The sequence below is a fragment of the Panthera pardus genome, unplaced genomic scaffold (genome assembly GCF_024362965.1).
Source record: "Panthera pardus isolate Hobbes unplaced genomic scaffold, ASM2436296v1 HiC_scaffold_20, whole genome shotgun sequence".
NCBI classification, from domain to species: Eukaryota; Metazoa; Chordata; class Mammalia; order Carnivora; family Felidae; genus Panthera; species Panthera pardus.
The window spans coordinates 22,601,928-22,746,106 of record NW_026526766.1 but is presented as its reverse complement, the minus strand read 5'-3'; the positions used below and the strand labels follow the sequence as shown (position 1 = coordinate 22,746,106).

Genomic DNA, 144,179 nt, shown 5'->3' with positions numbered 1-144,179 from the left:
GGCCAGGATAATCAGGGCCTTCCCTAAGATTATTCTCTCTGGAATTAAGAAACAAAGTCAGTCTTTGGTGTTTTAACCAAAATATGTAAAACTCAGTATCTATAATGAGAATGACCTGAACAACCAGGAAGAGCACAGATGAAGGCAGAAAGAATCCTGATAGCAGGCTGCCTCCTGGGTCCAGTTTTATTTTGCTTTGTGTTAAATTTCTGGCTATTTCCCTGTCTTTTCTATAGATTGATTTTAACCCCACCTTTGGTTACTTAAAATATCCTAATACCTTCCTAATAAATTCCTCCCTTTGTCCTAAATAAATGCAATTTGGATTTTGGTTGTCAGTACCCAAGGGGATCTCGAATAATAAAACAATGTATTATTGTCTTACTTTTCAAAGGATCAACATGAAAATGTACAACAGCTAAAGGACTAGCTGGTGATTCCCCGTTACAACTTTGTTTTAGCTAACCTTGATGGATGGCTTACCACAAGTTTAACCTCAAGGGCTAGGCAGATATCAAGGAGAAAAAGAAAATCTCCACATTGTCGGGCCAACACTAATGAAAAGGCAATCACTGTAGGAGACAGTAGGAAACAGTAAGGATTTTCAAAGAGGTCTTCTCCCTTTTGTTCTTTTTTTTATTATTATATTTGTAAAAGTCTTTTGCTCTGAGCCCTTTGCTCCACAGGCAGTGCAGCTGGGAAGCCATGGGTGGTCTACTCCTCACCCCACCAGGATGGCCCAAGATGACATGCCTCATCTGCCCCTAACTAAGCAGAGTCCAAGGCTGGGACAAATCAAAGGAGTGATTGTTTCAAAACAGGTTTACTTTGCTTGCTGTGCAGGGGCAGTCTAGGACCGTCTGGCTAGAAGCTGGGTTGTCTGAAACAACTGTAGCAGGAAGGCAACAGCATGGAAGATACCACTGCTTAGCTCCTTCCTACCTCCCATCACCAACCCACATTCAGATGAGAGCAGAGGCATCAGTGCCAGTCAGGTTCACAACAGTCTTTGATTCTCCGCTCAGGGATGGGTCTGGGAAGCAGAAAGTTTTTGTTTCTGGTTGGTTTGGGTTGGGGTTTTTGAAGGGAACCTTAAGACAATACAGCATCACCAACAACATCTCCTACCATGTCCACGATTGAGAGGTAAAAAGGACAGGGTACCACCTGAGGTGAGAAATGACAAATGAAGACTTGATCAGCCCAGCAACCTCTAGCTCAGGCTCCCAACCTGGCTCCTAAGGACAGAGACAATCCCACAGTGAATGGCTCCGTGGGACTAATCCTGCTGAGCAGAAAAGGCACTGCTCTACCACCTGCTGCTGCCCACATGGTAAACTATTAATTCAAAAAAGAAAATCTGGAGTGCCTGGGTGGCTCAGTAGGTTGAGTGTCTGACTCTTGATTTTGCTCAGATCATGATCCCAGGGTTGTGGGATCAAGCCCTGTGTCACCATGGAGCCTACTTAGGATTCTCTCTCTTTTACTCTGCCCCTCTCCCCCACTTGTGTTGTTTCTCTTAAAAAAAAAAAAGAAAGGGCGCTTGGGTGGCTCAGTCAGTTGGGCATCCGACTTCAGCTCAGATCATGATCTCACAGTTCGTGAGTTCGAGCCCCGCATCAGGCTCTGTGCTGACAGCTCGGAGCTTGGAGCCTGCTTTGGATTCTGTGTCTCCCCCTCTCTCTGCCCCTCCCCTGCTCATGTTCTGTCTCTCTCTGTCTCAAAAATAAATAAAAACACTAAAAAAAATTTAAAAAACAAGAAAGAAAATCTGAAATCTTTACCACCTTCCCAGAACAACTGCTAGCCCCTCCACCACAAATCTCCTACACCAGAGACCCTCCCTCACAGTCTCATGAGGAGGAAATGTAAAAGCATGGCAACTAAGTGACTGTCCCCCTCCCCTTCTTTCTGTTTTCACAAGGGCATTAGTGACCATCTGAAGACAGGCCTGCTGTTAGCCAAATGAAGTCTAGGTTGTGAGATTTCTAGCTAGTGTGTGTGTGTGTGTGTGTGTGTGCGTGAGTGTATGGTAACAAATACACATTAATCTGGAAAGAGGGATGCCTGGGTGGCTCAGTCCGTTAAGTATCTGACTCTTGATTTTGGCTCAGGTCATGATCTCATAGTTCATGAGTTTGAGGCCTGCGTCGGACTCTGTGCTGACAATGCAGAGCCTGCTTGGGATTCTCTCTCTCTCTCTCTCTCTCTCTCTCTCTCTCTGCTCCTCCTGTGCTCTCTCTCTCAAATAAATATACTTTTAAAAAAAAGAATTGTGGAAAGAAATGCACATAAATGAACCCCTTCACAAGCCGGCTTGCTCTTCTGTACCTTGGCAGAAAGGCCCATGCCCACAGACAGAATCTTGTCAGGGTCACACAAGCTAGGCTAGCTTTTCAATGTGTCATTGAGTTAGTAGAGGGGCGCCTGGCTGGCTCAGACAGTGGAGCATGCGACTCTTGATCTTGGGGTTATGGGCTCGAGCCCCACGTTGTATGTGGAGATGGCTTAAAGCTAAAACTTTTAAAAATACATACCTACATACATACTTTGTTGAGTGTGAAAATCAGTGAAGATGCTGTATTACCTGAGTTATATTCAGATCTACTGTTTATTACTTTTTACTGATTGAAACCCTGAATCAAAGATTTCACAGCATTTGGGCAGAATCTTATTGGTCGTTTTGCAAACGGGCTTCCATACATATTCACTTGACTTTTAAAATCCCAGATTTGTAGAGTCAGATGTATACTGTTTCTTCTAAAGCAGTCTCCTGAGGCGACAACAGTAACGCTGAAATTTTTTGAAGTATTTCTGGACACTCCCTAAGTTCTGCCTGAAGAAAGAGCACATGCTTTAGAGTGAACCAGATCTGGGTTTGAATTCACGCTTTACCACTCACTTGTCTTATCTGGTAATTAACTTCTTAGCCTGTGATTTCATCCGTAAAACAGGGTTACTAATTCCTACCTTTCAGGGTTGTTGAGAGATTTCAAGAAGGCAGTTGATGCAAAGCACTGGTATAACTTTGGAAACCTATAAAGGCTAAATGAATAGTTATTCTAAAGATGGATTCTAAATATCCTGAGTGGTTACAACCTAGGTTTTCTGCATTTTTGAAATGGCCTAAATCTATTCAAAGCACATCCTCATGGGAAAGGGGATCAAGCTGGGGCAAAACAGGTTTTGGTCAGACACAAAGCAGACCTCATATGTAATGAGGCTGCCTTGGTAGTATTACTTGAAAACTGGTGCTGAAGAAGTTGCCAAAGAGAATCTCCAAAAATGGTTGCATTGGGGCACCTGGGTGCTCAGTCAGTTGAGCATCCAGCTTCTGCCCGGATCATGATCTCACGGGTTGTGAATTTGAGCCCTACATTGGGCTTGCTGCTGTCAGGGCAGAGCCGGCTTCAGATCCTCTCTCCGCCCCTCCCCCCCCCCCAAAAATAAATCAACATTAAAAAAAAATGGTTGCATGGCTTTCCATGATGACTGTAATCTTCCACTTCAACTCTACACAATAGCATCTGCTAATGCCCCTCTATCCCACCCCAGACCCACAGTCAGTCCCCAGCCAGGCTGCTTGGCTCACCAGACATTGGGAGAATTAACTTTTAAGTCACCTTCTCAGACTTGGTTTCTGGAGTCACATTTCCAAGGTCTGGACTCCTGAATCAGCCCTGAATCACTCTGCTGACAACCAGATCCAGTGTCTGACAATGATCAGTACTACCTTCCAAAGAAGCTGCTCTTACCTTCAGCCTCCAACACTGCCCCCAGTTCATTCAACCAGACTTTCCCAACTCCCAGTCCCTACAGGTTACCTTACTGAACTCTCTCTACTGTCCCAGATCTCCCTTATGCATGCCAATTCTTTTGCTGTTTAAAATAGGTCCTGTTAGGGGCACCTGGGTGGCTGAGTCGGTTGGCTGTCCGACTTTGGCTCAGGTCATGATCTTGTGGTTCAGGAGTTCGACCCCCGTGTAGGGCTCTGTGCTGACAGCTCAGAGACTGGAGCCTGTTTTGGATTCTGTGTCTCCCGCTCTCTCTGTCCTCCTACACTCACACTCTGTCTTTCCCTCTCAAAAAGAAAGAAACATTAAAAAAATTTTAAAATAGGTCCTGTTACCCAGGGGGAGAATCCTTGCATGGAAATTTGGCTATTTTTCTGTAAGCAGTAGAATCCAACTCTGGTTGGTTTTAACAGAGAAGTAATTTATTAAAGAATATTGGGACTTGACATAGATCAGGGAAGGCTGGTCAACCAGGCTCAGTAAATGGGGAAAAGTAAGAGACACTAGACACTGGCCAGGGCCAAAGCCAAAATCATGTCTGAGTCCTTCTGCTAAGGACACTGCTACCACCATCATCAAATGCCAGACCACATGGCTTGAACTACCATCTCTTCACCGTACATCAGCCTGGCTCATGGCTGCTGCTACTACAAACACCCCCCAGATGGATTCTCCATTGCGACTGCTTCTTTGCATTAATAGTTCCAGCCTTAAAGTGTAGAGGGGGCCAATTTGATTGGTCTAACCCAGGTCACATGCCAATGCCCTTGCTTCGAGGGAGTCTAGCAAAGTATCTGGCACTGTCAGCTTCCATAATAGGTAGGCAAAACCCAACTATCCACTATAGGTATGTGGTAACTAATTATCTGCAAGACTTTCCATGCTGTGTCCCTCTGCAGTGGCCGTCCATTCCAATGCAATAAGCTTTGGCACAGTGGGATTTTTAAAAATTGAAACACTTTTCTGGAAAGCCTTAAAAGAGGTTACACCTTTAGACTCAGAAATTTCACTTCTTGGGGAACCTGGGTGGCTCAGTTGGTTAAACATCTGACTGGCTCAGGTCATGGTCTCGCAGTTCATGAGTTTGAGCCCTACATCAATCAGGCTCTCTGCTTTCAGCACAGAGCCTTCTTTGGATCCTCTGTCCTCCTCTCTCTCCCTGCTCCCCCCAACCCCCGCTCACACATGCTCTCTCTCAAAAATAAATAAACATTAAAAAATTTTTTTGAAGAAATTTTATTTCTCTATAATGAGAATATCAGCCTCTATAATGAGGATATCATGTAAAACAGACCAAAATTTCTTCAAAAATATGTTTATAGCATTATTATTAACTGTTACAAACAACTGGAAAAAACCAAAACATTCAACAGAAGACGACTATTTGCGAAATGACGGCACCTTCACTTAATAGTACATTATGTAGCCATTAAAAATTGTAACTGCATTAATGTTAAAGACTAAACAAGTACAAAGGGTGATATAAAATTGCCTATATTAAAGGATAAATTATATACAGAATGGTCTCAACCATATACAAAATATTGACAAATAGGTAGGCAGATAGAAATAGATAAATATTTCAGGAAGGTAGTAATGCTCACAATTGGTAGCAGATTTAAAGTACTTGTTATTTTCTTATTTCTACTTTTTTGCATGTCATATTATTGTAACAAACAAGATGTAGTGACTGTATTTCTTATATGTAGTTTAAGAGTGATTTTTAAAATACCTATTTCACATCATACCCTAGTCTAAACCTGCCAGAGATACCACTTGAATCCTATTGACTGTTGACAGTTTCCTTGAAATCCTTGTGTTTTTTTTCAACCTTCTTTAAAAATTAAAAAAACAATTGTTTTAATAATTTATTTTTGAGAGAGAGAGAGAGAGTAGGGGAGGAGCAGAGAGGGAGACACAGAATCAGAAGCAGGCTCCAGGCACTGAGCTATCAGCACAGAGCCCGACATGGGGCTCGAACCCATAAGCTATGAAATCATGACCTGAGCCAAAGTTGGATGCTTAACCGACTGAGCCACCCAGTTGCCCCTCAACCTTCTTAAGTATAATACACAATCAGAAAAGAAAAATAAATAAATAAAACACCTGTTTCATTTCCTTATGGTCACTCTTGATACAACAATGTGTCAATTAAGTTAGCTTATTCTCGATTTAAAAAAGACAAAGAGCAACACAGTCAAATGCAATGACCCATATAGTTGTAAAAATCACCTAACAGACATTTGGTGATATTTGAGTGTAGGCTGAGTATTAGATGATATTAGGGGATTATTTTGGGAAGGATGCATGCTAAATATTATTTTGAACAGTCACAATGCCTCTAGTTTAATTTTAGATGGTCAGCAAAAATATACAAGAGAAATATGGCAGAATATTAAAAAGAGACACATGTAAAATATTAAAAATGATTGAGAGTAACTGGATAGAAAAAGGAAAAGGATGATAAAGAGGATGCAAATATTAACCAGAAGAAAGATGGTACAGCTGTATTAATATAAAGTAGACTTCATGCTTTGTTTGAAAACACTACTAGAGATCGGTCGGAATGCTTCCTTATGAGAAAAAGGTTGCATTCACCAGAAAATCAATTCTAAATTTGTATTCACCTAATAACTTTGCCTCAAAATACATACAGCAAAAGCTGAATAAAGGAATCCATACATACTTTTAGTGAGAGATTTAAACACGCTTCTCTCAGTAAATAACAGAGTAAGCAGTCAAAATAAGTAAACTGGTAAAAATACAGTTTGGACAAGACTAACAAACTTGATGTAAGTAATGTACAAGGAACATTCTATTCCCACCAACAAGTACAGAAAACATTTCTTTCTTCAAGCATACCTGGAGAATTTATAAAAGTGATATAACCTGGACAGCAAAGCATGTCTCAGCAACTTTCCCATGAGCCAAATCACACAGAATCTGCTCCCTGGACATTGCAGAATTATGCTAAAACATCAGTGTTGGTAGAAACACAGATCCCATTACCAAAAAGATAACTAGAAAGGCACAAATATTTGAAAATTAAGAAATACAGTTCTAAGTATCTCATGGTAGAAAGAAATCAGAGAAGAAACTAAAAAAGATACTAAATGATAAAAAATAACCCATCACTTCTAAAATGTCTTATGCCACACTAGTGGTTTGCTTAACCAGAGATAATCTGTTTTTGTTTAAAATAGCAATACATTTCTTGTCCAAAAAAGAGCTAAACACGACCAGGCCAAAAACAAACAAAAAACAACCAACAATAACAACAAAAACAACCACCACCAACAAAAAACCCCCACAAAATCCAAAATTCAATGTCAACACTGAGAAATAGCAAAATCTAACTCCTTCGAAGAACAAGGACCAATCTTTGGGTGTCTTTTATCTGTCCAATGCTTATAATTTGAGCGAGGAAATCAGTCCAGCTAAGAGATTTGAATGCATTTTTAATATGCATGTGATGGTGTTACTTCAGGTTCATTAACCAGTACTTCTCTCTGTTAGAGCAGAGAGCAAGAAAGAACGGAAGCCTTCTGGCTGACTGACAACACACGACAGCACAGGAAATGTCACCCAACGCAGCTTGAGGAGCTGCAAGTCTGAAATAGACTCAAAGAGCTTTAACTAAGCATTTCAGTAACCTACACCATAAGGAAAGAGCCCCTTGGTCAGGAATTTAGAAAGGAGACATTTGGTGTCTGTGCCAAGCTGCACATTTTCAGCAAAAGAAGTCTGTTCTGCAATCAGAACTCCTAATTTGAGCTCCCCCACTGATTACTCTGTGTCCTTGGGCTAAGCATGAAACACATCTGATCTCTATGAAAGAGGGTGTGCATCAAACATGATAATGAATGAGGATGCGCTTTGTAAACTGTAAAGGGCTGCAAAAACGTTAATGATTATGGTGTCATAACACTGTCCCAGGTGAACGTTTACGGAGGTCACAGCATAAGCACAAAACACTCTTAGAAAGTTTTTTGAAGTGGCCATTTAGAAACTGAATATCCCTCTCTTCTTACTTCGGCCCTCTTTTCAAGTGCTCTCTCTCCCTCTCCTCCTCCCCCACCTCAGTTTTTGCAAGTACTGCAGCAATAAGAATAGTGGTGATGTATTGAGCATATAATAATGCAGCCAACTCTGCACTGTGTACTTTACATGTATTGTTATTAATCTCTAATTCTCACAACACCCCTCAAGGTAGAGATTTTTCAAATTTCTCGGATGAGGACACCTGACACAGAGAATTGGTGGCATTTAACCCTGGGTCAGGGTGAGAAGGGTGGCAAGGATGAGGGGTAGTCTAAAAGAGCCCTTCTTTTTAAAAAAAATGCTAAGGAATGGGGGCGCCTGGGTGGCTCAGTCGGTCAAGCATCATACTTCGGCTCAGATGGTCTCACACTTTGTGGGTCCCAGCTCCGCATCGGGCTCTGTGCTGACAGCTCAGGGCCTGGAGTCTGCTTCGGATTCTGTGTCTCCGTCTCTCTGCCCCTCCCCTGCTCATGCTCTCTCTCTCTCTCTCTGTCTCTGTCTCAAAAATAAACATTAAACAAAAATTTTAAAATAATAAATAAATGCTAAGGAGGGGAATGGAGGGACAAGCATGCACATTTCAAAAAAATTCCAGAGTGGGGCGTCTGGGTGGCTTAGTAGGTTGAGCGTCCAACTTCGGCTCAGGTCATGATCTCACGGTTTGTGAGTTCGAGCCCTGCGTCGGGCTCTGTGCTGACAGCTCGGAGTCTGGAGCCTGCTTCAGATTCTGTGTCTCCCCCTCTCTCTGCCCCTCCCCTGCTCATGCTCTGTCTCTATCTCTCAATAATGAATAAACGTTAAAAAAATTTTTTTTTTTAAATTCCAGAGTGGTTCTGTCTTCTCTGGCCTTTTGTAGAGAAGTAAACTACTAGGTTAGTTAATGTGGTCAAGCTGTTAAGAGAATATAGAACCTGCATTCAAATCCAGGCCTCCACTGGGAAAACTCACGCTTTCTCTACTTCATTTCAATGATATATCATGCAATATACATTTAAATTTATTTCTGTTTTTGAATCACAAGTAGTAAGTGATCTTTGTAGAGAATTTAAAATAGATAGCACACCTTCATCTATAAAATGTTTTTGCCAAGAACTTGTAACTGAAATGTAATTAAATCTCTAGATTCATTTCCAGATTACAGTAAATACATGGAACATAGAAACAACTAAATGACACCATAAAGAAACAGATAAATCCAGAGGTTTATATATTCTACAAGATAATTAGCCTGGACTCTTTCAAAAATCAGTATCATCAAAAAAGAAAAAAGATGGGAGAGTAGTTCTATACTAAAAGGCACTATATGGGGCACCTGGGTGGCTCAGTTGGTTAAGCATCTGAGCTCAGGTCTTGATCTTGGAGTTGTGAGATCAAGTCCCACGTTGGGCTCTATGCTACGCATGAAGCCTGCTTGAGATCTCTTTCTCTCTATGCCCCTCCCCCACTCATGCACACTCTGTCAAATAAATAAATATTTAAATTTTTAAAAAAGGGGGCGGGGACTCCAGAGGCTTAAAAACCAAAAGTAATGTGTGAAACTTGACTGCTGAACCAGGATTTGGGGGAAAGGCAATGAAAGGTATTCTTGGGGTAATTAAGGAAATCTGAATATGGAAATGGACATTTCCATAATACATTAGAATTCCATAATACAATTCTATGGGATTGATGATAACTTGGGGGGATTAGCATAATTAGGTGTGAAAATGGTATTGTGGTTATTTATGAGGGTATACTAATTCTTGGAGATATATGTGAAATAACTTAGGAGTGAAGCATGGTATCTGCAACTTGTAAATGATATATACACAGAGATGGGGGGGAACAAACAACGTTAGTGTGAATCTAGGGGACACAGGTGTTTGTGGTACTCTTCCTTCAGGTTATCTATATATTAGACATTTTTCAGGAAAGGGAAAAAATACATACACATACACAACACACACAGAGGGACAGGACGAGAGACAGACTATAAGCCCAACGAATGCAGGACTGAGATCTTGCTTACTCTTGTACCCCAGGGCCTAGGTATAGGGCCTGGCTCATGGAAAGAGCTATAAATAATTGCTGACAGAAGAAATGAGGCAGGGAAGGAAGAAAGGGGGAAGGATGCAGGGAGGGAAGAGAGGAAGGACGGAGGGAGGAAGATAAAAAGAAAGAGAGGAAGGCAGGAAGCAAAGAGGTCATCCTTTGAGCACTCAGGAACAACCAGCAGAACATGCAGTTATATATCCTGTGGGATTTTTTCCATCACATAGATAAATCCATTTTTAAAAGGGCTGCCTTAGTAGAACCATGAGGTTTTAGAACGAAAACACCAACCACACACCCTTATACAGCTGAAGAAACTGAAACCCAAAAGCAAGGTGACTAAGGTCACCTGGCAGGTTAGCGACCAAGTCCCAGCCTGTCCTGTGAACAAGGCTCCTCCCTTCACACTACACCCTCCTACTTCCACCTTTGGCAAAACTACTAATCTATCTATTGTAATTTAAATGTAAATCCTTAAAGAGCCATGCTTAGTTACTCCCAGGCTTTCATTTTACTGAAAGTAAAATTTTGCCCAGCACAGCAGTTTTGAAGACCTGTCAAGCTTGTCAAAGTAAGATCCCTGAAAGGACAGAAAAGTAAATACTGGATGTCACACATTGTGCTAAGAGCCCCCACAGCTATGATTTTATTTACTTCTCCCAATGGCCCTGTGAGGCAGGCATTATATTTTATAAAGTCTACTCCCTACATCCTGCCTCTTATGGTTAAAGGTAAAGACAGGAGCACCTGGGTGGCTCGGTCGGTTAAGTGTCCGACTTCAGCTCAGGTCATGCTCTCAGGTGAGTTAGAGCCCCACATCAGGATGTCTGCTGTCAGCACAGCACCTGCTTCAGATCCTGTTTCCCTCTCTCTCTGCCCCTCCCCCATTCGCTCACTTGCTCTCTCTCTCAAAAATAAATAAACATTAAGAAAAAAAAGTATCAGCTGCTGAACAAAATGGTGTCTGCCAGATGAGGTAAAGCTGATGCTAACAGAAATACTGATGACACCAGAACGTTGTATAGTATAGGTAATGACTACATTTATCATGGTGAGTCGAATAATATGCAGAATTGTTAAATCAATGTTGTGCACCTGAAACTAACAAAACGTTATAAACCATACTTCAGTTTTTCAAAGAAGTTTTTTAAAGGTGAAAGTTTTGTACTAAGGTTTCAGACCCAACTTTCCTTGACATGAAAGTGAATAACTATCCCTGAACCATCATATTGGAATGGGTAGGAACAAACCCAGCTGTGTTTCCTTTTGGCCTTCTAATTTAAAGTCAATATTTTAATAATCTCTTTGACTCTCCAGTCGGTTGCTCTCAGGCTGCAAATGGACCACCACCAATATGTAATTAAAGGAGAATAACAAATAGTTAGAATATAGATTACACAGGTGCTGACTTACAAATGCAAACGTTGTAGCAGAAGATTAAGCTCCCAGGAGAGGCTGGAGGTGTGTGTGTGTGTGTGTCTCTGCTTATTGCCATCATAATTCATTAATGGTCAAAGTAAAGCTGAGATCAATATTCTTGCAGTCACAGGAATGAGAAAAAATGATCAGCACCAAAATAAGATACAAAGACAGTCTCAAAATGTTTCTCCCTATGTAATTAAGAGACCAGTCATTGTCATGAATTTTAAAACTTAACAGATTTTCTTAGCTGTTCTATGTTCAAGAGGTGGCACAGCTTAAAAGATCTTGAAAAGAATTGTTATTCCACTAGATAAGACCGTATGTAAAAAGACAGAAGTCATCTTTTATCTTGGTGGTAAAGAAATAAAAAGGGAAAATGCTAGGATACGGTAAACACCACAGAAGGCAATATAGCATGTAATAGTCTCACAACAAGCTCAGTCCTGAAATAGAGTTAAAAAGGATGAACAAACAAATCTTTTTGTAAGATCTGTGCCTAAACTAATGAATGGCTCTAACGCTGATTTCTGGGCCCCAGCAAAGGGAATCTATGTTTGGAACCAGGGAATCTGCTTTTTAAAAAAAAAATTTTTTTTAATGTTTATTTATTCTTGAGAGAGAGAGAGAGAGAGAGAGGCAGAGTGTGAGTAGGGGAACATTTCTGCTTTGAGTTCTTCTGGCTGTAAACAACCCCATCCCATCCCCCAATTTTAAGAACTAAATACTGCTCTTTTACAGCATGGTTATATTTTAGATAAATAACAATAATGAATATTTGAAATAGTATAATTGGCCTATTGGGTAAGTACTCATTTTGTGCAAAATTTGAAATAGTTTAACTCCTGCCAAGAGTAATCAAAAATTGCATAATTTAAAGCTCGCAGGCAGTGTGTATGGCAAGTGTTTACCTGTGTGGCTATGTGGCATGCTACTGTAGCCAGTAATCAGAAGTATGGTGGAACTTATAATTACACACTCCTTGATAAAGGGAATTTGGATATGACAAGTTTGGTGATTGGTTCCTGTCCTCTTACAGCTGGGTCACCTTGCTCATTTCATTAACTTTGCACTAAGTTGACTCCACATGTTCAGTGATTGACTTTCTTGGATCTCGCTTAGGAAGTTACGGCAGAGTTTTACTTGCACCAGCCATCATTTAACAGTAACTTGTGAACCATGCTGTTATTTAAATGCACAGGAACGACCAGAAGGGATTCAAGTGACTTTTATGTTATTTTAATCTTTAGAGTTATAATTTTAAAATGGTTTTTATCCTATAACAAGGCCATCTAAGCTTTCATTCAGTGGGAGCAAAAACCCAATTCTGAGAATTTTCTTTTGTAACAGAAGTTAAATGAAATAAAACACTGTAAGGAGGCCAAATGGCCATGTATCACAGTATGAATTTTGGAGAGAGTACTCTTTGAAATATTAGAGATAATTCTGAGAAAATTTAAGAGTATTAAAGCAGACATAACTTGAAGTTTGCAAACATAATGTTATAATTGGGAATGGATAATGAAATGGGAAAAAATGTCATGGCTGTAAGATCATCAGCACCATAATGTGTTCTTAAGCTACAGAGATTGTTGATACCTGTGCTCTGAGATTGTGCCCCAGGATCTTACATGTATGCCTATGAAAAGCTTCACATGAATTATGCATTCTTTGAATATATGGGGTGTTTGGAAAATCATTCCTCTTTTCAATTTCTTGGTTGTAAATGGCCTCACTACGAAATAATAAGAATTTAGCTCGTTTATGTTATCTTCTTCCTCCCAACTCCTCTGAGTTTGGGGTACTGGTATCATTATTTTTAAGTTTTGTCTTGGTTACCCTTGTTAACTTTAAGTAGTAGGCTATGCCTCAATTTCTCATTCTAAAACCTGAGTCCCTATCTTGACTTCCCATTATAGAAGTTGTGGGTTATCAGTGGTACTATCCTTCTCCTATTTCCTTCACTTTCCACTTCCCACATTCTGTCAACTATATTTTTATACTATGAAGATAAAAATGTTTGCCTTTTTTTCCTGAAACATAACCAAGATCTTCCTCACTTTGTCCTTAGCGTCACTGTAAGACTTTAAAATCAATGAGAGTACTTTCATTAAGACTACATCAATATTGTGCACTGCCAAGCTAAGGAGCACGTTAGGACTGCTATTTCCTTTTCTATGAGGGCAATGTCATAACCTCTCATCTACTTCAAAGGAGAATGTTTTAGCATCATATACTAATCTTTCTTTTATACTACATAAAACATACTATAATTCTTCAAAACTGGATCATAAGAGGCTCAATTAGCCTTTTGGTTTTCGGATTTCTTAATTGCCTATCTTTTTTATTGACTAAATACATACTTTATCTTACATTCAAGGGTTTTTTGTTGGTTTGCTGGTTGATTTTCTTTCTTTCAATGACATTATGAACTACATGGACATCTCCTTTGCTCCAGAGTCCTTCCCTTTGGAGCTCTTCATTCTCTTCCTCCAAAATGGAAAATTTTATATCTTATTCTACTTCCTTTTCCGGTGTTAGGTCCCTTGATTTCTTCTTTCTTGGATAATCTCCTCATTCTGCTGGAATACATTTTCAAGTAACTTCTCAAGAAAGGGGTCCTGGGAAGTAAACGTTCCTAGTGCTGGCTTATGCAAAATGCCTATGTTCTAATCTCACAGTTGATTGATAGGTTGGCTGAATACGGAAATTAGTTTCAAATTCAATTTCCCTCAGAACTGAAAAGACTACTCTATTCTTTTCTAGCAGCCAGAGATGTTAATGAGAATTTGGTTGCTCAATTTTCATTCTTCTGTAGGTGGCCTAATATTTCCCTCTGGAAGCTTTTAGAAAGTTTTATTGATTCTTAAAATTCTAAAATTTACAAAGTTGCATCCAACTGGGTTATTTTTCCCATTTATTGTAGTTGGCCCTTAGGAGACTCTTTTAAGATAAAGATGTATGTTCTTTTCCAGGAAATTTTCTTATATAATTTCTCTTTTACCATTTTCTCTGTTCTCCCTTTCTGGATCTCATATTACTTAGCTGTTGGATTTCTGAGACAGGTTTTTATATCTCTTCTTTTCTCTCATATTTCCCATCAGTGGTGGAGCTATTTGGACCTCAACATTTTCAATTCACTACTGTCATCTTCTTTGTCCATATCAGTTGATAAAAATAATAATACTATTATTAACGGCTGTGTCAGTCTAGAACAGAGTCTTTGTTTCTACCACATCTGAGTGCCTGATCCAGAGTCATGCCCACCCAACTGCTAATAGGTAGCATCCTCTTGGAGAGTGAATGCTGAAACTGTCAGGGGATGAAATTTAAAAAGAAAAGAAAACAAAAAAACCTTACTGAAGTCCAGTTGTAGGTATTGCTTTCCCTTCTGCCAGGCTCATCACTCTCTCATAGATAAAATTAAATTGGTCTGGCATAATTTGTGCTTCGCAGAATCACGTTGATTACTACCCAGTACCTGTGCTCTTCTAGGTGGTCGCAAATTGATTGTTTGATGATTTGTTCTTGTATCTTCCCAGGTATCCAAGATAAGCTGAATAGTCTATAATTACTACCGTTGTGCTTTTCTTTCTGTGTGTGTGTGTGTGTGTGTGTGTGTGTGTGTGTGTGTGTGTGTGTTTTAAAACAGGTACTCCATCTGCTGATTCCACTTGTCAGGACCTTCTCCTGTCCAACCTTCCTTTTCTAAAATAAAGGCTGGTGGTCTTGCAATTACAATTGCCAATTCCTCAAGTACCCTGGGATGCGAGTAATCAGACCCTGCTGATTTGAATGTCCCAAGCTCTCTGAAGTGCTGCTCTTCAATCACTTCTTTCCCCTTGTTTGCCTTTGTACCTTCAATAAGATAGCACTTAATCTGGTTTAGTTTCCTTATCACTGATTAAAAAGAAAAAAAAACAAGTTAAAAGCACAGTGAAAACCTCTGCTATTACAGTTATTTGTTAATAGTTTTTGTTTAGCAGTACTTGTTAATAGTTTTGTTTTGTTGATAATTTTAATGATCGTATTTTGCAGCCTTCCTGTATTTTCCTGTATTTTCCTTCCTGTATTCTTACTTCTCTCCCTCCCTGCTTCCTACCTTCCTTTTTCCCTCCCCCCTCCACTCTTTCCTTTCTTAAATGTCTTATAGAGGGTAAGGGAAAGAGAGGAAAAACAAAAGAGGCAAAGGGACCCATATAAATTTATGGCAGAAATATTTATTAATCACCAAATATCCACATGCTCCATCAAATTTCCTGGCCTGCTTATAGCTGGCATCAGAGGTATGTGATGAGTTCTAGCCAACAGGTACTTGAAAGCCATGAGTTAGACCCTCCCTTGTCCTCTTTTGTCCTGTCCCACTAATCTGGAAGCTGCCTGTTCCAGATGGTGTACCAACAAAATGCAAGTGACCTGGACCACTGAATCACCACTGAAGGAAGGCAGCACTGGCCAGCCATCAGACCCCCAGAGGACCATGTGTTAAGCTGCTAAGGTTTTGAGGTCTGTTTTCACAGTACAGCCTCCCTTATCTTCACTAATACAGTACCAATTTCTGGATTAGTCAGATTATGCTAGGTTTTACTAGGGAACAAATTAACCCTGAAATCTAAGTGGCTTAACATAACAAAGGTTTATTTCTTACTTGTGGTATGTGGTAGCTATTCTCCAAAGAGGGCTCCCAATGACTCTTATCTCCTCGAGTGACCGCCTTGCATAGTCACCCCCTTCTCTGCTTCTGCATTGATCCCATGACTCACTTTAACCAAGAAAATGTAGCAACAGTGATACTGTGACAGCTCCGAGCCTCAGCCTTAGGAAATCCTGACAGCCTCTGCATTTGAAGTCATTCATGATAAAAAGTCTGTCTATCCTACTGCTAAGAGAGTCCACATGCAGATGCCGAGACAATGAGACTCCATGTGGAGAAGCACTGAAGTGCCAGACATGACCAAAGAAGCCATCTTCAGTTCAATTCCATTCAGGCCTTCCAAGGATTCCAGCCCCGGCCACCGTTTGACTACAATCACATGAAACCCTAAATGAGAAAAACAGAACTGTCCAGCAGCGACCAGCCAACTCACAGAATTGTGAGACATAACAATAAATTACTTTAAGCCATTCCGTATGGGATGGTTTGTTAGGCAGCAATTGCTAAAAGAAGCATGGCATGTATCCCAGTATTGGTGTATGGGGGCCGGGCTCCACACAGACATTCATGGAACCATGTTAATACAGGTTGTATCTCACATCATGTATCTGTACTGTTAAGAATGCGTGACTTCCTTTATTGTAGTATCAAGGCAAGAGAGAGCTGGGGTTACATATCAATTAAAATTTTTTTTTTAATTTTTTAATGTTTTTTATTTATTTTTGAGAGGCAGAGAGAGAGCACAAGCCAGAGAGAGAGAGGGAGACACAGAACCTGAAGCAGGCTCCAGGCTCTGAGCTGTCAGCACAGAGCCCAATGGGGGTCCTGAACTCACAAACTATGAGATCATGACCTGAGCTGAAGTCGCACGCTTAACTGACTGACTGAGCCACCCAGGTGCCCCTAAATATAAATTTGTAAATGCTTCCATCTCTGTTTCCAGTCCATCAGCCAATGAGAAATGTGAAGGAGTAAATGGAAATTCAGTGAGTGTTCAACGTCCCCGCCACAGAATGTGCCACCTAAAATGTGTCTTTTTCCTCCTGTATCATAACAAGGGTTATCCGGGGATCATCCGACTACCTTTCCAAAAACCGTAAACACTGGCATGCAGGACTGGCTCATATAGCTCACAAGAACCCACTGAGCATATCTCTCCTTAGTTCTGCATTCTGTGATGCCATATTGGTAGCATGAAATCAACCCTGGTGGAAACATTTACACCACAGAAATTGGCAAAATGCCGTTAAAGTCAGGGCTTCCCTGCCCAAGAGCTGTTCGTTAAATATTTATCAGACCACTAGCTGTACAAATCCAAAATACACCTTTTATTCAGCTGCCCCTATATTCAAGCAGATTCATTCATTATTATAAGTAGAATTTTACAAACTTGCCATCAATGGTTTTATCTTTGTATTCCATATTTCAAATAACAGCTGAACCTATGAATTGAAGATCTTTGCACAAACTTGAGTAACCTTTACTAATATTGAAAAAGATGACAACTTGAAGCTTTCTATATGTAATCAGAATGCACATGTTTTTATAGTTAACTTTACTTTAGTACAGTATGGGAAACATTGCTATACAGTAAGTATAAAAGAGACCTATTTTCAGCCAGCATAAACAAGGATTTAATCCTTCTAGTAATTATTACACCTAAGAACACTACCTTAGCTACTGATTTATTCTGGAAGCTTCAGTACCATTTATGCTTTAGAGTTTATAAGAACAGAATCATTTCTTTTAAGCCTTGTTGAAAGAGTTAATTCAGCTTCCTGCTCCAGTTCATCACCCCCTGCTCTCCTAGCCTTCACCCTCAATATACACACAATCAAGAGAAAGGCCATCAATAAGGTTCAAGCCTCTATTATGGGATATGAAGCAATAACATTTTAAATAGCACCTGGGAGGCCTGAAGGAGTTAATACATCTTTCACAGTGCCTACTTTACAGCTCTGGAGTATTCTGGATCCTGAAACCCTGGATCATTATTTATTGAAAACATGAGAAGAATCCAGTTGGAGGGAAAACCTCATTCACCAAGCAAGAAGATAGGATATGCTCATAAATGACATTTGAAAATAAGATGACCAGAAACCTTTTCCTATAAGTAACAAGGGATTTGAACCTGATCCATGCTTAATTATATGGTAAAATAAAATATAAGATGGTTCTGGAATCAAGGATAGAAGTCATCCACTGCTTCCTGGGTAAAACCTAGTGAGACCACCTATGGATAAATTTGATGTTCGTTAATTCAGAGCAGGAAGAAAAACAAAAAATTCTCACTGTACCCACCAACTGGTATATTTTCCATCACAAGCTGGATAATTATCTGGAAGCCCTAATTATCTGGAAGCCTCAAAAGTGTGAAACTTTTGAGTTTCAGTGATTTTTCCATGTATGAATCAAGATTCCATTATGTACACGTATGACTGATTCTATTTTCTAAAGATGTCCACGCTAATGTACATTCTGGGTACATGTTCTTCTCCAAACATGATACTGATATTCCTTCACTGAGAGACGGTGAAAAAAATAAAAGAAAGAAAAAAAGAAAAACACTGCTTTAGGGTTTTGATTTTATTTTTTTGCCTTCATTTTTGACAGTTGTTAACAGCATTAGGCTTGCCTAATTAGAAACAGTATTTTCCTGACGTTGTTCATCAGTCCATTTCAATGGGTTCTCAGCTCATCTGTTGCTACCATGTTCTGAAGTGAGTCACAGAACAGGGGGCTCCAGAGACACAGTAACCTCTGAAGGAGGTAATCATTTTGATCCTGTCCACTGCAGATCACCTTGGTTACAAATGACCTCCCCAAAACTGTTCAACTTGGATGGTTCTAAAGGCATCTGGTTGTGGGGAGTGCTGCTCAGGCCTGAAGTTCTGATTAATAGCCATTTTCTTTTGTCCCACCTCCTTAATTATATGGTAAAATAAAATATAAGATGGTTCTGGAATCAAGGATAGAAGTCACCCACTGTTTCCTGGATAAAACCCAGTGAGACCACCTATGGATACATTTGAACCTGTGGGGATCCAGTGTCTCCACACATAGGATGAGACAGAAATAACACTGCATAACTTCAAGACTAGGTCATAAAAGGCGAGACGGCTTCCCCTTGGCCCCTTCTCTTTGGGATCACTGCAGAGACCCCTTGGGTAGATTTCTATGGTGGCAGTATTCCCTGACAGGTTCTCTGGGTCATTCTTGGTTCACTGCTGCTGCTCCTCAAAGTTTTACCCATGTCAATCCTGAGCCAAGGTGAACAGAGGCTGGCTGGGTTTCCCTAGGAGGAGCCTGGCAAGATAGGAAGGTGAAGCAGGATGTAGTTGCCGCTGTGTTTGTTTTTTGCTGTGGTGGTTGTGTTGTGTTTTGTTTTACCACATCACCAGTCTTCACCTACCCAACCAGAAACACCCTGTGTAATCTCTGTCACACCAGTATTATTTTAAGTAAACCCAAGGAGGTGGGACAAAAGAAAATGGCTATTAATCAGAACTTCAGGCCTGAGCAGCACTCCCCACAACCAGATGCCTTTAGAACCATCCAAGTTGAACAGTTTTGGGGAGGTCATTTGTAACCAAGGTGATCTGCAGTGGACAGGATCAAAATGATTAGTTACCTCCTTCAGAATTCATGGTTACTGCTGTCTCTGGAGCCCCCTGTTCTGTGACTCACTTCAGAACATGGTAGCAACAGATGAGCTGAGAACCCATTGAAATGGACTGATGAACAACGTCAGGAAAATACTGTTTCTAGTTAGGTAAGCCTAATGCTCTTAACAATTGTCAAAAATGAAGGCAAAAAAAAAAAAAAATCAAAAATGAAGGCAAAAAAATCAAAATCAAAATCAAATCAATCAAAAAAAAAATCAAATCAAAAGCAGTGTTTTCCTTTCTTTCTTTCTTTCTTTCTTTCTTTCTTTCTTTCTTTCTTTCTTTCTTTCTTTCTTTCTTTCCTTTTTTTCTTTCCTGAATAATCAGCTTCCTGAGACTATGTGGATATATATTCCTCTTTCAAATACAGAATCATAAGGCGCCTGCGTGGCTCAGTCAGTTGAGCATCAGACTTCAGCTCAGGTCATGATCTCGCGGTTCATGAGTTTGAGCCCCACGTCGGGCTTCCTGCTGTCAGCACAGAGCTTGCTTCAGACCCTCTGTTCCCCCACCCATCTCAAAAATGAATAAACATTAAAAAAAACCCACAAATATAGAATCGAGTGCTTTGCAGCTTGATTTCTTTCCTGTCCTTGCCCAGGCCTGAGCACAGCTAGCAAAGGGAGAAGGAAGGAGGGCTGTAACTCAGCAGTGAGGAGTGAAGTCATGGTCCCCCTTCCAGCTTAGGCACCCCACCCACCCTACACTGCAGCCTCAACATGTGCGGCATCTCATACACTTGGTTATTCCCAGGCAGGGTCTCTCCTGGTTAAGGGCATGAGCGTGTTGCCAAAATGCTTGGGTTTGAACCCTGGCTCAGCCACTTACCCTGTGGTTTCACCCCCTTGTGTTTCAGCTTTCCTATCTGTAAAATGGGGATGATAATACTATCTACCCTTCAGCTGTGGGAATATTAAACATGTTAGTATCTATAAAACACTAAACCAGGGCCCCAAATGTATTAACCACCCAATAAATGTCAGCTATGATTAGTACCACCTAGGAATATAGCAAAATCATAATTACAATGCAACATTATATAGTATTGTCCCCTAGCTGCATACCATGAAACCACTGTATAGGCAAAAATTAGCCAGAACTTTTGCTACTGCAGTTCCTAAATGCTTTGTTATGAGATCCAACGGGCAACACCTCAGGCTGACTGAAGTCAGTGAAGACTAACGAGAGGCTCTGTTAGTCTTTTGTGCCAGTAATCCTACTTCTAGGAATGCTGTCTATGGGAATTTTCTTTCTTTTTTAATGTTTATTTATTTTGAGAAAGAGAGAGAGAGAGAGAGAGAGAGAGAGAGAGAGAGAGAGAATCCCAAGCAGCCTCCATGCTGTCAGCACAGAGCCCGACTTGGGGCTTGAACTCATGAGCTATGAGATCATGACCTGAGCTGAGATCCAGAGTCAGACGCTTAACTGACTGAGCCACCCAGACGCCCCAGGAATTTTCAAATATGCAAGCACAAGGTACAAAGAAGCTCACTGCAGCATTATTTATATAGTGACAAGCCAGACCCAGCCTACCTGTGGAGCAATCTAAGAATGATTAAATAATGTTATAAATATTATGCAGCCACTAAGAGGGGTGCTTCTGAAGAATTTTTAATGACTACTAAATGCTCATAGAAATAAAAGTGGAAAAGCCAGCCTCAAAAATACACGTAAAACAGTGTCACATTGGGTAACTGTGTATGCACATCTGCAGAGAAAACAAAACTCTAGGGAAATGTATCATGATGTTTACAGTGGGGTTTCTGAGGGTGGAAGGACTTTACGCCTGGTTTTTATTTCTTGATATTTTTTGGTGTCACATATTATTTTACATTTGAGGAAAACATTAGGTCATAAAGTCAAAACATTTTTTAATAAAGCATCTTTTAGGGGCAGCTGGGTGGCTCAGTCGGTTGAGCGTCCGACTTTGGCTCAGGTCATGATCTCGTGGTTTGTGAGTTTGAGCCCTACATCAGGCTTGCTGCTGTCAGCCTGTCAGTGCAGAGCCCACTTTGGATCCTCTGTCCCTCTTTCTCTGTTCCTTCCCTGCTTGTACTTCCCCAAAATAAATATTGAAAAAAAAAAACCAAAAAACCAAAACTTAGAGAATCTTTCAGAAGACACACAGTGGACTAACAGAAACTGAACCTTGTGCTTCCTAAATTCCTAGGTATTTTCTGTGGCTTATTTATTTATTTTTTAGCCCGAAACAATGCCAAATAGCAGAGACAGGTGTTGCTACTCTTCAACTTAGTTTGGAAAGAAAAACTGAGAAATTTCTTGGCTAAAACAAAACCAACCAACCAACCAAACCCAAAAACGAGAGACAGACAGAGAGACAGAGAGACAGGGAGGGAGAGAGAGACGGGCGAAGGTCATGGGGGAGGACAGCAAGGGTTTCCTAAGACACTAGGCCACAATTTGGCACTAACTAATCATAACCGTTGTTTTCACAACATCGGGTAGAAACATCCTTGGCCTATAGGAAAATGGAAAAGAGCCCTCTACCAGTTTTTTTTGGGAAGAAGTTTAAAAAAAAAAGAAATCTGTGGTGAAAGAAAGAAAGAAAGAGACAGAGAAAGGGAAATAAAGAAAGAGAAAGAGAGACAGAAAGAAAGAGAAAGAAAGAGAAAGGGAGAGAGAAGGAAAGGGATAGAGAGAAAGAAAGAGAGAGAGAAAGGGAGATAAAGGGAGATAAAAAGAGAAAGAGAAGAAAGAAAGAAAGAAAGAAAGAAAGAAAGAAAGAAAGAAAGAAAGAAAGAAAGAAAGAAAAACTACCAAAAACAGCACATGAGGCAGGTTCAAATGGACAAGTAACAGAATTCCATGAATTCCCATGCGTCTGCACACAGAACCTTGCTAACGCACCTCCTGTTTTGAGTCCTGCACCTAATGAAAGGTTACTAGGAAGAGCCACACTCTGAAAGGGCCCGGAAACCTCAGGGGCTGTCAGTTTCAACTGCAGGCCACCTAATGCCCTTCACCAGGGGCCCAGGTACTGCGCTCTGCCTGGGGGCCTTCCCCCAGCTGTGTGCTCCGGAGGCGAGGGGGAAGGCTTGTAGGAGCTGAGCTTCGGCCTGAGATGCAAGATTAATAAAATTAGGATTATTTATGATGCTGGAGTGATTTAATAATATTTTTCAAGAACCTGAAGGATTTATGTCGAGGTACTGCTGTTTTAGTAACTAAACCCTTTTGGATGGACTCCAAGATAAACTAGTCTTGTCTGGCTTCCGCCCCGAGCCCCTCCACCTTTTTCCAGTTTCTCTTGGCAAAGAATCTCTTCTAATTCACCGGAGGGTGATGGGCAAGGAGATGACCTTCCTGGCTGCTTTATCTGCCCTTGTCCCACCTCAAAATGCCTCTCAGCTTTTCTTTGTCCCTTCAAATCTCAAAGGAAGAATCAAGAGGGGAGGGAAGTAACATTTGCTGAAGGCCTACTACATGCCAGGAACTGGCAGATACATTACCTCATTCAATTCCCACAAACACCTTGTGAGGTAGGCATAATTATCCCTATTTTGCTTGTTAGGGGATAGAGGAAATTTATTCTTTTAGCAGCTGGTGGAAGAATTCCTCTTGGGGACAGAACCATCTTTGTGGGGAAATGCCTTAATCAGCCTCTTTGGGCTATAAAGCAGGGATATGGGGAAATGTGTGGAGAACTGGGGGCGGGGGGAGATCGGGTGGGGGCTCCTTATTCAGAAAGAAGAGACAGAAGCAAGAGGAGAGCAGGAGGAGGAGGGGAGGAGCACAATACACTCCACTCTCAAGAGTATTAGCTCTTTAAATCTCTAATAAATATGCTAACCTCAGGAAATGCTTGCCGAAAGAGAATTCTCTGAATGGGATTGTTGGCACTGGGTGAAACTGAAGCCCCGTGTGTGTGTGTCACCTGAATTGGGGAGAGGTGGTACCAGAAGGATTTGTTTCCTAAATCAAAGAGTAGGAAAGCCCCCACTTGTCATGTGAGCTCCATCAAGGGTTGGGGGACAGGGGCTGAGGCTCAGAGAAGTCTATCGAAGTTACTAAGGTCACACAGCAGCGATGAATACATGCATCACTTGCTGAGAAAGAAACGAATCCAGGTGTGTTTATTGTCAACCTCCTTTGTTTTTGCTCTATTCTACACGCAGCACTAAGACAGGTGACCCTCTCCTCTCCAAGGTCAACTGTTCCACTGCTGTACTCCATCCAGTCCTAGTCATAGCAGTGAGTGTTTATTGAGTGCCTACTATAAGCCAACCATTGTTGCATGCACTTGCTCCATTCAGTCCTCACAACATCACTCTACACTCTACATTCGAGTATAATTGTTCAGATTCCAGAATATGAGAATTTCTCCTTAGAGAAGGGAAGACACTGGCTCAAGGTCCCCCGGCTGTAGATGGTGAAACCAGACTGCTTGGTTATCTCATCTCATCCCTTCCCCACCTCCATCAGGTATGAGTCCTCTAATTAATCTATCAAATTAACTGATTCTTTCCCCACCACCCCCTGGGCTGCACCCGGTGGGGGGTGCACAGGTAGCACAACACTGAACACTGAAGTCACTCTGCTGAGCTCAGGTCAAAGTCATTCTCACAGCTCAGGCTAGTAGGGTTACTCAGGGCTTGGCAAACCTTTTCTCCACAGGGCCAGACAGTAAATGTTTTCGACTTCATGGGCCGAAAACGATCTCTGAAGGCAAACTACTCAGCTCTGCCTTTGTAACATGAAAGTGGCCATAGACATAAAGGAATGAGCATTGTTAGGTTCTAGTAAGACTTCATTTATGGACACTGAAATTTGAATTTCATGTAACTTTTACATGTCACAAAATATTCTTCTGATTTTCCCCTCCAACTATTTAATCAGGTACAAACCTGGGCACCTGGGTGGCTCGGTCAGCTAAACATCCAACCCCTGACCTTGGCTCAGGTCACAATCTTGCAATTCGTGAGTTCCAGCCCCGCATGGGGCTCTGCACTGACGGCGTGGAGCCTGCTTGGGATTCTCTCCTTCTCCCTCTCTGCTTCTCTCTCAAAGAAATAAAAAAATATATAGATTGTTCTTTAAAAAAAAAAGAACAACAACAACAACAACAACAACAAAAAGGTAAAAACCATTCTCAGTGTAAGAGGCACATAAAAACTGGAGGCAGCTGGATTTGGCTTATAGGTCACAGCTTGCTGACCTCTGGTTTTAGTAAATGCTCCCTCCTCTGGGGTTCTGCGTCCAGCTGGGCCTGCATCCAGGCCAAACAGCCTGTGGGCTGGGCTTTGATCCTTCTCTCCCCTCGCCTATAAAACCACACATGTTCAGTTCCTGAGCTTCCGCACATCACTCTCTCATTAGGAGCACTCCTCCACCTCTATAGTTTCTTCCACTGAATAAGAAGAAAGGTGGTCTGCTGTCCCTGAAGGAGGTGGCCATCAGATAAGACAGAACTGCCATTACTTACATGATCGGTGAAGCTAAGCCCCAGGGCAGGTGAAAGGAGTGTTACCCTAAGGCTGTGACAAGGCTTGGGAATAATATGCTTCAAACAGACGAATATCCTAGAAGGAAATCTCCAGGGAGGGTGGAGAAGATGTTGCCAAGAATGTGTCTCCAAGGAAGGAGTCTTGGAGCCCAAAATGGGAATCTCTTTCTCATCCAGAAGGCCACAAGACAAGAGAACAAGGGATGGAGGGCAGGTGAAGGACAGGAATGAAATTCAGTCCACTGCCAGGGGACAGCATAAGTCCAGAGCGGGGAAAAGTGACTAAGAAGCACTAAGGAACAACTGAGGATGATAACTGCTAACATTTATTAACCATCTGCTATGCTCCAGGCACTATATTGCTGGGTTCTTTACATATATTATCTCATTTAACCCTTTTAACACTCTGGTAAAATAGACACTTAAAAAAATTCTCCTTGCGGGGCACCTGGGTGGTTCAGTCCGTTAAGCATCCAACTCTTGATTGAGGCTCAGGCCATGATCTCACAGTTCATGGGTTCAAGCCCTGCATCAGGGTCCATGCTGACAGCGTGGAGCCTGTCAGGGATTCTCTCTCTCCTGTCTCTGCTCCTCCCCTGCTTGCACACATTCTCTCTCTCTCTTAAAAATAAATAAATAAACTTAAAAAAATAAAATAACTAAATAAAAATGCTTTAAAAATCTTCTTGCATTTATTTAAAAACACAAACAAAAACAAATATTTTTGTGCATCTTCTATGTAGCAGACACTGTGTAGATGCTGAAGACAGATGAATAAGCAAAAAAAGACCTTGTACCTGCTCTCACAAAGATTATAATGTAGTACAGAAGTTGGCAATTTTTTGCGATAAAGAAGACAATAAATATTTTAGGTTTTGCAAGTCATAAAGTCTCCACTACAACCACTCCACTCTGCCACTGTAGTACAAAAATGGCCACAGATAATATGTAAATAAGTGAGCTTGTTCCTGCTCCAATAAAACTTTATTTATCAAAACAAGGTGCAGGTTAAAGCTGGCTATAGTTTGCTGATCCCTGGTGCAGCAGTAGACCAACTTAAGCAAATAATTTCACAAATAATAACCATGAAGTGCTATCACATAAAAGTTCCTGATAATAGAAAAGCCTATAATAGGAAGGAGTTTACCTATTCAGGGAAATTAGAGATTTTCTAGAGGGAGTGGGTTTAGATCTAAATGTAGTGATTACTGAAGAGGACAGCAAGAACTATTCCAGAGGAATCAGTATGTGCAAAGGCCCTGTGGTAGAAGGGAGCATGATAAACACAAGCTTGAAATAGAAGGGTGATGTGGTTGGAGCAGAAAGAGTGGCTGACTATAAGATGAGGCTGAAAAAGGCACATAGGGGCCAGACTATGGAAAATCTTATGGATCTTACTAGGGAATTAAGTCTCTAAGTACAGAAACTATGGCATAAGAAGTTAAGTAACATGCTTAAGGCAGTATAGCTAGTAAACAATGAAGCTAGAAGCCTACTCTGTTTACCTCCAGACCCAACTTCTGTATTCTCTTTGCTTACTTTGGTTTTATGTTTGCCTGTGTTGTTACAAATTCCTTTTATGAAATTCCAAAATCTCTTGGCTAAATTAAAAGGAAATGGAATTTTGTCTACACCTAGGCTGGAAGGCTAGCAAAACCCAGACATCAGCTGAAAACCAAAGTAAACCTGGTAGAGGAGTCCTAGTTATAGAGAAGGAAGCACTGGGGATAGCTGTACTGTCTATTCTCTTTCATCTCTAATGTCCCCTTACAGGGAGCCTGATCAAATTGTTCTTAACACTTAACGTCAATTAGTAGTCTTCAGAATCTTGCCAAATTCCTTCAACCTGCTCTGATGTCCCTTCTTTTTTCCCTTTTTTTAAGATTTTATTTTTAAGTAATCCCTACACCCAACATGGGGCTTGAACTTAAAATCCTGAGAACAAGAGTCACACACTCTATACCAACTGAGCCAGTGACATGACCCTCTGATGTTCCTTCTTGGTCTAGCTCCTGCCTGCTCTGTCATCACCACTTTGTCACCCTTCCCTTTGGGAAAACTGCATGACTTGATGTTGCATGAAAACTCCCCACTCCCTCTTCAATTCCATACAGTTCCTTCTGCTGGAAGAGCCAGGCCACCCCTGTCCTTTTGTCAGGATACCTTCCCTTCTTCAGGACTTAATCCTCAGGCTTCCAGTTCTGCAGGAAGCCTTCCAGGCCTATTCTGCACCTAGCCTGAATGCTGTGTTCCTCCTCTGTTCTCACACAGTTTCTTGTGTTAATGGTTAACACATCCTAACCTACTGTTCATGGCCAGCCTCCCTCACTGGACCCTGAGTTTGTGAGCTCTGTGACAACAAAGAACTTCTCTGGTAGATATTTAGCATTTTCTATGTAGAGATTGATTTGTTTAACATCACTTTCTATATGGAAGTTAACTTGCTTAACTTGTTAATCTTCTTGCTTCTCTGCCTCCTAATTATTTTCATATTTCTTCTTTGGAAGTCCCAGAATCCCAGTTCTCGAGGTGAGGTCCCTGGTCCAATAGCATCAGCGTTACCTGGGAACATACTAGAAATGCAGATTCTCAAGCCTTCCTCCACCTCAGTAATCAGACACTCTGAGGGGTGGGGACCAGTATCTGTGTTTTTCATAAGGCTCCAGGTGATTCTGATGGTCTCTAAAGTTTGAGAACCACTGCCGTGTAGGAAGTTAGTGCTCATTTAAAGTTTCTTAAATAGTACCCAGAAGACAGTCCCTTCAGTACCCTGAAGCTAGTACCCAGTTATTTTCAATCTGGAAAAGAAAAAGTAATTGAGGAGATGACAATGGAAACTTTATTAGACTGGATTTTTAGAAAAGGAATTTTTCTGACATGATACTTCAAATACATAATTGGTTCAGAGAAGGCTTTCCTTCATATGCCTTAAAAATAAGACTCCTCCAGGGGTGTCTCAGTGGTTCAGTTGGTTAAGCGTCCGGCTTCTGCTCAGGTCATGATCTCGGATGTGAGTTCAAGCCCTGTGAGTTCAAGCCCCGCATCCAGCTCTGTGCTGATAGCTCAGAGCCTGGAGTCTGCTTCAGATTCTGTTTCTCTCTCTCTCTCTCTCTCTCTCTCTCTCTCTCTTTGGCCCTCCCTCGCTTGTGCTCTGTCTCTGTCTCTCAACAATAAATAAAATGTATTAAAAAATTAAAAAAAAAAAAAAAAAAAGACTCCTCTGTCTGGCTTGGGTGTGGTTTTGGCAGGGGTCTGAACAAGATAACCCTATTAGGTGCCTTCCAGGGCTCAGGTTCTCTGCTTCTAGGATTTTCTATACACTGTGAAAGAAATATAAGGTATGGGGCAGGGCATTATTAGTAGGGGATCTGGGGCTTTCAACACACAAGGAAGTATATGCTTTTTTTCCCCTTCCTAAGTTGAGTCTTTGCCAGTCTATACTCATAAAAAGAGATGACCAGGACCTTTCGAGAATGGTAATTGTTTGTTTTTAGGTCATAAAAATGAATCCTTGCTTTGTTTTCAAAGGAACACGCTCTTCATGCAATCTATACAAACTGAATGACAAGTAGGTGAGGCCCAAGATTGGGAAGATAAAACTTCATTTGTTGATTTTTGGCCGAGAGCTGAAACAATGGGACAAAGGAGTGGCTTGTTGGTAGAAGCTCTATAAAACACAATAATATTAGTCATGTAAACAGAAGAAAATAGGAGAGGCTTAATGAGATAAATTACACCAAGCCACCACATTAGGGATTAAAATATTCTGATAAAGCAAACACTAAAAGGACCAGAAGAAAGGATAAGGGGAAGAGTGATAACTTTAGATTTAGAAAACAATGGGTCCTTCTATCTAGGGAGCTGACAAGAGGAGTTTTCAGAGGCTGCCTGAGCTGACTGAGCGCCCATTAAGATCCTACTTTTCATCCAAAAAAAAAAAAACCTCTACTCAAACCACTGGCAGACAAAGCCAACACATTCTTTTCTTCTCCGCTTCCCTATTCTTTTTTTTTTTTTCCTTCACAATTGCAAAGCAATCCATTTTGCTATGTAAGTCTGTGAAGGGAATAAAAGCGCTCACAGGTTTCTCTCTATTTGCATTCGCTAGATTTGTTGGCCTGACTTCCAAAGTGTGAATCGGCCGTTGTTCTCAAGCTCAGAGGATAAGAGCCAACTTATCAATGTTTAAGATTGCCCATGTACCTGTGTGAACAGCAACTTTTTCATAACCGTTTTTATAAGGACATTTGAACAATTGAAGTGTAGTGCATGGATTTGTGCTATTTAAACTAATAGCGCTGCCAGGCCTTGAGTGGATATTACATATTTCTATAGCTGTCTTTATTAAGTGTATGTCAATAACTATGAAGTAGAACTTTTCCCAAAACTTGGAACAGGTAAATTCTCACTAGGTCACACTACCATAAACTTCTTGGCAATGGTGATGAACACAAGGGTGCCAAAAGCCAGTGAGTGTTTAAAAAAGAGTGAATAGTAGTAGCTGTAATAATATTAATATTAATAATAATAATAATAATAATAACCAGGCTACCAGATCTGCCTCCAGGCCAAGAGCTGACATTGCTACTGTTAGAGATAAGACTCCAACTGTGCTTTTCAGAAATATTCTTTTTGAGTGTCAAAACTTGAACCTATGGGGGAAAAAAAAACAAACCTGAGCCTATGGGGAAAAAACAAAACAAAACCACTTGGGCCTAGGTATTTTCACAATAAACTTCTGATGATTTGGTTGTTTTTATTTATTTTTATTTATTTATTTTTAAGTAGACTCCATGCAGAACGTGGGGGCTTGAACTCATGTCCCTGAGATCAAGCGTTTCATGGTTTACCGACTGAGCCAGCTAGGTGCCCCTATTTGGTTGCTATTAAAAGAAGTGTTATGTACTTTTGTATTGTTATTTTTTAGAGAAAAATAACACAAGGGAGGGAGAGGGTCAGGGAGAAAATCTTAAGCAGGCTCCAGGCTCAGTGCAGAGCCTGATGTGGGGCTTGATCCCATGACCCTGGGATCATGACCTGAGCCAAAATCAAGAGTTGAACACTCAACCGATTAATGCACCTATGTGCCCCAGTATATATGCATTTGTTGTGGAAAATATTAAAAATATTAAAAATGCAAAGAAAAATTAAAACAGCATTGATCATAAGACCTACATAAAACCATATTTTGGTTTATTTCCTTCCAGACTTTTTCTGTGCATATATTAAAACATGCATACACACACAAATACACAAAAGTATCATCCAATTCAATACCATACTATGATATACTACTGCATTATGTACTTTTTCACTTAAAAATTATACACATTTTCTTGTCAGTAAAAATCTTAAAGCACAGGTTGTAAACTGATAGCCAATGAAGAGGTCTGATTGGCTCACACAGTGGTCAACCAAGTGGAGCTGAGGAACAGCTAAGCCTGTGAGACAAGGCTGTGCTCTCTACTTTCCTGAAGTCCCCACTACTCTATTGTTCTCCATCTGAGACTGGTAACTGCGATTTCTAATTTCACTTGCACTCTTTATAAATAATAATAATAATGACAGTCTTAGAGGAACGTGAAATAATCCTTCTCTTCTCCATGTCTGCACTTTACATCCAGACTACTTCACTCACTTCTGTTACTGCTTAACCCCCAGGTGTGGGATCCTTTTACTAAAGCATGTTTTATAAAAGCTTTAGAAAATACAGCATTATGTGACTTCCATAATTTATTGAACCAAATCACTGCTGCTGGACATTCAAGTTGTTTCCAGTGTGTTGATATTACCATTAAAAGGGACATCCTTTTACATAAATGTAAAAAAGAAGTTCCTAGAAGCAGAATTGGTTCTGAAGGGCAGAAATACTTTCATTCATTTTTGATATATACTTCCAAATGCCTTTCACAAAAGTTGCACCAAATGTAACAGGGGGTGACTTTGCTTATTTCCTGTTCTCTGTGCCATAGCATTACTATACATTTTGGTAAAAGTAGTTGCCAATTTGGGGAGTTAAAAGTGGCATTTCAGGCATTACACTAAGTGAAATAAGTCAGAGAAAGACAAATACTGCCTGAGCTCACTTATACATGGAATTTTTAAAAATGGCATTTTAAAAAAATAATAAAAATAGGGGCACCTGCATAGCTCAGTCAGTTGAGCACTGGACTCTTGATTTCAGCTCAGGTCATGATCTCATGGTTTGTGAGATCGAGCATATTGGGATCTGTACTGACAGAGCAGAGCCTGCTTAGGATTCTCTCTCCCCTCCCCCTCACAATACATACATACATACATACAATATAATAAATATAATAAAAATGGCATTTTTAGGGGGTCCTGGTTGGCTCAGTCAGTAGACCATGTAACTCTTGATCTCGGGGTCATGGGTTCAAGCCCCATGTTGGGTGTAGAGTCTACTTTTAACAAATATTATTTAAAATTTTTTTCTATGTTTATTTATTTTGAGAGAGAGCGAGTGAGAGCATGTACGAGCAGGAGAGGGGCAGAGAGGGAGGGAGAGAATCCCAAGTACTGACATGGGGTTTGATCTCCCCATGAACTGTGAGATCATGACCTAAGCCGAAATCAAGAGTCAGACACTTAACTGACTGAGCCACCCAAGTGACCCCTGAAAAAGGCATTTTTAATATGTATTTCATACTCATTTTTTCATATATAGCCAATTATATTTTCTTTTGGAATTGCCTATTCATGGGTTTGCTCCTTTTCTACTAGGGTATTCATAATTTTCTTTTTTTTTTTTTTTAAGTTTATTTATTTATTTCTGAGAGAGAAGGGGCGGGAGAGAGAGAGGGGGAGAAAGAATCCCAAGGGGGCTCTGCAATGACACAGGGCTCAATCTCATGAACCGTGAGATCATGACCTGAGCCAAAATCAAGAGTGGGATGGTTAACTGACTGAGTCACCCAGGCTCCCAGGTATTCATAATTCTCTAAATGGATTATAAAAGTTTCGTAAGTTAATGATATTATTTTACTTGGTCATATATGCTACCGGGTTCCTCCAATGTTCATTTTAATGTTTTGTGTGTGTGATTTTCTTTCACATGCTGAAGTATTTAACATTCATGAAGTCGAACCTGGCAATACTGTGTTTCCTTCTTTTGCTTTTATGCTTACAAAGTTCTCTACCTTGTGCCTGGGTAAAATTTGACATATATTTTCTTCTGTTCTTTTACATTTATGCTTTCAGTACCCTCTTGCCCTCTCAGCAACACTGGCCAGGGCTCTGTAGTGAAACTCTGCTTCTTGGCTGTGTGGCACCCGTATCACCCAGAGTTACCTCTTACTTCTCATGCTTCTCTAATTCTTCCCAACTTCCCATAATAGCTCCTTGCATTTTCACAATCCTTTAAATATTTCTTAGACTGATATATGCTTCAGAAAACACTTAGGGGTGGGGGCCGCCTCGGTGGCTCAGTTGGTTGAGCTTCTGACTTTGGCTCAGGTCATGATCTCTGGTTTGTGAGTTCAAGCCCCATGTCAGGCTCACTGCTGTCAGTGCAGAGCCTGCTTCGGATCATCTGTCCCCCTCTCCCTGTGCCCCCACCTGTGTTCTCTCTCAAAAATAAATAAACAATTAAAAAAAAACTTGGGGAGTATCATAAAAATGCATTTGTTCTGCTCCCTGAGGTAGGACCCAGAAAAATACATTTTCATCAAGCATCTGAGAGAATTTTTCTGCAAAGTGATGAAGGAACTCTTGGGCCCTCCTACCAATCTGCACTCTGTCTATATCTGTTTCTCCATGTCTACACAGAGCTACATCCACATCCATATCTGTGTAGTACCCACTGAACATCTCCAGCTGTCTATCTCCCAGGTACATCAAACTCCATCCGAAGCACAATTCACTACCTCTCTGCTCAAAACTGCTCATCCACTAACAACAAGATGTTTCCCTGCTCCAGATCTGAATCAGCCATTTCTTCGAGGATATCTGATATCTTTTATTGGCTAATGGTATTTAGAAACTAAGATCCGGGCACTGTATACCTCCCATTATCTTGCGTTACTTTGAACTGTTCCCTCGGGACACAGTTCCAGCAGTGAGATTATTGGATTAAGGAAGATGAAATATTTTATGGCTCTTGATTCGATATTGACAAAGGTACAACCAGTCCATTCGTGGGCCCTGTTGGGACCATATATCTTTACCTCTCCACCCCCAGCTTGTGTCAGTTGCAAATATTAAAGCAGCAGCATTCCCTAACACTGTCTTCCTGATAGAAATTTGGGGAAGAGTTCTGACATACAGCTCCTATCTCTGTCTTCTCTAGTCTTCCAGGGATCTTTGCTGTTGGAGAGAACAGACACAACTCTGAACAAGAGCCAAATGGGGAAGAAAGAATTAGCGGGGCAAGTACCCTAACCAGCTCCCACTCAGCGCTCCTTCTCTAAGTCAGTGCGTATCTCATTCGTAGAGGAAGATGGGGCCAAGGCCAGGACCTGTAAGAAAGGCTTCCCACTTGCATTTACCTCCTTGGTCTAAGCATCTTCAAAATGTACTGGGAAGGCTAGCCTCAGGATGGCAGTGAAAAACAGAGATGAATAGTAATAACATCTACCAAAAATGTGTGGTGCAGATTAGCATAGTGGAGGGAACGGAGGATGGAAAGAAAGGCATTCAAGAAGAGGGTAGAAAGGGGGCAGAATGGTGACTTCTCCTAGACTCCCGTAGAGTTATCGTTTGTGACAAGGAGATGAGATTCCCTCTCCTAAAGTACTACCAGGCATGCCCTCCAACCACGTTTACTCTCCCTTCCCTGATGTAAAGTCCACATTTGCTCACCCAAACTAACTCCAAAAGACACTACGAAGCTCTTGGAAAGAACAAGACTTGCTATAAGCTATCTCAATATCCTTAAGGACTAGAAGTGAAGAAAGAAATGCCAGGAATACAACACTGTATATTAACTATCCTGGAATTAAAATACTGGTCAGGGTTCTCTACAGAAACAGCACCAATAGGCGATATATAGTGGGAGTGAGTGAGGGAGAGAGAATTAATATAGGAAATAGCTCATGTGATGATGGACGATGAGAAGTCTGCCTGCAAGCTGAAGAACCAGGAAAGTCAGTGTTGGAATTCATTCTGATTCTAAAGGCCCGAGAACCAAGGGAGCTGATGGTGTAACTCAGTTGGAGGCCAACGAGAGGACAAGGATTGAGATGGTAGGAGGGATAGTGGGAGTGGTGATGGTGTAAATCCCAATCTGAGTCTGAGGACCAGCAGTACTGTCAGAGGGTAGAAGATGGGTGTCTCAGCTCAAGCAAAGAGAGCAATTCACCCTTCTCCTACCTTTTTGTTCTATTCAAGCCCTGACCTGAGCTGACTGGATGATGCCCAATCACATTGGTGAGGGCAATCTTCTTTACTCAGGCTGATTCAAATGCTAATCCCTTCCTGAAATACTGCCACAGTTACACCCAGAAGTAATGTTTTACCAGCTTTCTGGGCATCCATCCCCCTTAGTCCAGTCAAGATGACCCATAAAATTAACCATCACAGGTGATAACAGTACTGACTTCAGAGTCATTGTGAAGAATAAATGGATTCCTACGTAAAGCATTTAGAACAGTGAACTCAGGAACAATAGTTAAAAGGTGACAATGATTTCAGCTCAGGTCATGATCTCCTGGTTCACAGGAACCCCAGTTTGGGCTCCGCTCTGATAGCACAAAGCCTGCCTGGGGTTTTCTCTCTCCCTCTCTCTGCCCCTCCCCTGTTCACCCATGCTCTCTCTCTCTCAAAATAAATAAACATTTAAAAAAAGAGAGAAGGTGATGATAATGGCAATGACAGTGGCCACTAGGAAGGTGCCAAAAGGCATCTTCCTTCAACCTTCCAGTACTAAAATTCCCTCTGACCACTGCTATAATTTGAAAGTGGTCCCAAGACCATGTTTCAGGAGCTGGACCATGGACCAAAGTAATGTACTGCTAAATCGAACAATGATAGCCTATCCTGCCCCTTTCTCCACCCAATGCAGATCAAATTAAGTTAACGGACAGAATTTTTAAACTTATATTCTCATCCTATTAGTTTTTACACCTTCAGTGCCTAGTGAGTGTTTGGAAGGAAACAATTATTATTGGAAATGCTCAGAAATGGACACCTAAGCCTAGCTCGATAGCCAGATTATTTTTCATGAAGATGTACTCACTGTTTGTGTTCTAGATTGCATAGGTTTAAGAGTTATTTTCTGCTAGTAAAATTAGTCTTAATTTGTATGAGAGAATGAAATAGGTCAGAATTTAGTTTTGCCCTGGCAAGAGGATAGTAGCATCAAGGTTCACTGCCAGCTCAGAGAATCTGGGTCCCTAAGGTGAGGTACTAAAGGCTTCCTGAGCCATCTCCAGGCACAGAGCTCCTCTACTGGGTACAGGGCTCACTGACTGTAACACTTATTTGAGTGTTAGCATGTACTGTCTTACAGGCTTTTAAATTTTTTTTAATTATTACTCATTATTTAAAGTAAAAGTTTTTATTTCCCAGTAGTACTTATGCTCTCTGAAAGAAGAACCAACTTTTATATAGTTCTTTGTGTCTTCAGTGTCTAGAAGGGAGGCATATTTTTTGTGTATATCCAAATAAACACATTGGTTAATAACCTTTTACCTAGAATGGATCATGCTTCGAAACATTTAACTTCCATTAATCACCCCCAAAGTGAGACGTGGGGTAGCTAAATCTTAACAGTTAAGGGAAAATGTCCACCTACTAAGGACCAACAGCCCATAGTATGAAGTCTGAAGCTGGAGCTTCATGAGTCAGGCATTAGCCCCTAAGAGCTGTTGTGGCTGGGGAAAAAAGGAAAAAAGAAAAACACACAAAAAAAACAACCCGCTCCCCCAAAGAAATGCCACTCACTTTAAAGGCTGGCTGGAGGCCATCACTACCAAACTGTAAAATGATTTGCACTTTTCTGTGTAATATTTGAAGAGGCTGTTTCTCTACTGATTCCCTTTACATATGGAAGAACTGTTTATTTTGCTTTCTATACAGACCACTTAGCTAAACTCAGTGAAACTAAATTCAGCTTGAGATTCTTATTGGGTATCTGTTGAGACTGCGGAATTATTCAGCATGCTATCAGAACATTTTTCAAGAAATGTGAATGATAGGGTTCACGGAAGGAACATTTTAGGCTCTTTTTGCACTAGAAATAAAGATTCTCACCATCAACCTCTTCCACTCACGATGAACACCCCCTCCCCACCCACACTTTTCCCCAACACCATCTTGGCTGCCATACTCAACCCAAAAGGATGATGGAAATGAGAATATTTCATGCCTAGAAAAGAATCTTCTAATTCTAGCCCAGTGCAATTATGGACCTTCCAGTCCATGCTTGTCCTAATGTCTGTGAATGTATTATTATGTGAACACATGTATTGAAAAACAGGGGTATATTCTGAAAGATCTGCTTGAAGATATTGGATAACACTTAAAGGACTGCAAATTCTTGATATGCCTCTCCATTTGACACTGAAGGAATTCCTATTGAGTGAAATGTAAGAAGAACTGAGTACCACCTTCTCCTTGTTCATTATTCCTTCTTCATCTCCCCTCCTCCAATCCTGGGAGCTCAGTACTGTTCACAGAATAAAGACAGGCTTTGTTCTATCTTCCCAAACAGAAGTTTTCCTGAAATGGCTGCCATGGGGGAGGGAAACAATAGCTATGTAAAAGCTGATAGAATTGGTGTACATACACAGCAATGCTAAGCATACTGTGTTTTATAAATCATAAGGCATAAGGTTCTTTTTTTTTTTTTTTTTAAGTCTAATTGGAGTAGCCAAGATTGTTTACTTGATGGTCTAATTTTTCCTTACTGGGAACAGCCAAACCTACAGAGAAAAATCCTTTTTTTTTTTTTTTTTGTCTCTCATTCTTCTTATAAACAAAGGTTTTATATTTCAATTTTTCCCATCTTTCTAAAGTAGGCAGGCCTGATTTCAAATGAAAGATTTCAAATGAAGAAAGACACATAGAAGAGGTCCTAAACAGTCTCTTGGTAGACAGAGAATTGTTGAATTTAAAGATAATTGAGTTTGACTTCTACCATATAACAGCAACCCATGGCCATTAGGATTCTTACTTAGACAGGGCTCATCAATTCTCACTAAACCTTATTCACAGATTTGAGAGACCTTGGCCACCGCTAATAAAATAGATGATGTGAAAGGGAAGTCTCTGGGAGGAAAGTGGAAGTTCCCAGTTCAAAAATAATCCTAGACCAGATCACACTCCTAAAAAGAGTCCCATTAATATCTAACTGACTTCCTAATTTCTGTATGTATTTCTCAAGGTCTTTCCAATGTACAACTTCATATTCATTGGGTGAGATGGCGGGACATTCAAGAAGAGCATACTTGAGACCTAACTCCATTAAGCTCTCACTGGTTAGCTACATTTTTTTTCCTTATTATATTATCTAAATTGGGCAATCCAAGGCATTTGGCCACCAAAAGTAACTGTTTTATGTTGTGATGAACTGTTGTTCATTATTTTTCATAGCCCTTCCGCCCCAAATTCCATTTTTATTTCCCAAAAGATATGTGTATTATTGTTATTTCTTCTTGGGTATGAAACAGCCTATGAATGTAGTGGGGGTGGGGGGGGCATTCAAGGTCAATGGCTCCTGCCTTTTCCTGAGATCCACTTACCCTGTCCCCAAGAAGCACATGATGACGTACTTCTTGAGCCCCAGAGGACTGGGCCATGACTGGACTAAAGTTCCACAGAAAACACCTTTGGAATCCATGCTGCACAGTAGCAAGCGTGGTACTTCCCGAGCTCTGCTCCGAGGGGGTAGGGCCTTCATCAAGCCCCAGGCAAAGAAGGGAAAGGGAAGAAGGCTGTCAGGGCCAGCCACGGTGTTAACTACTTTACTGCGTTATCTCAGGTCATCTCTTTCAGTCTAGCAACCACCAGGAGAAACCTGTGCTATCATCTGACTTAATAGGTGAGGAAACTGAGGCCCAGAGAGGGGAAGTGGTTTGTCCAAGGTCACACAGTAGGAAGCTGACTGGAATTCCATTTCAGGACCCCCTGTCTCTGAGCCTGGTACTCTGTTACACATTTGTTAAATTTTTGTTTTTGTTTCTAGGGTTGGGGGTATGTGTGAGCAGGGAGGTAGATGAGGGGTACCATGGATGTGGGGGATGGGATGGGGATGCAGAAAGGAAGAAAAGGGCCAGCGGAAAAGGGAATGACAAAAGAATATGCAGGAAATTCCCTGAAGAGCTTTGAATCCTACTGATTTGGAACTGTGACTAACTTTAAGGCAAGAATTATGATTTATCATTGTAAAAAGTGTAAAGGAAAGAACAATCTTGTCCGAATGTTACTGAGTATTGTTTGGGGTAATGACTTTCGATGAGCCTGAGGTGTTAATTGAATTAAAACATTCCATAGCTGTGATGGTTCATCTTAGGTCAATTTGGGCCAAGGGATGCTCAGATAGCTGGTAAAACATTACTTCTGGGTGTGTCTGTGGGTGTGTTTCTGGAGATTAGCATTTGATTCAGTAGAGAATAAAAAGGAGGAAGGGCAAACTCTCCTTTTTTCCTGAGCTGGGAGGTGAAGCTCCTGGTTCTCTGGCCTCTAGTTTCCAAAACTGATACCAGGAGCCCCTCTGTTCTCAGGCCTTTATACATGAATTGGATTATACCCCTGGCTGTCCTGTTCTCTAACCTGCAGATAGCAGACAGTGGGACTTTCTGGCCTCCATAAAGTGTATGTGCCAATTCCTAACATCGGTCCCCTATTGCTTCTTTTTCTCTAGACAACCTTCACTAACATGACTGTGTAATTTAAAGCAGTGTTGGTCAACCAGGTGTTATATGCTTGTGGCCTGTGTATGCATGTGTATGTGTGTGTGTGTGTGTGTGTGTGTGTGTGTGTGTGAAAGAGAGAACTAGACAGAGATTTAAAAAATGTATTTCTTACTATGGTTCATGGTCAAAGATACTTGAAAGCCATTGATTTTAAGAAGGCTTTGGAGGATAGAAATAAATCCATTTACATTTGATAGGCCAAATGTTTCCAGACGTGTTATCAAGGCCCCAACTGTATGTCTACTGTTACCAGCACATCTCAAATTACTATTAATCACAGAACTATCTTGGTCTCCCTAATTTTGTAATTTTATTTTTAAAAGTGTTACCATTTGTGAAATTGTATATAAGAACAAGTTGCTCTGCTGTTCTAATTGAATGAAGACTTACAGTCTCCCTCATTCCTCTGCTCAGTTGGCTACTGAGCCTGCCTTTATTTGCTGAACTGCAATTTGGGGTATGGATTGGGTGCTGCCAGAAAGCGCACAGCTGAAAGTGACTGCATTTCTCTGCTGGCGGGCACAATTCCAGAGCCCTGAGGCAGCTGTTAGCTCTGTTTGCAGGAATATAAATTCTTAAAGTATCAACCTTACCTCCAAAGTGCCAAGAGAAATCCTACCAAGCTTGTGGGCAAAAGACATATAAACCTTTTTCTATCAGTAGGTCAATGAGGGATGTAATCTAGTGAGAGGAGAGTGAGAAATGGCACTGTGAAAGGGTAACTAAGTACTCAGCTGTGGGTAGTGGCTCCTAGTGAGCTCTCCCGAGTGCCAGGGTTCAAAACCAGCCCTCCCAACTGTGACTCTGTACTCGGCTGTACTCGGCTTCAGGTTTCTTGTTCCATAAAACATGGATAATGATAGTACTTGCCTCATAAAAATGATGTGAGGATCAAATGAGGTAACACAAACAAGTAAAGCACTCAGAAGAATGTCTGACACATAGTAAGTGCTCAATAAACAATGGAATGTATACACAAATTTAGGAAATGAATAGGATGAGAATCCACTGTAAAACTAACTGGTGCACAACAGAACGGAATCCTATTGACTTAACAAAACTGGTAACATATACATAACATAAAATGTATCATCTTAACCATTTTTAAGCATAGTTTAGTGTCATTAAGTTCATTCTCACTGTTGTGGTGCCCTCCCCACCATACATCCGGCGGACTCTACAGCTTGCAAAATTGAGATGCCGAACCTATTAGGCAGTAATGCCCCATTCCTTCCTCTCCCCAGTCCCTGGCAACTTCAACTTGACTTTCTGTTCATGAATTTGGTTACTCCAGACATCTCATGTAAGTGGAATCATACAGTATTTGTCTTTGTGTCTGGCTTATTTCACTTAACATAATGTTCTGCAGGTTTGTCCATATTGTAGCATGTGTCAGAATTTCTTTCCTTCTTAAGGCCTGTTGACTTTTTAATCTATCAGTTGCTTCTTTTCAAGTTTTCTGAAAGTAAGATGTCAATATGACAACCCCCCCCCCCCAACAAAGACAAATAACTTCTTGAAACACTCCCCTGAGTTACCTGGAGATACCTGTCTCCATAGAAATGCTAATTGGAAAACCAGTTTTCTTAAGAAAGATATTATTCCTTGAGGCAGGCTGTTTACATTAATCAACATTCCTGTAATACTTGTCAGTGTTTTGTAACACTTTTTTCAAGTGCCAATGGTAGCTTGCCAGTTCTTCTGAAGTGTGGAGGCTGAGAATGGGGGAAACCAGAATGGTAACTCTGTCCCCTGGGGGCTTTTTCCATCAGAGTGAAGCAGTAATTTTTATCATATTCATTTTACAGTCATTACTTAGGTGGATGGTGGCTAGAAACACTGGATGGACTGATTTGTCCCTGTGTGAAAAGTCCCGGTGTCCCTGTATTTTCCTATTTTGCCTCCCTATAAGGTACTCAAGGTTTTCATTGAAAGTCATGGATTTCATCTGTTCACACACAAACCAGAATCTGCTTACCACTGTCACAGAAAGTTTTCCTTTCAATAAACATAATGGTGATAGGAAAAACAAAAACACGCTAAACAGCTACAATGAAAGAAAAAGAAAAGATAGAGGGGACATTCCAACTGCGGACTCAGATAATTCCTTGTCACTCTTCACGACTTTCTGGGAAACTCCTTTTAACGCATCATAAATATGTGCTTCTGTGGTTTTAGATAAGCATAACATCAGTGTCTGGGATTTAGTGCTATTCTCATTTCTTTCATGATTAATATTTAAAGGTTAGCATAGAACAATCATATGTTTCAGCATTAAATTTGAAAATATTAAGGAAATTTCAACATCAAACCAATAATTTATAAATTTCACTGTGAAGCTCAAGTGATGAAACAGACAGCAGAACAACTATTTATAATGGGAATTAAGAAATTAAAACAGGGATGCCTGGGTGGCTCAGTTGGTTAAGCATCTGACTTAGGCCCAGGCCATGGTTCTCATGGTTCTTGAGTTTGAGCTGATAGCTCAGAGCCTAGAGCCTGCTTCAGATTCTGTGTCTCCCTCTTTCTCTGTTCCTCCCCTGTTAGCACTCTCTCTCTCTCAAATATAAATAAAGATTAAAAAATAATACTTAAAATTTATTTGCTGCTACCTTATTTTTAATATATAAAGTTTTCTTTGTTTTATAGTAGATTTTCTGGTGATTCTGAGCTTGATGGCCCACAAAACGATGCATTTAAGGATTACTAATGTAATGCGCTAATTTATTTAAAGATTTCCATTTTATATTAATTGATTGCTAAGGTTCATTTGAGACTGTAGAGAAAACAAACAAAAATAAAGTAACATAAATAATAAAAGAACTAAAAGATCCAGAGCAGAGATAGTGGGTAATACTTCGGTTATCAGTATGGCAGCTTTTCCATGATCAGAAAGAAAAAAATACACACCATTTTTTCTCGTACTTTTTAAAACTGGAAACATCATGAATCAATCTTTTCGGAATCCCCTTTTTAACACATGAAGAAAAAGGTGTAACACTGATCTTGAAGTGGTTTTCCCATCTTTTATCATGAAAAATTTCAAACATACAGAAAAGTTGAAATGCTAAAAGGGGTAGCTACAGGTTCTATCCCTACATTCTGTGACTGCAGACCCTCATCAAATTTGCTTTTTCTTTCTGCACACACACTCGTTATTTGTGGTTGCAGACATCACTTGAAGTTACATGCCATGCATCTTCTCAGAACAACATCCTCCTATACAACCAGAATTTTCTCACATCAAGAAAATTAACCATAGTTCCGTATAACCTAATATCTAGTCCACATTCAAAGTGCCCAGGAAAGTCTTTCCTAGTTGCTGGTTTTCTTTTTTTTTTTTTTTTCTTTCTTTCTTTCTTTCTTTCTTTCTTTCTTTCTTTCTTTCTTTCTTTTTTGAACAAGGAGACAATAAAGATTAACATATTGCATTTCCATGATTATGTCTTTGTTTTTAGGGAATACTCTTCCCCATTCCCTTCCCCACACCCATAATATTGACTTTTAATTTTTATTTATTTATTTGTTCTAAAATAGGCTCCGCATCCAACTTGGGGCTTCAACCTAGTACCCTGAGGTGTTTTTTTTGTTTGTTTTTAAGTTTATTTATTTTGACAGAGAGAGAGAGAGAGAGAGCAAGCAGGAGAGGTGCAGAGAGAGAGGGGAGAGAGAATCTCAGGCAGGCTCAGCACTGTCGATGCAGAGCCAGATGTGGGGCTCAAACCCAAACCAACTTAACCAACTGAGCCACCCAGGAGCCTCCAGGCCAGTTATCTCATGAAATGTCCCAACATCCTGTACTTATGCCACATGATTTGTTCATCTAGGCATAGAATTTCCAATCTAGAGACCTTGAAGCCAACTGGAATATTGCCTAGGCTTCTAGCTCCTTATCTATTCCCAGAGCTCACCCGCCTTCCACCATGAGGAACACCAAGAGATCAGAGATTAGCTGAACTCCAGCTTCAACTCCTCAAAAACAATTGCTAGTGTCAGGAAGAAAAGTTATTTAAACGATACTGCCAAAGCAAAAGCTTTTAAGGTCAAGAGAGAGGTGTCCCGGTTTCATGTTGATTTCCTAGCAAGTCCAGGGCCTGCAGCAAGGTAGGTCATCACAGACAGCATTCAGGGGTCAAGGTTGGCTCTTGTGAGGTGAACATGTCAGAAGGACCAGCAAAGGTGCTTCCTTTAACTACTTTTTTCTTTTTTTCTTTTGACTCTTCAGCTTCTGTTGAGCTAAATGGTAAACTGAAATTAAACTTTTATCGGACATTGGAATGGGCTAAAAGAGGCAGGGGCTTGCTAACTTCACTGAGACACACTGGTATGTTATGGTCTGAGCTCCAGGAATTATCTGATCTTGCCTCAAAATACTGTCTTTGCTTTTCAAGGGCAGCTCCCCAAAGACTTGGAGCGCTCTGACGGAAAGGCCCTCTGCTTGAACTATTTCAAGGAAAACTAATCGTGAATCTATGAACACATAGGAGCGTGCCATCCATGGACATAAGATGGAAACAGGCCGAGGGGGCATGTGTATGTGGGAGAAAATGCTCTAGTGGGGTTTGTATCTGTGCTTCCATGACGGCTTATGGACACAGGCTATTTTGGACAGATACCTCTCTAGAAATACAGACTTAAATAAACAAAAGTTCAGCCTCCACGGAGGTGGTGTTCTTCTGCAGGCCAAGTGTTTTGAAAAACGTGACTGGCCAGCTAAGAAGTTTATCCGCCTGGTGCCTCAAATTCTCAAACAGTTTATTTGAATACCATGTGAATGGCTAATCTCCTACAAGTTTTGGGGCTTTAACAAGGTAAACAAATGAGTGGCTGTGAAAGTAAACACTGCATTTCCTCTCAGGCGCATCCTTGGCTCCAAAATTCTGTTCCCTCCAACCCTCCCACTAGCCCCAGCTTTCCCCTTCCCAAGCTTGGTCTCTTGTACCCTGTGCAAGTACTGAAATTGCAAAAGAGACATTTTTAATTATAAGTACTACAGTAATGAATTCAAGTACACTCGTTTATCATAAAGGGCTTTCCCATCTGTCTCTAAAGTATACTTAAAAAGGCTGTGTATTTGATAACATTAGCACCAAGCATCTTCCACATGTTAATGTTCAGCGTTTTAGATGTTCACTTTCCCCCACTCCCAAAGACAACATGGTGGTTCCAGAAAAGGCACATTGATCTCCGTGTTTGGGAGTGCCTGTGTGGTCTCTTCCTAATTTATTTGTACTCTAATCCTCAGGGATAGCATCCCAATCCCCATAGGCAAAGGGAGATTAGGGAATGGGGCTGTCTGCTACTCCCCACCCTACCAGAGAAGGAAAACAACTTCCTCAAGTCCCTCAAGTTCATCTGGCCACTGTACAAATTGTTCTTGAGCATGGAGGGTTTCCAAAAGCCCTAATTAGCAACTCACAGCAAACATTTCTTTGCATTAGCTAATGATCCGGCTACACTTGTAAGCAAACAGAACCAACATATCTAATCAATGCTGAAAAACCAACCAAATGCCTATTAAACATCTGGATGTAATTTTCTAGTTAGAACAAAATGAAAACATATGCAGGTTCCTTTGATCTGCATCTTAACAAAGAAATTGTTGATAAAAAAGCATACTGGTCAGTCAATGTGTCATTTTCATAAACTCTGCTCGTTTCTCTTCAAATGCTCCCAGTTTAATTTAGTTGGTTTCCTGCAATCTCTAATTTTACCATATTGTGTGAAACCGCAAGAGATTCTTTGGATGTGATTTTATTTGAGGTTTTACTGCTGCATGGATCTGCTACTGATTTTTTTTTTCTTTCTTTGCTTTCTCTCCTCCATGCCCCACGCCCGTACTGCCCTTTTCTTTGGTAAAGAGGTGGGGGAAAGGGTTATATAGCAATGCTGAGAAAATTTCTTTTGGACCCTACATTCTCAGGTTTAAGAAAACCCTCAGTTAAAAAAAAAAAGGCAGATGAAAAAACATATAAGAAATAATTCACAGCTATAAGAGAAAATAACAAGTGAACTTTAGATATTATTCATTTCAAATAAAAAAGTAATAGATTTAAAAGATGCATAATTTCTATGACCAGCATCCACAGTGTTTTCTATTTTGTCCAGAATCTATACTATATACAACATCTAGTTTTTGTAATGACTTGTGCCATTTCATGAGTTATGAAAATTTGATAGTCAGCAACAAATGAATGGAAATATACCCATATATACATCAACGATAAAATAAACAATCTGGCAATCTTTTTGTTTCTTTGCAGAGGATAAAAGGGGGATTGTTTTTTTCAGAGACAATTTTCTGTGGAAGCACAGTACTTAATATCATTTTATGTTAAAACATCACCAACATATGAATATGTTAAAGGTAAAAAAGACTATGGTTAGCAGACTTTAAATAGAAGACTAAAATTATAGATTTCATGAGTAGGATTATTTTCTTCTAAACAGGCTGTAGACAATCTGCACATATATCATTTAAAACATAAGATTAAAGCTACTTGATTGTTTAAACACCATCATTTGTAATGCAGTTTGATGAGAGTTTTGTAGTATAATTATTACAGCATGACAATCACAGAGGAAAATATGACCTTGAAAAGGGGCCCAGCCTTCTCCCTCTGTCAAGGAGGATGGGATACACTCGAAAACCAACCATCTTTATGCACACAATTAAAGGTCTTCCAATTTTAAAATCATTACTCTTTCTTTTTTCCAGATACTACATTATAAGGAATTCAGAAGGCTCCTGTCTCAAAATACACCGTTTTAATTTCTCTGTTTAAACCTAATTACCAGTGTGTGCCAGTAAATCAAAGTAAAGCTTGGGTAAGCCAGGGAGAAGTCTCAGTTGTTTCAGTTGGACGAGCAGGCACAGGCATATTTGTGGCATCCAAGTTCTTTTTACACAGTCCTGAGGCTGATTATGGGATGAACTGACCACAGACTGGCCCACTCAAGAGACCAAGTTTTCGAGGGAACGCAGGTTGCCAAAGTCAAAGCTTAGTTGCCCATGGATCATATTATTTCAAAAAGTCCTATATGTGGAGCAAGCCTGCTTTGAGTCATCAATCAATCTAACTCAGGAAAGTGGGGCAGTGCTTGCTTCCTTTTCATTCTCCAAGTTAGCAAAATGAATATAACCCCCTCCCCAAACCCACTTAATGAGAACACTGGAAAACCGCATGCCGAAACTTGTTTAAGAATTTACTATGGCCTTGTACAAGCTGGCTAAAATTGCTCCTTTAATTTTTCATTTATAATTGATATTTGGGATTGATGCAATTATAGACAAATCAATATCATACATATTTAAAATCAACTCCAACAGTGAAATGTATTATCTAAAATGATTCTTTTAATATTTCAAGAAAAAGGTCTCTGAGAAAGCAAACCTTCGAATAAAATGTATTTCTGTTTAAATAAATGCCTTTTCATAAGTCTCTTGAAAGTAAAATAATGAGGACACGGGGGCTATTAATACCAAAAACGTGTTAAGTATATTCCAACGTAGGATCAATGCTTGTCGATGTGTCTTTCTTATAGAAGAATTCACCACCATTTGGCTACAACACGTTGTTCATTCACCAATCGTGTGTGTGTGTGTCTGTGTGTGTGTGTGTCTGTGTGGCAACAGCTCAACCTAACTATTCTTTAAACAAAAATATAAATGCGGCAATACTGAAGGTTTTCTGCTGGGTGGTATATTTGGAGAAACAGACAAAAACCGGAGATTTACACAGTGTGCCCCGTTTATTTAAAATCTCAAAAAACCTTTTAGGTCAAATTCCACTCATAAGAATTTTAGCCATGTCATGCACCCAACGCTTCCCATTTAGCTCCTTACGCAGCTCAGCCCGGGGAAACCACCCGAAGCATGGGGCTAAGAGTGGGCAGGACAGGTTTCCAGGTCAAAGCTGGTTTATCCCATTGTCTCCCTTTGTTTCTAGTAATTGGAATCAGACTCGTGCTCAAGCTGCTGAGAGGCCCCTAAAACTCTCAGCAGTCCCCTACTCCAAGCCCGCGAAGTCCATACTTTGAAGACAAGGACCAGAGATTTCGAACCCGGGCAAAAGCCTCGATTTAAGACTGGGACGCGCGTGCCTTACCCCGGCAGTAACTTAGGTATCCTTCCCGCCAAACGAAAACAGGCCAACCTTTTTGCAAAGTCCTTTGAAAGGCGCCAATAAAAGCCAATCTCTACCACGTTGGGTGCAAAGAAGGGAGTGAGCACTAAAATTAAAAGCCTAGTCTTAGACGGCCGGTGTACGTACGCCAGCCAAGGCGCTGCCGCATTTTCCACCAAGTGCACAGTCCACGCCTTCTCACGAAAAGGCAGCTCAAGGAAAAACAATCCTCAGAGAAATTTTTGAATGTGACCTCACTTTCAAAAGAGGAGCATCAAACAAGAGGCGAACACTGAAAGACGCGTTTGGCTCGAGCTACCACCCCTCCCACCCCCAAATCCCGCACCCCACAAGAAACTACGCGGTTAGTTGAGTTACTTTCACTGATATTTTAGGATTTCCATTAAAGGGAAAAGTGAACAAGTGGCAAGATTTTTTTTTTTTTTTTTTTTGCAAACTCGAGCCCCCAGCTTCCGCGACTACACACTCTCTGGGCCCTCCCGCTCGCGCGCTCCCGCGCGCTCCCTCGCAGGCCCCACGTTACTTTGATTGACAGCCCAGCCCCGCCGCTCTCCTTCCCACCGACCTTCCCATCCACAGTGCCAATCTCCGCGTCTCGCCTCTTCTCATTGGTTGGTTTCGACGTCCCGCGGCTCCTCCAGGAACAGTTCCTCTCCGAGCCCGGGAGGACGCGGCTGGCGGAGGAGGGGTAGAGGGGTGGGAGGGGAGACCGAGGAGACGGCGGAGATGGAAGCAAACCGGGTAGGAGAGGAGGGGGAGGACGGTCCGTCCGGTGCTCTGCTGCCATAGGCTCCGGGGACGCGTCGCGTCAGCACCCCACGTTGGGCGCGACGCGCGCGATTGGCTGGCGACGCTTCCCTGCTTCCCCCCCCCCCAACTCCCCCCGTCACCGCCGGGCCCACGTCCCCGCCGGCTCTGCGCTCCCGCCCCCCGCCCGCGCGGGGCTGGGCGGGGCCGGCGCTGGTTAGCTCCGGAGTGTGAAACCGCGTGTTAATGTAACCGGCGCGAGAGGCGCGGGCGGCGGCGGCGGGAGCGGCGGCTGCAGAACAGCAGCAGCGGCGGGTACCCTGTGCCCCCCGTCCCTGAGGCGGCCGACTGCGCCACCCCCACTCTCTCACGGCCGGGCGGGACCCGCGCCACCATCCCGGACCTCCGCCGGCCGGTGGCGACCTAACCCCCGCCGCGACTACTCCCGACCCGCCCGCGGAGTTTGCCCGCCGGGTAGGGAGGCCGAGCTTCGGAGCGCACTCCTGCTTTTTTCCCCCATCATCTCGTGGATGTCGCCCCCCGGGTCGTGAGAGAACTTTGCAGCGGGCTGGAGCGCCCTTTGCGGAGCAGCAGACGAAGGGAAGGAAGGAAAGAGGGCCGAGGAAGGGGCTCGGAGGAAGAGTCCAGAGCGGCCGGGCCGGCCGTGCGGGGCGAGTGCGCGCGGGGCGCGGCGCCCTGATGCGCCCCGGGATCGAGGAGCAGCGGGCGGCTGCGGGACTACCCTCCGTGGAGTAGCCCCGCCGGGCCAGGAGGGTTTGTGCAACCGGGGAGAACACCGAGTGTTGGTCGCACGGGGCGTGCCGAGCCGCCTCCCGGCGCGCCCTCCGCACTTTCCCCGCCTCATCGTCATCCCGCGCTCCTCCGCCCGGGCTGAGGCTTCGGAGCGCCGGGCGCGGAGCCTCTGCCGCTCCCCGGAGCCCGCGAGCGCCCGGCTGAAGGCGCTGCCCGGACCCGCAGCGGTCGGTCCTTAACGTCGCCAGGTTTGTTTGTGTGGTGTTAGCCGGGGGCGCCGGGCCACCTGCACCTCACCCGCGGTCGGCGCCGCGGGGAAAACCCGGAGAGGAGGCGGACCGAGGGAAGAGCGAAGAAAAGCAGTCCGCTTGGATTTGTTTGCCCCGGAAGAGTGCCGCGCACGCGGATCGCCGAGAGGAGCGCGGCCAGAATCACCGCGCCCTCACCTCCCCGCCGGGGCGGCCGAGGCCCGCGGGTTGGATCGCAGCCCCCGCGCCCTTTTCTTGGGGGCCGGCGTCACCGCGCAGGTTCTTGGTGCAGCCGGGCCTGGGGCGCCCCGAAATGTGGCCCTGAGCGAGGGAACCCGCAGCGGCGGGAGCAGGAGCAGCCGGGCGCCAAGTGACCGGTGCGCCCCGCCGAGCGCGCCTGCGTGCGTGGCCAGCGCGCTCCCCGCGCTCCTCGTTTCTGCCTGGCTTCTCGGCTAAATTTTCCTCGGCAGGATTAAAGTTGGAAATTGAGCGGAGAATCGAGTTGTCCGGAAACAGAGCTGCGGCCGCCGCCAGAGCGATGTTCCCGCAGAGCCGGCACCCGGTGAGGCGCGGCAGGGTGCTGGTTGGAGGGTCTGGGCTGTGGGATAGGGGGTGGGGTAGGGATGGGCGCTTTTCCCGAGCTGGAGACGGGTCTCTGTTACATTTCTGGAGGACTCCCTAGCCTCTAGGGGTGCAAGGCTGATTAGGTCCCCTCTTGGGCTGGGGAATGAGCTGAAACTCTCAATTTCCCCCCTTTACTATGGACCCCCTCGAAGTTGATGTCTAGACAGGGCGGGTGGGGGCGCCCGGGGAGGCTGGGGTTTCTTTTTCGAAGCGACATCGCCCCCCCCCCCCCGCCTCCCTGTGGCGGGTAGGGCGCCCCCACCCCTTTGTTTCTCGTCTCGCCTATTTACATGTCAATGCAGCCCCCGTTCCGGCGCTCCTGGAGATGGCCCCGGCGATTCTGGGAACGGGGAGCGTTAGGGAGTTGTTTTTCTACTCTGATCCTTGGGGTCATTATTGCTCCCTTGGGGGAGGGGGCGGTGTCCTCGATGACAATCTGGCCGGGTGTTCCCCGGCCGCCCGGGAGCCTCTGTCGTTCCAGCCGGGCGACTTGGGCGCACGTAACCGCGACCCGCCCTGAAGCCTGGAAGAAGCTCTGAATCTCTTTGGAGGCTCGAGCACCGGCGAAGGACCACTTCCTGCCTCTGTAAAGTGCGGAGCAAACTCGAGTTCGGGGCTCCGTTTCTTGTCATTTCTAACTATTTTTTATGTCCCACCCACTTCTCCGTTCTCTGACTTACTGTTTTATCTATCTGCCCCCACCCCCGTCCCTCGGTTCCCCTCACTGGTGGCCCCCAGACGCCGCACCAGGCTGCAGGCCAGCCCTTCAAGTTCACTATCCCGGAGTCCCTGGACCGGATTAAAGAGGAATTCCAGTTTCTGCAGGCCCAGTATCACAGGTGCGTGTCCGGCCGCGCTGGGCGAGCAGTAGCCCGGGGGCAGCCCGGTGCCCCTCCTCGCCCTGCCTGGTGGCGGTGGCGGCTGTACTTAGTACTTGCGTCCAGGCGGTGGCGTGTGGAGTCGCAGTTAAGACCTGTCATTCAAGTTACCCCCTTTCCAGGTTCTTCCCGGGCCGCCTCTTCTCTAGTCTCCTCCTCCTACCATTGTTTCCCTTTTGCCCGTTTGCTGCTGTTCCAGGGAGTCTTTTCGAGTATTTAGGAGTTGCATGAGAACCGTCAATATTTGCACTTCGTTTATTTATTTTGCAACAAGCTGAGCTGAAACCTTGGTTCAATCGATGCCCCAGCCCTGGAGTGCAGGTTTAGGGAGGCAGAGCCAATGTTGAAATCGCTCTGCTATACTAAAGGATTGGTTTGTCTGAGGCAAAGTCCATCATGGAAGGCTAGATGCTGGTAGCTGTGCCCATCATTGGTGGTGAAGATGGGGGTGGATATGTGTAGGGTAAAGCTTCCCTGCTTTGGCGTCATTCTTCCTTGGTTTGGGTAGGACAAGGGATTCCAGTCTCATTTATATACATTTCAGGTTAGTCTCTTCACCTGATGAGACCTACTTCAAGAGGTTCATAATGAAAAATGATTTAAAACACCTGTCCATAGTGAATTTTCCAGAAATGTTATTTTCTTTCCTTGTTTCTATGAAGTCTTAGCTGATTAGCGCTAAGAGATAACTGTAATGACAGTTTTTATTTTTGTCCTGCTTGAGAAAAAGCACACAGACACTTGGGTGTGAATTTTCTTCTTTTGTCAGAAGCTTTCTGATTATTGACCTTTTGTCTGCTTCAAGATAATTATCTCTGGAACTTGAGGCATACCTGCCCACTAGTGTTTACCAAGCAAGGAGGACTTCAAAGCACTTTATTGCAGCAGCTACTTAACATATTTTGGCAGGGATTTAAAAACCAAAGGTTTTAAAACGGACCAACAATTGTAGAAGTAACTTTATAAGTACAGTTTTCAAACCTAGAGACTATTTGAGTTGGCAAAGGTAGTACAGTCTATGTCTGAGGCTGAGAATTGTGCAAAGGCCAGATTTTGGTGGAGTCCAAAGGAGCAAACTGGTGTGGGGAAGTAGGAGGGAACAGATGACCAGGAGGAGGAATTGGTCTTCTGGGAAGATCAGAGGTTTTTTTTTGACAGATTCTTCATTCTTGGCATCTGACCAGGTATACACTAAGAAGGAAAATAATAGCTGAATGGATACCCTATACTGTTCACCTTATCCCTTTTCCCTATTAAATGCAAGGACAAAGCTTTTGGATGTTTACCTAGATAGTTTATGGCTTTTCCACATTGGTCTGTGTTTTTACTTGAAGTGCAAATATGTGAGGCAGATGTTAAAACAAGTGACATAATGTTTACATTAAGTTGCATGTTTTGTTTTTGTAGCCTTAAATTGGAATGTGAGAAACTGGCAAGTGAAAAGACAGAAATGCAGAGGCACTATGTGATGGTAGGTATCAAAGATTGTCCTTTTTTCCTTTTTATGTAATATTAGCAAATATGTGTTCTTAACGTTATAAAACATGAGTTAACGAAATGCTTGATTTTTTTCTTTTTGCAGTATTATGAAATGTCTTATGGATTAAACATAGAAATGCATAAACAGGTAAGCTTTAGTTAAATCAAGTTGAAATGAGAAATTAGTGACGTTTCTATAAAACTGGCTTTATCCTCAATAGTGGGAGGATTTGTATGCTGGTTTTCTGCCTTGGTTTCCCTTCCTGTGAATTGGTGACAGTGTTTTGCAGCAAGGGTTGCTTCTTGACAATTACAGAATCTTTAAATGACTAGATGAGAGGTGCTTTGAAAATGTGAACCAACCTGTTTACAAACTGATAGAAATTGAGTCTTGAGTTGACTTTTCCACCTGGATAGATTTATTCTTCTCTGGAAAGATCTGGGTATCCTGTAGCATTCTGGAATTCAGAATAGCTAATGTTTTTTTGCTAGTTTGGAAAGCAGTGTGGTCTTTTGGGGGAAAGAAGGATATTTGGGAGTTCCCTAATCAGGTTAAAAAATGTATGACTAACTATGGGGTTCTCTTTTATGCTTTGGGGTTGCATAAAATGACACTCAAGGTTAGTGGCTTATTAGCAGACATCTTTTTGAAAAATTTCTCAATTGATGCGGATTTGGAGGTGAAAAAGCATTCTTTTATGGCCACAGCATATGTTGGGAGTTGCTTCAGTCCTAGTGGTTTTAAAAGCATGAAAAGATTAGTGACTGGAAAGCTCTAGCTATGACTATGAGTTTGCAAGTTCCCATAAAATTCACACTTATGGCTACTATAATGGTGTATAAAAAGAGTATTGAGCTGGAACAAGGCACTAAGGACCTCATAAGAGAAGAAAAGCTAAATGATTGCTCAGCCCAAAGGACCCTCGATTGAGTAGTCATTGTCTGCCAAAGAAAGCATTAATGGCAGGGTGTAAGTATTCTGGAGATATGCTGACATTCACTTTTTCATCAAGACGCTGGTACAATAAGTCTTTTAGAAATCGATTGCCTCTTAAAAAATTATCATCAGATGAAGTTGCACAGTTGGACACATTTCAAAGTGCAACAATACAATTCTTACTTGATGTATATGTGCTATTTCATCTCAAACCCTTGTTTCATTAAATTAAAGAGCATGGCTGACCGGCTGGGGCACAGTGGAGAAATTGATTAGTTCAGCCTTCAGATCTTCCTTATATTCAAAGACTTTCATTAAGCAAGTGTGTTTCAGAGTTGAATTCTGCTTTTGTAACTCCGCACTCTTTGATTTTTAATTCATCATAGATTTCATAATGTTAAGTTACCGTCTTGTACAGTAGATCTGTTCTCAGATATGTTTTTGGAAAGAGATAGTTAAGTTCAAGGCCTTTCATTAATAATATAATTGGGCCTTTAAAATGCTGATTTTATTCTGATTTGCAAAGTTGGTAGCCTAGATTATGTTGGGCTTGTGCCTTTGTTTTTTGTGTGTTTCAGTGGCTAGTGTCTGATTGAGGCAGTTGTAACTTGTTGATAGTAATTGGGCAAGAAGTTGTATGGTCATTTAAATGAATTATGCAAATAAACTGGGTGAAGAGTTGTAACCTGCCACTTTTTTTGTAAGTTACCCTAAAGGCACATATTTTGCTAACAAATATCGTAGAAGGGTAAGAGGAGACTGAGTTTTTTCTTAAACTCATGAACTCAAAGAATTTAATAACTTCACCAACTCCTTTACAAGGAAGCACCACCTCCGTATGATGTTGTATGCTGGTGCAGGATTTATTGGGGAGGTAAAGGAGGTGTATAATTCTTCTGGGTTCCTGTAGGTTACATGACCTCTTCGTTATCAAGTAGGAAAAAGGAAGAAGGGGTGAAGAGGGTCAGGAGCCCCATGGTGTGAAAATAGGTTTCTAATGAGTTTCTATACTCTATTGGGCATTTGTGGGTGTATATTGTCCATCCATGAGCCAGTATGCATTAATAATATGCTGTGTGTAATTGGCTCAGTAATTTGAAAAATGTGAAAAGCTGAGAGATGCCATGTTCTTCATGGTAGGGTATTAAGTCCCCTGAAATTTAGTTTATACTGTAAATGCTGACAGACCCTTAACTAGAGTGGTGTGCAAAGCAGTGCTATAATTCAGTTTAAAGTGGCCTTACATTTGAAAAACATCCTTCTGAATGTCACACATTAATAATAAGTTCTGAGGAGGCATTTGGTGCAGCTAGTAATCATAATTCTTATTAAAACTGGTGACGTCTGGCCCCCAGGGTGTAGCCAGGCTCAAATTGATGCTTTTTGCCGCCTGATCACCAGCATGGCCTAAGTGCTCATTATATTGTAGAGAGAGCCTTTGGAGCTCTCATTAGATTTGACAGGAATTCTCTCTGGGGGGAAACTGGGCATTAGCGAGACTCCTGACAGGCTGGAATTAGTCCTGCTTTATGGCTTATAACCAAATGCTAGCAAGGCATCATCAAGGGACACAAAAAATTGTCATTTCTGACAACATCTTTGTTACTGAAAAAAAAAAAAAAACACACAGCGATGGGGAAACTTTCCGTGGAGAGAGCTTTAATGTTGTTAAGATTTGTCTGCACTGTGACTGCCGCTCTCTCTCCCCACCTTTCAGCGGGTTTGTCGACAGAGTGAGTTGTAGAGATTTCAGTGTCAGATCTCACCACCGACTTTTCCGTCTGGAAGTTTTAAAGTGGAAGTGCGTCCAAATCGAGAATGGTATAATTGTGGTTTCCTTACTTGGTTTTGTGCCCACGGTCCATGTTTATGTTGTGTCAACACTTCCTGATAAGCCTTCCCCTTACTTTCTCTGTTCCCATTTGTGGCTGGTTACTGAAAAGTCAGCGGACTAGGGATGGTAATGGGTACTTAAATTTGTTATTGTAGCGCTAAGACAGTTTTTTTGTTTTTTTTTTTGTTTTGAGTCTTTTATAGATCTCTGCCTGTCCTTCCTTCTCTCTCCAGGTAGATCATAAATTTTAGGTATATCTCTACAGGAGAGGTGGAGACATCTCATGAAAAATTGAGGCAATTTGATACCACCGAAGTGTTAGGGTGCGTTAGAAAATAGCAGGTTAATGTGAATCTAGTTGTTTTGAGGGCTGTGGCTAGTGTGTTTGGCAGTGTGATCTTTAAAGTTTTGTTTTCTGTCATGTGGTGTGTGGTATTACCTCATTTGATAGTTTTGGAACAAGATTCACTGTAAATACATAAGCCTTATTTATTCTACTTGTGTATCTTTTCAGCGTGCTGATGAAGCCATGCCATAAGTTGTCTTTAGTGGTGTGAATTTATATAGCACTTAACAGTTTTGAAAAGTGATTAGCCCCATCCTGTGATGAGGTATTTTGGGTAGGTGTTTTGATCTGCCTGCAGCTCTGGGCCTGTGTTCAGAGTGTGGGATTTGTCAAGCCCAAGTTTCTGTTGAAGCTGGATTTGGGTCACCTCGTCCCTAGAATTTAGGGCTTCATTCCTTTACCCACCCCGCTGCCATTGGAGGATGAGGCTAGTGATGAAATCACCTTTAGGCCTGTGTGGTGGCCCAGTCTGCCTGGCTGCGTGTCTCTCCTGTTCTCTCGCTCTTTGTGCTGACAGCTTCATGATACACAATCACATCGGGCCTCGGTGCATGTTCTAGGAGTTCGTGAAAATCAGCAGTACTGACTGGTCTGTGGAGGTCACAGCCATGGGTCGGTAGAAAGTTGTAGCCAACCGAGCAATACTGTCTGCAGGTTAAAATATGTCTAAGAACAAAAGAAAATTTGAAACTGTTGTCGGGACTCCTGGTTGAGGCCGAGCTCACAGCCAGCGAGTGTGATCAGTCACTTTGTCTCTCTGTGCCTCTCTTCTTCTGAAGAGCGGGCAGAGTAGGCACTCGGGGCTCTCCAGGGCGGCCAAGAATTTAAAAATAAATGAAAGGACTCGCTCTGGAAGGAAAGAGGTATTCTGCAGTGCTGGTTGTGGGGTGGGGAAGGAGAGGAGAAAGAGAAAAAAACAGATGAGAGCCTAACCAAGCTCCATGTGATGTTGCAGCCAGCGTGGTGTCTCAGACCACGTAAATTTCGGAGTGACAGTGCTTCCACCGTTTTGATATGTGCTTTAAAGTTTCCCTTAAAAAATAAATTGTTCTCTGGTAGTGTTTTAAAAGTGCTTAGGTGGCCCTGTTAAGGGTTCACCTGTGGGTTAATCCCTTAGATGTGACTTACTATTTGTCTGCAAGTCTTACCTTTCTTCCTGCTTTTTAACCATGTGTGTTTTCTGTCTACTGTTCTCACTTTGAGATTTTTTTTTTCTAAGTCCACGTCTCAGAATGGGAAAAGACTAGCTGGAGTACTTGCACTCAGAGTTAAGCTCCACCAGGTGTTAGTAACCTTGTGATACAGCAGCTGTCATCAAGACTGAAGTGGTCCCCAACTTTACTTCAGTAGCCAGGCCTGCCCTTGATAAGCATCAGTTAAAACAGAGAAAGTTCCCTGTGTATTTAGAACCCACATTTTGAGGCACAAGGTTAGCCTTTGTTTTTTTTATTGGCAATCAGGGCGATTCCTCCCTACTTTCTGTCACCCTGCCCGACCCCTTCAACAATCAACTAGTTCACGGTTTCTCTCCAGAGCCTGGACTAGGGTGAGGTGAGGTATGCACTTGCCTTGGGCACAGAATTTAAGGGAGGGTTCACAAAACATAGTCCTTAAGATAAAAATATTTTTAAAATTCAAAATTAATGCCAAAAAACTATGAGGAACCAGGGGTGCCTGGGTGCTTCAATGGTTAAGTGTCTGACTCGATTTCAGTTCAGGTCATGATCTCACGGAACCCCGTGTCAGTCTCTGTGCTGGGCCTGTAGCCTGCTTGATTCTCCCTCTCTCTCCCTCGGCCCCTACCCCTGCAAAACAACAACCCAGAAACAAACTCTGTGAGGAACAAAATATGTGATCTTTATTTAGGATGGCCCTTGGTGTAAAATACAGTTCATTTAGGGGACTTTGATTAGTGACTGGGTGAGTCATTGACTAGTTGCCTGGGCCTCAGTTTCCCTTTCTGTAAATGAGGTTAGACTGGGCAGGTTCTCAAGTATGGCTTCTCTTAGGAGAGGAGAGTCATCCCTCCAGACCTCACCTCCAACCAGTGTTTGAAACCCAGTGCTTGGGTTGTGTATCCATTGAGAAGAGTCTTTGGCCAGAGGGCTTAAGACGTTCCTCTTCTGTGTTTATTAAGAAACACAGAAAGAATCTGTTCCTTTAGCAGATATTTAAGTAAATCATCTTATGTGGTAGTTAAACTAATGATATATTCAGTTTTGGGCTCATGGAACCATTTTAGTTTTCCATAGATTTTGAGTCTTTGCTCTTCTGTTATTAAATATTTGTGGTCTTCAGGAGTGGATTAAATTGGACGAAACTAAGAAACTGACTGGGCTTCTCATAGGCTTGGATTGGCTGGATTGTCCCTACCACCCCCATCCCTGTTGCTTACTGTTACTTCAGATTTTGAAAATTGAGATTTTTTTTAGAACTCTAGTACCTTTAATGCTGAATATTTGGTATAATGATTTTTAATTAAGTTTTAGGCAGTTGTTTCAGAGGGTGGCTAATAACTGACAAGAGTAGGCATTTATAGATAGAAAACAGTCCTCACCAATGGGATTGGTGAGTTTTGCAATATGAAACATGCCATAGTATTGTTCTATGACTGTAGTTGGGTGTTTTGAGTTAGAATGCATGTCCGAGTGTGTGTGTGTGTGTGTGTGTGTGTGTGTGTGTGTGTGTGTAGGTGTGGGCACTCATGTGGGAGAGCTTTTCTAATTTTTTTCTGAGACGTAGCTTGATCTGAAAAATGAAAAAAATTTACACTGAAATGTTTAACATAAATTAAGATATTCATTTGTTGTTATTCACTTGGCTTAACAAAAAAACAGTTTCTAAAATTGTTTGCAAAATGATGATGTTCACAGAATCGTTTAGTTTATAGACCACCCACTTGCCATGCGTTTTATGAAACCAAGAAATGTTGACACAGTGTTATCATACAACCTGTGAATTTGCACAAACCTGTATTTTCATCATTTCACATTTCAATTTTTTTAAGTTTATTTTGAGAGAGAGAGAGAGAGTGAGCATCAAGCGTGAGTAGGCGAGGGGCAGAGAGAGAGAGAGAGAGAGAGAGAGAGAGAGAATCCCAAGCAGGCTCTGTGCTGTGAGTGTGGAGCCCGACGCCGGGCTCCATGTCACAAACTGTGAGATCATGACCTGAGCCGAAATTAAGTGTTCAACGTTTAACCGACTAGGCCACCTAGTCGCCCCTCACGTTTCAGTTTTTAATCACTACTGAGTTTAATTCTGTTTGCCTGCTTTGAAGCAACATGAAAGCAACTCAGAGCACAATGTTTATAACCTTCCCCCACGCGTTCTCGCACAAGGTATAACAAACAAATCTTGGCTTTTCTGGAAGTGTTATTTGCTGCTTAGATGTTCTTTGACCACAAAACGTTAGCCAAGAAAGGGTAGGGTGAAGGTCATTTTGGATATAAGGAAAAGACTGGGAGGAAAAAACAAACGGAGACTTCCATCCATTGAATTTATTTTTTCATCTGCCAAATAGAGAAAACTGTGAAGTGTGGTGTGTGTATACCACCGTACATGTGGGAGAGGTAGAGTTGTGTGTACAGCTATTTCCTGTGTACTGGTAGATATTCATTAGATTTTCATTATTCACTTGATTAAGTGGAATCAGTTTTTGAGAATGTAAGTATGTTTGAGTTTTGCACGTTCAAATCATATGATTTGTATAGCTGCCGAAATACATGCAGTACTGTATTGGGTTTGGTATTAGTGCTGTTATTGGTCTAACTGGATTATTAGCCAGTGGTATTTTGTGCAACATGTCAGTAAAACGCTTGAAAATGTATCACCAGACTTATACTTACAGATTTATAAGTTATAAATATATTATGTACTAATATATTGTATACATTTGTAATAAGTGGAAATTTTAAGCCGAGGGGTTAAAATACAAGTTCTCATCACATCCTCCATGCCCCCTATTGGCATGTCCTGGGCGGCCTCTGGCATATGTGCACTCTACTTTAGAGACCACCAGCTTACATCCAGACGCTCATGACTCCAGCCCTGGTATTGGGGCATCTTTAACGTAGTGAAGGCAAAACCCCTTTAGGGTCTCTGGGTATGTTGTTATGTCTGTTCTTTCTGATTTTGACTTCTTACTCCAGTAATGGCCTCTTTGCCTGTCACTCACACAGCTTCGTGTGTCTGCCCTGATCACTGTCCTTGGTAGTCTTACCAGGTCAGCTTTGTCCTCCTCTTAACAAGTCCTTTATTCCAGCCAGTGGGTCTCCTCTTCGTGCCTGAAAAAGTGTTGTGTGTTGTTGTGTTTTCTTTATAAAAAGTCCAGGCCTTTTTGTGAAGCTTCACATGGCCTTTCTCAATATCCTTCAAGGTCCAGTTCAAATAACAACACTCATGTGTACTTCAAGGCCTTCCACGACAGCTCCAACAGTGGCCTGTCACACCACTGATTTTTGCTCCAAGTTCTGTAATCATGTTTTTTTCATGTGTGTCTTTTGTTACTCCCAAGGAGGCTGCGGATTGCTTGAAGCTTGCATTCAAGACTTCCCTCCGTGGGGCGCCTGGGTGGCGCAGTCGGTTAAGCGTCCGACTTCAGCCAGGTCATGATCTCACAGTCCGTGAGTTCGAGCCCCGCGTCGGGCTCTGGGCTGATGGCTCAGAGCCTGGAGCCTGTTTCCGATTCTGTGTCTCCCTCTCTCTCTGTCCCTCCCCCGTTCATGCTCTGTCTCTCTCTGTCCCACAAATAAAAAAATAAAAAATAAAAAAAAATAAAAAATAAAAAAAAAAAAAGACTTCCCTCCGTACCCTTGCCAGTGGGTTGGACTGAGGGGGCACTTGTTTTGTAGTGTTTAATGTGCTTCCTATGGAGGGTGCTACTTGTAAGCATTGCGGATCCTGAGCCTGTATGAAAATCAGGTAGAAGTTGCTTGGCAAAAAAATCCCACACATTTAAAAAAAATTTCTTTAATGTTTATTTATTTATTTATTTATTTATTTTTAATGTTTATTTACTTTTGAGGGAAAGACAGAGCATGAGCAGGGGAGAGGCAGAGAGAGAGGGAGACAATCTGAAACAGGCTGTAGGCTCTGAACTGTGAGCACAGAGCCTGACGCGGGGCTTGAACCCATGAACTATGAGTTCATGACCTGAGCCCAAGTCGGATGCTTAGCCAACTGAGCCACCCAGATGCCCCTAATGTTTATTTATTTTTCAGATTACACACACACACACACACACACACACACACACACACGAGCTGGGGAGGGGCAGAGAGGGAAACAGAATCTGAAATCCAAAGCAGGCTCCAGGCTCTGAGCTATCAGCACAGAGCCTGACACGGGGCTCTAACCCATGAGCCATGAGATCATGACCTGAGCCAAAGTCGGACACTCAATTGACTAAGCCACCCAGGCGCCCCCCCCAATTTTTAAAAAAATTTTTAAATGTTTATTTATTTTTGAGAGAGAGAGGAAAAAAAACATCCCACATGTTTTTATACACAACATAGCTTTTCCACAACAACTTTGGCCGTTTGTGGACATCTTACAATCCTTCAGTAAATCTGTGGAATCCAGATTGAAAACTTGAGCCAAGAGTACGAGTCTGGGTCCTAATGCTGAAATTCAGAATGAAATCTCTTTGAGGCACCTGGGTGGTTCAGTTGGTTAAGCATCCAACTTCGGCTCCGGTCCTGATCTCATAGTCTGTGGGTTTGAGCCCCACGTTGGGGTCTGTGCTGACAGCTCAGAGCCTAGAGTCTGCTTTGGATTCTGTGTCTTCCTCTCCCTGTCCCAGCTCTGCCTGCACTCTCTCTCTCATAAATAAACATAAAAAAAAAAAAAAAAATGAAGTCTGTTTGATATCACTAGATGTTTTACAGGACTTTAGTTCTCACATAACCACTTTTGCTCAGTTGTTTTTCTTTTGGAAAAGTGATTTATGGTCAGAATATCCAGAGGCTTTTAAAAAAAATTTTTTTAATGTTTATTTATTTTTGAGAGAGAGAGAGAGAGAGAGAGAGACAGAGCACAAGTGGGGGAGGGGCAGAGAGGGAGACACAGAATCTGAAGTAGCCTCCAGGCTCCAGGCTGAACTGTCAGCACAAAGCCCGATGCAGGGCTTGAACTCACAAACTGCATGATCATGACCTATTTGAAGTCAGACACTCAACCCACTGAGCTACTCAGGCGCACATCCAGAGGCTTTGTAGTGGGGAGTTTCATTATAGTGATATATTTGGGTTTGTACTGAAGAAAAGACCGCGAAAACAGAAGTAGTGTGTGGCCAAGGCCTGGGTTTCTGTGTGAACTGAGTGTGTGTGTGCATCTCTGTCCCTGAAGCCCCTGTGTGTCTCTTCAGGATGACCACAGCCCCTAAATAGAGTTGTGGATTAGTTGCTTGTAATGCATTAAGTATAAAGGCATTTAACTTGCCTTAGTTGCCAGATTTAATAATAATGATCATACCCCTTGATGATTTACTTTTGGCCGCTGCATGGTTCCTTCACCCCACCAAACATTTTATTGAGAATTTCCTTTTTTTTTTTTTTTCATGTTTATTTTTGAGAGAGAGAAAGCGAGTGTGCACACAAGTGGGGGAGGGGTAGAGACAGAGGGGTCATGATCCAAAGCGGGTTCTGCGCAGACAGCAGAGAGCCTGATGCAGGGCTCAAACTCATGAAGTTAGATGCTTAACTGAATGAATCATCCAGGTACCCCTGGAGAATTTCAAATATACAGAAAAGAAGAAGGAAATACAGAGTGAACACCCATGCTATCCCCACTTGTATGATGCCAGGAGTCTATAAATTAACATTTTGTGTTATTTGCCTGTTGCATACCTTACAAAGAGCTTTTGCTCCCCTCCCCCCAATAGATAAGCAAATAACTCTGGAAAACTTGGAAGGATTTGTTGGAGGGCCAGGCATTTCTTTAGCTACCTACCCTGTTTTAGACTGGTAGATGAAGAAGGGCTTTTCTCCAGGTACATTTTAAGATTTCCATCTCAACAGGTGTTTACAGCATTTTATAGTACTTTCTCCTGGACTCACCCTTTGTGTTTTGGCCTGGTTGTATTAGGGGGATCCACCATTATATGGTGTTAGGGTGCTTTCTTTTTCAGCTGTCACCTGGAAGCAGAGATTTGCACTTAACAGAAAAGCCAGACTCCCTTTCTCCCCAAGCCTTCCTACTTTTTAGTCTTTTGTAATGTACCTTTAAGGTGCCATCAGCATGTTTGCAGTGGGGAATAGTTTGAGCGTCCTTAGGTAGGAAACCAGGAAATAATTGTGCTAAAGGACTCTGATTTTGAACTTTGTATGACTGGAAACTGTCCCATTAGAGAGTTTAAGTTGGCCTCAGAGGCCATGGGTGGTGCAGGGATAAGAAGTGCCAAAAAACAAACCTCTTTGAGGACCCCAGCGTGAGGAGGAGGCTCTCCAAGGCTGGGCCCTCCAGGAGCACAGTCTTTGTCTCTCATAGGCACCTTCTTGATGCCTTGAGCAAACAGCCGGTCAGAGCCTCTTACAAGTAAGGTGACCAGCCAGTGTATTGACACGCACAGACACAATAGAAAACTGCATTAGGAGGCAAGCCGTTGGGATTTGCAGTAAATATATTACAGAACACAAGTGACTTGCCGATACTGCTTGTTTAGCAGTTTGCAAGGGCAATGGCAGTATGGATTTTTGAATTAGAAGGGAAGGGCTGTTCTTTCTCTGTGCGGGAACATCTAGTTGATGGCTGGGGAGAAAATTGATTTAGAGCACAAAATGCAGCCGCCTTTATTTGTGCCATTTGAAAGGCTTCTATGGATTAGTGAGTGAAAATAAAAAGGTTGAGTTCAGTTTAGGAAAGGAGGTCTTAACATTGATCTGCATCTTGGTCTGGAATGGAGAGAAGGAAGGTTGGGCCACCGGGATGGAGGAAGGGTATCCAGTGTCCAAGCAGCCTGCAGCTACAGGTGCCCACTCGGTTCCTAGTTGTCTTTTTCAGCGCTTTGGATTTCAAAAGTCAGCATCTCGGGCTGATTGTTGTAGAGTAAGCTGATTTGGGACATCAGAGTGAGCAGTCATGGCTCCCATCCATTGAGTGCCCATGTACCCTAGGAGCTGTGTATAAGTCCTCCCAGCCTCCTTTTGTGTGGTTATTATTCCTGCTTACAAAAGAGAAGGAAGGCTAGTGGGGTGGGGGATGGCAACAGTGCCTACTCCATGTAGGTTAGTTGTCGGGAGTGAGTTTCTCACATGGGAGCAATTACATTGGTGCCTGGCACTTGGACACTTTGAGGGAAGAACACCTGTTCTTGAAATTGATTATCTAAATATATTATTGGTCGCTTTGAAACTATACCCTGTTGTTGGAATTCTAGGCCATGCTCCCATCTTGTTTTTCCAAAGCCCAACAGCTTCCTTCCTCCCTACATCTGAATCATTCACTTCTCATTATTTCCCTCAATTACAAAGGTTTTTATTTGTTTCCTTCTAAGATCAGAAGAATTTATCTTTAGGCTCAAAAGGAAATGTTTTTGTTTTGTTTTGTTTTGTTTTAAGTCACCCATTGGTAACCTCTGTTGTCTAAGGAATCTAGAGGAATTAAAATGCCTTATTTAGGCTAAGCAGCAAAATGTCTCCTTGCAAGGCAACGGTCTTAAGTATTTAATACAGCTACCATTGAGAATAGAGTTATGTGGAGTTTTTTTCATTTAAGGGGATGGAGAAGAAACAGAGAGGATTTGGTTCATTTTGTGGAAGTGAGTTTTGGGGGAAAAAAAAGGATGAGAGCTTCATTTTTTAAAAATTTTTTTAATGTAGTGTGAAAGTTCATCTCTTAATTGGAAGAGAGATTTTGTCATCCTGAAAAAAAAAAGGGAGGTCAGGATTACCAGGTTCAGTTGTTGCTCGGTTTGAGAAGGAAAAAGTCACCAGCCTTGGTGAGGTATACATACAGACCAGTGTCCTTTCAGCTTGAGTAGACACTTGTCTTATTTTCTCCACGTACTCCTTGGGCTTGGGATTTTTGTGGACTGTCACCTTCATAGCTGCTGCTTATGTGCTGGTATTTGGGGAAGCAGGAAAAAAAAACACATGAGGCGAAATCAGGGCCATTGGGATTAGACACAGTGGAAGATTAGGCTGTTGGCTCTTACTGCCAGGCACGATGCAGTAGAAACTGGACGTCATCATAAGTGTCTGGGATAGAGGAGGGCCCTGCTCAAATTGTGTTCCAGTTGTGCCATTACCTGCTCTCACACTTAATTCAAGGCTCGGCCACCTGCTGACATCTGTGTCCTGAGAAGCCCCATGTTGCTATCTCTGTGTTGAGCTTGAGAGAAGCAGTCCTGAAGTCCTGAATATCTGCAGGGGAAGCACGAGGTTCTCCACAACCCATTCAGCCTGCCAGTTGGCCTGGGTTCTGGAGCCTTTTCCATTTGTGAGCCGCTGGCTCTTTTACAGTGCTCGGGCCACGAGCTCCTGCCTGCAGAGCCAGTCTCCTTGCACAGCTACCCAGAAGATTGGAATTGGACCGCTGAAATGTGTCCAGCTTCTGTAGTTTTTAGCTGACCAAAGGCCAGAAGCATACCACTAACTCAAGAGGGGAATTGTTGACTTTTGAATCTCCTAAGAAATCTGTATTCCATAATAGACTTACCCAAGATGCTGTAATATTTGTACATTAACTGAAATACAGAAAGGTGTCACTTTTGACTACATGTTTGGCTTTCTCTAAGGGTACAGAGATTTTTGAGCTAGTTGTTGAATTCTGTATTCATTCTTATTCTTGACTAATGCATCAAATATGGCTTACCCACCTAAAGAGCCCAGACAGATCAATGTCAGTGCACTGATAGAATCTTGCGTAGCTATTGTTTGGTTATTATTTTATCACAAGGTCAGATACCTCCAAAAAGCTGTGATTTTTATTTTTATTTTTTCTGATTAGCTTGTGGAATTACTCTTGTCAGTTTCCTTCCAAGTACTGAAATTGCTCAGGGTTTGTGTGGAATGAATCCCAATTGTTGCTTCTCAAATTAAAACAGTATAAAAGAGAAGGAGCTTTTGAGTAGACTTTGCACTGTGAGAATATTGGTATTGACACCATTTATAATTTGGAGTATAGTTTGAAGACCAGATTCTACTGTTTGTCGCATACTGGTTAATATGGCTGTAAAGAGGAGATGAATGTGGCTACTTTTCCAAGTCTATTACTCAGGAGGACTGTAAATTTGATTGGCTGTTACAATTCTAGCAGAATCATTCGATTTGAGAGCAATAGAAAGATAAGATATCCAATTACCCAAATGATTTGCAGGGTTAGCCAACGTTGTCATGGAGACACGAGTTGGAACAAATTAAATTTTAAGCAATAAAATAATCTTAAAGCCCGTCTGGGAACAAGAAAATTTGGCAGTGGCACTTACCTGAATTGAATCTTAGCTTGACACGATGTTGTTTGACATTGATATACTGTGGGGGCCTAAACTTATATATGGTGCAACATTACCTTAAAAAAGGAGCTCCGCCAAACCAGTGAAGCGGGGAGGGGGGTGGGAGGGGTGGGTATTAGTATAAAGTCAGGATATTAATGTTTATTCCATGGCCTAAATGATAATTAGGGTCTGCGTTCCCAGAAATATTTTGTATTTAAGGATTGAAATGCCTTAATAATGATTAAGCAGCATTAATTGGACACTTGGAAAAAGAAAGATTTATTTCATAGCAGCATGCAGTTTCTGGAACTACTGCTGTTCCCTCTTTGTGTGTGTGTGCTCGCAGATGTAATAGAAATCGTGTGGATGTCTTTTGGTGGGGGTGGAGGTGTAAGTATGCATATATTTGCATGTACAAACAAGGAGATTTTGGAACATGCCCCTGCACTGCAGAGGATTCTCCGTATTCGTTAAAATTTCTACTTTGCAGTGCCGCGTGCAGACTGGAAAATTGCGTTCCAAACTTTAGCCGATGGCCTAAAACCTGAGTAAGCGTTGGTCTGGGGCTTAGGAGGTTATTTCCCCTCATTAATGTATTGTTTAACTGGTTCCTGGCTTGTGCTGCGGATTTGGAAACAGCCGAGTGGCCCAGAAGGAGGGAGGGGGAGGGCCTTTTATCCACATGTCTATTAGACAGATGGAGATGAAAATTGGTCTGAGGTCAGGCCATTTGCAGTGTTCTCTCAGCCTTCGATTTTCCTCTCATCCTCACCACAGATCATCTCAAATGATTCAGTAATGACCAAAAGTGCAACATTGACCTTTATTCCCTGGTGGATTACTGTTTCACAGTCCAAATGGCAGGAAGTCTATTCTGTTCTTCCAGAAGGAGCTCAGCATTATTGAGGCAGCCCAGCCTGGTGGGAACCAGTGTAACAGAATACAGGGTTCAGTTTGGTTTCTGCTGCTCTGGGAAACAAGAATTGACATGTCCCAAACCCACATAATGAATGAAAGGGTATCTGGGATGCTTTCTAAAAACACACATAAGCATATAAATTGATTTGTCCATTTGTAAAAGAACTGGTGAGTTACAGGAGTAGTGACTTCTGGTGGCCTGTGGCTTATAACTTGTTTTCACATTCATGGCCCTGATTGTTCCCCCTTCTAGGTAATGCTTCCTCAGTATAGCTTAGACAACACAGTGACATCATAACGCTGGTTCATTTTCAAATTACAAGTTGGCGTGACAACTCAGTATAAGGGGACTCCGGGTTTTTCTTTGACATGCTTTTAATTATACATATTTTTGGTCAATCCATGTAACCCTGAATAAAATATCTCTCATGCAGCACCCCTACCCCCAAAGTGGCTTGATTGTTGTTTTGAAGAGTTGGTAATTTTTTTGTTGCTTAGATTTTTCCACAGATTGCATTGTGATGCTATGGTCAGGGTTGTTTTTTTGTTTTTTGGTTTTTTTTTTTAGTAATTTAATTTTATATTTAAAATGATATTCCTGTTTGCCTCCACTTGCATTGCTGAGTAAATACTCTGTGAATCTTTAATACACTAGTGAAGTCTGTCATCTAGAATCCTTGTACTTACCCTCTTCTAAATATTTAAAAACTTTTGCAAAAGGAGTATGCATTGAAAATTTTCACCAGCATCCCACATTTCATTTTAATCATGATCTAAGATGCTTTTCAAGAAAATAATTTGTTTCTTGACTGTTGATTTCACTGTGCACGGTTCTTTTTCTACCTCAGTGGCTCCCAGCCTGTGATGGCTCCCCCTGCCCCCCATACTTGCTGCATTCTGGAGCTTTGTGGGCTTCTTCGATTGTGGATTGGAAAGAGAATCCCAGGTTCCAACTGGGAAAGGCCAGGAACCTTGTCTTCCTTCCCAAAGGACCACCTTTCCAGTAGCTCAGCCTGTGAGGAATAAAGCCCAGGGGTGGGACTTCCCAGTTGAGACTGAATTTGGGGCTCTGAAGGCTTTGCCTGGGTGCTCACCATCACAAACCTGTATCTAACTTGTGGCCATTCTGCTGCCATGCCACATGGCACTGATGGGCTAGGCCTCCCGGTAGGGTAGCTGCTTTCTTTCCCTAAGAAGTTGCTTTGGAAGAAGAATAGCAGCCGTCATGCATGTGTGTGGGTCATTCATCTGCAGCATGCTTTTTAAAGTTTGGGAATCCCTGGCTCATGGTCACCTCGGGCTGGAATTTCCTTTCCCACTATCTGGATTGGCTAAAGATTCCAACCTGTTTAGGGAAATACTCAGTGCCCAACTATTTATTCAGTGATCTCCAAACAAGATGTGGGAAACGAGGCAATGGTTAATGGTAAAGCTAATAATGATGGCTAGGGCTTTATACAGTTAATGTGCACTGGTTGTTTGCTTTGTCGTGACGGAAGACGTGGAGATGGTGATTGTAGACGGTTGGAAGTCAGTACCAACCAAAGACAGGTTACACAGTTCTAAAAGGTAGGTGTTACTACATTCTTTTGGGAGGAAAATAATGTTAACAATTTTTGAAAAAGAACAGCCTCCTAAACCCCATTTTCAGAGGTAACTGGATTTTTGCATATTCCTGTGCAGTCTTTGTCTTTACATAGGCATGTTTTATTTTCGTAATTGTAATTTTAGCCTTCGTGCCAGGATGATGTAGTCTGCTTTTCCTCCCACTAACCCTGCTATTGTATGATATTATCTAATTTCTCATGAGTTCCCTAATGACTAAGACCCGTGAAGAGGGTGAAAGGTGTGGGCTTGCTCTGGGTGTGTTCCAGGAGAGGCTTGTTCTCTTTCCAGAGCGAGAACAATAGGTGGTGACTTCATGGTCGTGTTCTGTGATTCACCCCACGGAATGTATCTTGAAAACCTTCTGTGGCATAGCAGTGCATTTTCCTTTAAGGGCCACCAAAAGCTGTCTTTTTCCATCACGGGACAAGTCCGTACTATTTCATGTGAGCAGCACTTGCTGAACTCCGTAACAAGGGTTTCTGAATAATGGAAATGTGCTGTTTGAGCCCTGAAACAGCTGCGATGCTTTTGTCAAGGATGCATCTTTACCAAAATGACAAATTAAAGCCCAAATGCTCTGCTTGGCAACAGTTGGGTCAAAACATTTAAGTCATTAATTAGAAGGAACTGAAGGGGGAAAATTTTTACACAAATACACAGTGTTGCAGACTCAACTTCATCTTGGAAAATGCAACTGAATTCTTACAAAAAAAAAAAAAAAATGAGGGCAGCCCTCAAGTGGGGCCTGCCAGGCTTGTCATTTGCAAATAAATCAAAAGACCATCATTGCAGGACAGAGAACCAATGAATAGAGTTGCTTTGTCATTCTTTGATGGGCCCCACACTCAAGCCTGCTATTAAAAATGAATGCATTCAAGAGGCTCTGCATTAAGAACATAAACAATTAAGGGCACTTGAGTTGCTCTGCTGAGAGCTTTCTCCGGAGATGCAGGCCCCTACAATCTGCCTCACGAGGAGCCAGAGAATGGGAGCAATTAGTGTTGCTATCTCAGCCCCAGCAGCCTTCAGCAGGGGTTTTTTTCCCCCTCCCCTTCCTTTTAACCCCTCCTTGTTTTCAGAGGAGCCGGGAGTGTGAAAGATGGGGAGGGGGGAGGATGGAGTATGCGCCCAGTTGGAAAGGGCTCAGGTTTAGAACACGGTAGGAGCTGCCAAATGAGGGGGAGGTAGGACATAAAAGTTATTATCTGCCAGTAATTGGTGACTTCTGTTCTGATTAATTGAGCCACTAAAGGGTTTCTGTCATCTGGTACTCTTTGTTTTGTTTTAATCATAGGGTTTAAGCAGGGGCGAGACTACATTGCCAGGGATGGAATCATTTAAATGAATATTGTTTGAGGTTTCCCACAGTAGGCAAATGTGCTCCTACATCCCCCCCCCCCCCCCCGGTTGTGTTCCTGTCTTGCTCTAATTTGGTAAAATTGAGTGGAGAAGGGCTCCGTGGCTTGTGGCAAGGCCTTGGGGGAGAGATGGGCCTGACCTCCCTACCTGCTTGTTTCTGTGGCAAGGCCTTGGGGGAGATATGGGCCTGACCTCCCTACCTGCTTGTTTCTGACCCCAGACAGGTTTTGCTAACCTTTCAGCCCCTTCTCTCTGGGAACCTGTACAGATTGACAGGTGTGAGAGGGTCGGCCCTGTTTGTGCACTAAGCAGTTGTCGCTGCAGCCAGTGTCCTGGTGGACCATGTTTTCAGCGTGGGTTCCTGGTCCAATAGCTGCAGATCATCTGGGAACTTGTTAGGAATGCAGATGCTTGGGCTGCAGACCTCTGGACTCAGTCTGGGGGCGGGGGGGGGGGGGGGGGGGGGGGGAGGCGCCCAGTCATCTGTGTTTTAACAAGGCTTTCATGTGATCTCACTGCACCCTTAAGTTTGAAAACCACTGACAACCTCGTTAAACCATTAAAACCTCAAAGAGACACCAGACCCTTTCCATTTGGATTTCCCCAAAATGTGGTTAGTCATTTATCTACGTATTTATATTTTAAACAGAAAGCTACTCTGATTCATTAGAATATAAGATAAAATTATCTTTCCATTAGCATACCTGTGAAGCAAGGTGCCATCATGCTGGGATGGCATGTGGAGGTCTGCTAAATAGCCGACCTTCTGAAGAAGTTCTCCAGGCAAGGAGCCTTTCTCCTCCTGTAAAGGACAGGGCAGAGTATTGAAAGATTGTTTACAGTGTTTTGCATATATCATTTTAGGTACGCAGTTTTTATTCAAACATCTTGAATTTTTCTTAGGTATATCAGATGTCATCTTTAGGATTATAGAAATGTATTCGTGGATGTGTTTTTGTGGAGTTTGCTTTATGGTGGAGCTAGATTGTCTGATGTTAGGGCTGATGCACTGATTCTCTCTGCCTGTGAAGGGGAGGATGAAAATGCAGAGTGGGGCGGCTACTCTTTATTTGCAATTTATTAACGGAGGTCCCTTATGAAATTCCTGCTCTGCCTTGCAGAGCACTTCTGCCGTATCAGTGACAGACTGGGGCCACTTGTTGTGGTACCATTGTTGGCTGAGGAATAACACGCTCTTGGCTTTGAGCTGCTGTGGTCCTGTTTGGCTGTATTGCTTAGCAAACAAGGCTGAGTTCATCAGCTTTGTTTCCGGTTTTGAGTGTGTCCCTATTTCCCACTTCTACTTCTTAGAGAAAGGACTAGGCAGAGAAAGTGGTTTCTAATCTTGCTTTATGATCCTGGGCCAATCATTTCCTTTAGACATTGGTTTTTCCATGTGTGATAAGAGGGTTGTAAGAGGCTGGGCACACCCCAAGGGTTTCAGGGTTTAAGTCAGTGCCACTTGTCAGTCACAGGAGTAGTGAGTGGGTCTGACCGTTCTTTTCTCCCTTCCCCATGTAATCATACACTTAAACAGTAAATCAAGGGTGGTGTTCCCAAGGCCACTGGAGGGGGAAAAAAAGTTACAGATAACCCTGCCACCCCAGCATAATTACTGTTTTTATTTTGGGTATCAAATTACAGTGCTTGGCCACATGCGTATTTTTTTTTTTTTTTTTTTTTTTTTTTTGAATAGGCAGCCTAACACCACATCTTTGTTCTTCCCCTCTTGCTTCACCTAGTAAATGTGTTGGCCATTTAAGCATCATTATCCATAAAAATGACTTTAATGGTTGCTAGCCATGCCTTTGGGTTGATGTAGTATATTTAAACATTCTCCTAGTATTAGACAACTGATATATCAGGAGGGCAAATGTTAAGTTTTTCAAAAACTCTGCAGATGGTTGTGATGTGTTGAACTGCTCTTATATCTTTACCTGGCTTTTTCTCTTTTGCTTTGAAGCGAGTGCCGCAGTGAACAGCTTCATGCATGGAATGCTTTTCATCTGAACTATTTCCTTAGGATAAATTCTTAGCTGTGGGAAGCTTTACCAAAGGGTTTGAATAATTTCATGCTCTTGAAACACATTGCCGAGTTCTTTCCAAGACGACTATACCAATTTACTCTGTCATCAGTAATGTTTGATTGTTCTGGCTTCCCAGAGGACTCATCATTGTTGGGTTTTATTAATTCTTTTTTTTTTAATAAACTAACTTAACTGGTGCAGAATGACCCACCTTGGTTGTCAGTGAGATTGAACTGTTTTTTGTGGGTTTTTTTTTCTGTATTTCAGGTTGTCAATTCACAGACTCAGAAACTTCCAGTCATAAGGGATTTAGAGATTATTTCTTTTTTTGTATGCTTTGTTTTCATGTTCTTGCCCGTTTATCTGTTGCCAGACACTTCTTACCAACACTTTACTGTGTTTTTCTCTTGGCTTCCCGCTTGGTTCAAGGAAACCAAAAGATCAGTTTGCCAGCCCTCAGCACAAGCAGCATTTTTTATGATCCTTCAATTTGCAATTTAATGGTGGTGGAGTTTCCCCTCCCTAAGCAGACTTTGGGCAAGGTGCCATTCATTGGATTGCTTGGAGACCCATGGACAATTATTCTTAAGCAGTCTTCGCCCTGTTTTGTGCTTCAGACAACACTCATTCTGTATTACTCTGTGTAGTGGAGAAATGGGCAGACGTTGGAGAGTGGACTCTTCAGGCTAGTAAGTAGATGGAAGGTATAAGGAGTATGAAAAACTGGAGAGCCGAGCTCTTCGGAATCATAAGATCCTACAACTTTTAAGTTCAGATGCCCGGAAGAACATGTGTTCAGTTCAAAAGCCCTGCAAAGATACACCAGGGTTTGGTTCATAGCTGGCCTTGGAAGTATTTGACCATATTTAACTCAGTCAAAAAATACATGTACGTGGATCTTCTCCTTGCTTAGATATGATTTCTTCATGTGAACAAAGCCTTATTCAAACACTGTTCAGACACATCTTATCTGGTTGCATCTTGGTCATTGAGTTTAGGGTGTATGGAGATTCCATTTTAGTTTTAGTGAAACATTCCTTTCAAAGTGTGTTGAATGTATACCGTGTGGTCAGTGTTGGTGGGGCAGGTATGGTGAGGAGCTGTGTCCCTGTTCAGTGGATGTCTTGTTCTCATGCTTCCCATCTTGCACGGAGAAGACTTTAATGCCAGAAAAGCTGGTAGGAAACTGTACAGAAGCTTCATGTAAATGTGATTTTAAACATAGAGGCTTGGGGCGCCTGGGTGGCTCAATCGATTAAGCTTCCACCTTTCCACTCAGGTCGTGATTTCATGGCTTGTGAGTTCGAGCCCTGCATCAGGCTCTGCTGACAGCTCAGAGCCTGGGGCCTGCTCCAGGGTCTGTGTTTCCCCTGTCTCTCTGGCCCTCCGCCACTCATGCTCTGTCTCTCAAAAATGAATAAATGTTAAAAAAAAATTAAAAAATAAATTGACGTAGAGGCTTAGTTTGGTAAATGACAGTAAATGCTGTGGAAGATCTTGAAGGGCCTAGACAAGTGTTTTTGGTGTTATGGGGCAGCTTCTGACTGGATTTGAGACAGGCCTTCAAGAGTTGGGGTAAGAGTGTAACACTTTGTCTTTTTTTTTTTCCTTCAAGTTTGTTTATTTTGAGAGAGACAGAGAGCAAGTGGGGGAGGGGCAGAAAGACAGAGGCTCTGAAGCGGGTTCTGTGCTGACAGCAGAGAGCCCGATGCAGGGCTTGACCTCATAAACTGTGAGATCGTGATCTGAGCCGAAGTCAGATGCTTAATCAGCTGAGCCACCCGGGTGCCCCAAGAGCATAGCACTTTGTAGTAGTGTAGCTATAGTTGACATATTTGCTCACTTGATTCTGATGAAACACTAAAGCAGGTTGGCAGAGACCTGGGGCCCAGCAGTTGAAGTGACTTCCCTGAGGACACCTCCTACTCATTTGCTGAGATGCAAACCCAAGTTTTTGGATTAGGAGAGCCAACCCTGTTATAACCAAATCAGTATGGGGAGTTGGCATTGACAAGGAGAATTGAAGATCTTTCTGGACAGGCAGTTTGGATTCCTGCTTCCTGCTTGCTGCTTCAGTGTGGCAGCTGTTCATGAAGTAAGGCTTGATACTGGAGCCTTTCACCTGCTGGTTAAGCTTCTGGGCACTAAGTTTCCTTGCAAATCTGGTTTGGGGAAAGCTCTTGAACGCTGACTTAATGTTGTTGCCTTATGTGGTGTCAGAAATACAAGCACAGGGAAAGTTTATTTATAAGCGTTATGACTATTAGCAGGGACCGAATATAATCTTCAGCTTTGGGCAGGAGAAGGATTTCTAGGTGGAAAATATGGTTAGCCTTCAGGTTCCCCCCTTCAACGCCCCCCCCCCCCCGGAGTTGTCCAGCCCTCGGAAGACGTAGAAGGCAGTCTTGAAAGAGTCACAGAACTTTCTCAATCCCTGCTGAAGCAGGGTCACACGTCCAGTTTAACCTGCTTGCAAACTCTGTGGTTAGGAATTAGAAGCACAAGTGGAAAACTGTACCTTGTTAATTTGTGCTAAATGAAAGGTCTTATCAAGAATATCCTTGCATTCAGGCAAGAGGTAATACTGAAGAATTATTGTCAGTTTTTATGCTATCATCCACACTGTTTTATTTAAGGGCTGGGAAGAATGTTTATGAAACCGTCCTGGGGTGGGGGGGGGGGATATTTTAGAACGCCCAGAGCATACTATCAGGGAAGCAAGTGGCATCCTCGGGAGGGTAGGTACTCTCTTTGTGGAGAACCAGGGCAGCTGGAGGAATGTCAATAAGTCAGAGGTGAGATCTGAATTCAGCTTCGTGGCTCAAAATCCAGCTCACGTGTCAGAGGATAGTTTAAGATGAGGGCTTTGAGACCTGGCGGAGGAGGGGACAGCTAGGATAAGAACCTCCTCTGTTTTTCTTATTTCCATTCTTTCTCCAGATCATTTATTGCGAATTCCCGGGGCAGATGGTATGGCTTTTGATGTTTCTTCATTGGTTTGAGCTTTGATCTTTAACCTTCTTCTGTTTTCGTTCTTACCTACTCTCCCCTAATTTATATTGTCTCTGCTTTAATCTGTACTTTTCTCCTTTTGTGTTTAGTAACTTTGATATTATTAAAGGTTCGTGAGTTCATTCCATTCAGAGTCTTAACTGTCCCCTGGCAATTAAGTTTAGTTCTCCCTTAAAGCCATTTTATGTAATAACACATATAATTATTATTACAAATTACATCTTCTTAAACAAAATAAATTCCATTAACAGCCCTAGAAGAAAATTAAGAATGGCTTCTATAATTTTGGGGTGTTCTAACCCTGGCCTGAAAGCCAGGAACACAGGAAAAAATTCTTTATTGTGACCACATAAAAATTTAAAGTTACTTACGGCAAAAAAATCCATAATAAGCAAGGTTGAAAGACAAGTGGCAAGCTGGAAAAACTATGGGAAAGGGTCAGTATTTGTCATATGGAAAGGAGTATTACAAAAAGCGATGAAGAAACACCAAAGGAAAAATAGAGAAAAGGACATATAATGTGGATCAATAAATAATATGAAAAGATGTTTAACTTAAGGGAGAATCTAATGCAAATAAAAATGAGGTCATTTTTTAAAATCTACTAGGTGGCTAAAGATTTTAGAAAGGTCAACAAAACCCAATATTGACATTGGGTAGGAGAACAAGCCCCCTCATAGACCAATGATACTGTAAATTGTAACCTTCTCTGCTGGGTACTTTATCAGCATGCATTACAATGTAAAATATGTATACACTTTGACCTAGCAGTTTCACTTCTAGCGATGCCTTTTGGAGATCTATGTAGCGGGTTATTCCACACAGAGTTTGTAATTACGGAAAATTAAGTGAAGTATGAATATCTACAGATACCAGGAGTGCTTAAACACTAGCATGCTTGTATAGTGGATGGTGTTCTTTTTTTGTTGTTGTTTTTCTAAGTTCATTTATTTATTTTGAGAGAGAGAGTGCCAGCGAGCACATACAAGCAGGGGAGGGGCAGAGAGAGAGGGAGAGAGAATCCCAAGCAGGACTCCCCCACCCCACCCCCTGAACTGTCAGCGAAGAGTCCAACACAAACCGTGAGATCATGACCTGAGCCGAAATCAGGAGTCAGATGCTCAACCGGCTGAGCCCCCAGGCGCCCGTCATATGTGTATTTATTGAGTGGAAAGGTACCCATATACGTTTTTTTTTTCCTAGACATAACATATTATGGAAAAGCAGTGTTTATAATGGGACCTCTTCGTGTAGAAGTAGCTGTTTCCCCTCTGGGCTTGTGTGCACATATATAATGAAAGTCTGGAATGATGCTTTCCAGAATCACCAAAATGTTAACTAATCATGGATGATAGACTTAAGGTTATTTTAACTTTCTTTTTTATTTCTGTATATACAGCTGTGTGTGTGCCTGTGTATGCTCAAAGTGAGCATATATCATCTCTAAAAGTGGAAAATCTTAGAAATTTTGAGAAGGGGAAAATACAGAATACTGTTGGGATGTATGGAGTGGAGGCTGACGACCTACAAGTCCACAAAGGGCATCCCTACTCCTTCACACGTACCCAAACATATAGTGCAGAACCCTGTTGTGAAAGAAAGGGAAGCCCGCCCATACTTTCGAGGAGAACCATGACCTTGAGTTAGCTTGAGTGTGTGGCTGTGATCAAACGAGCTGGGTGGGGCTCACCCAGTTCTGTTTTTGCACCTGGTACAGCTTCAGCCTTTTTGCATAGATCTATTTGCCCCGCTGGTTAAAGCAAGGTCACGGGTTTGCTCTCTGTGCTAGTCATTTCCCCCTTTCTTCCAAGGCAAGGTCTGTATGTAACCCTAGCTCATTGGTGGTCAGGGAGAATGGTTGGGTTGGCCTAAATCCCATCCCATGAAACCAAAGGCCTTGTTGCTCATTTAACTGGAATCATCTTGGAGGACAAAGGCAGCTCTTTTTAATGTACTTGATTACACAGTTCCCGAGTTTTCTACTTCATCTTACTTATTCCATTCTCGCTTTCTCAAGGGCATGGTCTGTGCACTTCATAATTTTCTTCTCCTCATGTTCCTTTTCATTGCCTAATTCGGTAATAGAGGTGGCATTAGTAAGCATTGACAGAAAATGATGAAATAAATAAGGTCAACGCTGGGACTCTTTTAAGATGACTTTTTTTTTTTTTTTTTTTTCCAAGCGGAACTGGTTCTTCAGAGTTAGAAGAAAGCGTAGCTGCTTTGCAGTGCTGGAGGATGTTGGAGGTGGGGTGGGCAGGTAGATTCTCCCCTAGGCTGGAAGCAGAGCACCTTTATTTCTTCTCTTGGCCAGTTTGTTCCTTAGAGCAGAGGGACTGCTGTGGATTTGGACTCGAGGCAGGGACTTCTGCTTTCTTTACAATAGTCTGTGCCACAGACACTCAGGACACATTTTGTTATGTTCAGCTGACCCTTGGGCTCTGTCAGGGAGGTGTTTGCATTTGATGCTGAATTGTGGGCAAACTTGACAAATACCTAGAACATCTCAATATGACCCTCATGTTGGACTTGGGTTCTGTTTCAGCAATGTTTTTCTTGGCTTGTTTGAGACAGCGAGACTCAGTGAAGGCTACTAACGTTGAAGTCGAATATGAGTTGTATAACAGGTGGGACAAGCAAGGGGGCACCTGGGTGGCTCAGTGGGTTGAGCACCTGACCTCGGCTCAGGTCACAATCTCACAGTTCATGAGTTTGAGCCCCACGTCGGGCTTTGTGGTGACAGCTCAGAGCCTGGAGCCTGCTTCAGATTCTGTGTCTCCCTCTCTCTGCTCCTCTCCTGCTTGTGTTCTGTCTCTCTCTCTCAAAAATAAATTAAACATTAAAAAAAAAAAAAAAAGAGTGGGGACAAGCAGGAAGGAGGTCTGTGGGCTCCTTTCTTCTCTCTCACTCTCGACTTTGTCTTGAAAGCTAGATGGTGTTTGACCGGGCCCCTGCCCCGCTGGCCTCTGACACCAGTAGGAATAAACTTGCTGTAACAGTGTAAATGTGTGTTGGTACACCATAATTGAATAAGCGTACAAGGGGCTTGGCAATCACCAGGTTAAAGGATCATACAGCCTTAAACCATGCAGATTTCCCAACTCAATTAAACTACCCATTATCTTTTCTTTAAGTGACCAATAAAGCGTGTGGTTATGTCTTACTTTGCAAGTGGGATTAATATCTGCTGTTTATCTCCAGATAAATATTAGCAGCACAGGCCGGGAAAAGCCAGTTTTATGCCCTTGAGAGTGAGGTAGTGGAGGGCTCAAGTGTTGGGCATGAAGTTTTATCTTTCTGAACTGATTATGAAGTATACTAAACATTTATCTGGCTTTGTCTTTATAGACTGAAATCGCCAAGAGATTGAATACAATTTGTGCACAAGTCATTCCATTTCTGTCTCAGGAAGTAAGTAAAACTGTTCAGCTGTTAAAGTGCAATTATGTTGCTTCTCTGTTTGCAAATTAGCTAGTTTTAAGATGTTAATTTTATCACAAGGAACAAGTGTGAAGAACATCTGTTACAGCTGAAGTGTGTAAACCCCCTGCTATTCCATCTCACAGATCTGAGGGCACACTGTAAAAGTGGTGACAGTAGCTCAACCCCAAATTAATTTTTTTTTCCTGTGGAAGACTGCAAAATGACGATCAAACAGAACAGCTTTTCTTTTCTTTGACGAGTAGTATAAGCCTGGTAGCTGCTGCTGATTCAAGTGTCCTTCCTCTAGAGAGCTTTTCCTTTGCTGCGTTTTCAGAATAGTTCCATCAGGGTTGACTTGACCATGAAAGCAGGTGTCTCATTGGTCGGTCCTTGTACCTCAAGTCAGGTTGACTTCACGCTGTCCACGAAGGAAGCGGATGTTCATACTCTTCAAGTTTACTTTACTTTCGGATACATGCCGATAAATGCTAAACTGTTTTAAGTGTGTACAGGATGCATGTGTCTTGAGACAGAAAAGCTGTAAAAGCTTTTTGGGCCCGCAGCTAGAATACTGGGTGTGTGTTCTTGTTGGTATCTGCTGCTCCTTGCTGGATAGCACCCCTCTGCCTTTTCCTGCCTAAAACATCTACTTGATGTTACAAGTTCGATTTGTTAACCTTTGGCATCATGTTGTTAGACTTGAGTAATCCTGGTTTCTGCTAAAGTCTCATGCTTCCCAGAACAAAGATGTGGCTTTGTTTTTATTTGTGGGTGGAGTTGGGAGGTATGCAGGGTGTTTCCAGTGTGTGAACTAATTGTTGAGGGGGGGGTGGGGGGTCCTTCGTTTTCCCCTCAGGAGGATGAAAAATCTAAAGGCTAAAGAAGGAGAGGAATTCCCAGAGTTCCCAAAAACTGCTGGTGGGTTGAGATTTGTTGGCCAGAGAAGTAATCGAAGATTTCAAGTTTAAATTTTCAGTATAGAAATGGGGGTTTTAAACTAGCTGTAAACTTTACCTGTTCAAACTTACAACAAACCCCTTTTGCAGGCCAGGGTGATCTTCCGAATCCCATACTATTGATTTTCTAAGGCTTCGGGTTATCAGTTTGGATATCCTTTTTGACTTTTCTATCATTCCAAGCCCCAAATTCCCATCTGAAGTTAAGCGGGGACTAGTGTTGGTTAGAAATAGGGAAGTGCCCTTCTCTGTTTTCCTTTTCCTGCTGTACTTGTGTTCTGTGAAATAGCAGTAAGTGCTTGAGAACCTTCACATTTGAATCCATAGTCTCCTTGATCTGCATTGCATGTGCCTTTGTGTTTTTGTTGTTGTTGGAAGGTACAGTGAAGTTCTCTGCTAACACTTTTTCTTCTCTTTGTTTTCGAAGCATCAACAACAGGTGGCCCAGGCCGTCGAGCGTGCCAAACAGGTGACCATGGCAGAGTTGAATGCCATCATCGGGGTACGTGGCCTTCCAGGTCTACCTCCTACAGTGTGTATAACCAGCTTTCATTTCTTATTAATTTGATGGCTTAATCTGTCTACCTATCTGTATAGTGTTATGTGGTTTAACATTGGCCTGTTTGATAAGTATGGGGGAGGGGGGCTTAGGTATGGCAAGGTGTGTAGGGGAAATACAGAGGAGCATAAGGAAGGTGATAGCAACATGTTGAGGAGGGGAAGAAATACCTACTTTTCAATGGGAACATAAGTGCCGTGTATCCTCTGACACTTAAATCACCCTTGCTCTATTAGTTAAATCAGAGCTTCAGGTTAGAGTTGTATATACTTCCCTTACTTCTGGCTTTTTTTATACCTTTTTTTATACCTTTGGATCACAGAGAGGTCAAGACAGGTCTCAGAATTATCCCTTCTTTGGTCATCTAGGGTATTAGACCCAATGTAACTGCTCTTTCCCTTTCTTGTGCCTCCTTCATGAATTTTTAAGTGGCACCCCAATGAAAAGAGCGCTCTCTTGCCGTTGAAGAAGTGATAATTGTCTGCCCCAGTGCTCTCTAGCCTTTCACCAGGTTTCTGCTCTCCTGCCTTGAGTTCAGTTAGCACTCCATGCTGGCGACTGCTTGTCAATCACAGGTCATTTGCTCTGCATTAATGAGCCCAGTGAACCATGCGGTCCATCCCCTGCATGAGCCCTTCCCCCGCCACTGCAGGACCCTGGATGGTTCTCATGTTTGCTGCCCTTCCAGACTAAGCCAGAGAAGTAGCTGAAACAAGGGACCATCCTTTCTGATTTTATTCATATGTGACTGCCTTGAGCGGATTCAAATCACTCATTTATCAATTTATGTTAATTGCTTGTGAGAAGATGCCCTGCTGGTCTTTATAGTTCCCTCAGACACTTTGTAATGATAATTAGACATGCTGCTGTACGGATTAAGAGTGCCATAGTCCAATGATGGCCACAGACAATGGAACCAGTTAATCCATCAGGGTTTAAAATTACATCCCAACTGGAGATGGAGAAAAAACATAAGAGCCAAGGAGGATTAAAGAATGAGCCTCAGCTTGAAAACTCTCCTTTCATCAGTTTCTCAATTGCGGATCTGCAGTCGGGTTGCCTGTGGTAAGCTATTGGCAGTCAATTAGGTGAAATAAACTGGGAGGGTGACCTTCATTTCCTTTTAATAGCTTTTTCCTCCCCGAAATGGGGAGCTTCAGTGGATTTTCAGCTTAAATTTTATTCAAGCTGCTTTATTACACTTGACAGCTTAGCTCTGCATAAACAATTCTCCCCTCCTCCTCTTTCCCCCAGACCCAGGCTCTGCCTTTCTCCCCCTTTAGATCACATTTTTGACTGTTACTTAGTGGGCTCTCTAATCACATTTCAACAAAAAACACAATTACATCTGCATTTGTCGGCTGCCTTCTGTACCCTTTTCTTGTGTAATGAATTGCTTTATTTCAGAGATCAAATCAAATATTCGCTGGTACTTTTGCATGTACCGTGTTTGATTAGCAAAGACTAATAGCAAATTGTACTTGTAGCTCGAGCACAGAAATTTTTTAACCCAAATGAATGAGGATGGAAAAGCCTGTTTTGATTAAAGAAAAACATATGCAAAGCAGTTCTCAAGTACCCAGTTAAACTTTGTGGAACATGTTTGTTTTCTGATAGTCTCTCAATTTTTACATATCATCCTCGTACCTACAAATTCTCAAAGGCACTGCCCAGTCCTCCACATTAGAAAGGAGGAAATTGTATTAACCAGATGTTTATAGGTAATACCCACTTTGAATTGAATCAGAAAATAAAAATAGCAGGTTGCTCTAGAAGGGCAGATGAATCGCTAATTTTATGAATGGCTTTCATCCAGGAAACATGTTGTTGAGATTATAAAGGCAGATTAGCTCTGATAGCTAGCAACAATAACTCAAATCAGTGAATTGGGCCTAGCACAAGACTTAATGCCAATTGCATGTCTCCAGCATGTGCAGTTTTTTATAATTGTAATTTTTGGCTCAGTATATTAATTTATGTCAGAAGGCTCTTTTAAAGTTCGTAGTGATCAATAATTATCCTGCAACCGTAAGTTTCATGCTCTGGCATATGCTTGATTTTTGCTTGAAAGGAATTGTGCGCGTCCCGGAAAATTGAAGTAGCATAAAATTGGGTTGACAATTCAGTGGACCTTTGCACCCCTTCATTGAACATGCAGTGTGTCAACCTGTCTCCCCAGAGGGGAGGAGGCTCCGGGAGGCTGTCTGTTCCTACAAGCAGCAGCTGCGCACAGAGTAAATGCAGCCCGGTTTGATAGCAGCTGTCAGTATTGTTCAGGAACGACTCAGGATGAAGAACAATGGGAGAGGCCACGCTCTTCGTCTGCATCGACTTTCAGGCTAAGAAAAGAAATAGTAATTTAACGGTTTAGACATCTATTACAAGTGTGAAAGATCATGAAAGAGTAGCCTTTAAAATGCAAATGAGCCGAAACATTCTCATTCCCTTTAAGGTACAATCAAGGGGGCTTACTGCTTGCTTGGCAGGGCTAAAGACATTTCTCTTTAGCAAACCTGGAAAAAGTGAAATCTTCTCAAGGACACCAAGCTTCTAACGTAGGCTCAGCTTGTGTCCTGGGACTCTGGATGGTCTTGGAGAAGGACGAGAGAGGTTCAATTTTTTGCGTCCTTGTTGAGTGAATTAATGACACCCATTTCTCAGCAGCGTAGCAAACTTAGTTCTCGTACCTGACAAAAAACACTGAATTTTAAATCTTTTCCACTACAGATAGCACCTGCCTTTAACTTACAGATTACTGGTATTTAAGAAAGATAAGTCTCTTGGATACTTGATATTTGGAGAAACTATTGAAATAGTTTGGCCATACTTTTTTTTTTCTCAACAGTTTCATTGATAGTGTATTTGATAATTGGTGGAATAATTGCAACCCTGATTCCTGAATTTTGCTTTTTATAAGCTCTTTTGCTATTAAACAAGTTATGTTCTTGTAGCAATAGAAAGTATTTAATAATGCAGAGATCTTAATAGGCACAGTGTTTATTTGGTTTGACACAGCTCACTCGTGCTTTAGAAAACAGGTGGGAAGGGAAACTTACTGGAGGCCTTGATTTTTTTTTTTTATTTAATCAATTAAATTTATTCATTTTTTACATCAGGACAGTCTCCATGATGTAAGCAGTCTTCCTCAAAATATTTTTTTTCTTTGGGGCACGTGGGTGGCTCAGTCGGTTGAGCGTCCCAACTTCAGCTCAGGTCATGATCTCACAGCTTGTGAGTTCGGGCCCCACATCGGGCTCTGTGCTGACAGCTCAGAGCCTGGAGCCTGCTTCACATTCTGTGTCTCCCTCTCTCTCTCCCTCTAACCCACTCACATTCTGTCTCTGTCTCTCTCAAAAATTAATAAACATTAAAAAAAATTTTAGAAGATTTTTTTTCTTTTTCCAATTTAGAATTCTGTTAAAAATGCTCAAAACAAAATAGGTTTTTAGATGACAACAGTTTTTGGAATAGTTAACGTCCCTGAAGGCAGGGAAAATGATTCAAGGACTCTTCAAGATCACCTTTCCTTGTATTATTTGGGGAGTTTGGCACTAAGAACTTTTCTTCTACTTGCTATAATAATAATTGATTTTCATTGAGATTAGTTTCCAGATAATTAGTGTTATCTTTTAATGGGTTTATGTCACATGTAATTAATATAGATCACGAAGATACATATATATTTGTACATATGGGCTTTTTAAAAAATTGAGGTATATTTTATATTGTTCTAAATTGCACCAATCTTTTTTTTTTTTTAATTAAAAAAAGTATTTATTTTTTGAGAGAGAGTGAATCGGTGAGGGGCAGAGAGAACCAGGGACACAGGATCCCAAGTGGGCTCTGTGCTGACAGCAGCAAGCCCGATGCGGGGCTCAAACTCATGTACTGTGAGATCGTGATCTGAGCCAAAGTTGGATGCTCAACTGACAGAGCCACCCAGGTGACCCACACCAATCTTTTTTTTTTTTTTTTTTTTTTTTAAGGTTTATTTATTTATCTTAGAGAGAGAGAGCAGGAGGGGCAGAGAGAGAGGGAGATGGGGAGAATCCCAAGCAGGCACTCTGCTCTCAGTGCAGAGCCTGACTTGGGTCTCACACTTAGGGACCATGAGATCATGACCTGAGGCAAAATCAAGAGTTGGATGCTTAACTGACTGAGCCACCCTGGTGCTCGTGAATTGCACCTATCTTACACATATAGATCACTTTGGTGTGTGCACATACCCTGTACCCCACACTACTTTTGCAGTGCAAGTTTTCTCTTTCACCCCAGGAAGTTCCCTTGTACTTTTTCTTAGCCAGTGTTTCTCTACTCCGAAAGAAAGATGGTTTTTGTTTGTTTTTTGTTGTTGTTTTTGTTTTTTTGAGAGAGGAAGAGAAAATCTAAAGCAGGCTCCTCACACAGCATGGAGCATGACTCGGGGCTCCATCTCACAGCCATGAGATCATGACCTGAGCTGAAATCAAGAGTCAGACGCTTCACCAACTGAGCCAGCCAGGCGCCCGGTTGCTTTTTGATGAGCCAGCCAGGTGCCCCAGTTGCTTTTTGATTGAAAAATAAAAAATGATTGGCCAAGTGTAATTTAAAACAAAACAAAACAAACCCTGCATGATTGTATGTCCACTTCCATCCGAGTACTGGCTGCCCAACTTCATGGTGTTCTGTACTCATCTTCCTAAGAGCATTTGCCTTGTGTTACCTTGGACAGAGCATAGGTCTAGGATCAAATGGACTTAAGTAGGACACTTGGTGCTGCCACTCTGTAGCCTTATGACCCTGTACAGTCAGTTAACCTCCTTTAGTGTCACCATCTATAGATGGATAATACCTTCTACCCTGCATGGCTTTTGTGGGGATAAGACCTTGACTGGCAGCCTTTATCCAGCATGGTGTCCTGACTCCTTGAACTGCAGTTCTGTCTGCCTCGTCTCTAAGTACCTGCAGCAGATCTGTGAGTCCATTTGCCTAAGTGCCCATGAGGGGTGATGGCTGCAAGTAGCGGGTCACCTCCCCTTTTGTCTTCTCTAGTGGTTACATGGGGTGTCGGTGTTTGAGATTAGACCCATCCAGACGCTCTGCTCCTGCCATTCCATTGTCGTGCATGAATGACTTTTAATAAGGAGGCAGCAGTGAAGAAATGTCGGCTATTTGACTTTAGATGAGCAAAATTAAGGTTCAAAACAGAGGAAAAAGTTAAATTTGGGGAACAGATGGAGAGAAAATTGAGAAGCAAAAGTGAGGATAAGACCCCGTTGGCTTCCTTAAGAGGAAGGGAAACAAGGCTTTTGCTGGCACTGAGGGATTGCACAGATCATTGTGATGGAATTGGAAAGAGAGAGAGAAGAGGTGACCAGATGACCGGGGCGGGGTTGCCCTTCCCATACCACAGAATGCCTGATATTTGATAGCTGCCCGAGTGCTGACGTGTTGGATGTAAGAACATTTGAGCAATTTCCCGTAGCAATGCCTGTGAACTTCAGGAACTCCGAACATTTAGGGTTAATGTAGGCCACCTTGTTTTTCCTTTCTTGTTTATTTGGATCTTGTCTGACTTAATTTTCCATGAATAGAACTTCTGCCAAGGCCTTTGAAGCTGCAGTTATTGGTCAGATGTGTATATTCCTGCTTCATAGGCAAACTTATAACTCTCTATGTTTTGAAACAACTCAGTATGAAACGAGAGAAGTCTGGGGGCTTTTGTGATGTCTGACTATCTATGTTTGTGTAGGGGATGGCTATGAATACAAACTCCTGATGTGTCTGTAGTAGACTTCCTGTCCTTAAGAGATTGAGTTGTAGACCTACAGGCTCCCCATTGTTGCATGAGGTGATTGGTTTAAGGATTAGTAAAATGTAGGATTATTTTTCTCCTCCGGCTGTAGCTGTCAGCTATCTATAGGATTGTAGTGTGTGAAGTTTAAGAGGATGAGGTTAGCCTCTTATTCTTATGAGTATGCAGTTAATCCCTGGAAAGCCCATCAATAACCCAGCTGTAAGTTTCTTTATAAAGCAAATTTGCCCTAGGAGAATAATGCATAGCCTGCTACCAAGAGGAGAAAATGAAATGGCTACAACAAGCATGGATCTTCTAGCTCTGCTAACTTACATTTAGTGATATACCCTCCACCTAAATTCTAGTGGTCCAGCCCATTTATTAATTTTCCAAGGAGAAGGAGCAATATTGCAAAGTCTGTTACATGTATCCCACTTCTTTGGTTCAGGTTAGATTTTTACTGAGAGTTGATGTAGGTATGTCTGCCAAATGCAGGGCTTGGCTTGAAAGTCTGGGTTCTTCCGAATAGTCTGTGTGCTTTTTAGTTATTAGAAAACTTGTTGAGGCATTGTTTACTTTTTCATTTACCCGCATCTATTCATGTGATCTGTACTTGATTCCTTGGAAGAAGACATCATCATGTTTTCTCTCTTTTCAGAGTAGAAAGTAGAGCACCCCATGTTAAGAGTTCGAATTTTGAGCAGACGAGGTAGCCGAGTGGTTAAGGCGATGGACTGCTAAGAGTTAGATTTTGGTGTTTTTTTAAAGTTGATGTATAATTTACATACCATAACATTCGCTCTTTTAAAGCATACGAATCAGTGGGTTTTAGTATATTCACAAACTTGTGCAGCCATCACTGCTAATTCTAGAACATTTTTATCACTTCAAAAAGAAACCGCATGTCCATTAGCAGTTACTCCCCATGCCTCCCACCCCCCAGTCCCTGCAACCACTGATCTTTCTGTCTCTATGGGTTTGCCTGTTCCGAACATTTCATGGAAAAGGAATCCTATAACATGTGGCCTTTTGTGTCTGGGTTCTTGCACTTCGCATGAAGTTTTCAAGGTTTATTCATGTAGCATGTACTGTAACCCTTTTTACTCGTGAATAATATTCCATTGTACCAATATATCACATGTATTAATCCAGTCATCAGTTGATGGACATTTAGGTTGTTTCCACCTTTTAGCTGTTACGAATAAAACACAGTGAATGTTGTGTACATGTCGTGTGGACGCATTTTCTTCTGTTGTGAGTCTAAGCCTACAAGTGTGATCGCCGAGTTATGTGGTTACTCTGTTTAACTTTTTGAGCAATTGCCAGATTGTTTCTTAAAGTAGTGGATGAGAATTCCAGTTTTTCGACATTTTCTCCAACATTTGTTCTTGTCCATCTTTTTGATGCTAGCTCTTCCAGTGGGTGTAACATGGTATCTTGTTTGTGATTTAGATTTGCATTTCCCTGATGGCTACTGACATTGAACATCTTTTCATCAAAACTTTACATGGTTTTAGAAGTGGATCTACCTAGGGGTGCTTGGGTGGCTCAGTCGGTTGAGCATCTGACTCTTGATCTCTCCTCAGGTCATGATTTCACCAGTGATTTATGAGTTCAAGCCCCACGTTAGGCTCCACGCAGCGCAGAGCCTCTTGGGCTTCTGTCTCTCCTCTCTGCCTCTCCCCAACTTGTTTTTTTTCCTCTCTCTGTCTCTCTCTCAAAACTAAATAAATAAATATTAAAAAAAAGAAGTGGATCTACCTAAATAAACATGGTGTTTTAAAACTTACTCTAATTCAGGCCTTTCAGTCCTAGTGCTCTCTGAGTATTGTCACCACTGTAACCGTCATCTAGGGCAGGTGGGACGAACAAGTAAGTCGGTGATGATGCAGGATGAGTTGGCTTTTGTGGATTCTCTGAAATGCAGAAAAAATAAAGATGAGTTCAGATCCTCTTTAGAAATTTCGCCCTTCATCCTGGTGCCTGCCTTCATATAGGCTGTCCATTTTGCCTGCATCATTTTCTGTGCGCTCCTGCATTGAGATGGGGCCTTGAAGTGGATTGGGTTTTGTTGATGGTGGTGGTGATGGTGGTGGTGATGGTGGTGGTGGTGGTGGTGGTGGTGGTGGTGGTGGTAGAGTGTGTGTGTGTGTGTGTGTGTTAAACTGTGTTCAAGTGGCTTGAGAATTCTTGGCCCCACTAAGCAGTTTCTGCCTGTTTATCACCCTTGCCCCTCTTCATGAGAGAGGCCATTCACATAATGGGAGGATTTCAGGTGGCTCCTATAGTAGTGTCCTTGATGCTTCTGCTCCCATACAGCTCTTTCCCACTCTCCCTGCTTGTTTACTGTAGCATGCCAATTTTCTTTTTCTGCAGTCTCCCAAGATAAGAACTGAGTGTTTTAAAGAACAGGGAAATAGAAATCGAGGAAGAATGATTTGGAGAGAACTGTCAACAAATGCTACTTTTCACATTTTTTTTTTCCCTTTAAAAGTGTTTAAATACCAAACATCATAAATGCCACTTACTGTCACGCTTTTAGCATTAGAGATGCTATTTTGGGCCATGGTTTTAGTTCTGGTTGGGTTCAGTTTGTGATCTTGTGACGTGGTTTTCCCTAAGGTTATAAAGCGGGTTAACTTTCAAAAATTCAAGTTGATTCTGTGGTCGGTGATAAAGAGCTTAGCAACCTGGTTAGGTTAAGGTGGGCGTTAGCCTTCTTTTTCTTTCTGGGTGTCCTTTCCAGTTGTACAGGCAGCTCTGTGGCGATAAAGCATGTACTACAGCTGTTTCAGAAAGAAAACTGTAGAAACCACTACAGCATTACATTAAAGCTGGGAATGTAAACAGCAAAGTCAATTTCATTATAGTAACATAATTGACCCAGGCTGCACTAGGTAAAATGGGAATTAAAATTCTGAGTGCGTGGCTGTTGTTTGACATGGATGAGGTGACTTTATTCTTTGTGGGTTTTCATTATCATTAACTCAGGGTTTCGTGTTTGTTTTACTTGTCTCGCTCCCAGCCTGTCCACATTGTTTGGGTAAGAGCAAGTGCATGTCTCTCCTTCTGTCAACACCGAAACCTTTACAGAACCACCTGAGAGGCGCAAAAACACCAGTATCTGGAAGTTTCCAGTGTAGCTGTTGTACCTTTTTTTTTTTTTTTTTTTTTTTGCCTTTTTTCCCCCCAGTGTAGTTTTTTAAAATTGTTTGATGAAATGTGAACTTTTTTCCCATTGTTTTATTTTAAAATACTAGTCAGCTCTGGGAAGCAGATGCTTGTTTTGTGAGTTTTGACAGGGTATTTCATGGCGATGAAGGGACAGTGAACAATTGAATGCTGGAAAGCGTTTTTATTTTTTTAAGCAACAATTTGTCAGGTCACTTGCTGTATAATAACATGAATTCTAATGTAATGGGGCAGGATTCCAGCTTCGATCTAGACTAAAAGTTTTCAGCCTCTGCACGGTTGACATTTTGGGCTTGTTAATTCTCTGTGGTGGGTGGGAGGGGGCTGTCCTATGCATTGTAGGATATTTAACAGCACTCCTCCCACCCCCACAATTCCTCCAGGTGTGACAACTGTAAATGTCTCTATACATTGCCAGATGTCCCTAGGGTGGGGAAAGGAGGGTGTCAAAATTGCTGTTTGAGAACCACTGGTTGTCTGAGAAACCACCTGCATTGCTAAAAACGACCATTGCTCATCCAAAATATCTTTTCTGGTAGCTTGACAAGCTTTTTGCCTGTGTGTCCTGTGCTGTATAAATCTGCAAGCATTAACTAAAAAAAAAGGAAAAAAAAGGTTTACTAATTAGTATAAGGTAACCAGGAAGTGGAAGGTTGGATTTTCTCACCCTTGCTGTCATGTTGAGAAACATCTCAGTTTCCCCATTGATCTGTGCAGGTTTGGGTCTATGGAAGACCGATGCATGTAGGTTCCTGTAGTTGGTAGAGCCTTTGGGGTTTTTTTGTTTGTTTTGTTTTTTTGAGGTTTTCCTGGCTGTATGGCAATGTCAGTATCACTTTTGTTGTAAAATACATTTTTCAGGTAGCATTCATGCTATCCCATTCCCACCCCTCCTCCCCCCCCCCCCCCATTTTGGTGAAGGTGGCGGTCACTGGATTGTTTCCAGTGAGCCCTGTTGAGAGAAAATGTCCTTTCAAAGACACATGGTGCAGGTGGGCTGCTCTTTTGGACTTAATTGTTTACTCTCCTGGATGTGGTCCTTGTGTGCATTCCAATATGTGTGTGATGTTCAGAAATAACACTTTTTATTTGTTAAGCATCTTCTTCTGCAAGAAGCCGTAGCTGCCACTGTTCAGGCTTGATTCTTTGCAAGCTTCCTTGGAAGAGAGCTGGAACAAAAGAGATCCTTCTTTTTCAAACACAGGGATGGAGGATTGGGGATTGGAGACTAGAGAGTGGGGCTCATGAGGCACAAATCTAAGAACACATTTCCATCTGTCACTGCTGTTAAGGCTTCATGGTAAAGGTGGATTTATCTCTGGTAAACGTCCAGTGGTGAAGGTGGATTGTCTCAGGATATGTGGCATTATATGCCCACAGGAGCATCCCCTTACCTGGGAAGGGAGAGACATGGGAGGTCTTTGTTGGAGGAGATCACCTCTTCCTTCCTCTTGCTTGGGAGAACACTCTATCTAACTGCTTGTGAACAGGGCTGGGCTGCTGGGTCATAGGAGAAATACTGTTCTAGGGAATGAAAGGCTTATAGTCCTCATGGTGGCTGTGAGCCCCGTGTAAGCCACTCTCTTCTCTGTGAAATGGGATCTGTGATGCCCACCCTTCTTGCCTTGGGTGTGTTCTGAGCTGAGGCCATGTAGTGGACACGAAGATGTCTAGGAGTGCTGCATGGCAGGAAAAGAAGTAGAATGTGAGGCCACAGAATCCACGTTCCCTGGATCCACAGCATCTTCGGTAGTTGTGATCCATCCTGTCACTGCTTAGTACTCCTTCCAGTTTGATAGGATTTTGCTTTAAAAGAGGGAAGAAGTGTGGCTAAGCTAGGGATGGAGGAACTTGGTTGCCTCCAGTAATGAACAGGGAGCTTTCTTCAAGAGGAGGGGAGTTTCCCCGGGGCCTATTAGGCTGTTGGATATCCCTGTTGATAGTTATTCGCTTCAATGTTGGGTTTAATCACGTGGGTCTACTTCACAGCTGTGGTGAAGCCCCTTTATTATATAAGCTAGTTTTTCTTTTCACTGATGTATCAGACAATGCTTTCTAGTTCATCTTTCTCAAAACCAACTTGGGTTTGGCAGAAAAGCTCTACTTCTCGGGTATCCAGACATTTGCTTCAAGGATGCCTTTGCTGTGACATAAAATCGCACCTCCAGGAACATCTTTTGGTGACTCTGTTCTGGATTTTTGGGGGAACGGGGTGTGCAGGGAGGGGTGAAAGGGTGGTGGCCTCCACCCGGTAGTTAAATCCCTTCCCCTCTGCTTGGCCTCTCTCATCTTGTAATCCGTGCCGTGCTTAATTACCCCGTTGCACTTGCTTGTGTATGCATCATTGCCTTTCCCTCCCAGAAGCCGGACATAGCTCTTATTCTCCAAGTAATGATAGCAATTGCTGGTAGGGCAGACCTGTTCCTCATCCTTCTCCGAGCACATTTCTTATGGCAGGTGTCTAGTTCCTAATTAAGCGCTAATGAGCATGCCTAGTGGACCATGAGCCTGCTGCCAGCCCCTCCAGTTTTATGTCTTGCTGTTGCCAAGCTCTTAAAAGGTGACAGAGCAAGAATTAGTGTCTTTGGGATGACAGGAAGGTGATTTTATGCATAAAGAAATTGTTATTATGATCTCAGATGGTGAATGAGGAGTTTATAAATACTTTGCAAGGATACTATCAATGCCGCCTGCTCTGACCTCTCCCCCTTTCCACTTTTCCTCTGTTTAGCACTGTGCTCCCCTCGGAAGGATTGGGAGTGTCAAGAGAAGGTTGGCTCCCAAAGATTTTTTAAAAGACGCTAGGAGTGGTTGAAAATTTATTGTAAACTGACTGAGACACCAATTTCTGGCTTTAAGATGCTGTTTTCTCTCACTCTGGAGGGCGGGAAGCATATTTAGGATTCAATTAAGGACCAGTGGTCTGGGTAGAAACTACTGAAGATCTGGCGTGAAGATTTAATGTATTCAGTACACGCGAGGGGGTAATAAATAAACGAGTAATTGAGTCCCAGGGAAGTGAGCACAAATCAGAATCTTAAGAATTTTCTAACATTACACCTTAGAAATTGAGCTTTAATCGTTTTTACTGTCTCATCAAAAATGAGTTTTATGTTGGACAGCTGAAATGTGGCCAGATTTATGGCTCAGGGGCCATTTCTTGGATACTTTTTCATTTACTACAACATGCTCTTAAATATAATGTATGGGAGTAATGGTACTTTTCAGTGTGAACAGATTTCTAACTTCTGGAATGGGTTAAGGGATAGAGGCAAAGGCATTGGGAGTGGGGGCTTGGGTCACCGTGGGTAGAGTCCACACAACAGGGGAGAGTGTGTTCCTCATCAAGGCCTCTCAGTGTTGTCCTCTGTGACACTACAGGGGTGGGTTTAGGGAAAGGAAGCAATAAACAAAGTCTCATGCTATAGTTTCTTCCAGCTATCACAGTGTGGCCCTTGGTGCCTCCCTCTGTGTGTGGTGGGATGAGGGCAGCCTTGAGGGGCATTGCTACATGACCCCACTCCCCTCCCGCCTGGCGGGACAACCTTGGCAGTTCAGTCAACACCCTGAGCCTCCGTTCCTTCTGTGAAATGGGAATGTCAGTACTTCCTCCTACTTGTGTGAGGGCTTGTGAAATGAGGACCCAGGAGTACTTGGGAGGGGAGGGGATATGCCTAAGATGCTGATTCTTTCTTCAGCCTTCCATTAATTTAAGGTAGTATTTTGGTTATGTCTCCTCATACCGCTGTGGTAATTTAGCACAAGAATATTGGGGAAACAGGGTCACCCCATGTCACCAGTCCCTGGTGACTGGTCGAGAGTAGAGTTACGGTCTGCGGGGTGCACATCTGCGCCTCCCCTGCTTTAACTTTCCTGAAATCAGGAAGAGTCTCACCTTCAGCAGCACACTGGGTTTCATCCCTGGAGGCGTGGAGAGGTGGATCTAACATTGGAGTGCCTACCCACTAGGCCAGCTCACTGCTGGTCATCGACACTGTGCCAGGAGGACCCGTGCCAGAAGGAGGCAGTGTAGATAGAGCTCCGAGTCTGTTTGGGGAAGATGGGGAGAGGTAACTGTATAGGTGGAAGCTTTTGATGAACTGAAAACACTAATCACATTTTTTCCTTTTCTCCCTTTTGTGTCTTTGTTCTTTTCATGTGTTTGTTGAACCTCCTGTTTTGTTTCCTCCACTCTCTCATGTCGTGGGTATTTGTCCTCTGGATGTTGCTGTGCCACTGCCACCTCTTCCCTCATCTTCTCCCCCTTGCTGTCTCATCACCTCTTCTCCTTCCTCTTCCCTCTCCTCCCCTTCTTTTCTCTCCTCCAATCCCTTCCTCCTATACTTCCTCTCTCACCTCCTCCCCTTCCTCACATCTCTTCCTTCCCCTCCTCCCTCCCTTCCTTCCTTCTCCCCTTCCATTCTCACCTCCTCCCCTTCCTTCCCCTCCTCCCCCCTCCTTTCCCCTCCTCTTATACTTCCTGTCTCCCCTTCTCCCCTTCCCCATCACTTCCTTCTCCTCCTCCCCCCTTCTTCTCTCACCTCCTCCCCTCTTCTCTCACCTCCTCCCCTCTTCTCTCACCTCCTCCCCTTCTTCTCTCACCTCCTCCCCTTCTTCTCTCACCTCCTCCCCTTCTTCTCTCACCTCCTCCCCTTCTTCTCTCACCTCCTCCCCTTCTTCTCTCACCTCCTCCCCTTCCTTCTCCTCCACCTTCCTCTCTCCGCTCCTCCTCTTCCTCCCATCTCTTCCTTCTCCTTCCCTTCCTCCTCCCCTTCATCTCTCACCTCCTTCCCTCCTTCTCCTCCCCTTTCCTCTCTTACCTTTTCCCCTTCCCGCCATCTTTTCCTTCTCCTCCTTCCTCCCTGCTCCTCCTCCTCCTCCCCCCCTTCCTCTCTCACTGCCACCAACAGCAGCAGCAGTTGCAAGCTCAGCATCTTTCTCACGGCCATGGACCCCCAGTGCCCCTAACGCCTCACCCCTCGGGACTTCAGCCTCCTGGCATCCCGCCCCTCGGGGGCAGTGCTGGCCTCCTGGCACTGTCTAGTGCTCTGAGTGGGCAGTCTCACTTGGCAATAAAAGATGACAAGAAGCACCATGATGCAGAGCACCACAGAGGTGAGAGGCCGGGCAAGCCAGATTAGGACTTGGTCCTAACACTCATACAGTGCTGCAAAGTTGTGTGCACCGCTAAAGAGAGCCCCACCCCATGCAGAGAGCAAACAATGAGCTAAGAGGAACTGTCGCAAAGCTTGGCCACTGAAACACAGTCCTCCCTGGAAGTTTTCAGGGTTTAACGTGGGCATCTGTAGATTTCCCGATCTCTTTAGATTGCAGGCATCTTGACATCTTGGCAACTGCCTAGTTAATGCCAGTGGCCTGTACCATATTATGGAAAACTGTTAACTGCTTAATTGGGTAATTTTCAAAGAAAGTAATGTTGTTAAATGGGGCGAAATAAGAAGTTAAATTTGAAAGTGAATGTGTTCAAATGAAAGGTTTGATAATTGCATCTGTTACTACTTAGTTTCATAGGCTTTAATTCTAGTATGCATAAAATATTGGGCAAAATTGCACTTGACTAATTTTTTGAAGAAAAGTAATTTATTCTGTCAAGAAATAAAAAAATAGGCTTTGTGTATGGTTAAACTGTAAATCTTATGTTTACAAAATACTGTAATTTTCAGGAAATCACTGTATTAGGAATGTGCAATGACTTATATAAATAAAAGCCATTTTTAAAACTGTTTGGGGCTTGTGTTCTAATTATTCCCCCCTTTTTTTTATTTCTGTTCTTGCCTCTGTGTCTGAACGGGCATGTCTGTGCGTTTCTTGGTAACCTCGGGAGCAGACAGAGAACCGGGCACAGTAAGTACTCAACCGCCTGCTGCACATAATACATTTCCCTTCCTCCAATGCACCCCAAGCTGCCTTTTGTGAAACAGGCACAGACACATATATTCTCCCTGTCTCTCTCAGCGACCTGGTTTTTTTCTTTTTCTTTTTTTTTCATAGGACTATCCCCCATTTCCCCCTGCCTTTTGTCTTTTATTTATTTATTTATTTTTAAATAAAACTTTCGTTAGGTGAGAGGGACATGATTTGGAGGCAAAGCTGTCTGCTATGATTACTCACTTGGAAATATGCTTTGATCTGTAGGTGCTCCGAACCCACTTTAAAAATATGTTTATCATTGCATTCCGACTCCAGGTTGCCTCTAGTTTAAAAGAGTATTCATTTTTATCTTAAATCAGTTTTACAGGCAAGAGGTCACAATCCATATGTGAAATTGGTTAGTAATGTGTTATTTCTACCTAAACCATTCATTATCCTCTACAAATGCATCTTAGTTGCTAGGTTTCCATATCTGGTTTTCCTTCCGTAATTGTCCTTGGAGGGTGAACTTGAACTTTAATTTATTTTCAACTGAAGAACCGTGTGTCTGAGTAAGTTCTTAAAAACAAGGAAATTCAGTGGACGGAGGTTCTGGGCTTCTACAGTTCCATTTTTTTCACCAGCCTAAACCTTAGCCATTTTACATACTGCACGTTCAATCTGTACATGCACTTGCCAGTTAGCTGTGGGGAGATCTGTACCTAAAATGCATCTCTCAAATGTTGTGGAGCAAATGGAGTGAGAAATTGGCCCCTTTCAGCTGGGATGACCTACAGTTTTTTGCCCCCTTTCCTTTTTCCTTCTAAACACGGCAGTATTTTGGCCATGTTAAATCTAAATAAGGTAGCAAAATTGGGATACTGAACTTTTAAATCATTCTGATCCTTTTTTTTTTTTTTTTTTTTTTTTAATGAGTTTGGGGGAAGATATGTAAGTCATTTGAGTTTGAAAAGTTCCCCTTACCTCTTCTGTGTAGAATAGTGGCACTTTTAAAATTCTCTTTGAGACTGATCTCAGTGTACTTTATGTATCAGGATGCATTGGGGGCATTGGGTAAGGGTGAAAGGGCGGGGTAGCTAGTTTTAAAATCCTTGTACTGTAAGTTTTCTCTGGAAAACGTTGGGAAGGAAAGAGGGGAGGAAAAATTACAGCTAGGGAATAAAATATCCTACTCCCAAAGTACAAACCTAAGTAAACTGACTTTGATGGAGGTGACCTTTATGTTTGTTGCTGGTTCAGGGTCACTGTAGGTTGTCATTGTCATAGTTTTTTATACCATGTTCTTTTAGTAGAGTGTCAGATTAAAAACCCTAATCCTAGACCAAAGAACAGAGATGGCAGGAGATGTTGAGAAAGCTCCTGTCCTGTAGTCTGCTGCAGGTTTTAATTTATTGAGCTTATGCTACGTTTAGAACTATATTTCTAATTTAGCTTTCTGTTCTCAGGACTGTTTCATCTAAAAACCAATATATATTTATTGAGTACTTACTATATATGTAAGGCTACATGGGAAATGCAGCTATAGTTAGAGATATGTAGGCACACATATTAGAAGCCTTTTCTCAAAGAACTGAGGAAATGTGACAAAAATACTACAAGATTTAAGCCTGTAGAAAGTTTCAGCAGGAGTTCTAGACAATTATCAAAGGGGTACCATGGTATGTATCTGAGATGCCGTCGCAAGACTGGTGTTTTCCATACCGCTGCGTGTGTATTTTTGAGTGTATCGAATAACTTCCTATTTATATTTTTGGCTGACAAATGTAAGCAAGAACTTAATTCATTGGGGAAGTGAGGGTGGGTGGAGGAAGGGTAAGGAGTTCTACCCTCCAAATACAAAACAGTTCTTGAATTTCAGACAGCTGTGGATTGTTTCTAGGTCCTCATGTTGAGTTCACAGTCTGGACTGTTAAGTCAAAATATGGTGGATACATTGCATAAACTAATCTATGCAATAACACAAAATAAATGGTTAATGTGTTGTTTGCATATTTCTTTCACGACAAATTTTACACAAGTTTCTTAATGATAATTTTAATGGGTATTTTCAGAATAAGTATAGGTACTGTGTTTCCTGCCTAATTCCTACAAGCATCTCTTGCTGATGATGATATAAAATGAGAAAACGACACTAATTTGTAACCTAAACATTTAATTCAGTCTGTAGAGAGGAATGAAATTGTTCACTGTCCACATAAGTGGGATTTCGCTGCAGTTGTATAAAATGAAGTAGCTCTTTAAACTTTGTGTAAAATTGAATATGAAAAGCAATGGATAATGAGATGATGTGTACTATTAGTTGCCTAAAATATTGTAGTACTTACTTATTTAATAAAGTGGTTTGAATTATGAAGTATTTTACTGGGCAGAAAAAGTCAGTTGATCACCATATGGTGGCTGTGGTTTGTTTTTTATTTTTTGTTTTTTTGCCCCAACCAGTGAAGGGTTAAGGGCAGTTGCTACAGGGCACTGGTTTTCAAACCTTATGGTCTCAGGATCTTTACATCTGAAATTAAAATTATTGATGACCCCAGAGAATTTTTGTTTATGTGGATCATATATTTTGAAAATTTTCTGGAAATTAAAAAAAAAAAATTAAAAATCACTTTAACAGGTAAAGAGCTACTTAATTTGGGTTACCGTAAATAACATGATTAGTGAAAACTATTTTCCAAAACAAAAAATTATAGTGGGAAGAATGGCTTTGTTTTGCACGATTGCAGACATCTTCAGTGCTTGACTAAAAAGAGGATAGATATATTCTCGTCCACATCTGCATCCAATCTTTTGCAAGACATTGTTTTGGCTGAAGTGTAAGGAAGAAAATCTGCCCCCATAGAGATTTGTAACAGTCTCTGGGAACCTCAGGGGGCCCTTGGACCAACCTGAGAACCTCTGTCATAAATAAGGCTAAGGAGTTCTGAAACATCCCACGCTGGTATATAGCCTTATTTTTTTCCTGCTGTTCTTTCTGTATTGAACAAATACGATAATTATATGTGTCAAGTGCAGAAGTCAGGGACTTCTATAGATCCAGAGGGGATGTGAGTATGTATGGATTTTCATCTGTGAGTCTAAAACTGGTTTGTAGATAGTTTGTTTGTTTATTGTTAGTGACAAAATTATTTCATTCCCTAGTTTAAAGTTTTGTTGGTAGGAAAACAAATGAGCCCTACTGTGGCCTGTTTGAATGTAAAACCTAGGAAATGAAGGTACTAAGGACAGTGAAAATATGGACACTATTTTTTAAGTTTCTTCTTTTTGACAGGGATGAATGATAAAGGTGGTAACTTTTAAGAGGGTTTGCTATTTGGCTATTGATTTTAAATTAAGATTTGACTACTGTTTTTATTAATTTGCAAAACTTGTTTGCTTTTTTTTTTTTTTTTAAACATAAGGCTGCTTCTCCGAATGCTACAGTTGAGCAAAGAAATATGACTTAACAAAAAGGACTTTATTTCTTACGTAGTAATAAAAACTTGAGATATTTCAATTAATTTAAAGGTGAATTGTGTTCAATTTTGGTTGAAGGAAGTATTTAATAAGTCTGCTTGAAAGATCTGGAATCAGAGAATTGACAAAACGTTGTATGGCTTTTGAAAAAGTATGATAGAACATGTGTTTATTTTTTTTAACAAACATTCATTGAGCACTTTCTATGTGCCAGGCACTGTGTAAGGCACTGCATGTACAGTTAACAACATGGGTTTGAACAATGGATTTTTGTTGATAAACACAATATAGTACTTTATATTTTCTTCTTCCTCATTATTAACATTCTCTTTGGCTTACCTTTTTTTTTTTTTTTTTTTTAATTTTTTTTTCAACGTTTTTTATTTATTTTTGGGACAGAGAGAGACAGAGCATGAACAGGGGAGGGGCAGAGAGAGAGGGAGACACAGAATCGGAAACAGGCTCCAGGCTCCGAGCCATCAGCCCAGAGCCCGACGCGGGGCTCGAACTCACGGACCACAAGATCGTGACCTGGCTGAAGTCGGACGCTTAACCGACTGCGCCACCCAGGCGCCCCTGGCTTACCTTTAAGAATACAGTATATAACACATATACAACGTATGTGTTAATCAACTGTGATCAGTAAGACTTCTAGTCAGCATTAGACTATTAGTACTTAAGTTCTGGGGGAGTCAAAAGTTAGGCATGGATTTTTTACTGAGATGGGGCGCCCCAAATCCCCACACTGTTCATGCGTCACCTGTACCTGCTGCCATTTTGCAGTGATGCCTTTTAATGTCACAGTCAAATATCTGTTGAATGAAAAACACTGGGATACCTCACACATGTGATCACTATTTGGAACATTTGGGGAAGGGAGAAGACGATGGTGATAGGTGTCTGGGAGAGACTCCAGAGCAGAAGCAGAGTCTTGGACTTAGGTGGGGCACACAGATGGGCTTCAGAAGGTCCTTGAATCCCTCTCCAGTTGTGTCCACATTGTTCTGGGTTCGTGCTCTACTTTCATCAAATTCTCAAAAGGGGCTCCTGGTCCAGAAAAGCGTAATCATTGTGGATCTGTTTAGAGGTCATAACGGTGCAACACCATCATCTTACCGGTAAGACACCAAGCTCAAGGAGGCTAGGTGCCTCTAATCGTGTAGTTAATTAATGGAGGTAGAGATTAAGATTATGTCTTCTTGCCCAAGGGACTGTTTTGTCCCTCTCCCATAACTGACTTCTGGAATTACCAAGTTCATCTTTAGAACTTATTTAAAAATAATGATGACAGCCATCACTTTATCTCCTATGAGGTGGTGTCTTTGTGTTTCTTCTGTGGCTGTTGCACTTAAGTAGATCTCAGTGGAATTGTCACTGCACAGGCAAGGTTTTTCATCCTTTTGAACATTCCCCTAGCCTCATCTGTGAATTGGTGATGGAGTCTGCCTCACAGGGTGAGGGGTTTTAGGGACCACAAATGCAAAGTCATCAGACATAGCATAGCTTTTAGGAATGTTCTCCCTGTCCTCCCTACCTGCAGAGTAGCAGGACAGCAATAAATGCATTATTAGTTATGCTCAATGTAGTGACTATTGGTTTCTTTTCCTTTTTTTAAATGTGTGAGGCATGGGGCTCCTGGGTGGCTCAGTCGGTTAAGCAGCTAACTCTTGATTTCTTTGGGTCAGGGTCATGATCTCAGGAGAGATCAAGCTCTGCATTGGGCTTTGTGCTGACAGGGTGGAGCCTGCTTGAGATTCTCTCTCCCCCACCCTCCCTCTCCTCCCCTCCCCCAGCCCCCTGCCTCTGCCCCTCCCCCACACATGTGGGCTGACTCTCTCTCAAATAAATAAACTTTATTTAATTTTTTTTTCTAATGTTTACTTCTTTTTTGAGAAAGAGAGAGTGCAAGCTGGGGAGGTGTAGAGAGAAGGAGACACAGAATGCAAAGCAGACTCTAGGCTCTGAGCTGTCAGCACAGAGCCTGACACGGGGCTCAAACTCACCAACCATGAGATCATGACCTGAGCTGAAGTGGGACATCTGACCAACTGAGCCACCCAGGCGCCCCTTAAATAAATAAACTTTAAAAAATGTAAGGCAGTTGTGAAGATGTGGGCCGTTACTGATGTTTCTCAGTGTCGAGATAAGACTGACCTGAGTCTATTATGAACTTGATTGGTTTCATGCTATTCAGTTCATGAAAGGAGGAGGTGTTTCCACCTAAACGTTTATGAATTTATGTCCTGGCATATTTCAAGGGATTGCCTGGAAACTAAGGATAAAACTGAGATGAGTCACCTAAAATCTCAATATTTAGGCACTGTGGAAAACACTTAAGTTTTCTTAAGCAGTTGTCTCAGCAGATTTCCTTTTTGGCAAAATTGAAAACTATGTGCTTAAAAAATCCTCTGGGAAAACTGCTCACTGCATCACTGCTGTGGGAAGGGTGAACCCTGAAGAATGGAAGGCTCCAGCAGTTTCTAGGTGGTGGGGAGTGGTCCATCCCTGTACCGGGCGGAGGGGTCTGTCTACCGTGGATGCCGTAACTCACTGAGTGGGTACTAGAGCCTGTGTGTAACTAGAGAAATGTTCAGGTTTTATCTCACTGTGCTTACAGTGAAGATCGGCCATCAGGCATCTTTACTCTAAAAAACCAAAAAGCAGATGGAGAATATTTCCTCCCTCCAAAGCTGTTTTCAGACTTCAGTTTGTGCTCTGCAAGTAGGAAACTTAATGCCCATCATTTCGAGTAGGTTTTTGAAAATTTTATTTTCCTTTTGGCCCCATGATCATTTTTACCATTCCTTCTGAAACGTAGTAAGCAACAAACTGTGTGTCCGTCTTTCAGATGAGAAGAGGTGGATGTGAGTGCCATCAGATATTTAGGTAACTCACAGGCAAGTCCTGACCCAGTGCTTTCTAATTTCTTATATTAGAAAGTACCTCATCTGGGACTGGAGAAGGAAGGGGGACATTAACAGCTAAGCAGAGCTAAGTGGCTGTACAAAAAGTGTTTTTAAAAATGATTTGAAATATGGATTTGATTTTTGCTGTCACCAGGGTCCTGATCAGGGGGAATGAAGTTGTCATGAGGGCATTTAAAAGTTACTTTGAAATAATCGTATTTGTTGTGTACGCGTGGTGTGTTTTATTTTGCTTTACCTGGAGAACGCAGTAGTGGAAGGGCAACCCGGGGACTTAGCAAGAGAGGCCAAGGGTGACTATATAGTGCCTCCTCCAGACCACGTATTTACTGGGTGTGTGGGTCTTCTACCTGGCCACCTTCCTTTCTGAGAGTTCTCCTGACTGAAGCGCTCATCTGCCTCCGACAGCGCTGAGTTCCTAGATCGAGGTGCGAGAACACGCGGCTTCTTTCCCACATTTTGCATTCAAACCCTATGAAAAATGGACGCATACCCTTCAGACCCTCCAGCGCTCCTAGGGCGCGATGAGGGTGCCAAGTGGACACATTTCCACACATCTTCACTTTCTTACACTTCTCGCCGTTGACAAGCGGGGATCCTGTTAGTTTTAGGGGTTAAAAATGCATTTGTTGAAATGTCAGGCACAATCTGTGAATGACCCGTTGGACTGCCGCAAAAAGTACAGCGGCAGGGTGATGGCTTAATTGGCACCAGGTGTAGCTGGAGAAGGCACACAGATGTGATGGGGGTGCGTCACTACCTAATTGTTTTAATGTTCACCGAGAAGTTAATTGTCAGTGTAGAGTGTGCTAGCAAATTAGGTTCCCACTGCCTTAGTGTAACTGAGGATAAATGAGGTGTCATGAGTTTCCAATCTGTACCTCTGACACAAACACTTTTCCTGCGGGGAGGAGAAAGTTCCCAAGGGGAATCAGCATGGCAGCTCAAGAAATCCATTTGAATAATGTGCATTATTTTCACATTAGGGAAAGCTGTCTAGCTTTTGCTTTCTCCACGAGTGAGTTTTCCTTTCAGATTTGCTGCTGGTGGCTTCAAGGTTTAGACACGGTTGGCAGAAGAGTTGCTTTGAGGTCTCAGAATCGATGAAGGATACATGAAGGCTCTGTAACAAGTGTTCTGGTAACACTGACAGTGTAACATTCCATTAAACTCGCTTTCTCTCATATTTTCTGGAGTTTACCTTCCAGAATATCCACCGACATGAACAGCCATTACTGTTAAATTGCTAAAGAAAAGTGCAAGTTTTGGAACAAAGGGTATAAAGACTGGTTTTCATCTGTATTGAAGGATCTGGGTCTCTGTCTCATTTTTGAGTAGATATTTAGAGCATGAAATAGAAACGTCATTGTCCAGGGTGGTGAGAATAAAGGTCACACAAAGTCCAAATCTTGATGTACTTGTTTGATTCAACTGAATGAACAGTCTCCAGGTCAGCAGGCTCTTAATGCTTAACATCAAAAGTTCTTGAATGAAGGCATGGTTTAATAATTGCATGTGGATGTTTATTTTTGATTTACGAGAATAATACATTGTCCACTTCTCCCCACGAGGTTCAAACACTCTGCCAACTCTCTAGGTGCCAACTTGCACCCAGAGAGCTACAGCAGGGAAGAGTCCTGGTATGTGTTTTTAGAAAACGTGTTTCACCCAGTTGGGATGATGGGATCAGGCTCCAGCAGCTCAAGGGAGTGTATACCACTTGTAATAGATCTGCCACTTTTTTTCTTTTCTTCTCTGAGTAGCTCTTTTACTCTTGTGACTGTTCTTAACCATCACATCACTGAATGGGAGGAGAAACGACCCTCAGGGAGTGTGTATTAATTGTAGTGAACAACTCGCCTGTTGTCAGGGAAGGTGCACACTGAGATTTTATGTTCTCCAGATTTTTTAAGAGGGAGAGTTCCCTTGGGGCACATGTTTTCTTTGTCCCTGCACCTCATCTATTTATTTCATGTGTAGTTTTCTACCTGCAGATGGAGAGAACCGTATGCCATGGGGCTGACAGGTCTTGTGGACCCTCTTTCTTCTGACTGGTGGTCAGCATTGGAGGGGGATCTTTTTTTTTTCTCTAGAGACCTGTCAGATGTACCTCTCCCTTTACTGTTTTCCTTGGCTCTCTTCTCATAAGTGTGTGCCACATGTACAGAAAATCATCGCGGTTTTAGAATTTTTTTTTTATTTTTAATGGTTTTTTAAAGTTTATCCATTTTGAGAGAGAGACTGGGGAGAGGGGCAGAAAGAGGGAGAATCCTGAGCAGGCTCCGTGCTCACATGGGAGCCCGATGCGGGGCTCGATCTCACAAGCTCAGGTGAGATCTCTACCTGAGCTGAAATCAAGAGTCAGACACTTAACCAGGGTGCCTGGGTGTGTCATTTGGTTAAGTGTCCAGCTCAGGTCAGATCTCACAGTTTGTGAGTTTGAGTCCTGCATTGCATCGGGCTCCGGGCTGACAGCTTGGAGTCTGCTTGGGATTCTCATTCTCTCTCTCTCTCTCTCTCTCTCTCTCTCTGCCCCGCCCCCCACATGCTAGCTCTCTCTCTCTCTCTCTCTCAAAATAAACAAACAAACAAAAAGTCCGACACATAACTAGCTGAGCCACCCGGGCACCCCATGGTTTTAGAATTTCAGTTTGTTTTGAAGTCATAATGTGTTTTTCGACCTTGATTTGCTCAGATTTGTAATCTCCCCTGTGGCTGTGTAAATCTCCCAATTTCGAGCTCTTGTGGAAGATACAGAGTAAATAAGATGATTTTGCTTAGTTAAAACAGAATTTTGAAAACAAAGGGAAACTTACATGCAGTCTCAAAAATCCCAGACCTCAGGACATTTGTAATAGAAATTTGCCCAGTAATTATCATTTTTGAAAATTTCTGGCAGATATTTAAATTTTACCAGCTGCAAGGTGAAATAAAACACTGAGTTTCTTGGCTAGAATTAGAGTATATCAGTCCGTGTGATAACCCTAGTTCTCATGCGGATTAAAAAAACTCTGATTCGCAATTAAATATTTATTTGGCAGATTAAATGTTTGAAAATGAACTTTACGTGATGAATGCTGTTTAATAGATTAAAGCCTTTCAAAATATGAACTCTGGGAGAAGTCTGGTGGCAACTAAGTCTGCACAGCGGCTAGTGGCCGTGGTTGACATCGCGTGAAGTGATGCTGTGGGTCCCTGGACTACTTTGAGTTGCCCTCTGCCGACGCCTGTTTTAGTTTGCATCTTGGGTTGCAAATGGCAGGATTCGGGAGTGGAAAGGCAGGAATTTGGGACTGTCTTGGGGTCATTTTAATATAGAATGTAATTTTTTAAAACATGTTCACAGTTTTTGTATGGTGGCATAAAACCAAGTGTGTGTTTGTGTGTGTGTGAGAGAGAGAGACAGAGACAGAGACCGTTAAGGAATCTGAGGGGGGGGGGGGTTGTCAGAGAAAGCATGCAGCTTACATTAGGTATTGTTCTGTCATATTAGAATGTTAAATGGGGAGGGGCGCCTGGGTGGCTCAGTCAGTTAAGCAACAACTTTGGCTCCGGTCATGATCTGAAGGTTCATGGGTTTGAGGCCCACTTTGGGCTCTGTGCTGACAGCTCAGAGCCTGGAGCCTGCCTCAGATTCTGTCTCCTCCTCTCTCTCTGATCCTCCTTTGCTTGCACCCTATCTCTCTCTGTCTCTCAAAAATAAATAAACGTTAAAAAAAAAAAAAGAATGTTAAATGGTTAAATGTTAATGGTTAACAGAGCCAGTGTGACTTTTAAGTGATAAGTATGTGGGGGAAAGTATTCAATGTACATAAGTTACATATAAGAATCACTCCTCTGGGAGTGGAGACACTGACTTAATAGGAAGAGCTTTGTGACTTTAGATAAATTGCCTCCCCTCTCTGGTCAGCCTCCAGATAAAAGGAGGGGGATGAAGAAGATGAATAGTAAGTCTGTTTAAGGTTGCTTTGGCCTCTTCAAAGGTTTGATCTAATTACCATCTGTATTTCCAATGTACAAGTTTAAAAAAACAGTGAAGCAGCCTTAAGTTTCGTTCTTTGGCCTTTTTCAATGTTGATTAAATGTTAAATGTTAATGTTGAATGTGATACTATCTTATCCAAGTCCAGATCTAACAAATCAAGATAGAACTCTAAATTTTGAAAAAGCCAAATGATACTCAGTCACTACCCAGGAATAATCTTTTTATTCTTACAGTGTGTATAAAATGGCTCCTAATGCCTATTACTCACCCTTGAGCTGTGAGGAACAGAAGCTGGTGTGTGAGGAAAGCACAGAGCTCTGGGGGGGTAGGGGGAGCTTATGGTATCACGAGACAGCCACTAATACCTGTGAAGTCACTTTTGGGTTTCTGGGGAGTGCACAAGGGGACCATGAAGATTAGGGTCACCTAGGCAGTAGTTTAACCAAAACAGCTGTTGTTGCTGACAGTGAAGTTCATTAGGCTGGAACTGTTTGCTGAAATCAGGAAAAACAATGAAAGCAGTGTCAGAGCTGGAAGATGTCGGGGACAGTTACACAAAGGAGACTGGGTTCATGGGAACAAGGGTAAAAGGAAGTGGTCTGTTTTTGGTGGGGTTGCGGCATGAACCAGCTACCCCCTGGCTCCTGACTGTGGCTCTCCCAGGCCTTTCCACCCACAGTCTTTGGGGCCTTGTTTTGAATCCATTTTATGGCATCAAAGGTACCATGAGACATTGTGTTTCGTAACTTGTCTGAGTCTGCCATTTTGAATGGAGCCAATTTTCACATAAGTAGGGGTGCTAATTACTAGCTGTGTCCAAATTTAGAGGAACTTCCAGAGCTTTTCAAAACCTATTCAGATTATAGACCTCATTGAAGCCCTTCATGCGGGAATTACAGTAGTAACTTCTAACGTGTAGAGAAGCAGAGGTGTCAAAGCTTGACAGGCTTATGGGTCCGGCTATAGAAATGTCACTGTTGCTGACAAATTGCATTGTTGCTAACAGAAGTGTAGTTTACTTTTATGTTTACAATACCACTTGACATCATTAAAAAAAAAATAATAGGATCCTTAAAAAACTGTCTATGAATGGCTGAGCGGTTTGGATGTCCAGTGCTGGTTATAGCAGGAAGGCTATGGAGAGACTTAACTTTAAAATTGCATGTGGACACCAAGCCTATGCTGCATTCTTCAGGGCACTGGGGCAGCTGTAAAGTTGAGTGTGCTGTGGCACTACCCTTAATGCATCTATCTGGTCAGTGTCTGGACAAGGAGACTTCAGAGCTGATAACATCGAAAACACAGGCAGGTGCATTTATTGGACGCTGTTTACACCTGAGCACAAGCTGCTCCTCCCCTCCATGGCTCAGCTTTTAGGAATACGCATTAACACTTTCAGGAGTTTTCTTAAGTCTCCTGTGTCCTATTGGGGGCGGCGGGGGAGGGGGGGGTGGCGGTGAGTCTGGGTCGGAAGGGTTAGTTTTTAGCAGACATTTACTAAGGTAATTAGTTTAGGGATCCAGCCAGCTCACCTTTCAGCCCCACACACTGTGCTAAAGACAGTACTCGGAGCTACTCTGTATTGAATTGCATGGGTCCCTCCCTCTGCTTTTATGAAAGCCTCCTGCATTTGTATAGCTTGAATGGTCATGAATCAAAGCTCAGCTCACTTCGGTGTCAGCCCCTGCAGTGGGCAAAGAGGCTTCAGATTGCCTCCTGGTCCCCAGTTTTGATTTCCTCCTGTGTGTGGTTGAGCTGGGAATGCCCCCATGGTGAAGTCCACAGTTTTCACGAGGAGGCTTTGAGAGCCAGCCACCTGGCTATCATCTTGGACTGGTTAGGAGTGAAGACCCCCCCCCCCCCAATCCCCCACCCCGGCTTTTAAAAATTTGTTTCTGGTACATGCCATTGCATTAGGGGTGGTCTAACTTAAAGGTTTTCCCCATCCCCTTCCATTTTACATTGTGGCAGAGAAAGGTTACATAATTGTCTGTTTGCCCTGGACATCCTCTTGTTAGTTCTCCTACATCTTGCAGAAATTGGGGTTATCTGGGCTTTGTGAAGGAGATTTTTGCACAGCTCCTTCAGTATTGTTCAAGGCAGTAACACATCACTGAACAAATTGCCCCCTTGCATATGCTAATCCCGTACTTAAAAGGACTCATTGTAACTTGTTCTGATGCTTTAGCCTGAGGGGAGATGGGAATTGAAGGGATGGCAGATCGTGTCATGTGACCCCCAAATACCTAAAATGCTTGTTTTCTTTGGGTCAACAGTTCCTACTTGGCACTTGCGAATGAAAGTCTCCTGTGTGGTTGGTAGAAAAGATTAGTCCTTGCTCCTGCTTTTGTGTGGGGGAGCTGGCCTAGCTGTTGAAGATTCACTGGCTGAAATGCCCGCTTTGGGTCTTAAATTTCAGTGCTATTGGCAAGGAACACCAAATCTTATTTTCAACAGTAAATTAAAAGAATTCAAAAGAGTTCCTTCATTGTTGCTGTGGAGAATGTGATTTGCCTTTTAGGAAGCCACGCTGTTAATCTCACCTGCTCTCTCGGTGTGTGTTTTTTGAGGGGCACACATTGACTGTTACAGTCACAGAATACGTCTAATAGAATAATCTCAGGTTCTGCTCATAGGCCATTTATATTCCTGACCAGGAAATCGCAGTGGGAAAGAATAAAAAACACATCCTCATGTAAACAGCAAGCTCCCATTTCTCTAACAGTAAAAAGAACGGAAGAACATTTTAAGTGAGTAGGGCCTGAAGGATCCACCAGGCTTCAGATGGTTTGATTGCATAGTCAGGGTCTCTCTTTTAAGTGCTTGAACCTCCATAAATGTTTGCCATCAAAGTCTTCAGCCAAGATGAATTAAATGGAATGAAAGGCTGTGTAGGTATCACCTTTCTAATATAGCTGTCACATCCAGGTTGGGTTTTCATGTGTACAAAGAGACCTGGGAAGGAATCCTTGATTTTTTTTTTTTTTTTTTTTTGTCTTGCAGAGTAATTCCCTCTTGGTCCCAGACAGTCTAAGGGGCACAGATAAACGCAGAAATGGGCCTGAATTTTCCAATGACATCAAAAAAAGAAAGGTGGATGACAAGGACTCCAGCCACTATGTAAGTAAATAAAGGACTTGAAACAGTATTTGTTTGCTTACTTCTAAGTGAACATACAAGCGTACTCTAAGATTTTAGTGATAATCTCACATCCTTTAAATTTCTAATACTATAAAGAGAATAGATTCTTACATTATAAGGTACTGTTTCCCTCTAGAGCTGTAAATTATGCTCTGTCAGGCTCACTATTACATTTTAGGCTTTCTGCCTAAGTTCCTCCTAAGAGGGGATTTAAGCATGCAGGACTACCTTTGTGGACTTGAAGCCTGTGCATTTGCATAGGGCCCTGCTCTTAAAGGGACCTTGCCCTTGGTTTAATGCTCTGCTCTCATCATCTTCAAATTCTCAATTTTTGAACAAGGGCCTGCATCTTCTTTCTGTCCTCGGCCCTATAAATTCGGTAGCCTGTCCTGCTAAAATAATCAGGGTAAGAATTTCACTGTTACAGAATACCTTTTGGGATGCTGTTCTGTTGATGTATTCAGACTCATATTCGGTCTTGAGGTATAGTTCATCCTCTTGAACAGCAAGCAGTTTAGCGATGTAAGTCCGTTGGTGAAAATGGGAAAAACTCTGAAGGCATCTAAATCAGACCCTGCAGACTGAGAACACAGGCCTGTGGAGGGAGGGCACCTGACTCAGATCTAGCTGCAACCACATTCACAAGGAGAGCAAACCAAGCCACATGGCGATTGGCTCAGGTCCGAGGGTCATAAACTGCAGCTGATAGATGACTTGGCGTTTTCTGTGTGTCCCCGAGTGTGTCTATTTCAAGATGGACACATTCCTGGGAACAGCATGAGACCAGAATGCTGTATTAGGCCACTTCCTGTTGCTTGTGGAAGAAGTGTCCGCCTCTGGCTGGCATGCAGGTTATATGGGGGTTTACACGCTAGGCCTCTCGGCCTCCTTCTGGCCGGCTCAAGCCAAGAGCCAACAGTGGGTAATATTTCCTGAGCAACAGCTTGTTAGTATCAGGTACTGTGTGCTTTTACATGGATTGTTTCATTGGGTGGGCTCTTAACTCTGTGAGTTCAGTGCCATGACTTCCATTTTAGAGGAAGAAACTGAGGCACAGAGCTTGTAAGTGATTTACCCAAGGTCAGAGTTAGTGGCAGAGCCTGGAGGCAGTCTAACTCCAGAATGCATTGTCTTCACCAGGCTAAGATTCCCAAACCGAGGGTCTAGGAATGGATATTTTGCCAGAGGTCCTTGTATTGGTCCACACTTTGCACTATGATAACATTCCCAGGACATGACATGCAGAAATTTGGAGGTTGCCGATAATACAGTTTTGAGTTCTGCATGAGGCTTGTGTAGATATTTAGTAGCAAGTGATCGAGAACAGAATCCATAGCTGTGCCTTACTGTTTTATAACCTGCTTATATTAGGTATGGCCAGTTGTATAGGTAGTTCAGGGTGATGTGTTGACATGATGTTGGAGAGTCTGGGGCGAAGTCCTCAGACCTTAGCTCTTTGATGACCTTCACGCTGTACTGTGAAGGCTTAACATTGGCGGAAGCGTCCAGTGCAAATCTGATTGAAATTACAGACTCCTTAAGGACTTCACAGGCTCATTGTAGTAAATGAGTTATTTGCTACTTTTTGCCAGTTTGTACAATATGTGAACCATTTTTGTAATTGTTTTTCTAAAAGGGAAAACCTTTTGGCTTCTATTTTTCACTGCCACTGTCTTTGGGTTCTTAACGCCTGAAAAACATTTGTGCTTTTCTGAAGTCTTTTACTAAGAGAGAAAGCAAATTTTCTTTAGTATTAACTTTTTTTTTTTTTATTACATAAAAATATTTCTTTCAATAGGCTGTTATTTTGAATTACCCAGGCTTCCTCACTGGTTATAATTTTATGTTGTTACAGTGAATTGCATGGTGCTTTAACAACAATGATTAAAGTAAATCTAGTAACACACTGTTGGAAGAAAGTAAATTGGGTCTTCCACATGTAACATTCTAGGTACAGTTAGAAAAAAACATTTAAGGGGCTCCTGGGTGGCTCAGTTGGTTAAACAGCTGACTTCAGCTCAGGTCATGATCTCACGGTTCGTGAGTTCAAGCCCTGTGTGGGGCTCTGTGCTGACAGCTCAGAGCCTGGAGCCTGCTTCGGAGTCTGTGTCTCCCTCTCTCTCTCTGCCCCTCCCCAGCTTCTGCTCTCTCTCTTCCCTCTCTTTCTAAAAATAAATAAACATTTTAAAAAGAAGAAAACATTTAAAAGGTATGAATTTAAAGTTGAAGATAACTTTCTAGTTGAACATAGAGGCCCCTTAGAAAGCCATTGTGGCTAATATTCGCCCTCGTACTTATTAGTACAAATTGTCAGACACTTGTGTATTCGTAATTAACAGTGACATCAGTAAAAGGATTGTTTAGATCATAAATTCGTCACCTACTACTTTTTGAGAACCGGGACCCATGGCGACATCATACTTCTTTCATGTACCCATTGTATTACTCTGTACTAAAGGACGCAAAGCCTTTTGGCTAAGAAAGTAGACTTTTTCAGTCTGCCCTAAACTTGATGTAGGAATGATAACATAATTGAATAGCCTTTCTGAAGTTTTTTCAAACTTAGTGCAACCTTGCAGTTTCCTTGATTAGCAAATTTTATGGCTTTATGAAGAGAAAATAAAAGCCCAAGGGCAGGACTCTAGTGCCTCCAGATTTTGCCGTCCTGTGTTCCTTCCATCTCTCCAAAAATATTCCAAACTCATTGCCAACAAGGTTTATTCTTAACATGTCCTAACGTTATTCCAGTTGAGTGGATAGCTTTGTTGTTTTTAGTTTTTTGCTGTTTTTTTTCCTCAGTAATTAGTAACCCAATGGGAACATGGTTTAAGTTTGTCTTTGCGATTACAAATTGTCTATGAACACGAGATTTGTTGGCTGTCTTCAAGAATGATACACACAAAGCAATGACATGAAATTGTATTCTTAACATCCAGTGGGAAAGTGTCCTCTTATAAAGACATGGCGGATTTTAGATTATAAAAGAGATTCAGCTGTTACAAGCATTTATTGAGCTCTTACTAGGTACCCAGTGTTTGCAACTTGCGCTCACCAGTATGATATGTAGCAGGTATGCAACTGCAACAGTTCCTCGCTGGAGCTTTGCGTAGCCCCAGGTCAGATAAGTAGCGGGGAGGTGGTGTTAATGACAAGGGGCTGGCAATCTGGAATGGAACCTGTAGGCATGTCCTAGGCCATTTTTTAGTCTGTCTGCTACCAAGAACTCTTGAAATTTAACTGGGCCTCCAACCCTTTAATAAATGGCATTAAAATGTCTTTTTCCAGGACAGCGATGGTGACAAAAGCGATGACAACTTAGTTGTGGATGTGTCTAACGAGGTAACCATTCATTTTCTCAGAGTTTATGTTCAGAGTGACTTTTGAGAAAACAGAACGGTGGAGCCATGGTGTTTGGTTTCTTACAACTTTACACGTTAAAAACTTAGTGGCTGTTCACGGGTGGAACGACAGTGGTCTACCTGATGAGAACTTTTGTTTCCTTTAAAAAGAAAAATCTGTTTTCCCTATCATTTTGGATTTGTATGCTGGATATCTGGTGCTCCTTTCTTTCCTGTGCCCTCTGGGCAAAGTATGAGCATGAGGGGAGGATATGATAGTTCCTAGAAAACTTCCTCTGTGCTGTCTTCATGGGTGTGTTTGCAAATACCATCCTGGTAATGATAACAACATTGCACACCCCCAAGTCCCCCAGATCTAAAGGACTTAGAGCGCCCTCCTTTAATTTAGAGAATTGGTGTGGAAATAGAGTCTGTAAAGCGCAAGTTCCGTCCATTGTAAATGAAATCACGAAAACTTTACTTATGCTTGTTGAGGACCCTTCTTCTCCGCGAGCAAGCCCTGCCCATTCACCCAGGGAAAACGGGATCGACAAAAACCGTCTGCTGAAGAAAGATGCTTCTAGCAGCCCAGCATCCACAGCCTCCTCGGGAAGCTCCACTTCTTTGAAATCCAAAGAAATGAGCTTGGTAGGTCATAAGAGCCATCACTTGCCCATTTAGCAGTTTACTTATCCTTTGTGGTTCAGAGGACCCTCAAGTATTTGAAACGTGGGGATTTTTTTTTTTTTTTTTTTTTTACTGAGTGAGAGTCCTGTTTTTAAGTGTTTAAAGTGAGTCTGCTCCTCGTACTCTTTGTCCCACACAGTGTTTTCCTTTCTCCCTCTCAGTAGGCTCTTTTGGGCCGTGATTAGAGAGCTTCCACGTCCATTACCCTTTTACTGGGCAACCTCGTAGGTCCTGAGAAATCCTCATTTTCTTAAGCTGTCCATTTTGCCTTGTATTAGACTGACCCATTGTGTCAGGGCATGTTAGAATTGGGTTGGGGTCAGAGTGGGGAGGTACTCAAATGGCCCCGGGGCCCAGGGGAAGCCTGGAACTGGCATGGGGAGGGCAGAGCCTTGGAGCCTGTTCATGCTTTCAACCGTTCAGCAAATACTGGGGAGTGTGTCATCTCATAATTCACAAAAACCGAGCCATAACAACCCTGTGTTTGATTCCTACACAGTCTTCCTAGGCATTATCCCATTTCACTGATGGGGAGGAAAGCCTGAGGAGCTTGCCAAGTTTACACAGCCCATCAGATCCATGGCCAGAGGGGGCTGTGGTCCCTCCCTAGCCCATGCATGCTCTTTGCTACCCCACAGCACTTCTCAGGCCTGGATTTAAAGAATGAAAGGTTGAGATGACAAGGATGATGCCCTGTAACCCCGTTACTGACTCCTGAAGGCCTCTGTGCTCGCGGGTCCACACCGGTTATGTAGGCAAGCGGGTGGCCGTGTGAAACTCCACACACATCTCTCAAACTGATAAGACTCCTTCTCGGGCTTTTGCCTTTGAGATGCCGGTTTGCTTCTCATCAGATCAGTGGCCCTGCTGCCTCTCACCATTCATCTCAATTCCACTGCTACTAAAAGGCAAGATTAGAAAATAGAGATCCTCCCTCTGACATTCTTGGTGACCGGGCCATTTGTTTCTGAGTGACTGGGAATTTTTCTCTGGGTGGTCATCATTCTAACTTGGCCCAGTTCCAAAGTCCACACGCCTGATGGAAAAATACTTTTTAAAATAAAATCTGCGGAGGAAGAAGTGTGATCATGTTCTGTGTCTCTAGCTAGAGTTTTAATTCTGGCAGGAAGAGGAAAGGTCAACATTTCTCGCTCACAAGTTAATGCTGTCAACATTGTGTGGATTTATGGAAATTGGCTGAGGGAGTAGCTAGAAGGTGCCCAGTGTCCCAGCTGCTGTTGTGATAAATTGTGTAATATGGCTTGGATTAAAAATAATACTCATTTAATTTGTTTAATGATACCAGCATGAAAAAGCCAGCACGCCTGTTCTGAAATCCAGCACACCGACGCCTCGGAGCGACATGCCAACGCCGGGCACCAGCGCCACTCCAGGACTCCGTCCAGGCCTCGGCAAGCCTCCAGCCATGGACCCCCTCGTTAACCAAGCCGGTAGAGCATTGCCTCTTGTTGTGCTTTGTTTTGTTTTTTCCCTTTCCCGGCTTGGTTCGTTGTCTGTGCACTCCTGACGCCATTTCCCCATGAATATGAAATGCACTTACTGCCTGCCTGCCTCCTTCCTATCCCTGAAAAGCCTTGATAAGAAACAGATGTTTGTCCTGAGAGGTTCAGCAGCTGCACCCTGTTCGGTCTCCGACTGTTTACATTTGGCGTTTTTAAAAAATTTATTTCCAAATAATCCAAATCCTAGGAACTTCGATGAAGTTTCCGATAATAATTCCGCATGTAAGCTCTTTCCCGAACTGTCACTGTGTGTCTGAGTTCCCTAACTCTGACTGAAACGGGTGGCCCAAGTGTGCTGCTTGCTCACGTTACTTGGCAGGTTTTCTGCCGGCTCATCCCTCAGGAATCACTGGTCTCTCTGGCAGGAGAAATTGGGAGGGTTTCGCTGAGAGTCGAGCGAATAAATTGGTAACTTTTGACTTTATCTTCCTTAACATCTTGGGCCCAGAGGAAAATAGGCCCCAGAATATTCCTCCTGAACCTATGCTTTGGCTTACTAAACCCAGGGTCAGGTTTTTGTTTGGAATTGGTACCAAGGAGCGGAAAGTTTGAACTGAAGGAGAAATCTTGGATTTTATCCAAACCTTCTTTTGGGATTAAGTCAAGTAGACAGGTAGTGTGTGGGCCTTGGTTTGCCATCTATGAATTGGGTACGATACTGCTGCTTCATTTTAATTCCCTGATTTCTCAGTGGTGCCAAGCCTATACCAAGGAGGAAGTGCGTGGGCAGTGCTTTCCTTGGGGTCTCTTTTTCCCTGGAGAGGACTTCAGCCAAGTTGGTGGTGATCAAACCACCCACCCAAGCTTTCCCGGCTTGTCCTCGCCTCTCGTGAATGGCGCTAGAAGGGACCCCGGAGCTGACAGTCAGGCTGGACCACAGCGGCCGGCTGAGTCACGTCACGCGCGCGGCTTGTGCTTCCTTGCAGCGGCCGGCCTGAGGACGCCGCTGGCGGTGCCCGGCCCGTACCCTGCCCCGTTCGGGATGGTGCCCCACGCCGGCATGAACGGGGAGCTGACCAGCCCCGGCGCTGCCTACGCCAGCCTGCACAACATGTCCCCGCAGATGAGCGCGGCCGCCGCCGCCGCCGCCGTGGTGGCCTACGGGCGCTCCCCGATGGTAGGTGTCCCCGCCCGCGCCTGCGGAACAGAGCCCCAGTGTCCCCGCGCCTGCTGCCCTCAGCATGCCGCTTCGTGACGTTAGGGCCCACCGCGTCTTGGATCACTGTTTTTGTGGATGAAATGAGGCAGTGTTAAGGAGCTGCTTTGATGGCTCCGGGGACGTCCGATTTTCTCCCCCAAGGTAGATTTTTTTTATTTGTTTATTTTTTGGAAGGTGATGGAATGACTCAAATAGCTTACAGACGCCTTTTCATGCATTTTCTTGAGGTTTTTTTTTCCCCCCCTCTTTAATTATTAGGAAAAAATATTTGAGAAGCTGTAACTTGTTCTTTCTGTGCCTTTATTATTCTTTAAACCCAACAGTGTGGCTCAGGTATAAGCAGGGATCTCTCAGAGCAACAGGGAGAAAACAGGGATGACTGAAGCCTTCAGGCATGTTGCCGTGTTCTTGCCTTGCCTTTTGCCACTGTGTAAACCACCTCCTTTTTGATCCAGAAGATACAAAACTGCATGTAAAGGGTAAAATCAACTGTAATCCTTGACTGCATCGGAGAAAGGGAATAGATTATACCGAATAGAAGTCCCGATATATTCTCTTGACCGGAATATGTTGTGTTCATATTTCTCCTCTCCCCTCTTCAGATAGCGTTACCTCCAGTAGTTGGGGCTGAGAGTGAAGTTTGTGTTTTTTTCTCTTACATTGCACTAGTAGGAACGGCTGTGCAGTAGAGGGCAAGATAGTTTTTTTTGGCTTTTTTTAAAATTACTTTTGACGGGCAGGGGAGGGGCCGAGAGAGAGGTAGACACAGAATCTGAAGCAGGCTCTAGGCTCAGAGCTGTCAGCACAGAGCCCAGTGTGGGTCTTGAACCCACGAATTGTGAGATCGTGACCTAAGCCGAAGTCGGACGCTTAACCAGCTGAGCCACCCAGGCACCCCGAGGGCAAGATAGTTTAAAGCAAAGTGGGCAGCCAAGGGGCTAGGTATCTTCGTTAGGGCGCACAAACCAGGGAACCTATGAATGTTTAAGCAGTAACTGTGAAACTGGGAGGTTATTTTGCCCCCTTGGGACATTTGGTAATATGTGGAGACACTTTTTACGATCAGTAGCACTGATACTTTTGGTACGTATTGTGTAGAAGCCAGGGGTGCTGCTAAACGTCCTGCCATGCCCAGGACAGCCCCAAACTATCCGGCCCAAAAACATTGATCGTGCCAAGGTCAAGGAGTCCTGACTCAGGCAGCATACTGCTCTCTGCACTTGTTTGGGCAAGGCAGGCCATCCTAAGTCCACAGGAAGTATTTACTGTGGGAAGCTGGATCTCCACGTACAAGTAGACCATGCTCCAGCCCACCTCCCCAAAAAGATGCGTAGCTTGTCATCTAGAGGTGCTTGTATTACTTCTTGCATTATAATTTTTCTTTTGAAAAATGTTAGCACATGTTCCTGTTCCTGTTTATGTTGCTTTGGAGATCTAGGAGTTTCTAGTGAAAAGTCTTTATAGATGTTCACAAAGTGCCTACGCTATATAAACTGAGTCTTCAATGCCTTATTTTGTTTCCAGGTTGGGTTTGATCCTCCCCCTCACATGAGAGTACCTACAATCCCTCCCAACCTGGCAGGAATCCCTGGGGGGAAACCGTAAGTACCTCTAACTCCTCAGTTTTGTTTTAAAGGCAATTACTTAGTCATGGGTATTAGCAGACTAGAATTCCAAAGGGAGCACAGGCTTGGGCGTTTCCAAGGAGATTTCTAGTGCCTTTTCCTGAGGAGTGTTAACACTTTCTATAAATAGGCACCTTGTAGGTGTCATGCCTCTGTCTTCTCACTATGGGTGATCTCATGCATTTAGTTATTTCTGGAGAGAAGCTGTTGTAGACAGGGACCAGGAGGAAGGCAAGAACCGGGGGTGGTTGGCCCTCCTTGCTTGACCCTTCTTCAGAAAGCTGCCCTGCTTTGCCTTTGGTCAGAGGGTAGCTGCTGGAGATTTCCAACAGGACTGTGTTGTGAGCAGTAAGCTGTCACAAACTCTTGAAATCTCAAACTTGAAACGAGTTGTCTTTTTACCCAGCTCAGCGCTACCTTTTTGTTATTTTGGTGGAAACTAGAGTTGTGCAAAGGGTAGTTGTGGCATCTAGGCATCTGTTATTGGACCTCTCCGCCCGCCCACTGAAGTTTGGTGCGTGCTTTACTCTGAGAGGTCCAGAACTACAAAACACAGAATGGCTTTGACAGAAAACAAGAAAGATAGATTAAAGGGGCAAAAGAGCATTCAGAATTTGGAAAACCCTGTTGGTTATTCTCCCAGGGTCACTTAAAATCACTTGCTTCCATATGTTAGTAATTAGAAATGTGATTTTAAAGAATTCCGAAAGTTCTCAGTTTTTGTACAAAGCAGAGTAAACTACGGGTGTCTGTCTTATCTGCCATCGTGCACTCTGCCTTTCTAGGACCTTTTACAATTTTGGTTTTTCCAAATAGGGTTGTGTGTCATAGGCCTTCAGTTCTTTTTCTTTTTCTTTCTTTTTTTTTTTTTAATGTTTATTTACTTTAAGAGAGAGTGAGCATGAGCGGGGGAGGGACAGAAAGAGAGAGCGAGAGAATCCCAAGCAGGCTCTGCACTGTCAGCTCAGAGCCTAATGTGAGGCTTGAACTCACAGACCGTGAGGTCATGACCTGAGCTGAAATCAAGAGTCAGATGCTTAACTGACTGAGCCCCCCCGGCGCCCCCAGTTTATTTTTCTTATACTCTCTACCTTTGTGTGGTTGCTTTTAGCTTTTATTTATGTGTCCACTGTGTATTGTATATTACATTATTCTGAGTGGTCCATTCAACCACCTGCTCATCTTTGTGTGATTTTGATTGGAGCCTTTCTTCAAATTAACCAGCAGCGTGAGGAAGAATGGAATTCCTTACTCCCATCACCTGCATTTTGGAAAGCAGATTTCCATGGCTGTACTTCACATGCATTGTAATGTCTGTTTCATGGTAATTTGATTCATGATGAAATGAGAGTTTTGTCTACAGTAGGAACTGGTAGAGATGTTAGGAATTTACAGTGACATCTAGGCCCAGGGAAGAGCAGGACTGGGGCAGGGGGAGGAGTGTTGCAAATGCTTTCTTACCTGGTAGATCTCTTCTGATTGAATAACCATGAACTGCTATGTCATGTATTTTGTTGGGTATGCCCCTCTGCATCCAGCCTGAGATGCCCCAGGGCACGTAATGGGTATTTATCTGTCGTCTCTGGCAGTGTGGCTGTTGTGTGTCCTACAAACTGGTGAGAGGATAAAGGGCAAATGAGTAATGTGAATAAGAGGCAATAATTAATAGTAACTGATGAATCTTCAGGGGAATAATCCACAAGTAATGCCAAGTTCAACTGACCAGTAGGGAAAGCCGGTTTCAAGAGTTGGAGGTGTGGGGGTACGTCTGGCTGCCAGGACCCCACCCTGAATGGGATATGTGAGGCAGTTGGGGTGGGGTGACAAGAGCAATGAGCTGTCATGATGGTGTTGGAGGTTGCTGTGCAGAGGACTATTAACTCAGACCTAACTAGGTCCTTACAGTGGTGTGTGTGTTCATAATGCAATTAGACACCAAGTTTAAACCTTGTGTGAATGATAATACTGGTGTCATTTACTAAAGCCAAAATATTCATGTCCTTGGCTTGTGAGCACCTTGGATTTCTTTGTGTTCACAGCTCCATTATAAGATACGACGTGTTCAGGGACAATGACAGTGGGTTCAGCAGCAGAGTTGTGAGGGCGAGTCTCTGGGTCAGAGTGGTCACTGCTCTCCAACACAGTGAAAATACATTTTTTAGGATTTTCTTTTAAGTTTGAGGGGAGCTATATTATGTGAGGATGATCGAGTTAATATCAGAGGGAAAAATGGGAGTTCACCATTGTCTTTGGGGTCTGGGCTATACATATTACTCCCCTTGTTTTGGTCCATTAATTAGCGTGAGAGGACTTCCTGTCCTCATTGTTGAGTAAAGGAATACTTCTTGAGGCAGTGCTTCTCCAGTTTTTTCCCAACGTGACCAAGATTGGTACTCTGGTAACAGACAAGTACAGATGAATAGGGGAAGAAAGCTAGAAAATACAAGCCCAAGTTTTTTATTACAAGAGTCAGCTGTCAGGAACTGACTTTGTCAAGCTGCTGTAGAAACGTTTTCAACACCTACTCTCCATGAGTGAGCTGATGTCAGTGCAGAGAGTAGCAAATGTTTGCAGACCACACTTTGAGCAGCTTTGGTGTGAAGCACTTAAGAGAAATGGTGGAAAAACCAGCATGGCCAGGGTGAGGGTGGACAAGGTGTGGTAAAAGTTTGCAGGTGTCACCCTCTGAGAAATACCAATTGAAGTAATATTTGGGTAGGGTGATGGATGGCTGTCCGTGGACATTTAAGCAAGATCCACGTGTCAGACTCTGTGCTAGATGCTGGGCAGGCTCTAGGAAAGAGAATGTTCATCTTCCCTGCCTTTGGGGGCCTACTGATGTGGAAACATTAAAGGGACAAATGCTGTGATTACACTTGTGAGAGGTGCTGTGAAGGCAGAGCAGTGTAAAGAGTGACCAAGGGCTTCCTTGGGGTGAGGGAGATACACAGAAAGCTGAGGCTTGTCCAAGAGAAACAAGCCCACAGGGCAGAGAAAGTGGAAAAGGTGGGCCATTGTAGGTAGAGGGGACAGCCCATGACCTGTTCCTAGGGATTCATGTGCAAACGCATGGGTGCCTCCCGAGAGCGGGCAGTACAGCCAGAAGAGTTCAGTTGGGGCTGGAGGGACCTTCAAAGTGCCTCTAGCGTAAATGTCTACCCGTGCATCAAGTCACCTATATAGCCTCTCCAGGTGGCTGTGTGCCTCTGACCGAGCATGTCTAGTGACAGGGACTTGCGGGTGCCTGGAGGAAGCCATTTTCCCTGGCTCCGTCAAAATTGCTCCAGCCCTTGAGCTGAGATCTGTCTCCTTGGAACCTTTATCCATCAGTCCTGGTCCTTTTCTACCCCTGGAGACCACACAGTGCACCATTAATCCATCGTCCCCACAATAGCCCTTCAGATATTTGGAGACCACCAGCTTGCCATGAGGCTTCTCTTCTGGCTGAATATGTCCGTTGCTTCAGCCCTCTCTTGTGGGATGTGATTTCAGGTCCCCACACCATCTGCTCACTAAAATCTAACAGTCACCTCTCTCTTGTCCCCTCTTTCATAGATTTCATTGAGACCTGCTACATAGGCATGGGGGACCCTATTGGAAGCTCACAGCTTAGTGATGGAGAGACTACATTAATCAAATAATCACAAAAATAAGTGCATAATCATAATTGAGAGAAGAGCTATGACTGAGAGGAACACTATCCCATCAAAGCATGTGACAGGCTGATCCTTTCTGAGAGGGTCAAGAAAGAGTGTTCTGAGCTGCTTTAACTCCATAGGGGCTGGACTTAAACCTCTAGGCTGAGGAACCTGTATATACAAAGGCCCTGTGGCCTTACTTTTATTTTTTTTTTAATCAAAGTGGAATAGAGCAAGGTAGGTGACTTGTGTTGCCACTGTTCTGTACTTGTTGTTGGTGTCACAGTGATGTAAGATCTCAGTAGGGTTTCCCAGCCAACCTGGTCATTTTCCCTGTCTCCCTCACCCCCATAACAGTGTCTCCGAACTTCAGTTTGTTAAAGGCATCTTCCCCATTCTCTCTGACATCTGGCACAAACTGTAGCCTGTAATTCTTCCTTTTTTAAGTCACATTTTACCAATTTTATTCGTTAAAATCCCCACTTATTTCCTACTCACTTTTGTCAGTAAGATCCTAGGTGAGTGCGCCCCCTTTTTATTTTTTTAAATGTTTATTTATTTATTTTGAGAGAGATTGAAAGAGAGAAAGTGAGCACAGGCAGGGAACGGGCAGAGAGAGGGAGAGAGTCCCAAACAGATTCCATGCTCAGCAAAGAGCCTGAGGCAGGGCTTGATCCTACAACCCTGGGATCACGACCTGAGCTGAAACCACGAGTTGGACATTTAACTGATTGAGCCACCCAGGCACCCCAAGTTTTCCCCCTTTTAAAGTGCTTACCTGGTTAGGTCTTTTCTTGCTTCAGAGATCTTCAGGAGTTGCACATAAACTCATGATGGGGGACATTCAAGGCCCTTCTGGTAGTATTACCCCCACCTGCTTTTCTAGCCTCATGTCATGTGTTCCTTGCATCTTGTGCTTGGGCTGAAAGAGATAACGTTCCATTCCCTGAAAGCCTTTCCTTTTTCTCTGGAGCAGTGACCCTTCTACCAGTCTTACCTCTTCCTGTGGGAATACTTCTTGTCCTTCCTGTCTAGCCACTTCTGTTGCTGCCTTAACTCGAAGCCTTCACTGATGCCTTGTTAAATGTGAGCCCTCTCCAGGAGCACCTTGTAACATCTTGTGACATGTTGCACACCATGGCCTTGAGTTATCATCATGTGTGCATGTCATACTTGTACCTGCTTCTTCCCCAGTAGAATTGAAGCTTCTGAAGTCCCTCTGTCCCTCTGAGCTCATATACCCAGTAAACACATATTTGGTGCATTGAGTAGGTGGGAGATGAGTCCAGGATTGTGTAAGACTCTATGATTCATCCTTTCCAAAGGAGATTCACATTTTGCATTTTAGAGTTCAGCACTGTTGATTTATAAGAGGTAACCCTGACTGTGTTTTCAAACCCTTGAGGCGAGATTTAATTGGTATTATTTGGTCAGCTTTATGTGAACTCACTTTTAGTTTTAGGAAATGTGCTCCCCTGAGCTTTGTGGAGATCCCCGGTAAGAGAAATTCTCAAGGTTAGTTAGGTCAACATCTCTTTGCTATGCTTCCCACTGCACTACCCCCAAGATGTCATTTTGGCCCTGATGTACTGGCTTCCTCCCCATAAATACTTGGGAGCTGGGCTCTACCTGCCTCATGTAGTAGCACCTAGAGGTCAGTAATAACTCAGACTAATAATAGTTTGGCTTAAGATTCCAGCTTAGTTCCAAGTTCCTTCACCCTGTGTTTTAATGCTAGACATGTAATTGAGAAATCTTACACCCACTCGTTTAGTGTTTAAATAAATCTTTAAAGTACCTTTTTGGAGTTGGAGCCTAAAGAGGAAAGAAAATCTTAACTACATATGGGGTAAAATTGCCTCTTAGGAAAACATGTTTTGCAGCAGTGAATAGAGGCTATCCCTGCTGCTAGCCAAGGAGACATTTCCGTGGTCAGTCCCCCCTCCCTCCCCAACTCCATTTTCCATTCTTGATCTTGCTTCTGGTTCCTCTGTTGACGATGTCTAGATGTCTAGAATCCACAACTGGCTTGTTTAGTGGATTTGAAAATTAATTCAGCCCTCTTTTTACTTGGCATGGTTTTTGGGTATTTTTTGTCTATTAAATGCTGAAAGTAACTTGCCTGTTTTGTGCCATATTATCACCATTGGGTTTTGGTTTATTTTACGTATTTATTTTTATTTTTTTTTTAAATTTTTTTGGTAACGTTTATTTATTTTTGATAAAATAAATTTTATCAAAGAGATAAAGAGACAGAGCATGAACGGGGGAGGAACAGAGAGAGAGGGAGACACAGAATCCGAAACAGGCTCCAGGCTCTGAGCTGTCAGCACAGAGCCCGACGCGGGGCTCGAACTCACGGACCGCGAGATCATGACCCGAGCCGAAGTCGGCCGCTTAACCGACTGAGCCACCCAGGCGCCCCACGTATTTATTTTTAAAGTTTATTTATTTATTTGGAGAGAGAGAGCACGTAAGCATGCGTAAGCAGGGGGGAGGGACATAGAGAGAGAGAGAGAATTCCAAGCAGCCTCTGCACTGTCAGCGAGGAGCCCTTCATGGGGCTCCATCTCATGAACTCCCAGATCATGACCTTAGCCGAAATCAAGAGTCGGACGCTTAACCAACAGAGCCACCCAGATGCCGCATTTGGGTTTTGGTTTAATTTCTATTTTTATACTATTTGATCTTCTGGGATTGCAGAGTTAATTTCTTGAGAATCTGTTGAAATGTGAGGCCCTTTATTTTGATGTGTGTTATGTTTAGTTTCTAGACAGTTGTCCTCCCTGCACATATCTCCCTTCTCCCTCCTCACCTCCTCAGAAATGCCTTTCAGTTTATCAGATAGAAATGTAGTTTATTTCTTGCTCAGATAATGCTTCTTTGCCCATAGTAGTTGGTTCCTCTGCTAGACTTTTCAAATTCAGCTTAGAAATGACTGTATTTTAAACTTTTCTTTGTCTTATTTTTCATCCAGGAATCTCTCGGTTTGAATCTTTGCCCTGCATGGAAGCCTCGTTGCTCCCCTAACACATTTACACATTTTGAAACATTTAGTTGGTGGAAGAAGTAGGGCCTAGAATTCAGAATCATGAATGCTAACTTTGCTAGAGAATCTCCTAGTTTTATCAAGTAGCCAGTCTCCTGTTTTCTCTGTCTAGTGATTTTCCTTATCATGTCCATTCTAAGAAGTTCTGCATTTGCCTTTTCAAGAAACGAGAATGGCCATGTGTTAAAGTAAATAAGGAAACAGACAAAAAAAGGCTCTCATCTTAATGCTTTAAGTTCACACCGTGTAATTGAATTGTTAGCAAAGCCCTCCATTCATGTAGAAATGCTGTCTTCCAAATAGGGTACGAATTGTACCCTGATCTGCATATTTGCTGTTTGGGAGGAGGCCAGGAGGCCAAGCTGGAAAAATTGTGCATTTTATAGATGTTATGGGTGAGAGATGCAGGCCCTAAGAAGAGTTAAAGATCAACCTTGTTATATTGGCGGTGAAGGAGATTTTAACATAAATAGATGAATTATATTCCCAAGGACCTGTTTTTTTTCCCCTGAAATCTTAGAATCATATGGCTCTGATTTCCTTATGACCTCACATTACAATCCCCCCAGTCACCACCTTCATTGCACTCATTCTTGAGGCTAAGAGTATCTCCACCATCATAAATTAATTATTCTCATCTACCTTAGAATGACCCACATGCTCCAGCCCTCAAAGCCTCCAGTGCCAGGACTCTATAATGAAATTGCACTGGTGGCATTGACATGAAGGTCTCTTTTGTGTAAGTTACATGTTTCTATCCTGATGGGCATGTGTTCTCCCTCTTCAGGGGAAGGTGTCCAAGGTAGTGCCAATGTGAAGCTAGGTCGAAGATTAAAAGTTCTACGTTTGTGGCAGGCCTTCCCTGGGTGCCCTGGACTTGGATCTTGGCTTTTCCATTTACTTTTTAAGTTTATTTATTTATTTTGAGAGAGAGTGAGAGAGCACGCACGTGCTTGTGTGCACAAGTGGAGGAGGGCAGAGAGGGAAGGAGAGAGAATCCCAAGCAGGCCCCACTCAGTCAGCAGAGAGCCTGACTCGCGGCTCAAACCCGTGAACTATGCGATCATGACCTGAGCTGAAACCAAGCATTGGACACTCAACCAACTGAGCCACCCAGGTGCCCCTACTTAAAGCTATGCTTTTCAGTGGCCAGACACAGGATCGTGCTTTTTTGCATGTGACCTATGGCAGCTTCTGCCGTGTTTTGCTTTGGAAGGAAGGGTCCTGCATCCACTGGGCTCTGCTGACTTAGGGAAGGGCCATGGACTTTACACCGTTACTATAGTTGCTTTCATTATTCTTTGTTTTGGTCCAGAATACCTCTCTAGGGACCACTTTTCCCCTCCCCAGGAATGTTGATAGCATCTCCCAGCGACATTTGGTACGACTACTGGAAAATTCTTGGGGAAGGTTGGTTGGCATAACCCAAGTGGCTAGAAGACCCTCCTCCACTTTCTTGTAGCTTTCTCTCCTTGCCAGAGTGACCTCTCGTGCCTCAGTTTAATAAGTGATTAGGGTAGCGATAAATGACCTGGGGAATTGAGATTCATGTACTGAGTGCCAGCTGTATGCGAGCTGGCAAAGTCCACTGAGAAAAACAATGAATGAGAAGTGTCAACACGTGCAGTGGTCCACAGTTCTGATACGTGCCATAGTTGAGATTTACAGGAAGATCTAGGACCCTGGAAAAGAACCCTCCTGCCTGCAGAAGTTGTGGCCCACCGAGGAGGAGAGAGAACAAGTGCCCGAGCACGTCGGAGGGAGGCGGTGCTATTCTAAGCAGGAGGGAACAGTTTGTGCACAACTCAGAGATGTGACGGCATATGATATTTTAGGGGACTGGCCCATCATTCCACATGGCAGGGAATTTAGGATACAGGACGGTCATGTGAACTGAGGCCCAGTGACACTAAACCTGGTAATACAGCAAGAGAGTCCCCGCTGAGAGCGCCAAGTCCACAGGCAGCAAGGTCTTGGCCACAGCCATTACCTCCGGGGTCCATGGTTCTCCATCACTGTTGACCGGATCCTGCTGCTGTTCCTATTTCCAGCAAACCAGCAACTCTGTAAACACCTGTTTTCCTTTGGTCTCAGAACACAGCATAGTTTTATTAGCAGGAGTCTGTCTGCTAGGAAAAAACCTGCTTCTCCAAAACACAGTCTTGTTTTCTAGCCTGCCACTCCCTGTGAGGATTCCCAGTGGGGACTCTTTGAGTTTGAGTTCCCGCACCTCTGCTGTGTGTCCAATAAAGGAAGAGTCATCCGCTCTGGAAGAGTTTGATTTTATTCCGTTTTTACATTTGTGCTGTCCAGGGGGCTTTATTCTTTTCAGTTCTCCCGACTAGATCACAGGATTAGGCCCTCATCAACAGGTGTTTGTTCAGAAAGCTGGGTTGAGGGGGGTGCTCAGTTCTGTGCAGGTGGGTGGCCCCAGCAGTGTGGCCTCTAACAAGAGCGCCAGGGACTTATTCTTTCCACTTCACAGTTTGCCCCAGTCCTAGCTAAACATTTTCCTCTCCTCTTTGCCAAATACTGTCTCCCCATTCTTGTCCTTAGGGATTTATGGATTTCCTGGTTTTCTTTGCCTAGTCACTGCTGTATGCTTTCTCGACTCCCATCCGCACCTTCCTCCCATTGTGCATTCCTGGCTCGTACACTTGTCCACTGATAAAAGAGCCCTTGGTGGAGCATACCCTCACTTTCCTCTTTTTAATACCAATGCTCCCATTTTCTGAAGGCCCCTGCAGGTGTGGAGTGTGGTGTTCGATGTTTTATGGTTTTGTAGCTCCTTTCATCCTTACAGCAATCCTTGCAACCCTTCTGTTTTGTTAATTATCTTGTGGATCAGGAATGGACACATTATAGGCTGCAGATAGTTAGGCTGGTAGGGACGACCACAGTTAGTGAGGTCAGCGAGCCAGGCATTTCCTGTATATTTAACAGTAGAGTCAGGGCTCTCGACTTGGCTGTGGACTCAGTCTACTTGATCATGGGTCAGGAGCCCTCTTGACTTTTTCTTGAATAAACAAATAAATCTCACCTTTATCTTAAAATTGAGATATATACATAAGGGTGCCTGGGTGGCTTAGTTGGTTAAGCATCCAAACTCAGGTCATAATCTCATTGTTCATGGGTTTGAGCCCTGAGTTGGGCTCCATGCTGACAGCGTGGAGCCTGCTTGCGATTCTCTCTGTCTCCCTCTCTCTCATCCCTTCCCCCGCTCGTGCTCTCTCTCAAAATAAATACATAAACTTAAACACTACAAAATATTAAAATTGAGATATACCTATAGAAGAGTGCATGAATCATATGTGTATAGCTCAGTGACTTTTCACCAGGGACACTGACAAAGCCCCTCTCACGTTCCTTGCAGTAGCTGTGGGGAATCACCACTCTGGATTAATATTACAGATGAATTCTGCCTGTATTTGAAATTCTATAAATCCAGTCATTCCATGTACATTCTTTGGTGGCTGGCCTCTTTCTGAATTCAGGCTTGCGAGGTATTTATTAAATCCTCACTCTCTATAAATTCCCCTTCCTGGTTGATTTTACTTTTCCTGGTTCTTCAATAAGTAGGAAATCTAAGTTTCCTTCTGGGAAGTCTTTAACGTTGCCATGATATGCCATCAATGTGGCCTTTTCTCAACAAGATTCTTGTTCTTCCTGTAGGTGAATAACTAATTCCAGGCTCTCATTTGCTCCCCTCATTTTTCCTTCCAGTTGATCCCTCTTTGAGACCGATCAGCCCTTTGCATCGGTCTGGTTTGTTCATTTGATTAGGCTTTCCAGCACAGCGGGCAGCACCAGCTTCCTGCAAGGCCCCCTGTGACTGATGTATTAACATCCATATGGGTTTCTCCTGGGACCAAGCAGTGTTTACAGCTTCTGGCTGCAGTTCACTACTCTGTGAATCCATTTTAAATTGCCTCAGTATGATATCACAGCCCACCTGTGTGGTTTAAAGAAGGGGACACCTGGGAGAGAGGCGGGTATCTTCCAAAAATGAATGTACAGCTCTCTGTCTACACTTTGTGCATCGATTTTAATCTGGATCATTTAACTCTATAATAAGTGGGCTTCCAGTTGAAACAAGGTAAAATTGTCTTCCCCTAAAAATCTAGAAATGCTATAAGGGTGCCTGATGGAAAGTTTGCCCACCTGGGGGCACCCACCTTGATTTATGGCAGACCAAGAAACTAACCTTCACACAGCACCATTATTCTCACAACATAGAAAGCTTTAAGAGGCAAGTTCTCTCCCCACGTCAGCCATTGTTCTAACCAAATACGTTCAGTTCAATTGTTTTATGAAAACGCTCTGGTCATTTCTCTAAGCTTCACCTGGCTGTTTGTTATTTTCAGACTCAACTCATGGTACCTGATGTCTGGGTCACACAACTTACTACTGGACCTTGAAGAATTCTTCCAGAACATGAATAGAGTTAATCTCCAGTTCTTGTGGTCCTATCTTCAGGGCAATACAGTGAATGTTATTTGATTCCAACCCCAAATATCTTGTAATAAATAGCATAGGTTCAATTAACTACAGTGTGCTTGTATTAGAATTAGAATATCATGTGGGCTTGATGTGTTACTAAGGACACCAAAGGATACCGTTGGGTAAAAAACAGGGAATTTAGTCGTGTGGTGTTGTAAGGGCTTGGAGCTGTAGTTGTTTTGTATGCATATTTATTTTCTAGGACATTCTGTAGGGCTCCCATTATGTGTGCTCAATTATTCAAATTAAGAGTAATGTTAAGGATTTGGTTCAGCTAGCCATTTAAGATTAGTTACTGGAACCAGTCTGTCAGGAAATAACATATATCTAAGATTGTGTTGTTTGGTTTGGGGTCAAGGCAGTTCTTTTTCAAGCCTTCCACGTATATGATATTTTGCGTTCATAAAGAGAAAATAATAGCCTAATTTTCTTCTCAAGCTTAGGGAATTATGTGGGTTTTATGTGCAGGCATGTTGGAAACCTAATAACCTTGTATCAGTTTTCAATTTTGTGCGTGCTAAGTTATTTTACAAAATTTGAGTGAACGTTTAAATGAAAATTTGAGTTCTGTGGTAATACCCATGGTCTTTAGATCTGTAAAGGGAATGTAAGGTGCCAATGACAAGTTCCAGAAAGTGCCCCAGACTTATCCCAGAGGGTTATGGAAACTCTACATCCTTTATTTATTATATATGCAGACCTATAGAAAAGGCTTAATGTTGAACTTCTAGACTGCCTAGTGATGTTTCAGATAAGAAGAAAGTGAATGTAGTGGTCTCTTCAAAAGTGTCATGTGCATAATTCCATCTGCTTGGATGCTGGGGGCGGGTATTAGCACTTCTGTACCTTCCACCTTCTTTTTTTTTAATGTTTATTTCTTTTTTTGAGAGAGAGAGAGAGCACGAGAGGGGTAGGGGCAGAGAGAGGGAGATACAGAATTCGAAGCAGACTCCAGGGTCTGAGCTTGTCAGTACAGAGCCCGATGCGGGGCTCGAACCCACGAACCATGAGATCATGACCTGAGCCGAAGTTGGACGCTTAACTGAGCCACCCAGGTGCCCCTGCATTTTCCACCTTCTAAAGTGTCTTTTCTTTGTGCATGTTTTATATCTGTAATATATTATTGCTTGGAGTTTAAATCATTAGATCACAAAACATAAAATATGCCTTAAGATTTTGAGGTGGAAATAAATATGTACTGGGATTAGGTTTGTATTTTACAGGAGAGGAAAACAATAGCTTAAGCAACATGAAGGTTTATTTCTCTCTCCCATAAAAGATACTGGCTGTCAGTAGCCCAGGTCAGGTCTCACAGCCCCACAGTGTCACAGGGCCTCTGCATCCTATCTTTGTGTTCTACTTCCTTCAGCAATTGATTTCCATCTTCAGAGTCACCTTGAAGGTGACCCCAAAAGGCTGGCTGAGCAAGGCACCTTGCTCATAGTTGAGGCAGTGGAAGGAGGAAGAAAAGAGGACAGGAATCCTGATCTTCCTCACTTAAAAAAATTTTTTTTTCTTTTAATTAATCGCCTTTGTTTTTTAGAGCAGTTTTAGGTTCATAGCAAAATTGAGCCAAAAGTACAGAGAGCTTCTGGATCCCCTGGCGTCCCTCTCTTTGAAGTTATGAACCACATGCCCCCAGCAGTGCATGTATGTTGAGCATGTACCTCTTACTGCTGAAAACGTGGCATACCTAGCCAAAGGGAAGCTGGGGAGGGTACCAAAGAGTACTTTGCTGCCTTAGATAAAACTGGGGTTCGTGGCCAAGGTAGGGAGATTGTTGAGGAGAAAACTTGAAATCTGTCATAAAGTTGGAGTGCCTGGGTGGCTCAGTTGGTTAGGCCACCAACTTCGGCTCAGGTCATGATCTCACGGTTCGTGGGTTCTAGCCCCGTGTCGAGCTCTGTGCTGACAGCTCAGAGCCTGGAGCCTACTTCAGATTCTCTGTGTCTCTCTCTCTCTCTCTCTCTCTCTGCCCCAGCCTCCCCCAAAATAAAAATATACATCAAAAAAAAAATCTGTCATAAAGCCAATCTTTTATTGGGGTACCTGGGTGGCTCAGTCAATTGAGCATCTGACTTCGGCTCAGGTCATGACCTTGTGGTTTGTGGGTTCGAGCCCTGCGCCGGGCTCCCTGCTGTCAGCGCAGAGCCTGCTTCAGATCCTCTGTCCCCCTGTCTCTCTGCCCCTCCTCTGCTCACGCTCTGTCTCAAAAATAGATAAACATTAAAAAAAAGAGAGAATCTTTTATTATTTTTTCTTGATTATGCAAAAGAGTAACTTCAAGCCTGAAACTGGTACGTTTAGAACTGTTTTCATATGTTAGTGTTGGAATATAGTGTTTACTGTGTGAAATTATTATGAGTTCTTGAGGGCTTCATCTGAAGCATAAAAAATAATCATTTAAAATTATGGTAAGAAATCATACAATTATACAGGGTGTGTTGGGAAGGAGGTATTTTATGTTAATTAGGAAGCGTAGTTAGCGTTGTAGATGGGATTTGAAGGGATGCTTTCTGGAATGGTTAGGCACAATTGAGAAATTTCTAAATATTTAAAAAATACAGTTTAATATACGTACACCCTAGACTTCTGCTATTATGTATTTTAAATTTGTTCCTTCGGTAAATACTTCAGCTTCTGTTGATTGCAGAAGAGAATCATGAGGAGAATCGTTCTTTCCTCTTCTTCCTCACAGAGGCTGCTGAGGTGATGACTAACTGCTTTATGATCCGTGTTTTCTCTGTCTCCTCTCCTGTCTCTCTCTCTCTCTAACTGTTCCCTTCCCCAAAAGTGCATACTCCTTCCACGTCACCGCGGACGGTCAGATGCAGCCCGTCCCTTTCCCCCCCGACGCCCTCATCGGACCCGGCATCCCCCGCCACGCGCGCCAGATCAACACCCTGAACCACGGGGAGGTGGTGTGCGCGGTGACCATCAGCAACCCCACGAGACACGTGTACACCGGCGGGAAGGGCTGCGTCAAGGTCTGGGACATCAGCCACCCCGGCAACAAGAGCCCCGTGTCTCAGCTCGACTGTCTGGTGAGCGAACAGGAACTGGTGCACAAGGGTAATGTCTCCCTGGAGACTCAATAAGGAAATAGCTGTTTGGGCCTGGGTTTTATTCCCATTATGAGGAAATGGAAGCCCTTTCTGTTTCCTGCGTTAGCTATTTAGCCCCCGCACCACCACCACCCCGCCCGAAATGTGAAGGTTTCATTTGTTGCTGTTTCAGTGGTTAAATCCCAGAGTTGATGGATTTCTTTCACAAAATATTTTACAGTGGTTTACAGAAGCTGTCCTTGTTTGAACGTGTACTCAGAAGGGGGTTTCCCATTGAACTAGGCCTGGACTCTGAGCCCTGCGGTCCACTTAACTTGTGATTTCCCTACAGCCTTTGCATAAATATTGAATAGTAAACATTTCATAATGTGGCATAAAAACCGTTCTGAACAGGGCCTGTGTTTTCAGGGAGACCTGGGAGGGCTGGCTGGGTTTTATTACCTTAACTTCGGGAAAGGTTAATAGATCACACTGCAAGGAAACAGGGTGGCCATCCGCAAAACTGGAACGGTGAGAACGCTTTCCCAAGGCACCCGAAGCCACCTCCTCCCAGAGTGTGAGAATGCCATTTTGCATTTTTCAGGATCCATACGCCATGTTGGGACATGTTCCCTTCTCTGAACTGTAACCCCAGAATTTACAGACCACGTACCATTGGCCCTAAGCAGACTAAAGGCCACCTTGCCCCTGATGTGGTGTTTGCTTGCACTTCGCCGTGATGGGTGGAACAGTTCACCCACTGCGTGCCTAGCGACTGGTGAGGATTCCAGACAGTGTTCAGAAAGAAGAACGGTGTTTTTGAGATACAAAAGCCTTTTTTGGAGTAGTTATTGATTTATTTTATTTTCAATTTTATTTTTTAATGTTTATATTTTTGAGAGAGAGAGACAGAGTGCAAGTTGGGGAGAGGCAGAGAGAGAAGGAGACAGAATCTGAAGCAGGCTCCAGGCTCCGAGCTGTCAGCAGAGCTTGACATGGGACTTGAACCCATGAACCGAGAGATCGTGGCCTGAGCTAAAGTCAGACATTTAACCATCTGAGCCACCCAGGCGCCCCATTGATTTATTTTTTAATCAGATAACTTTATTTTTATTTTAATGTTTATTCATGAGAGAGCGAGCGCAAGCGGGGGAGGGGCAGAGAGAGGGAGACACAGGATCTGAAGCAGGCTCTGCGAATCGGATGTGAGGCTAGAACTCACAAACTATGAGATCATGACCTGAGCCGAAGTCCGATGCTCAACTGACTAAACCACCAGGCTCCCCAAATCAAATAACTTTAAAAAATCTCCATTAATGAAATTGAAACACGCTGAAACATAGCCGGACATTCTAAAATAGTAGGAGTGTTTTGTAATGTTCATCGTCTCTTTTGAAATTTATGAATGATAGGTCAAAGCATAGTGAAAACTTCAGCTCGGTCTATTTGGGTTGAAGAATAGCAATTACTTCTTTCAGGGAGGGGAGGGTTATTTTAGGTCTCACCTTACTTTTTTAATGTGTGTTGCTTTCGATAGGAAGATGCCATCTTTTATCGATTTCTTTGGACTGAGAGGCTTGAATATGGTAGCAGCCATGTTATCGCTTGAGAAAGCAGCTCTGTTAAATTCTTAATAAGGATCCACATGACCAGTGCAAGCCTTAAGTAGAGATTTAACAGTAACGAAAATCAAAACCTAGGCAGTAGGTCTGCAGTTTCCAAATAGTAAATAATGGAGGGTGATGAGGTCGGACATTTATAAGCTAGCTTTGAAAAGTGGTTTCTTCATAGAGGGGTACATGTACACCTATCTTGCATCCACTGATCATTTCAGTTCTTTCTACTCAGCAGGAAACTGGACGTCGGGAACAGTTCTATCCAAATGTTTGCACATGCCCGAGCAAGCCCAGGAGTTTGTTTTATTTACCGTTTCAAAGGGAACAGTTACAACTTGATCCCAATTTTTACAACAGAACTCTTGCTTTATTAAATAGTGTCCATGAAATACTATTTTTCAAGTCAAAAGCCAAGATAGCAGTTAGAGAACATGGTATTGTTAGTGCTGGCTAATGCATCATAGCAATTGAATTACATTTATTTCACAGAACAGAGATAACTACATCCGTTCCTGCAAATTGCTCCCTGATGGTTGCACCCTCATTGTGGGAGGGGAAGCCAGCACTCTGTCCATCTGGGACCTGGCGGCTCCGACCCCGCGCATCAAGGCGGAGCTGACGTCCTCGGCCCCTGCGTGCTACGCCCTGGCCATCAGCCCCGACTCCAAGGTCTGCTTCTCGTGCTGCAGTGACGGCAACATCGCGGTCTGGGACCTGCACAACCAGACGCTGGTGAGGTGAGCAGACATGGTTGTCTATGGTGGGGGTTCCCTCCTTAGGTACCTGGGCCTGAAGGCCTCCTGTCCCCTCTGTTTCTCTGGCTGCACCCAGACTCTCGGCCCATGTTCAGAGCCTCTTGTGTGCCAGGCTGGGAGTTCCAGGTATTGGGAGTATGAAGACAAAACTGTGGCAGTTGCCCTCTGGGGGGTTTACAGTCTGGCTGCTATGCTCAGTGTCCCCCGCAATTTATATTTACCTCCCTGATGTCCCCATTCTTCAGCCACTTACAGATGCCAGACCTGTCCAAAAAGTATTCCTGATTTTTGCCAAGGGGCAGCACGTGCACCATGGATTACCTGGCAGTATCAAGGGTCCTTAATACTCGATGTTTTTGGCTTTGGCTAGAACTTTGTGCAAACAGGAGCCGAGTGATAAAGGAGAACAGAAAACCAACAAAAGGACATGAGAAGAGGAGATTCCATGAACTTTACTCGCAAAATGATTTTATTTATTTTTTTCTAAATGTTTATTCAGTTTTGAGAGAGAGAGCGTGAGCAGGGGAGAGGCAGAGAGAGAGGGAGACAGAGAAGCTGGCTCTGCCCTGACAGCAGACAGCTCAACGTGGGGCTCAAAACCACGAACCGTGAGATCATGACCTGAGCCAAAGTCTGACGTTTAACTGACTGAGCCACCCAGGTGCTCCCACAAAAATTATATTAAAGTATACATGTTTCTCAGTAACTAAATCAGCCCTTTCCAGGGGTTACTCCACCCAGGAATGGGCCTGGCTTCCTGGAATCATTCCTCTGAACTGTTGACAGCTGCAGTCCTGCCATCTCTGTGTCTCTCCTCGGCTCTGGCCACCTCATTCCCTCTGCCGAAGTCGAAGTCCACACTTACAGCAAAGTCTTTGTGAAGGGAAGCGCTAGCTAAACATCCCAGGGAAAACCTGTCATCTTTTGCTTTTTTGTTTTCTATTTCATCTTCACTCGGAAATGATCTTTGTTGATATTGTGATTTTAGGCGTGTAGATTATTTAGCAGGGCTCTTCTCATGCTTTGGGCCCAAGTGCCACAGTGAAGGGGACAGACTTTAGGAGTCATTATAGCAGCTTCGTCTCCCTTCAGACCTCTTCTGTAGAAATCCAGTGTCACTAAACCAGGCTCTGTCCCTGCATACAGGTGGCACTCTGGTAGTAATTTTTCCCTTGTAGGGCACTGGGCAACTCAGAATGAGCAAAATTGACAAACGTAGCTAGAGCTGACAGCCACTTCAGATTTTTTTAGCCTAGCAAGTGTTTGTTGTTTTTCTTTTCTTCTTCTTCTTTTTTAAGTTTATTTAGTTTGAGAGAGAGAGAGAGCATGCAGGGGAGGGGCAGAGAGAGATGGAGAGAGAGAATCCCAAACAGGCTCCACACTGCCAGCACAGAGCCTGATGCAGGGCTGAAACCCACGAACCATGAGATCATGACCTGAGCCAAATCCAAGAGCCAGAAGCTGAATGACTGAGCCACCTAGGTGCCCCTCTTCCTCTTCTTTTTTTGAAAAAAATCTTAATAAATAGCACTTTCAAAATTTTAATTCTAAGTGCTTTTTAAACACTAATCCTTTTAATCCTCATAATGTCTGCATTGTAATTATCCTAATTTTATAGATGAGGAACCCGAGGTACAGAGAAGGTAAAAGTCAGCTTGTCTGCTCACACATTCGGGCGTGGGGGAGATGTGATGGGGTGCAGGCGTGCTGCTCTCCTGTCTGTGCCCTGAACCCCTGCTCTGTGCCGGCTCCCAGGAGTAAGCACCTGCTGGATACAATGGGGTAGTGCTTTACAAATGTCTTGCTCAGTGTGGGCTGACCACATGCGGCTAGTGGCTACTCTGTGTGAGAGGGTAGCACAGAGTCTGCTGAGCATCTCGGTATCTACTGAGACCCACCACAGCCTGGACAGTCCTGGTATCTGCCTTCTAGGAGGCTGAGGTAGTGCTGCGATGTGCGGACAGGGGGGTGGAGGAGCCACCACCAAGCACCTGAAGTCAGAAGAGAACAGCATTTGTAGTCAAGGCGAGAAAGTATTTTATGACCTCTAGAGGATGCAGAGGGAGGTCACTGGGTTTCCAGAGCAGTTTGATGGAAAGAAGAGCAAATCAGCTTTCAAAAGCTGCATCTGGGACTGGCGTGACCCGCGGGGGAGTCTTGGAGGCAAGCTGGGGTGGTTGGGGGAACGTGTGTGTGCATGGGACAGGAGTGGGGGCAGAGAACTAAGATGGACCTTCAGAATAGCTTTTGGAGGAACAATTTTTGAAATGATAGCTCTCACCTTGTCTCAGAATTCACAGCAAGTGGTGCTTTTGTCTTATCTTCCATGCTCTTTAAATTCCAAGCCCAGTTTAAAAGTTTGGAGATCTGTGGGAAAAAGAATAAGGGGGGGAAGGGCATCTAGAGGAAGGACAGACATAGAAACCTTCCTCTGAGTGTTGGAATTCCCAAGCCACTCGAATGCATCCCGCCTAGTTCACCATAGTGATTGGGCCTGTTCTGGTCACTTCCCTGCCGGTTCCCTGTTGGCATGCAAAACCAGGTCCGGGACCCACAGATCACCAACCCTGCGGTAGCTCACTTTTGCCTACCCCTCAGCAAACCCTGCTTTGGCCTGGCAAAGCATCTGTGCTCAGTGAGTCCCTGTTGGTTGATTGGTTTTGGTAGTGTTTTCCAAAGCACAAGGTTTCCCTTTCAGAGAACAAGCATGTGCTCAGCTTCCAGGCAGGGTCCTGCAGAGGTGCCCACGGGGCCGCCTCAGCAATTAGCTCTGACTCTGTTCAGCGCCCCTAAGTCAGGAGGCCAGCATGACCCTTTGTCTCTGGGAGTCCAGATTTCCTAATGCAGGGCTCTTTCTAATACAGAAAGCAAGGTTGAGTAAATACGTGAGCTCATGCTTTGTTGGCATGAAGGGCATTGCTGTGTTGATTCACTCATGGAAAAGGAGTGCTTCTGGACCCTGAGCTTATAATGTAGTGATGGAGGCCTACCTCTTTCCTTACAGAATACATGTGGGATTTTGTGTGTTTGTCCTTTTTCTTTTCTTTTCTTTTTTTTTTTTTCTTTTAACACTCAAACACTTTTTCCAGACCTGGGAGGAATTTTCCCTTCCAGACGGATTTGTAAGAAGAGCTGTAAGAGTGTATTTAGCTTCTCCCGTATGATGACCTAAAGTGGCATTCCATTTCTTTAACGCTTGGATTGCAAAAAAAAGAAAATCCGCGAGTGCTGTTTCCTCCTCAGGGTGGGGGATGTTAGTTTGATCTTGCACATCAGAAGACACTGAGGAGATCACACACACACACACACACACACACACACACACACAGAGTCCAAAACTAACAACACAACAGTGTTTACCTTGAGCTCTGGCAGGAAATCATTATTCAATCTGGTTTGTTTTATCAGGCAATTCCAGGGCCACACAGATGGGGCCAGCTGTATTGACATTTCTAATGATGGCACCAAGCTCTGGACGGGCGGCCTGGACAACACGGTCAGGTCCTGGGACCTGCGCGAAGGGCGGCAGCTACAGCAGCATGACTTCACCTCACAGGTGACGGGCTTTTCCCCACCAGGAATCTCTGTGTGGGGCATCCTGCTCCCTCCCTTCACATCTCATGGTAATAACAACTGGGCCAACGGACCAGGCTTAAATTTGAGATACTGATTAAAAACAACAACAACCCACAGACAAGCAGAACCCCTGAAATGCTTAGAGTGGTTTCTAAAACCCTACTGGTTAAGACCTGCTAGTTGTTTACTTCTACAGGAGTTCATTGAAGGAATTTGTTCAGTGAAGAATAGACGGTTGGACCTGTTGTACATGTTCCCACCATCTAATGTGGGGGTGAGAGAAGATTATTTGATTCACATATAAATAGAGCTTGAAAAATATGCAGGGTTATTATAAGGAGTAGAGAACAATCACAACAGCTCTGGAGTTAATTCATTTCCCTTGCATCAGGGAGCTTAAAAAAGACAGCAGTATCTCACTGGAGGCCCATTTTATTATTCAACCCTTAGAAAATGGACTCAATGGCTGACTAGATTTATGGAAGTTTGAAGTGATATAAAATGGCAACTTTATGGATTGTGAAGACTATCTAGATGTGGAGTATCTGAATCTGAATCTAGACCTGCTTTGGGAAAGACATTGCCTTGTTAAGTGCCTTCTGTTGGTAGAATTGTTCTTTTGATTACGACTTGTTTACAAGCATGTGTTTTACTAAATTTCATGTCCCTGTTAATCTTTTGTTGAGTTTCTTATAGTCTTCCTCATTCCAGTCTTTTTCCAAATATATGGAGGGTACTATTTTTGGTCTGCCTTTTTTTTTTAAAGCTTCTTAAAATGCCCATCACCCAGCTTTATAGCTTCTAACCCATGACCAGTCTGGTCTCATGTATCATCCCTGCCCCCAAACACTGGATTATTTTAAATATTGGGTTTTTTTTTTTTAAGTTTATTTTTATTATTCATTTTGAGAGAGAGAGTGCAAGTGGGGCAGAGAGAGAAGGAGAGAGACAGAATCCGCACTGAGAGTGCAGAGCCCGATGCGGGGCTCAAACTCATGAACCATGAGATCATGACCTGAGCTGAAATCAAGAGTCAGACACTTAACTGACTGAGCCACTGAGGCACCCCTGCACTGGATTATTTTAAAGTAAATCTCAGACACTATCTGCAAGTGTTTCAGTTAGTATCTGCAAAAGACAGGGACCACTTTAAAATGCCATATACACAAATGCCATTATTATTAAGAATAATTTCTTAATCACATGTGATAAGTGTTCCAAGTTTTCCGATTGTTTCATAAAGGTTTTCCACACTCGGCTTGTCTGGGTTCGGTCTCTGGTGCTGTGGACTATGCTACAATCTGGAGTTTGCTGATTACATCCCCCTCTTCTTGCTATTTTCCCCATTTCTTGTTTATCACTTCTCAGTTCATTGGGCAAAATCACTAGTGAGCCTCTTCTGCTTCCTACAGATATTCTCCCTTGGATACTGCCCAACTGGGGAGTGGCTGGCCGTGGGCATGGAGAGTAGCAATGTGGAAGTTCTTCACGTAAACAAACCCGACAAGTACCAGCTGCATCTCCATGAGAGCTGTGTGCTGTCCCTCAAATTTGCTTATTGTGGTGAGTTTAGCGGAAAGGAAACGGGAGGACACCGATGGCCTCAATGGAAAATACTTCTAAAAAAAAAATTACAGTAGAGATCATGTCTGGAAAAAATGTTCTCTGAGCAGCTGGATGCAATCATTCTATTGTCTTAATATGTCCCTCAGAGCATAGTGATGTCCGTTTCGGCCTGTTTTCGTAATGGGAGAAAGGTCAGCAGGTGATGCAGTTGCCTAATATGATGTTTTGACACAGATATTTTTTTTTTCTTTTTTTTTTTAGTGGGGGAGTCTGAGGCAGAGGTGGAGGACAAGTAGTTACCACTCTGAAGGGGGGCAGGATTTATAGAAGCCTGGGGCAGCCACGTTGGAAGTCATTATGGACTGAGGAGGAGAGGGAAGTAGGGTCAGAGAAGAGAATATTTTTAGCTCCCCCCAGACCATTATACTCTGCAGTGAAGATGAAGAAGTTCACGTAGGGTCAAATATTTGTTCTCAGGATGGATGGAGAGATGTGTAGCCATTAGTCACTGAGCCCATTCCATGTGCCATGCGTCATGTCTGGCATTTTACTTAAGTTCATCATTTATTCCTTCCTAGTCCCATTTCATCAAGAGGAGACTGACTGAAAGGACAGCAGCTTCACTGATTCACTATTTGAGGACCCGCTGTGTGCTGGGTGTGATGCTACCCGAAGTGTATCCTTCTAGTGGCTAATGGGGCTGACACGGTCCCTGCCACTGCTTTGACAAAACCCAAGACCACAGATGGTTCATAGTGGAGCCCAGATTCAAAACCTGCTCTCTCAAGTTCTAGCCTAACCCGTTGGACATGATAGTTCGTGATTAGAAATGCGTGGAGTTCAATTAAGTCCAGGTTGCTAATAGTATAGCAGGAATTTTAATATTGTTGAACTACATGTTCCTTTGCTAATTCTAGGTAAATGGTTTGTGAGTACTGGCAAAGACAACCTCCTCAATGCTTGGCGGACCCCCTACGGAGCTAGTATATTCCAGGTAAGTCAGCTCTCCTTACCAAGAATGACAATTTGATCACGGCATTCGCCGTGACTCCAGGAGCGAAGGTGCCTTCAGAAGCCTGGTGGGGGAGCAGGGCCCCTGAGTATCTCTATTCACATTAAACGTGAGCCTGTTGTTTTCTCTTCCAGTCCAAAGAGTCCTCGTCCGTGCTTAGCTGTGACATCTCTGTGGATGATAAGTACATAGTCACTGGCTCAGGGGACAAGAAGGCTACAGTCTACGAAGTCATCTACTGAAAACATTATGTGGTTTCACATTTATAGTTGAATTGGGCCAAAATGTTTTGAATTTGTAGAAATAGAAAAGTTGTAATTTTAAAAGGAAAAAAAAAACAACATGAAAACCTATTTCCAAACTTTGACACAAAACTACTTTGAGTCTATAAAGAGGAGGCGACGAGTCCATCAACTGAAGGTCACCTATCTACCTAGACCAAATGGAGCACCGAAGCAAAGTGGGCAGAGGGGCCAAGGGGTAGGCAGAGCCTGTTTTGTTTTTTTTTCTTTCTGTGTGATCTGCCGAGATTACCTTTCTGTTCCTTGCAGTTCCCCTCAATGTTCTGTGCTTGGTAGAGCAGTGGTGTCTCCAATGAACTTGTTTCTTGGTTTTGCATCTTGTGAAATGTTTTTTTGTATTTTTGTTGAAGGTTAAACATTTGTATAAATTGTAAATATATTTGGTTTATTACAGTAAAGGCTTTAGTACCAATAAGTGGTTTTCCTTTTCCTTCTTTGTTATTTTTAATCAAAGCTTTGGGATCATTGATGGGGGTTTTATAAGCAAAGTTCACACATTTGCAGAAGAAGTTTAAAATGAATGCACCTCTTAATTTATAAATATATTTGGACGTCGCCTTGCATCACACTAGAACCTAATCAACACGCCTGAGTTACGGGGAACTCAAGACTAGGAATCCTCAGTAATTGAAGGTTTACTAATGGCAGTTTTATCTGGGAAGCTAAAGTGACTTCATCAGGATTCATGTTTTTGCTAAGATACTCTTGTGATTGGAGGTCACAGATTAAAGCTCTCCTTTTTCTTGGCGAATCCTTGGGAGACAGAACATTGTCTTCTGAATGAAAGCCCAGCATCTTCAAATTTTTATTTTCTCCCTTGGCAAGCATCACATCTCATGACATGTGGGTGACTTGGGTTTAGTGTTAAGACTGACGATATTCACAAAGCTATGGAATTCGTTAACCTGTAAAAGAAAGGTTGGGATGCCAACTGGTTTTGTCTCATTAATACTCATTATAATACTCATTATAATTTGATCTATTATATGGAATGACTTAGCCAACCACACCTAGCACTGAGCCCCGTTCTTTTCCTTAAGGCTTTCCCTGAAGCTTCTAGGCATTTCGATCTCTCATTAGTGTGGTCTTCCTCTTTGTGGACAAGCTTTCATTGATTTGATTAGATGAAATCTGTAACCCCAGGCTTTTAATAAGTTGATTATGCATGTTTCTTCCCCAAAATGCTCCATGTCTCACTCTTCATATACCTATTATTTACTGTTAGGTTTTAGGAAATAATGGTGAAAATTTTTAAACCAAGTTTCCTGGCTGTTTAAAAATAGAACCTAAGGAATTTTTAATGTTCTTGTTTTCTTATGATCCAGCAAGTTGTTGGCAGTTTGTCTTAATATTTTTCGTTTGTTACCCAGACCTTCTTGTTTTTATACATTTAACAGTATTTTGTTTGCTTTTTACCAAAATATTTGTTTGTACAGTTTGTTAAATATTTTCTCTTCTCGTTAAGTGAATGGCAAAGCCCTAATTACTGAAGCTGATTTCTCTCTCATCCTTTCCTAATCTAATGAAGTAGGTTTCTATATTATAGATGCTGATGACTTATTACTGTAGTATCTATCTTTTCTGTTCTCTCTTTCCTTTCCTGCCTTACTTCCCTATATTCTGTAATAGAAGGGGAGAAGTCAAGTTGCTAGAACAGAGACCCAACAATACAGTGGCTCAGAAACCACAGGGGCTTGTGTCTCACATAGAGGCCCAGGCCAGCAGTACAGCTCTATGCTCTCCTGCTTCTTCAGTCATCACCACTTCCAGCCACGAGTGGGGATAGTGAAAGTCCAGGGGGACAGATGTGCTTTCCAGCAGATGACTTAATAATTTGTCCATTATTTCCATTGGCTGGGACTTAGTCACGTGGGAGACTGGGCAATGAGGTCTCTTGCTTGCTGTGCAGCTCTGTGCCCATTAAGAAGAGCGGGGCACAGGGGCATCTGGGTGGCTCAGTCGGTTCAGCATCCAACTCTTGGTTTCAGGTCAGGTCATGATCTCATGGTTTTGTGAGCTTGAGCCCCACGCTGGGCTCTGCACTGACAGTGCGGAGCCTGCTTGAGATTCTCTCTCTGCCCCTCTCCTACTCATGCTCTCTCTGTCTCTCTCAGGATAAATAAATAAACTTAAAAAAAAAAAAGAGGGGGGCACATGTCAAAGGATTCTGGGTTAAAGAAATAGCCCCGTTTTCTGTTGGTGTATTTTTTTCCTTCCATGTTTTCTTGTTTCCCAAGTTTCTGATATTATTTCTCTAATGAGATTTTCTGAGGATTTAGACCTTGTCAACTCCTCGATTATCTTGGATCTGATGAAACCACTTGCATTTGCTAGTTTGGTGCTGGAAGAGACATTCCAGAGCTAGTCCTGTTCCTCGAGTCAGGGTGTTTGGAATCTTGGGGAATTGTGGCGACAAGTACTTCCCTACTTGTAAAATGGGAACAATACTGTAGTCACGCCTGCCTCTGAGTCCTGTCAGAAGCAGGTATGTGAAGCGGGACTGAGTAGCAACTGTTTCACAATTGGAAGATGTGAGTGGGAAAACAATTTTTTCCTAAACTGAGATTAGGAGTCACAGTCTTGCCTCCAAGGAGACTGGAATCCTGGGATTGTTGAAACCCTGGTGAACCAAATGTTAGTGTACCCCTTGCCTTGCATATGGATTACAAATTTGGGTTCAGTGAATTCGGATTCAACTAGACATTCATTGATCATCTGTATTTGCCAAGACCTGTGCTGGTGGTTTCACCTATAAAATGTTAGGAGATGATTGTTATTATCCCTAGATGTATTTAATCTTGGTTTTTTATCACTCACAGTCTTTGCATCCTGTAATGCAGATTTCTGCCATGTAGCTCTCCCATGGAATGAAGTTCACTGGGTAAAAATTGAAATCCTGGTAAGATTAGGTTTGGAATGCCTTTTTCATAAATTTATTTTGAGAAAGAGAACAAGCAGGGGAGGGACAGAGAGAGAAGGGGAGAGAATCCCAAGCAGGCTATATGCTCTAGCGCAGAGCCTGATGTGGGGCTTGAACTCACAAACCCGTGAGATTATGACCTGAGCCAAAATTGAGTCAGACAGTTAACCAACTGTACCACCTGGGCACCCGAGCGGATTTTTTAAAATGTTTTATTTATTTGGGGGGGTGGTCAACATGGGGGGGGGGGACAGAGGATCTGAGTGGGCTCCACACTGTGGGGCTTGAACTCAAAAACCACGAGATATGACCTGAGCAGAAATTGGACGCTCAACTGGCTGAACCACTCAGGTTGCCCTGAGAGATAGGATTTTTGATGGCCCGGGTTTTTTTGTTTTGTTTTGTTTTTTTAAGATTTCATGACTGTAAGTAGCATCTGGTTCTAAAGCCGTAGAGCATTCATACAGGGATTTTCAAATTGTACTTTTGCTAATGGTACACAGAGGTGGTGACTTTCCCAAAAGTTTTCCAACAAATCAGAGAGAGAGATCAAATTTTTCAGCATGCTGTTTCATGCCATCAGGAGACTGCTGCCTCTGTCATCAGCTTGAAATCAAGTGATGACATTTCAAACCCTCCACTCTACTGTGGATCCATGGATTGTTTTCTTCTCTGATATCTTCATTCCTCTCTCAGCAACAAAATGGTCAGGTCACCACAGTTCTGGGCTGGCACTTAGTTAAATGTTTGTTAGTTGGGTTCCTGTTTCTAGAAAGAGTTGTTCTCAAACTTCAGGCTGCATCAGAATCACCAGGAGGATCAGATTCAGATTTCTGGGTCCCGGTCTGTGAGTTTTTGAGTCAGTAGATCAGGGTGGGACCTGAGAATTTGTATTTTTCCCAAGTTCCCACTTCGTCATGAGGCTGCTGGTCTGGAGACCACACTTTGAGAGCTGCTAATGTAGAGCAATAATCTTTACAATAGAACTATCAGTGTTTTCAAAAACTATTAGAATATATTCATATTCTCTTAAGACTGGAACTCTCCCATCTTTGTTGGTGAGGATAAAAAGTAAAATGATAACAAAGTGCAAGACATACTGTTTTGAAGTGGCTGTTCTTGCATTAGTCTTTGTTCGCCAAACTAACTTTTAAAGCTGACTATTACAACCCATCTAAATGCAAATTGAGTTCTTTAAAAAGTTGCTTTTTTTTACTTAGTCATAACTTAATCTGAGTTATGTGAGTCTCCCATCAGGGTTAGAAAACCTACCAGAATGACCTAATGTAGTGGAAGCCATGCTTAATTGGAGTGGTGATGCATAATTAAAAGTTAGAAATTGTTCTTTGAAAATTGGAATACTTGGTGTGTGTAGAACAATAAACTGCTGACTTTATAGAATGTTTTTGTTCTTCAAATTATCCTATTAGATTCAGTCAATCAGCCAGCATCTACTAAGGATGTGAAGTCGGCACGGGGCAAGGTGGCCACTGGGGCTGGTGGCTAAGGTGCAGTTTTTTTAATGAGGGTTGACTGGGGAAGAATCTGCTGATGGTAACGGAGAGGGATATGGGTGAGGCGCTGCCTTAAGGAAACCCAGCAGTAACAGATGGACAGGCAGCTCTTAACAGTCTTGGATGTAAATTACTCATTTGACATCAGCTGTCTGGGACAACCAATTGTGCCCTTCCAGCAAGTGTTTGGAACTGTTGTGTGCCAGGCACAGGGCCAAGGGCTTCCAGATGTTCTCACATGATAATTTTTTTTTTTATTCACAAAAGTATCATATACCTCTGATTTCAATTTGGAAAATATAGCAAGGTACAAAGAAGAAAAATAAGCCCCATAATTGTGCCACTTAGAAACAATATTTTACCATTTTCCTACCAAATATGTTCAATATAATACAGATGATTCAGAATAACAAACATTTGTTGGGTATTTACTACATACCAAGGACATTTGAGCAATTTGTGTTATCCCACTTAATCTTCAAAAAAGCCCAATGAGGTAGTTACTGGGTTCATGCTCATTTAACAGATAAGGAAACTGAGGCACAGAGATGCAGTAACTGGCTGGAGGCTCAAGGCTAATTGTTAGTCGAGTCAGATTTTAACCCATTTGGTCAGACTCTAAAGCCAATTGTTTTAAATCTGTTCTGGGGCATCTGGGTGGCTCAGTCGGTTGAGCGTCTGACTTCAGCTCAGGTCATGATCTCATGGTCTGTGAGTTTGAGCTCTGCGTCGGGCTCTGTGCTGACAGCTCAGAGCCTGGAGCCTGC

At 42.8% G+C, this 144,179-nt stretch overlaps 1 protein-coding gene across 9 annotated transcripts; it reads left to right on the top strand.

Moving 5' to 3' along the window:
• Positions 1 to 48,033: 48,033 nt before the first annotated feature.
• On the top strand, positions 48,034 to 139,393 carry TLE1 (TLE family member 1, transcriptional corepressor). 9 transcript variants are annotated; one of them, XM_019436095.2, is made up of 20 exons: positions 48,035 to 49,396; positions 50,197 to 50,297; positions 51,744 to 51,807; positions 51,919 to 51,963; positions 77,637 to 77,699; positions 79,095 to 79,199; positions 93,108 to 93,309; positions 94,043 to 94,059; positions 107,451 to 107,567; positions 110,874 to 110,927; positions 111,422 to 111,574; positions 112,920 to 113,064; positions 114,063 to 114,253; positions 115,820 to 115,896; positions 129,902 to 130,151; positions 132,257 to 132,504; positions 135,931 to 136,078; positions 137,511 to 137,661; positions 138,582 to 138,658; positions 138,811 to 139,393. In XM_019436095.2, exons 1-20 carry the CDS (start codon positions 49,373 to 49,375, stop codon positions 138,916 to 138,918), a joined length of 2,340 nt encoding a protein of 779 aa, XP_019291640.1. In that variant the 5' UTR covers positions 48,035 to 49,372; the 3' UTR covers positions 138,919 to 139,393. The 9 variants fall into 9 exon arrangements, with proteins under 9 accessions (XP_019291645.1, XP_019291643.1, XP_019291640.1 ...); XM_019436097.2 differs by having other exon boundaries at positions 48,036 to 49,396; positions 79,095 to 79,169; XM_019436094.2 differs by having other exon boundaries at positions 48,036 to 49,396; positions 93,105 to 93,309.
• The last annotated feature ends 4,786 nt before the right edge of the window (positions 139,394 to 144,179 follow it).

Excerpts from the sequence above, each read along its gene's own strand:
- TLE1 (XM_019436094.2), top strand. The coding sequence starts at position 49,373 with ATGTTCCCGCAGAGCCGGCACCCG. Across the intron at positions 50,298-51,743 it reads CTGCAGGCCCAGTATCACAG|CCTTAAATTGGAATGTGAGA; the intron begins GTGCGTGTCCGG and ends TTGTTTTTGTAG. Across the intron at positions 113,065-114,062 it reads CCCCCTCGTTAACCAAGCCG|CGGCCGGCCTGAGGACGCCG; the intron begins GTAGAGCATTGC and ends GCTTCCTTGCAG.